At 49.8% G+C, this 128,020-nt stretch overlaps 1 long non-coding RNA gene across 1 annotated transcript; it reads right to left on the reverse strand.

The window, feature by feature from the left end:
- Nucleotides 1-53,142: 53,142 nt before the first annotated feature.
- On the reverse strand, nt 53,143-119,044 carry LOC140429492 (uncharacterized). The gene is made up of 3 exons (XR_011949100.1): nt 118,952-119,044; nt 64,058-64,185; nt 53,143-53,307 (listed from the first exon to the last, which is right to left on the reverse strand). It is a non-coding gene; the product is annotated as an uncharacterized lncRNA (long non-coding RNA).
- Nucleotides 119,045-128,020: the final 8,976 nt, after the last annotated feature.

Below are 128,020 nucleotides of genomic sequence, written 5' to 3' on the forward strand. Positions count from 1 at the left end.
CGTTCCACCGGGAGCTGCCGAAACGTGCGACTTAGCTGGTCATCGCCGCACCCGGAAGTCCTTTCAGGGATCTACGTACATGGACACCGAGATCCCTCTGCTCATCCACACTTCCACGGATTTTACCATTAGCCAAATATTCCGCATTCCTGTTATTCCTTCCAAAGTGAATCACCTCACACTTCTCTACATTAAACTCCATTTGCCACCTCTCAGCCCAGCTCTGCAGCTTATATATGTCCCTCTGTAACCTGCAACATCCTTCCGCACTGTCGACAACACCACCGACTTTAGTGTCGTCTGCAAATTTACTCACCCACCCTTCTGCGCCCTCCTCTAGGTCATTTATAAAAATGACAAACAGCAACAGCCCCAGAACAGATCCTTGTGGTACGCCACTTGTAACTGAACTCCATTCTGAACATTTCCCATCAACCACCACCCTCTGTCTTCTTTCAGCTAGCCAATTTCTGATCCACATCTCTAAATCACCCTCAATCCCCAGCCTCTGTATTTTCTGCAATAGCCTACCGTGGGGAACCTTATCAAACGCTTTACTGAAATCCATATACACCACATCAACTGCTCTACCCTCATCTACCTGTTCAGTCACCTTCTCAAAGAACTCGATAAGGTTTGTGAGGCATGACCTACCCTTCACAAAGCCATGCTGACTATCCCTAATCATATTATTCCTATCTAGATGATTATAAATCTTGTCTCTTATAATCCCCTCCAAGACTTTACCCACAACAGACGTGAGGCTCACCGGTCTATAGTTGCCGGGGTTGTCTCTACTCCCCTTCTTGAACAAAGGGACCACATTTGCTATCCTCCAGTCCTCTGGCACTATTCCTGTAGCCAATGATGACATAAAAATCAAAGCCAAAGGCTCAGCAATCTCTTCCCTGGCTTTCCAGAGAATTCTAGGATAAATCCCATCAGGCCCCAGGGACTTATCTATTTTCAGCCTGTCCAGAATTGCCAACACCTCTTCCCTACGTACCTCAATGCCATCTATTCTAATAGCCTGGGTCTCAACATTCTCCTCCACAACATTCTCTTTTTCCTGAGTGAATACTGACGAAAGATATTCATTTAGTATCTCGCCTATCTCTTCAGACTCCACACACAACTGCCCATCCCTGTCCTTGACTGGCCCTACTCTTACCCTAGTCATTCTTTTATTCCTGACATACCTATAGAAAGCTTTTGGGTTTTCCTTGATCCTACCTGCCAAATACTTCTCATGTCCCCTCCTTGCTCGTCTTAGCTCTCTCTTTAGATCCTTCCTCGCTACCTTGTAACTATCAAGCGCCCCAACTGAAACTTCACACCTCATCTTCACATAAGCCTCCTTCTTCCTCTTAACAAGAGATTCCACTTCTTTGGTAAACCACGGTTCCCTCGCTCGACGCCTTCCTCCCTGCCTGACCGGTACGTACTTATCAAGAACACGCAGTAGCTGTTCCTTGAACAAGCTCCACATGTCCAGTGTGCCCAACACTTTCAGCCTACTTCTCCAACCTACCCCTCCCAAGTCATGTCTAATGGCATCATAATTGCCCTTCCCCCAGCTATAACTCTTGCCCTGCGGGGTATACTTATCCCTTTCCATCAGTAACGTAAACGTCACCGAATTGTGGTCACTGTCCCCAAAGTGCTCACCTACCTCCAAATCTAACACCTGGCCTGGTTCATTACCCAAAACCAAATCCAATGTGGCCTCGCCTCTTGTTGGCCTGTCAACATATTGTGTCAGGAAACCCTCCTGCACATATTGTACAAAAAACGACCCATCTAATGTACTCGAACTATATCTTTTCTAGTCAATATTTGGAAAGTTAAAGTCTCCCATAATAACTACCCTGTTACTTTCGCTCTTATCCAGAATCATCTTCTCCATCCTTTCCTCTACATCCCTAGAACTATTAGGAGGCCTATAGAAAACTCCCAACAGTGTGACCTCTCCTTTCCTGTTTCTAACCTCAGCCCATACTACCTCGGAAGAAGAGTCCCCATCTAGCATCCTCTCTGCCACCGTAATACTGTTCTTGACGAATAGGTGAACTCCAAAACTTGTTTAATCGTATTTGGCGCAAGAGTAGAAAGGAAACTATGGCCAAACCATGGCTTACAAGGGAAATTAGAGTTAGTATTAGATTCAAAGAGGTATACAAATTAGCAAGAAAAAGCAATAGACCTGAGGATTGGGAATAGTTTAAAATTCAGTAAAGGCGGACCAAGGGATTAATTAAGAAGGGGAAAATACAATTTGAAAGTAAAGAGCAGGGAACATAAAACTGACTAAAAGTTTCTATAGGTAAGTAAAGAGAAAAAGATTAATAAAAACTAATGTAGGCCCCTTACAGTCAGAAACGGGGGTATTTATAATAGGGAACAAAGAAATGGCTGAAGAACTAAATTCGTACTTTGCTTCAGTCTTCACAAAGGAAGACATAAATAATGTACCGGAAGTTTTGAGAAGCACAAATTTTAGTGAAGAACTGAAGGAAATTAGTATCAGTAAAGAAATGGCTTTGGGGAAATTAATGGGATTAAAGGCGGAAAAATTTCCAGGGCCTGATAATCTTCATCCCAGAGTACTTAAGGAAGTGGCCCCAGAAATAGTAGATCAATTGGTGGTCATTTTCCAAAATGCTTTGGACTCTGGAATGATTCTTACAGATTGGAGGGTAGGGAACGTAACCCTGCTATTCAATAAGGGAAGTAGAGAGTAAACAGGGAACTATATTCCAGTGAGCCAAATATCAGTAGTAGGGAAGTTGCTGGAGTCCATTATCAAGGATTTCATAGTACAGTATTTGGAACGCAGTGGTGTAATCAGACAAAGTCAGCATCGATTTACAAAAGGAAAATTGTGCTTGTCAAATCTACCAAAATTCTTTGAAGATGTAACTAGTAGAGTTGACCAGAGAGACCAGGATGTGGTTTATTTAGACCTTCAGAAGGCTTTCGACAAGGTCTCACATAGCAGATTAATATGTAAAGGGAAAGCATGGGATTACGGGTAGTGTCTTGAGATGGATAGAAAGCTGGTTAGCAGACAGGAAGCAAAACGTTGGAATAAATAGGTCTCTTTCTGATTGGCAGGCAGTAACTAGTAAGGTAGCGCAGGGATCTCTGTTATAAGACCATAAGATGTGGAGCAGAATTAGGCCACTGGGCCATCGAGTCTGCCCCGTCATTCAATCATGGCTGATATTTTCCCATCCCCATTCTCCTGCCTTCTCCCATAACCCCAGATCCCCTTATTAATCAAGAAACTATCTCTCTCTGTCTGAAAGACACAGTGATTTGGGCTCCACAATCTTCTGAGGCAAAGAGTTCCACAGATTCTCCACCCTCTGGCTGAAGAAATTCCTCCTCATCTCTGTTTTCAAGGATCGTCCCTTTAGTCTGAGATTTTGTTCTCTGGTTCTAATTTTTCCTGCAAGTGGAAACATCCTCTCCACGTCCACTCTATCCAGGCCTCGCAGTGTCCTGTAAGTTTCAATAAGATCCCCCCTCATCCTTCTAAACTCCAATGAGTACAGACCCAGAGTGCTCAACCGTTCCTCGTGCAACAAGCTTTTCATTCCAGGGATCATTCTTGTGAATTCTAGGACCCCAATATTATGTATTAATGATTTGGAAAGGCAACTCCTCCGGGAGCAGCATTTGATTCAACAGTGTGTACTCTGGCAGCTTGGGGAATGTCCTCGACTCTTTCTGTGTCAAGTCCAGCACCTGCTACCTCACAGCTCCAGGGACCCGGGTTTAATTCTGATCTCAGGTGACTGTCTGTGTGGAGTTTACACTTTCTCCCCGTGTTTGCAAGGGTTTCCTCCGGGTGCTCCGGTTTCCTCCCACAGTCCAAAGATGTACAGGTTAGGTGAATTGGCAGTGCTAATTTGCTCCTTCGTGTCCAAATGTTTAGGTGGGGTTACTGGATTACGGGAATAGAGTGGAGGCGTGGGCTTAAGTAGGGTGCTCATTCTTCCCGAGTCTGTGTGGGTTTCCTCCGGCTGCTCCGGTTTCCTCCCACAAGTCCCAAAAGACATGCAGATTAGGTGGATTGGCCGTGCTAAATTGCCCTTAGTGTCCAAAAAGGTTAGATGGGGTTATTGGGTTACGGAGATAGGGTGGAAGTGAGGGCTTAAGTGGGTAGGTGCAGACTCGATGGGCCGAATGTCCTCCTTCTGCACTGTATGTTCTATGAAACTCTATGTGCCCAGTAGTTACACTTTTCCTCTCGACCGGCAGCTTAAACATGTTTCACCCCATAGGTTGCTGGAAATGACCAAGTTGGTAAGGGCAATGTGTCCTTGGTGAACAACAGGACCTACTTTCTGTCTCCTTAACCCTATCCTACAAAAATGCAGCTAATATCGTAAATGATCAACAACTTCAACAGAACAGTTGTGCTTGAAAGAGATTGATACACCAAATATCTAAATAGATTCTTCTTCCACATTAATAATTCTGGTAATTACTTCTTGCACCAAAATATTGTGTTCCAATTCAAGTTACATCTTATCATAGAAATACATTCTTTTGACCAAGCCTTTAACCTTTGGCATGACCTTCGTGGATGGTGCTGAGCAGCATATCAGATATTTTGGTGCCTGATTTTCAGAAAGCAAATGGCACCAATGCCAATTCCCACCTAATGTGATTTCCACCCCACAGAGCCAACAACCCCAATTTTATCTGGTGCAGGAGAAGGATGTAGGCAGCAAGCCTGCATCCTGTATTCCCAACCTGAACAGCTCCATTGTGAGGATAGGCATCCCCTCGCCCCTTTTGGGGAGATGAGTCAGCTTCTCAAGGACTCGTGGTTTACAGAAATAGGATTGGGAAGACCATGGAGGGATTTCAGTATCAGGATCAGAATTTTTACATCAATGCGTTGTTTAACCAGGAGTCAATGTAGCTGATCAAGCACTGGAGTGATGGCTGAATATAGCTAGGTGATAATTATTACCCAGACAGTTTTGGAAGATTTCACGTTTACAGATGGTAGAACGTGGGAGACCAGCCAGGGTTGTATTGCCATAGTTGGATTCGGGAGACAACAAAGGCATGAACGAGGGTTTCAGCGGCTGATGAAGTAAAGGTCGGTGGAATACGGCAATAAGGAGATGGAAATAAACGGTCTTAGCAATGGTGCCAGTAAGTCCATTGTTAGTTCATCTCAGGGCCAATATGCCACAGATATTACAAGTGGTTTGGCTCAACCATAGGCTGGTGCCATGGACATGGATAGAATGAGTTGTAGAAGAAGGAAGGTAGAAGGTAAAACCGTGTATTTGGTGGGCGCGGAAATAATAGCTTCAATCTTCCCAAAATTTAGTTGTATTTTTACTCATTCAGCGCTGGATGCCTAACAAGCAGTCTGACAATTTAGAGACAGTGAGAGGGGTGTAAAACTGGGGGTGGATGTCAGGGGACGTGTGATTACTGACGCTGTGTTTCTGACTGATGTTGACCAAAGCCAGCTGGAGATGAGAACTAGGAGAGAAAAGAGAGGGTAGAGATGGGGCGATAGTTGAATGTGCACAAATAAGTCTAACTACGTGGCATGGCATGAATTGCCCCACACCAATCAAATCTAATAATCAGAATTAATTCTTTCTGCTGATTCTATTCAAGAGATTTTCGTACCCTCCAATTAAATTGGAGTGAGGAAGAAAATCATGATGAAGATTTTGAATCGTCAGAGTGAACATATACTAATAGGAGGAATAAATATTACTAATAAATAGGGAAAATCATATTAACAAAACTACATACCAAGCAAATCAATTTGGATTTAAAAATTAATCGCACCAAGAATAACAGAATAAGATTGCTGTATAATGAAGATATGTGTGCTGTACAATAGGAAAGGGTTAAATCTGTCTAAAAGTGTGTTACATTACATGATCCTGCTTCGGTGGAGCAATGTAGAAATGGTGGCATAGTGGTACTATCACTATCATATCCAGATCACTAGCTAATACTCCGTGGACATGGATTCAAATCCCACCATGGCAGCTAATAGAATTTAAATTCAATTAATTAATCTGTAATATAAGCTTGTTAGTCTCAGTAATGCTGATTGCTATTACTGATTTCTGTAAAAACCCAACTGGTTCACCCGAATCCTTCTGGGAAGGACATCTGACATCCATACATCCTTACATTGACATGTAAATCCACACGAACAGCAATATGGTTGGCTCCAAAATGACCAAGCAAGCCACTCGGTTCAAGGACAATTAGGATGAGTGGCACAGTAGCTAGCACTGCTACTTCACAGCTTCAGGGACCCGGGTTCAATTCCAGCCTTGGGAGACTGTCTGTGTGGAGTCTGCACTTTTTCCCCGGGCCTGCTTGGGTTTCCTCCAGGTGCTCCGGTTTCCTCCCACAGTCTAAAGATGTGCAGGTTAGATGGATTGGCCATGCTAAATTACCCCTTAGCGTCCAAAGGTTAGGTGGGGTTACGGGGATAGGGTGGAGGCGTGGGCTTAAGTAGGGTGCTTTTTCCAAAAGCAGGTGCAGACTCGATGGGCCAAATGGCCTCCTTCTGCACTGTAAATTCTATGATTCTATGCTAGGCTTGCAAGCGATGCCAACATCCCAGGAAAGAATATTAAACACAAACGCAGGCACAATATCTAGCCTTAGACTTTTCTGGAGTTATTTGCCAAAACAACAGTCCCATCTAAAATGTCATTTCTGCTGCTGCTTGACATATATTTGGAATGGGCAACCTCAACTGATAAGGTCAATAAGAATTGCTGTCAATGTTACAGTGATTATTACTAACATGGTGTAATACCCATCAGTATTTTTACTGTACCTGTGTAATGAAGCAAAGTGTGTGTGGGGGGGCGGGGGGGGGGGGGGGGGGGAAATAACATTTTGTACTTGCATAATTATCATGCTGTGACTGACAATATAAGAAAGTGTGCTAATTATACATGACTTAGATATCATTTCTTGTAATTACCTGTAATCCTTTATTTACAACAATGCAGAGCGGGAGGCACCTTCTTTCAAGATAGAGAGCATGCAATTTTAACTCTGCTGGTGCTGTAGAAAAGAAGATTTGCAAAGATTCATCAATTTACAAGGGGCCAGTTGCAGGATTAGATTTTCACCATAACAGGTAGCTCTCCAGAAGAGGCTCTCCATCATGGAGAAAATACTTGAAAATCCAGCCCTTGAACACGGCAATTCCCAATTTTGCAGGGGAGGGAATGGAGTCAGCCTGGGGTTCAGACATAACATTTTACGGAGACAGCAGGCCATTTAACTCATCAGCTGATCCACTGAAATGCGATTTTGGGTGCGCCAGGAGAGTGAGCCCGGTGTGTGCAGATTAGACCGGGTAAGAGATGGTCTGAACTTGGTGGATTCATTTGGATAGCCAGGATACCCCTTTAGAGAGGGATACCCTGCGACACACTTGGGGGTGATCTGGTGCCCTTTGGAATAGGTCAGGTGCCCTTTGTAATTGTGAAACGTAGCCACAAATAGGCAGAAAAATGCATATACTCATTTCTCCTTTGGGAGAGGCAAAGAATCCTTTAGGGTTGAAGAAAGTGAACAAGATTGTGTGCAAAATGTACGTAAATTCATTGGAACTGTCAAAGCTGTCAAAAAACTGTCAAGCTGTCAAAGAACCGCCATGCTGTTAAAGAACGTCAAACTGAACAAAGATGTGACAAGCTGTCAAATGACCGTAGGAGCTGTCAAAAGACTTTCAAAACTAATTGAAACAGTCAAAGCATATCAATGGATTTGACTCTTCTGGGCTTTAAATTACAAAAAAAGAAGTTTGGAGTTCAAAAATAAATCAGTGCTTGATATTTCATTGTGTCTCTCGACATAAGCCTCAAGAAGACCTTTGTAGGAATTATGCTGCAATGATTGATTTAACAAACTAACATTATCACAGTGGGGTGCCTGGTAAATGAGCAGTCTGATTGGCCATTCTAAGTTGTTGCAGAATAAAAATGTTTATTTTCATAAGACACGAGTTGAAGGAATTTCTATGTATTGAATATTTTTTAATCAATGAGAGGGTTTTTGTGGTGAGTTGGCATGGGTAAGGACAAAGGATAGGGGGCATGAAGATATGAAGGGGCATGGGGATATGAAGAGCCATGTGGATGTTAGGGGTATAATGGATCATGAGGAGGAGAGTAATTTCTCTAGCTTTTTATTCCAAATTTATTAACTAAATGAATTTAAATTCCCCCAACTGCCATGTTGGGATTTGTGCTCAGCCTTCGGGACATTAATCCAGGGGTTACTATCCAATAACGTTACTACAATGCTACCATCCTCCTTCTTAACTAGCCACAGGAAAATTAAAATAGGCCATTCAGCCCCTCAAGCATGCTCTGATCTGTCCCTAAACCTCGTTTATCTGCCTACATCCCTTGAGACCAATATTTAACAAAATCTCATTCATTCACAGCTAAAAATCGCTGTTATCCTTTAGGTAAATACATCTAAATCTAATTGTAAGATTAAGCCAATGTATTACTAGAGGAAACAAATTATTTTTGTCTGCCGTACAAAATCATTTATCACAGGCATATTGGATCCAAATTGGAAGCCCTCCCACTTCCCTCATTGAACTTTATTTGCCAATCTGGCTCATTTCCTTAATCCAAGGGCATTTGTAACTTCCTGTTCCCAATGTGCACTATATTTTTTGCCTCCCAATTGCGTGTGATCTGACAAATTTGAGATACTACCCGTTTGTGGTCAAATTGATCCATGCCAGAGGTGGGAAATATGCTGATAAAAAATCATTCCAGCCAATTCGTCACCACAATTGAAGTTCACCGAATAATAGTTCAAATTCTTCTTTGTTTGAAAAAAAACTTGGCAATATTTACCAAACAACGGATAGCGAAATCCAGCATGGGGAAATAAGTAACTTTCAAACCCACAACTGCTAGCAACTAGAAGGACAAGGGAACACCACACCTGGTAGTTCCCCTCCAAGCCACACCCATCCTGATTTGGAATCATATCGCCCTTCTTTTTCCTTCACTAGGTCAAAATCCTGTACCTCCCTCCCTAACAGCTCCGTGAGTGTACCAATGCCACATGGACTGCAGCGGGTAAAAAGGCAGCTCACCACCTCCTCCAGGGCAATTAGGGATGGCCAGCAACACCGACATCCCAGGAATGAAAAAACAATTATGGGCAGCTGAATTGGACCAATTTCACCCCCTCTAATCCTCCATAAAAAAAGAGTAACACAGGCATTGATAGATCACTTTTCATTGCCATCAATGTTTAAAAGCATTTTACAGGCAAGTAAGTGCTTTTGAAATGCTGTCACTGCTGTAATGTAGGAAATGTAGCAGTCAATATGCACGTATAAACTCCCACAAACAGCAATGTGATAATGACCGGATAATCTGCTTTCTGTGATGCCAATTGAGAATAAATATTGGCCAGTACACGACGGATAGCCTCCCTGCTCATCCTCAAGATAGTGCCATGGTTATTTTATAGTCCACCTGCAGACGGTGTAGCATGTCATGCCATCATTAATAAGCATGGTGAAAAGTCAGGGGGCGCAATTCAGTGGACTTGAGTTAAAGTCTGCTGAACGGCACAGTTAGCAGGGTTTTTCTCGGGCCTGCAGCACCGAAAAACATCTCGCTATTCAACGGCACTTTGCTGTTTTTGGCCTCAGGGAGATTCTCTTCACTGAGGCCGCACTTAGCGTGATTTCCTGCTGGTGAGCAAAGACACCTCCCAGATCGGGTGCCATTTTGGAAGGCTGCGTGATCTTTCCCCATCACCCTTTAAGGGCCCCCCTTCTTGACCCCCCCCCACCCCCACAACGTTGGGAGGCTCCCAGGAACCCCACCCCCTCACCCCCTCAACCTGCCCAATACCTGGCAGTGCCAACCTGACACCTGGGCATCCTGACACTGCTGCCGAGTGCATGGGTTCAATCCCGGCCCCGGGTCACTGTCCGTGTGGAGTTTGCACATGCTCCCTGTGTCTGGGTGGGTCTCACCTCCACAACCCAAAAGCTGTGCAGGTTTGGTGGATCGACCAACCTAAATTTCCTCTTAATTGGAAACAAAATTGGGTACTCTAAATTTATATTAAAAATATATTAAATGAGCCTTTTGAGCCATCGTGATGTCTCGTGAGATTTTATTCAAGAGCCGTACAAGCTCGCAAATCTCACTAGAGGCCTCATCTCGACACCAAGTCAGGCGCGACAAGGCCGCTGAACCGTGCCCAAGATCTGAGGAACACCACTTGTCACATCCTCCCATTCAGTGTATGTTCCCTTTGCCCCACTCCAGTACCTATCTCCCAACCAATTCCTGACACGTCACAATTTTACATCCTATTTCTTGCACTTTCAATATTGCTCGTAATCTTGCCAAATATATTCTGGAATTCCAGAGATTTAACATCCGTAGGTATTTTCACATCCACCAGGTTAGTGACCTCAAAACATTCAACTAGATTAATCATGCATGACATAGCCTTCACAAATCCACGATGACTCGTTCTGATCAACTCAAATTTGTCCAAGTACTCAGTCACTCTGCACTAATGAGAGCATGTCCGTTCACGTGCATTCAATGCAGTCATTTTCAAATGTAACATTCTTAAAAGCATAGGGAATTAGGGCTTGTCTGAAATACAGGAGCAGAAGAACTTGGATAAGAAAGAGAGAGGAGACATCAAGATGTAATGCCAATATTTTTGTCATCTGATGTGCCATCAATTAACACAAGACGAGTAGTGAATGAAACTGTGACTTTAATAAGCTAAACAGAAAGCCTCCTGGCCACTGATCCCGAACTGGGGCAGAGCCGGAGGTCAGCCACCTTTATGCCGAGCCCGAGGGGGGGCGAAGCCATCAGGCAGTGGTTTACCACAATACATGTAGTACAGTAACAGTTTACCACAATACATATAGTACACTAACAGTGGTTTACCACATTCACCCCCTGTTAAAAAAAGAGACCAGCGGGGGTGAAGTGGACTTAAAGGTCGGGTCTGTCGGGGGCTTTTTTAAAAAAAATATATTTATTAAAGTTTTTTACCAACACAATTCTTTCCCCTTCCAAACAATAACCCCCCCCCCCCCCCACCCCCGTAACAAAATAACACGAAAACGCACTGAGCAAGATATATACATGGCAAAATGGTATATTTACACAGCTTTATACACTGGCTCTCTCCCGCACGTGCCAGTTTCCCCCACCCTTCATGTTATCTCCTGCTCCTCCATCCCCCATTCCATCCCCCCACCCCCCCCGCAAGGTTGCTGCTGCTGCTGAACGAACTTCCTCTAACGCTCCGCGTGATAGTCCAGGAATGGTTGCCGCCGCCTGTAGAACCCCTGCGCAGACTCCCTTAAGGCAAACTTAATCCTCTCCAGCTTTATGAACCCAGCCATGTCATTTATCCAGGCCTCCACGCTAAGGGGCTTCGCCTCCTTCCACATTAGCAAGATCCTTCACCGGGCTACTTGGGACGCAAAGGCCAGAATTCCGGCCTCTTTCGCCTCCTGCACTCCCGGTCCACTACTCCAAATATTGCTAGCCCCCAGCTTGGCTTGACCCGGACTTTCACCACCTGAATATTGCTCCCGCCACTCCTCTCCAGAACCCCTCCAGTGCAGGGCATGACCAAAACATATGGACATGGTTCGCCGGACTCCCTGAACATCTTCCGCATCTGTCCTCTACCCCAAAGAACCGACTCAACCTCGCCCCCGTCAAGTGCGCTCTGTGAACCACCTTAAATTGTATCAGGCTGAGCTTGGCACATGGGGAGGAGGAATTAACCCTACACAGGGCATCAGCCCACAAACCTTCCTCGATCTCCTCCCCCTGCTCCTCCTCCCATTTACCCTTCAACTCTTCTGCTAGCGCTTCCCCCTCTTCTTTCATCTCTTGGTGTATTGCCAAAACCTTGCCCTCCCCGACCCATACACCCGAGATTACCCTGTCTTGAATTTCTTGTGCCGGGAGTAACAGGAATTCCCTGACCTGTAGCCTCACAAAAGCCCTAACCTGCATATATCTAAATGCATTTCCCGGGGGTAGCTCAAACTTCTCCTCCAGTGCCCCTAGGCTTGCAAATGTCCCGTCAATGAACAGGTCCCCCATTCTTCTAATCCCCGCCCGATGCCCGCCCTGGAACCCCCCGTCCATCTTCCCCGGGACAAACCGGTGGTTACCCCTGATCGGGGACCACACCGAGGCTCCCACTGCACCCCTGTGCCGTCTCCACTGACCCCAGATCCTTAGCGTTGCCGCCACTATCGGGCTCGTGGTATATTTTGACGGCGGGAACGGTAGCGGTGCCGTCACCAACGCCCCCAAGCTCGTTCCTTTACAGGACGCCATCTCCATCCTCTTCCATGCCACCCCCTCTCCCTCCATAACCCACTTGCGGATCATCGCCACATTTGCTGCCCAGTAGTAGCTCCCTAGGTTTGGCAGCGCCAACCCTCCTCGGTCCCTGCTGCGTTCTAGGAACACTCTCCTTACCCTCGGGGTCTTATTAGCCCACACAAACCCCATAATACTCCGACCTACTCACTTGAAAAAGCCCTTGGTGATCACGATGGGAAGGCACTGAAACACAAACAAAAACCTCGGAAGGACCACCATTTTGACCGACTGCACTCTACCCGCCAGCGAGAGCGGTAACATGTCTCATCTTTTGAAGTCCTCCTCCATTTGGTCCACCAACCTCGTCAGATTCAATTTATGTAGGGCCCCCCAAGTCCTGGCTATCTGGATACTCAGATACCGAAAACTCCCCACCGCCCTCCTCAGCGGTAGGTCCCCTATCCCTCTTTCTTGGTCCCCTGCCTGTAATACAAAGAGCTCACTCTTCCCTACATTGAGCTTATAGCCCGAGAACTCCCCAAACTCCCTAAGAGTCTGCATGACCTCCACCATCCCCTCCTTGGGTCCGCCACGTACAGCAACAGGTCATCCGCGTATAGCAACACCCGATGCTCTTTTCCCCCTCGAACCACCCCCCTCCATTTATTAGACTCCCTCAGTGATATGGCCAAGGGTTCGATCGCCAATGCAAACAACAGGGGGGACAGGGGGCACCCCTGCCTCGTTCCTCGGTACAGCCGAAAGTACTCCGACCTCTGCCGATTCGTCACTACACTCGCCACCGGGGCTCTGTAAAGGAGCTTAACCCAGCTGATAAACCCTCCCCCGAACCCAAACCTACGCAACACCTCCCAGAGGTACTCCCACTCTACTCGGTCAAAGGCCTTTTCCGCGTCCATAGCTGCCACTATCTCCACCTCTCCCTCCTCCGATGGCATCATTATCACGTTTAAGAGCCGCCGCACATTAGTGTTTAATTGCCTGCCCTTTACGAATCCCGTCTGGTCCTCATGAATCACCCCCGGGACACAATCCTCAATCCTCGTGGCCATCACTTTTGCCAATAACTTAGCGTCCACATTGAGGAGTGAGATCGGCCTGTACGATCCACATTGCAGTGGGTCCTTGTCTCGCTTTAAGATCAAGGAAATTGTCGCCTCCGACATTGTCGGGGGCAGGGTCCCCTCCTCTCTTGCCTCGTTAAAGGTCCTCACTAGTATCGGGGCCAACAGATCTACGTACTTTCTGTAGAACTCCACCGGGAACCCGTCCGGCCCCGGGGCCTTCCCCGCCTGCATACTCCCCAAACCCTTGCTCAGCTCCTCCAACCCGATTGGTGCCCCCAAACCAGCCACCTCTTGCTCCTCCACCCTCGGGAACCTCAGTTGGTCTTGGAATCGTCTCATTCCCCCCCTCGCCCCCTAGGGCTGGGATCTGTACAGCTCTTCATAGAAGGCCTTGAATACCTTGTTTATTTTCGTCGCACTCCGAACCGTGGCTCCCCTTCCAACTTTGATTCCCCCTATTTCCCTCGCTGCTGTCCTCTTACGGAGCTGGTGTGCCAGCATCCGACTAGCCTTTTCCCCGTACTCGTAGGTCGCCTCCTGCGCCTTCCTCCACTGTGCCTCAGCCTTCCCCGTGGTCAACAGGTCAAACTCCGTCTGGAGCCGTCGTCTTTCCCAAAGTAATCTTTCCTCCGGGGCCTCTGCGTATCTCCTGTCCACTCTCAAAATCTCCCCCACTAACCTCTCCCTTTCCATGCCCTCTGTCCTCTCCCTATGAGCCCTGATGGAGATTAGCTCTCCCCTGAACACCGCCTTCAACGCCTCCCATACCACCCCCACTCGCACCTCCCCGTTGTCGTTGGCCTCCAAGTACCTTTTGATACACCCCCTCACCTTCCCACACACCACCTCATCTGCCAGCAGTCCCACATCCAGCCGCAACAGCGGGCGTTGGTCCCTCTCCTCTCCCAGCCCCATTTCCACCCAGTGCGGGGCGTGATCCGAAACGGCTATGGCCGAATACGCCGTCCCCTCCACCCTCGGGATGAGCGCCCTGCCCAGAACAAAGAAATCTATCCAGGAGTAGGCTTTGTGCACGTGGGAGAAGAAAGAAAATTCCCTGGCCTGCGGTCTTGCAAACCTCCATGGGTCCACTCCCCCCATCTGATCCATAAACTCCCTAAGCACCTTGGCTGCCGCCGGCCTCTTTCCCGTCCTTGATCTGGAGCGGTCCAGTGCTGGGTCCAGCACTGTATTGAAGTCCCCTCCCATTATCAGGCCTCCTACCTCCAGGTCCGGAATGCGCCCCAACATGCGCTTCATGAATCCAACATCATCCCAGTTCGGGGCGTATACATTTACCAACACCACCCATGTCCCTTGCAGCCTACCGCTCACCATCACATATCTCCCTCCATTATCCACTACGATAGTCTTGGCCTCAAATGACACATGCTTTCCCACCAAAATTGCCACCCCCCCTATTTTCCGCGTCCAGTCCCGAGTGGAATACCTGTCCTACCCATCCCCTTCTTAACCTGACCTGGTGCGCCACCTTCAGGTGTGTCTCTTGGAGCATGGCCACGTCCGCCTTCAGTCCCTTCAAGTGCGCGAATACTCGAGCCCTCTTCACCGGCCCATTCAGGCCCCTCACATTCCACGTTATCAGCCGGATTGGAGGGGCTCTCACCCTCCCCCCTGCCAACTAGCCATCTCCTTTTCTGGGCCAGTCCCGTGTCCGCGTCTCCCTCGCCCTCCAGTCCCCCAGCCGGGGGACCTCCGTCCCGACCACCTCTTCTGTGTCCCATTTCCTTTCGGCCAGTGCAGCAGCAACCTTTCCCCCCCCCCCCCCTTCCCCCCCTTCCCCCCCTCCCCTCCCCGCTAGACCCCTGCCTAGCTTTTTTGCTCCCCCCATATCACTCCCGTAAGTCAGCTGACACCTGCTGACCCCGGCTTCCCCAGCCGTCCCTTTGACCCCACCGTGTGGGAATCTCCCAATCAATCCTTCGTTCCCCTTCCCGCCTTTCTTCCCGCGCGCGGGAGGAAAACCCTGTGCTTTCCAAAGCTTGCCCCGCCCCCTCTGGCGCAGCTCCTGTCGCGGCCTAGTCTCTCTCCCCCAGCCCATATAACATTTCCTGCGCGTGATTGACCCCCATATACAACAACCATCATACTTCAACCCTTAAACACCCCTCACCCTCACAAACCCTCAGTTAGAGTCCAACTTTTCAGCTTGTATAAAGGTCCACGCCTCTTCAGGCATTTCGAAGTAGTAATGTTGGTCTTTGTATGTAACCCACAGTCGCGCTGGCTGCAGCATTCCAAATTTCACTCCTTTCCGATGCAGCACCGCTTTGGCCCGGTTGAAACCCACTCTCCGCTTGGCAACCTCCGCGCTCCAGTCCGGGTATATTCGGATCTCTGCATTGTCCCACTTGCTGCTCCGCTCCTTCTTGGCCCATTTCAGGACCCTCTCTCTGTCCGTAAACCGGTGAAATCTCACCACCATCGCCCTTGGCGGTTCAGTTGCCTTGGGCTTCCTCGCCAGCACCCGGTGCGCCCCGTCCAGCTCCAGCGCCCTCGAAGGGGCCTCCGCACCCATCATCGCCCCGATCATCGTGCCCGCGTATGCCGCGGCATCGGCCCCCTCCACTCCTTCTGGGAGACCCAGGATCCGCAGATTCTTTCTCCTCGACCTGTTCTCCAGGTCTTCGAGTTTTCCCGCCCACCTCTTGTGTAGCGCCTCGTGCCGCTCCACTCTCACCGCCAGGCCCAAGAGCTCAACCTCATTCTCACTCACTCTTTTCTGGACCTCCTGGATCTTCACCTCGTGGGCCTTCTGGGTTATCCCTAGTCCTTCGATTACCGCCAGCATAGGCGCCAGCATCTCCTTACGCAGCTCCTCGAAGCAGCGCTTGATGAATTCCTGCATCTCCTCTTTGTCCCCGGCCACCGCCATTTTGTTTTTTTTCCCTCGCTTCTCCCGCTGCTCCAATGCCGCTTTTCTGGCCGTTGCACTTCGGGTCCGGTCCATAAAAGTCGGTAGGGGACCTCTCTCTCCTCTTCCCCACGGGTTGTCTGTAAAAAAAAGTCGGTTGGGGCTCCTCTAGCGAGCCCGAAAGTCCGTAATCGCGGGAGCTGCCGAATCGTGCGACCTAGCTCCGCATAGCCGCAACCGGAAGTCTCCTGTCGGGGGCTTTGACCTTCCACCATGATCGCCTCAGTCCCGGCTGTGGTGTGCGCACTGGTGTTGAGACCTGCGTGTCCGGGAGCGTGTCGTCTTCTTCTTCGCCCAGTAGTTGAGTCGGTGGAGGTGGGTGGGGTGGTGTAGGGGCGGGGGTGGTGGTGATAGTCACTGGGGAACCTGCAGGTGCCAAATCCCGGAGGGAGACTGTGTCCTACCGCCCGTCATGATGTGCCATGTAGGCATATTGTAGGTTGGCATGGAGGAACAGGACCTTCTCGACGAGGGGATCTGATTTATGACTCCTCGCATGCTTCCGGAGGAGGATGGGCCCTGGGACTGTCAGCCAGGACGGGAGCGAGACCCCTGAGGTCGACATCCTAGGGAAGGCAAACATACATTTGTGAGGGGTCTCATTGGTGGCAGTGCACAGGAGCGACCGGATGGAGTGGAGCGCATCGGAGAGGACCTCCTGTCAGCGGGAGACTGGGAGACCTCTAGACTGTAGGGCCAGAAGGACGGCCTTCCAGACCGTCACGTTCTCCCTCTCCACCTGTCCATTGCCCCGGGGGTTGTAGCTGGTCGTCCTACTTGAGGCGATGCCCTTGCTAAGCAGGAACTGACGCAACTCGTCGCTCATGAAGGGGAAAGCCCGATCGCTATAGATGTAGGTGGGGAAACCGAACAAGGTGAAGAGACTGTGCAGGGCCTTGATGATGGTGGCAGAGGTTATGTTAGGGCATGGGATGGCAAAGGGGAATCGTGAGTACTCGTCAACAACGTTGAGGAAGTACATGTTATGGTCAGTGGAGGGGAGGGGCCCTTTGAAGTCGTGCTGAGGCGCTCAAAGGTGTGGGAGGCCTTTACCAGGTATGCTCTGTCGGGCCGATAGAAGTGCGGTTTGCACTCCGCGCAGACCTGGCAGTCTCTGGTCATGGTCCTGACCTCCTTGATGGAGTTGTTGTCGATTTATCTCTGCTACTTGGTCTTTTCTGTGGCTCTGTTCAAATTAGGGCAATCAGTGGATTTGCCTTCTTTCTATATTGTCTATGTCGAATGATACCACCACAGGTTTCAACCGGCTATCGATCAAAGAGCCAAACACCAGTTAGTTAGTTCAAGGTCAAGGGTACTTTATTTCCATACAATCAGTCATGCAACATTAACACTACTAGTCAACTACACCTATTACTAAGCCAACCTGTACTTAACTTCGGGCACCCGGCTTAGGTCAGGAAACAGCGGCCGCTGTTCAATTCTGCATCTCTTGGGTTCGAAGGGGTAACTGCTGCTCAGCTGGGCTCATCCGTCTGGTAGTGGGCGTTGAATTCGAACTTGCTTCTGGTGTTGCTGCAGTTGGCGATGGCCATGACCGGGGTACCAAGGCCAAAAGAGAGTGAACATATGGTGAACTCTTCCCTTATACTCGGGGGGCTTTCGCGCTCTTTTGGGCGGTCCTTCGATTTGCGCCTTACTAATTGGATGATCCCTGATCACTCCGTTCGATTCCGAACCAATAAGTGGGCATGGATCTGGATGGCTGGACATGTCCCAAGCAGTCATTGACCCTGTTGTTTGCATTTCCCTTGAACAGGGAGTGGTGCCGAAATGTCTGGGACTGTCCCGGTTGCTGGAGTACCAGTCCTTTGTGTTGGGGAAGATGGGCCATCACCTGCTAATCGGCCTGATTAACATGCTAATGGGATGGAGTTTCGATGCCATCTGGAATTTGCTGACAGATATGCATTTCAGGCTCTGAGCCTGCCTGACTCTTGGCTTGTCCATTTTACCCATCAGTCTTTGCGAATTGCCATGTACCTAGTTGGAAGTGGCCATCCCAGATGGCTACACTCCATCCTCTTGATCCTCAACGCGAAGCGTGAAGGATCACAATACTGGGTCTTCTTTGTTCTCTTGGGATGCCGGGTACCCTTAACCAAGGACAGGTTCTACTCTACTCTGTCCTATGGGTCCAAAAACATTTACCTAATTTCCCTAATCAACAGATGTCTAAGAATCTCTAGGGGGCCATTTAACATTCAGTAAAAGGGGAACCTCTAACTGCCTCTAACTAGACTACACTCATGCTGCTATTTACAATCCAAAACTTATGTTACAATACAAAAAATATCCGATAGCAGCATCGCATTTCTTCCTATCACTGACACTTACATACACAGAAAAATAAACTTTATTTACAAAAGAACAACCGCGGAATTTATTAACAAAAAGATTCAGAAAGAGTGTGGGGTTTGCTGGAGTCCGAGGAAAGGGGCTATGAATGTATATACTGGGGGCGGGAGGCTCTCCGTCTCCATTTCCGCAATCTAATTGTCTGGATGACACTGCACAATATGGTTATTACTAGCAAGGCTTCCACTGTGTAGGACAGTGAACACCACTTGATGAGGTTCTCACACAATGTGGGAGTATCGGTGGCTGGATGTGCGTGCGGTGTAGTGTCCGGGCTGGGGGTGCTGTGTTGGGTGGTCGTGTTCGGGGCCTGTGTGGTGAGAGGGGTAGAGGTGGGTAACGCGCGCAACTGGACTGTTCCAGCGGCGATCATGATGCCCATCATCAGGGTCGTCTTCATTTTGTTTTGGTTTTCCGTCACCGTCGAGTGTCTTCGTATATCTTCTAAGGGAACAAGCATAGTGTCTGTTATCATCGTGTTGTTTAACATCTCGTATTTCCGTCTGTGTCTCTGTAACGTTAATTTTCCCATTATAATCATCACCTTATGTGACTCCTCATTTTTTTTTTTAAACAACCATTTGTGGAGACAAGACATCCCAAAACAGTTCTGTGTCATACCACGAGCACTCTCGCAGCCTGTGGTCGATGAGCTGAGTGGACGGCCAATTTCTCCGTCCTCTGCAAACCTGTTTTTCCAACCAAGTGTTTCTTACATGTAAATAGTATGTGGGGGCATAGCAACTGAAGGGTTGCTGGGAAGGGCAAAAGTAGTGGCAAAGAGCATTCTTCAAACCACAGGACTCGGAAAAAAACAGGAAAAGAGTTTTGAAACTGTGATAAAGCCAGGAGAGTCCAACTAGCTTCTTAAAAGTCCTTTATTTCAGTAACAGCATCATACATGCACAGGGCCCGGTTCCCTTTCACGGAGTCCTCATTCCTTTTTAGCTGGCTCTACAGCTGCCTGCCTTTTATACTAGTGCTGGGTTAACTCAGTCCAATTGAACACTGGGAACAATCATCCCCAGGTGGATGAGTCCTGTGCAGGTTATTACAGAAACCAAGTAGTCAAATGGGGTGGTGCGTATGATCCACTGCAGGGCAAGAATGGGTGGGATCCCCGGGTAAGGCAGTGATCAGTGCCGTTGCTCCACTACCCGAGCTTGACTGACCGACTTATAGGGGGTCCCCAGGCAGGGCGGGGATCAGTGCCGTTACTCCACTGCCTGAGCGACCTTCCAAGAGCGGTACGAATTTGTAACTATATGGGCTCCAGACAAACTTGTTTCACTAACTACCATGTGGCGTCAGAAGAGTAATTATGACTGCATCAAGAAATTTGGTGTGAGACCGAAAGAAGAAACTGTATCAAGAAATTCAATGAGATTGACACGAGTAGTCGCACAAATAAACAAACATTCAACAGTTAAAAATAACAAATTAAAGAAAAAAACGGGCAGGCTCCATCAGAGTACAGGACCCCGTAAATCTCCATCGGTTCCTGACTCTCATCATCTGGACACCTCAAGATTCTATTTCAAAAAGATTTGCAAAGGGTTTACCATGGTGGGAGTCAGACTCGTAGCTGTCACCATCTCCCTGGTGCCAAACTCTTTCATGGAGTTTGCGTGCTAATGCGGTGTGTGTCGATGTGGGGTCCATTTCGACATTTCTCATCAAGTGACAGGAATTGTCACGGTGCCAGTGCTTCATGGTCCGTAGGGAGGTTGTCAGGGGCATGTCGCTATCGTCGGGTGGCAGGTCAGGTTCCGGATTGGGCAGATAGATTGTTTCAAAGGGGCTGAGTGTATCGTCGTCGGGGTGTTTGGGCCTGTAGTGACTGGGGCCTGGTTTGAGGGATCTTTGTTCGGGTCTCTCAGGGGCTTTGGTAGTGCTGTCGCTGTTGCTGTCGCTGTCGCTAGCAGTCGAATCAAGCACAGGGTGAAATTTGATTCTGGGGGCGTGGTCAAGGTCTTGTCTGTGGACGTGCTGTTGCTGCTGGGGGAGGGGGAACTCGGGTTGTCAGTGGGCGGGTCCTCATTGTCTGCCATCGCCAATGAGAGATGGTGCGAGTGGCTGCACTGCGTTCCATAAACTTTAAGCTGATTTACATGGAACCATCCTGATTTTCCGTTTGGAAACGTGATTTTATAAACCGAGGGGCTTGCCTTGTCTGAAATTGAATAGGGTCCTGCAAATTTAGGGGAGAGGAACGAACTAGGGTTGTACAAGGTGATCATTACCCGCTGTCCGACTGTATACTCCGTTGGGTGAACTGTTCTGTCAAAGCAGGCCTTACTCTGCTTTCGTTTAGCGCCTAGTCGAACAGCTGCAGCGAGCTGTGCTGCTTTAATATTCTCTGCCATGTGCTGGACTACTTTCTCATGCGTCAGGGTGGTGACTGCGGGGCTGGCCAAATCAAATCTGAATAAGTATTCGGTACCCTTCATGGATCGTCCGGTCATGAGGGTATAGGGGGGTATATCCTGTAGAGCTCGACACTGTGTTCCTGATAAACATCAGTGCGAATGGGAGCACTGTGTCCCATGTTGCGTTGTGCTGCTGCACCATTTTCCTAAGGGTGGCTTTTAGCGTCCGATTCATGCGCTCCACAATGCCGCTGGACTACGGGTGATAGGCAATGTGGAACTTTTGTTTAATTCCAAATATTGTCATAACATTTTTCATGACCCTTCTAGTAAAGTGGAAACCTTGGTCCGATTCAATACTATGGGGGAGTCCCCAGCTTGTAAAAATCTGTTCTGTTAAGACCTTTGCGGTGGCCTTGGCTGTGTTTGTTCTCAATGGGAACGCTTCAACCCATTTCGTAAATGTGTCTATCACCACTGCACATACTTGTAACCATTTCTGAAGGGGGGGAGGGGACCAATATAATCCAATTGGAGGTTTGTCCACGGGCCATTTACAGGGCGGGTGTGTCGTAGCTGGGCTTTTTTCACATACCTATCGGGGTTATTTTGAGCGTAAATTAAGCAATTTTCGACCTAGTGGGATACGTCGGTTTTCAACTCGGGCCACCAGCAGAGGGGTCTGAGGTGGGCAAGGGTGGATTCAATCCCTTGATGTCCATGTCCATCATGGAACTTACAGATTATCTCGTTCCTGTCCTGGGTGGTGACTACATAAATTCCATCTTTTAAAACAATTCCCTCATGGACTGTCAAAGAATTTCTGAACTTTTCATAGGGGGCTGGGAAGTTTCCTTTTAAAATCTCCTTTAACGCTTCATCTTCTTTCTGTGCCTGGGCTAGGTATCGGATGTTGATCTGTGAGACCTGAACTGCGTGTACTGGGGCACTCTCAGGGGGTTGCCAAAGGTGGCCATGTTGTGAGCCTGCCTTCGCTAGGGCGTCAGCTTTTACATTACCGGGTGGGGAGGAACGATGGTGACTTCTTACTTTGATGATGCCGTATACTCTGCCTTTAGCTGTCTGGAGGATATGAAATGAAAATGAAATGAAAATCGCTTATTGTCACAAGTAGGCTTCAAATGAAGTTACTGTGAAAAGCCCCTAGTCGCCACATTCCGGCGCCTGTTCGGAGAGGCTGGTACGGGAATCGAACCGTGCTGCTGGCCTGCCTTGGTTTGCTTTAAAAGCCAGCGATTTAGCCCAGTGTGCTAAACCAGCCCCTGTTTTATGTTTTAGCAGTGGGGCTGAGGGTAGAGGTTTTCCGTCCGCGGAAATAAATCCTCTCGATTCCCACAGGGGTAGGAATTCCGTAAGGCTGTTGCAGACGTACAAACTGTCCGAATATATGTCTGCAGGGGTCGGGAATGAATCGGGGTGCTGGACAATGTAAGCAATGGCCGCTAACTCTGCTGCCTGCGAACCTAAGTGTCCAGGCAATTTTAAAGCTATCTCTTCTAAAGCGCGTCTCTGCGCGTCCTCTACATAAATGCCACAGCCTGTTATCCTTTTTCCCTTGAGGACTGTGGAGGATCCGTCTACATAAATTCTCAGTGCTTTGTCTGTGGGCTGGGGTCCGATACCTGTCTTTCTTGGTACCGACTTTGGAACAAAGGGTCCTGTGGTGTGTTTTGGGGCTATGATCTCACACTCATGTGGGGTCCCTGACTAGTGCAAATTATCGGCCAGAAACGTGTGAGTTTTGGTCCGTTTGACCGTGATGCCGCGTCCCTGTAGGAGTAGGGTCCATCGCGCTACTCAAATTTGGCTCACTGTGGCGTCTTTTAGTCTACCGTCCAATAAAAGCTGTGTCGGGGTGTGCTCGGTCAAGATGGTTACTGGGTTGAGTCCGGTTATGTACGAGAAGTACTGTACCACCCAGAAAACTGCTAACAGGTGCCTCTCGCAGGCTGAAAATCCTTGTTCGACCGGATCTAAGACTCGTGAGGCATAGGCCACGGGTCCCAGACGATCATGCCTTTCCTGCAGGAGTATGGCCGAAAGGGTGCGATCTGTGGTCGCTACCTCTATCGCGTACGGGGAGTGGGGATCGGGGGCTCGGAAAGCGGGGGCTGTGCTCAGGGTACGTTTCAATGCATCCACGGCATCCGCGTGCTGTGGAAGCCATTTCTATGGTGCCTGTTTCTTTAGTAAATCGGAGAGTGGGGCTGCCTTTGTGGCGAATCCGTCGATATGGTTCCGATAATAGCCAACCAGTCCTAAAAATGACCGGAGGGCTGTAACGTTTTGGGGCAAGGGCAAATTTACAATGGAATCAATCCGTTTGGGTTCTATTTCACGCTTCCCATGCGTGATGACCGTACCTAAATAAGTGACCTTTTCCTGAAGAATGTGGACTTTCTTGGGGTTAATTTTGCATCCAAACGTTGTAAGGAGTTCCAATAATTCAGAAAGAAGTGAGATGTGCTCTTCCTTGGTGTCAGTCTGTAGGAGCAAGTCGTCCACATACTGAACAAGGCATTCAGGGCGGGAAAATGTAGCAAAGCCGTTTGCCAATTGTCTGTGGAAAATGGAGGGGGTGTTGTGGAAGGCACGTAGACGTGTACTGCTGTCCCTGGAAGGTGAACACAAATTTATACTGGCATGCTGATGCACGATCAATGACCACTAAAGCAAGGTTGTAGTCCAACTGAAGGCTTTAATAAGCTAGATGTTTCGCCCAGCAGCTCAGGTACAGAATGAAGGCTGCTGGGGTGGCACGGGTTCTTATACCCCGCCTAGCAGGGCGGAGCTATCATACATTCTAACCAATAGAAAGCATACAGTTTCCACCAATGGTGCTTTAGCCTATCAGGTACCATAATACCTATAATACCACACATGCTTTGTCCAGTGGTATGGACCAAAAGCCATTACTGATGTCTAATACCGAAAAAAAATTCGACTGGAGTCCCTGTCTCAATATGGTCTCGGGACTTGTGGCAACGGTGGGGGCTGCTCGGGGAGTCACTTTGCTCAATTCTCTGTAGTCGATGGTCAGTCTCCATGGTCCATCGGGTATTCTTACTGGCCAAATCGGGGCATTATTTGTCGATGCAACGGGTCGAATCACACCTTGCGTCAATAAGCTTTGAATTACCTTGGCTATCTCTCCCTCGGCTTGCTGGGGAAACCGTACTGTTTCTGGGGCTTGGGATTGGGATCTGTAATGTTTACAACACCTGGGATTTTAATGCAGTCGTGCTTGTGCTGGGAAAATGCTGTCTTATGTCTTTTCAAGACCTCTCTAACTGCTTTGGCTGTGGTAAAGGTTTGTGGATCAAACCAGTATTCTCCTACTGAGCTGATTCTATGGGCATGATCTCCTTTGTGAGCGTGGCGGAGGCTTGTGATGTTCTCGCCATTTTCCAGTTGCATCGGTTAACTGGGTCGAATGAGAGGTTGTGTGTACTCATGAAATCGATACCTAGAATGTGTTCTGCTGCCTGGGGCAAGTCTACTAAAACAACCAAATGCTTTGTCCTAATATTACTGAGCTGTACGTCCACAGGGGCTGTGATGTGTCCCTGCTGGAGGTGACCTGTAAAGCCACTAAAGTTAATGGCATCCGTTGTGGGCCAAATCTCTTTCTGGAACATGATGGAGGATTTTAACGTGGTTCGGGGCCCTCCTGTGGCCCAAAGGAACTCTACGGGGTGTTTCCGGACTGTGCCTGCGACTACCGGTCTTCCGGACTTATCCCAAAGGGTATCGCAGACCCATGTTGGGGAGCCTGAACACCGTCAATCAGTGACACTCATGGCGGAATTATCTGGTTGGGCACTAACGCTGTGAATGGGTCGGGTATTGTTTCTGGGGGGAGGGGGTTGGGTGCTGATTCCTTTGCTGCTTCGGTGGGGGCTTGACCTTCTCGGGCGTAATGTCCTTTCTGTCCGCAATTGTAGCATTCCTGTGTCTTGGGGTGCTGTGCTGTACCTCTGCCTTCATTTACCCATGCGGGGTCTTGGTGTGCCTTTACTGGGTTCATGGTGGCGTCTACTCTCTCATGTTCTGTCCTTTTCTGTACCGACTGTTCCCAAGCTCTGGACAATCGTTTCAGAACCCACACTTCATTGTGCGCTGGGTCTGAGGGGTCATAATTGGCGTAAGCCTTCTGTCCTACCTCTGTGGCGTGAGACACTAACGTACGGGTCCATTTGGCCGTATTGTCTGCTGATAAATGGGCACGGGCTAACTCACTGAATACCGCAGTGAAATGGATCCGAAGGCGTCCAGCAAATGCTGTTGGATGCTCTCCCTTTTTCTGCCTGCACCGGTTGTGTCCCTCTACTGGGTCTCCTCTGTTATATCCTATGGCATCTAAGATGGCCGTTTTCATTTCTTGGAGGCAACCTCCTCCTACATTTTGTGGGTCGGGAAGGGCTGAACTAACTGAGGGGTGTAAGCACATAACTATGCGCTTAACCTGCTCTGGCTCGTCTAAATCATACATCAGGGTTTGTTGTTTTACTAACGCGAAAAAGTGATGTGGGTCCGATGTGGGGTGGAAAGTATCTATCTTTTCGCGGACATCTCGTAACTGGGTGATCAATAATGGGGTGGTGTATACAAAATCGGGTTGGTCTTCCGTGGTAACCCTGCGCTGTGTGGTGATGAGGTTCATTGGGTTGGGTGCTGCCTGTGCAGTCGGTGGTGCAGGTGCTTTTCTCTTCTGGGCCTGAGGGGCTCTATTTTGATTCTCGGTCTCGCTTACGTACCGTTGGGCCGTTTCACTGAGTTCCTGCCAATCGGGACCGTCTTCCTGGTCTAGCTGTGGGCCAAAGGTGTCTCTAAACCCATTTTGAACTGATAGCAGGGATTGCAACCTTGCAATTTGCTGCCTGCATTTGGCATGGTCCACCGAACACTGTCTCTGTTCCGTGGTGGAACTGTGGAGGGCTCGGAGGGCTGCTTTTAAATCATCGCATTGTTTCTTTAAGATCTGTACCTGATTCTCTGTCTCTTCTCTTACCAGTACAGCACGTTGTGTGTCCTGGTAGGCCTTATCATACTGAATTTGGAAGCTGCTAAGATTGGCGAGACAGGATTGATGTGCCCTCTTGACATCATCCATTTCCTTGTCCTTCGCTGCTAACTGCTCCCAGAGCTGCACCTTTAATGTCTCGCTTTCACTGATATCTCCCTCTCTAATTCTCTCTTTCTCCTCAAGCTACTTGCGGAGCGTCCTCACAACCTCCTCTGTGCCTCGCAATTGTGCCAGACAGGACACGATTGCTATCGGCTTACGAACCTTAGTCAAACTCTTTTTATGTATCTCAGTCAAGCTGTCCCACCAAGTCTGTCCTATGCTGCCAGGACCTGTCTCTTCATTCGCGCAAAACTCCGACCATAGGGGCCATCCTTTCAACTTTATGTACTTCCTGATCTCTTCTTCCCATACGGGACACTGTTCTGATCTATTGGTCGCTGCGACCTCGGGCTCTTGTGGGTGCATAAGGCGTTCCATTGCCTTCATGGCCATCCCTACAAACACTCTTCTCTTACCAGAAATTTGGAAGAAGAAGGAAAAAAGCGGTGGTGCAAACACGGGTATGGCTTAAGCTATTTTCCGGTTTACGCAACTCCCAAAAGTTTCACGCAACAAAATCTATTGAGTTTACCTTATATCCCTTTGTACGTACGCATGCAAATTACACACTTCCGAATTCTGGAGGTTTGATCGATACTGGTTTCGCTTGTGGTTTCATTACTTTGCCAATTTGGATTCTAATTCAAATACTTTTGTGGGTTCTCTCGGAGTGACACGGTCACTTCTGGGTCGAGTCCCGTCAGATGTCGCCAATAACTGTTGTCGATTTATCTCGATTACTTGGTCTTTTCTGTGGCTCTGTTCCAATTAGGGCAATCAGTGGATTTGCCTTCTTTCTATATTGTCTATGTCCGAATGCTTAGAGTCGCCAGGTATCGAATGATACCACCACAAGTTTCAACCGGCTGTCGATCAAAGAGCCAAACATCAGTTAGTTAGTTCAAGGTCAAGGGTACTTTATTTCCATACAATCAGTCATGCAACATAAACACTACTAGTCAACTACACCTATTACTAAGACAACCTGTACTTAACTTCGGGCACCCGGCTTAGGTCAGAGAAACAGTGGCCGTTGTTCAATTCTGGATCTTCTCGGGTTCGAAGGGGTAACTGCTGCTCAGCTGGGCTCATCCGTCTGGTAGCGAGCGTTGAACTCGAACTTGCTTCTGGTGTTGCTGCAGTTGGCGATGGCCGTGACTGGGGTACCAGGTCCAAGAGAGGACGAACATATGGCGAACTCTTCCTTTATACTCGGGGGGCTTTCATGCTCTATTGGTGGTTCTTCGATTTGCACCTTACTAATTGGGTGATCCCTGATCACTCCGTTCGATTCCTTAACCAATAAGTGGGCAGGGATTTGGATGGCTGGGCGTGTCCCAAGCGGTCATTGACCCCATTGTTTGCATTTCCCTTGGACAGGGAGTGGCGCCGAAATGTCTGGGACTGTCCCGGTTGCTGGAGTACCAGTCCTTTGTGTTGGGGGAAATGGGCCATCACCTGCTAATCGGCCTGATTAACTTGCTAATTGGACGGAGTTTCGATGCCGTCTGGAATTTGCTGACAAATATGCATTTCAGGCTCTGACCCTGCCTGATTCTTGGCTTGTCCATTTTACCCATCAGTCTTTGCGAGTTGCTCTGTACCTAGTTGGAAGTGGACATCCCAGGTGGCTACAGAACAAGGCAGATTGCGAGCCTTGATAAAATGAAAAACACGGGTGACTCCCAGGTGACAGAGGTCATTGTGGAGGGCCCAAAATCAGTCTACTTGTGCGCAGGCACATGTACCGCGGGATAGGGCATCTGGGGGCTCATTGAGTTTCCCAGGTCGGTACAAGATATCGTAGTTGTAGGTGGAGAGTTCGATCCTCCACCTCAGAATCTTGTCATTCTTGATTTTGCACCGCTGTGTATTATTAAACATGGAGGCAACCGACCGTTGGTCAGTGAGGAGAGTGAATCACCTGCCGGCCAGGTAATTCCTCCAATGTCGCACAGCTTCTACAATGGCTTGGGCTTCCTTTTCAACGGAGGAGTGTCGAATTTCGGAGGCATGGAGGGCACGGGAGAAGAAAGCCACGTGCCTGCCCACCTGGTTGAGGGTAGCGGCCAGAGCAAAGTCCGACGCATCGCTCTCCACCTGGAACGGAATGGACTCGTCCACAGCGTGCATCGCGGCTTTGGCAATATCTGCCTTGATGCGGTTGAAGGCCAGGCGGGCTTCAGCTGGCAGGGGTAAAATCGTGGATTTAATGAGTGGACGGGCCTTGTCCACATAACTGGGGACCCACTGGACATAATAAGAGAAGAACCCCAGGCATCTCTTCAGGGCCTTGGAGCAGTGGGGGAGGGGAAGTTCCAGGAGGGGACGCATGCGGTCGGGGTCGGGCCCTAGGACCCCGTTTTCCACAACGTAGCTAAGGATGACTAGGCGGGTTGTGTGGAAAACGCATTTCTCCTTATTATAGGTGAGGTTAAGGAGCTTAGCGGTGTGGAGGAAATGCCAGAGGTTTGCGTCATGGTCCTGCTGGTCATGGCCGCAGATGGTGACATTATCTAGGTAAGCGAACGTGGCCTGCAGCCCGTACTGGTCAACCATTCGGTCCATTTCCCGCTGGACGACCGAGACCCCATTGGTGACGCCGAAGGGAACCCTGAGGAAGTGGTAGAAGCGGCCATCTGCCTCGAAGGCAGTGTATTGGTGGTCCTCCGGGCGGATAGGGAGCTGGTGGTACGCGGACTTCAAGTCAACTGTGGAGAAGACTCAAAACTGCGCAATCTGATTGACCATGTCAGACCTGCGGGGGAGGGGATAAGCATCGAGCTGCGTGTACCGGTTGATGGTCTGACTGTAATCGATGACCATCCTGTGCTTCTCCCCAGTCTTGACGACCACCACTTGGTCTCTGCAGGGGCTGGTACTAGCCTCAATGATCCCTCTCGTAGAAGTCGCTGGACGTCCGACCTGATATAGGCCCTGCCCGGGCACTGTATCGTCTGCTCCTAGTGGCGACGGGCTTACAGTCTGGGGTGAGGTTAACGAAGAGCGCGGGTGGGGCGACCTTAATGGTCCCGAGGCTACAGGCAGTGAGGGGGGGCAGGGGACCACCAAACTTTAAGGTAAGGCTTTGGAGGTGGCACTGAAATTCGAGCCCCAGTAATAGGGCACTGCAGAGATGGAGGAGGACGTAGAGCTTAAGGTTAGTGTACTCTACGCCTTGTACCGAAAGGGTCGCAATACAGTTTCCCCGGATTTCTACGGAATGTGATCCGGAAGCCAGGGAGAATTTCTGGGTCATGGATAGGATTTGGAGGAAGCAACGCCTTACCATATCTGGGTGGATAAAGCTGTCTGTGCTCCCGGAGTGAAGAGGCAGGTCGTCCCGTACCCGTTGTTCCGGACGGTCATCGTGGATTTCGTGAGATGATGAGGTCGAGACTAGTCGAGCGTGATGGAGGCGAGCTTCGGAAGGTGGTGGGTGGGCCGGTCGGAGGTAGAAGTGGCCAGCGTACGACCGGGTGAGCAGGGGTCCCGGGAGGCCGCGGAGTGGTTCCAAAATGGCAGCCCCCATGGGTCGCGCGTGGCGGGTGGCATTGAAGGTGGTGTCAAAGATGGCGGCCCCCATGGGTCGCACATGACGGGTGGCGCGGCAGATGGGGGCGGTCCCGACAGGCAACAGGCAGCACTGCTGGGCCTAGGAACTTTAGGGAAAGATCGGGCCTGGCAGACTTTGGCGAAGTGGCCCTTCCTCCCACACCCGTTGCCAATTGCGTTCCGTGCAGGGCAGCATTGTCTGGGATGCTTACCCTGGCCGCAAAAGTAGCATTTCGGGCTTCTGGTGTTGGCGGGCTTCTGCGCGGCACAGGCTTGCGCCGCACTCGAGTCGGGTGATGGCGGCGCCCACGACGTCCACGAGGGTGCCGCGCGGTCGGAGGTGTAGGCCTCCATGTTCTGGAAAACAACTTCCAGCGAGTTTGAGAGCTGCAGTGTCTCTGGGAGGCTGAGTGTACCCTCTTCTAGCAAGCGCTGGCGGATGTAATTGGATTTAATGCCCGCGACATAGGCATCCCTGATCAGCAGCTCCGTGTGTTGGACAGCCGATACCGCCTGGCAAGCACAGTTCCGGCCGAGTACCCGCAAGGCACGCAGGAATTTGGCTTGTGATACTCCGGGGCGTTGTCGCCTCGTGGCAAGGAGGTGCCTGACGTACACCTCCTTTACTGCCTTTACGTACTGTCCCTTCAGCGGCATTATCGCCTCCGTATACGAGGGGGCGTCTCTGATAAGAAGGAAAACTTGCGGGCTCACCTGTGCATTGAGTATTTGAAGTTTTTGGAGGTCGGTGACATCGACGGTGGAGGATCCGAGGTAAGCTTTGAAGCAGCTTAGCCAGTGCTCGAATGTCGCAGTGGCTTCGGCTGCTTGTGGGTCCAGCTCCAGGCGATCAGGCTTGAGTGATGAATTCATTTTAAAAGTTTAGCTTATTAAATTGATGTGCCATCAATTAACACAAGACGAGTAGTGAACAAAACTGTGGCTTTAATAAGCTAAACAGAAAGCCTCCTGGCCACTGATCCCGAACTGGGGCAGGGCCGGAGGTCAGCCACCTTTATACTGAGCCCGAGGGGAGGCGGAGCCATCAGGCAGTGGTTTACCACAATACATGTCGTACAGTAAGTTTACCACAATACATATAGTACACTAGCAGTGGTTTACTACATCATCTGAGAATTTTTGCATATCCAATTCAACAAATTGTAACGTTCTTGCGAGACTAGGCTGTGGCTCCTCCATGTCTGGCAGCAGAGGAACAGGAGTAGGTCATCGGCCTTCCAGCCTGCTCCACCATACAACTGGATCATGGCTGACATTGTGGTATCCCCTGACTCCACCTCTGCTTCGACCCATCTGCTATTAATGTTCTCATTCATTTGTTACATTTGGGATGGGAGGGGTACACCTAATATCCAGCCCCACTACTCTGTAGGCCATACCATTCATTAAAAAGTTTCATTTTCTCATCAAAATGGCTGCTTGTTTAACTCCAGAGACAGTGACCCAAGCCGGAAATTGAACCTGGGACCCTGGCGCAGTGAAGCAACAGTGCTAACCACTGTGCTACCGTGCCGCCCATTAGGAAGTGAACTATTTACCTCTTCTTAAAGAATTCCCCCAGCGCACACATTGTCATACAAATACTGTAGCTACAAGAACAGGTCAGAACTAAGAATCCTGCGGTGAGTAACTCCCCTCCTGTCTCCCCAAAGCTGTCCACCATCTACAAGGCACAAGTCAGGAGTGTGATGGAAACTCCCCATTTGCCTGCATAAGTGTCACTACAAAAACACTAAAGCAGCTCGATACCATCCAGGACAAAGCAGCCAGATTGATTGGTTACCCCTTTCACAAACATTCACTCCCTCAACCACCGATGAACAGTGGCAACAGTGCGTACCATCTACCAGATGCACTGCAGGAACTCACCAAGGCTCCTTAAGCAGCACCTTCTAAATCCAGGACCGCTACCATCTACAAGGACGAGGTCAGAACCTGCGAACACCACCACCTAGGGGTTCCCCAAATCACTCACAAATTGATTTGGAAGTATATTGCTGTTCCTTCACTGTCACTGGGTCTATTCCTTCTCTAGCAGCACAGGTATCTACACCTCAGGGACTGCAACGGTTCAAGACGGCAGCTCACTACCACCTTCTCAAGGGCAACTAGGGATGGGTAGTAAATGCTGGTCTAGCCAGTGCCACCCGAATTTCATAAAATGAACAAAAATCACACAGATGAAAAGGAGCAGACAGATTAGGCTCAATACTTGCATCTTCAGACTAAGTTCAATGGCAGGCGGTTTCGGTGGTACCTGCCCCACCGACCAGAACGGTGGGATCCCACGCCAGATTGAGCGCCTGGAACCTCATCAATTATGCACAGGCGAGTTCCTCTCCGATTCTCCTGGTGGGCTGGCAGATGATTCAGTCTCTTGTCCCCAGCTGACGGGTTTGAAGGTGCCGGTTCCATATATTAATACCAGTACACCCTTATCATTCTCTCCAGCTCAGCTGTCTTCACCAGACCATGCAGGATATCGCGAACCCAGGGGGAAAAGGCTAGTAGCCTCAGGCGGGAGGCAGCACCACCTTTCACCAGGGCCCTTGAGGCCCTTTTTCAGGGAGTCAGGGCCCAGCGGCAGCTCTAGATTAGATTTGGGATCACTTTCTGGGGAACACCTCACAGACACATCTCCACAGCAATCAGAGGCCAGGACAGCCCAGGTCCCCAGCACTTAGAGAGCAGCTGGAGACAAGCCACCTGCTCAGTGCCAGTCAGATCATGAGCCTTTGTCAGCTCAATTATGCAAATGAAGGCAGCAGAATATCGGGCAGAGCTTCAACAGTCACTCGTCAGAGGACAGCGTTTGATGGAAGAGACCCTGCACGTTATCTGTGCCTCAAGGCCACCATGGGAGGGTCGGCAACCACCATGGAGATCTTGGTCCAGCATGGCCACACACCCTCAGGATGAAGGCCACATGGGGATGAGGCACCTTAACCTCCATCCAGGTGCTCCATCTCTTGCAGGAGTCATTCTGGTGCCCTTTGGCACCCAAAGGGAGTGTGGGCGTCAGCCAGACCCCCTGGGGGCCTCTATGTAAGACATTCCAAGGGTGTGCAGCCACTCAGAGTCCCTGCTGCCTTCTCAACAACTCCAGCAGGACAAGCCACTGAGGGTGATTTTGTCCCTGAGCTGGAGACTCTTATAAGGCACGGCCTCTCTAGGGCTCGGGCCTCCAGAGGATGTCCACCAAGGTCATCACAGTCAGCCTCTGCCCCTGCTGTGGATGCCGGGTTGCAGCAAGGCCTAATGGCAGGGTTAGGAAAGTTTTTAAATGTTGAAGTCATCTCAGGGTCTCGGGTGTGAAGTGTTGGGTGCTCTGCTACACAGACGAACCAACACGGTTGCGAATGGCACAACGCAGTTTTATTTCAAACATCTATTTACACTGGTAAACTGTTTACTGAGGTTCGATCATGACCCTTGATTCTGTGGACCTATTCCTAATTCCATCGTGTAGTGGCACTCAGCACATGGTGGATGTCTGAGTGGCTTGTAATGAGCTCTGTGCCCTGAGCCGTCTCCTGCTTGAATGCCCAGGAAGTGTTGTGTTCCCTGTTTTGTGCTGTGTATGCTCTTGCCTGTGATTGGCTGCCGTGTTCTGTGTGTTGATTCGTCCGTTGATCTGTCCATCAGTATCTATGTATGTATGTGCTATGATGTTTACCTGAATATCATGACAGGGCGCTCTATCACTGTGAACAAATTACACCTTTTGAAAACAGTGGCATGGGTATGTGAATATTATGATCAGATGAAAGAATTTAGGTCTGATCCTCTTACTCTGAGGTTCAACCTTTCTCGCACTGAATACCTCTTTTAACCACGTTCATATGTTTTGGTCCTGTCCAAAGCTGGAGGATTACTGGAAGGAGGTTTTTAGGATAATCTCTAAAGTGGTGTACGTGAAACTGGACCCGGGCCCTCGGGAGGCCATATTCGGGGTGTCGGACCAGCCAGGGTTGGAAATGGGTGCGGAGGCAGATGTTGTAGCCTTCGCCTCGTTGATCGCCCGAAGGCAGATCCTGTTAGGGTGGAGATCAACCTCTCTACCCTGTGCCCTGGCGTGGTGGGGGGACCTGCTGGAATTCTTGACGCTTGAAAAGGTCAAATTTGAACTGAGGGGAAGGATGGCGGGATTCCACAATTCATGGGCGTTATTCATTATGCACTTTCGAGAATTGTATCACATCGAACATTAGGGGGGTAGGGAGCTGGGAGGGTTGGGGGAGAAGGACTGTATGTGTTAATGGTGACTATGGGTGATTCCTGATTCCTTTTTGTCATTTGTTTATGTTATCATGTGGGCTAATGTCTGGGGTTTGGTGGGAGGATGGGATCGTTGTTATTGATATGGGGATTGACATTAACATTTGTTATTGATTATTGTTTATTGTTGGGTGTAAATTTGGGAGAAAATGTGAAAAAGGAGGAGAATAAAAAATATATATATTTTTTGAAAACCGCGTTACGAGGGATCTTTCCCTGGCCAACAAGTACTGACGTTGGAATTGAACCCAGAGCTTCTGGTCCAGAGGTAAGAAAGCTACCACTGTGCTACAACACCTCCTGCATGCCCACAGATATAATGGTTGCAGTGGTGGAGTGTTTCTAGTTTTGCAGAGGACTGACATTGCCCCTACTTTCTCTTCGATTTGAGCATCTGATCCTGGCCATGTAAAATAACCACGTGGCAGTTCCTTCATCCTTGGGTCACTGTCTGTGCGGAGTCTGCATGTTCTCCCCGTGTCTGCGTGGGTTTCCTCCGGGTGCTCCAGTTTCCTTCGACAGTCCAAAGATGTGCAGGTTAGGTGCATTGGCAAAACTAAATTGCACTTAGTGTCCAAAAAGGTTAGGTGGGGTTACTGGGTTACGGGATAGGGTGCTTTTTCCAAGGGCAGGTGCAGATTGATGGGCTGAATGGCCTCTTTCTACATTGTAGATTCTATGATTCTATGAAGCTCACCACCCCATGCTGTGAAAATGTTAAGAAAGTTGTCGGGTTACTAAATGAGGGAGGCATGTTATATACAGAGAATACATCCCTGCTGATGGAGCATCATGTGATCTATAGTGACGTCAGCAGGGTGTTTTGCATGGGCTTCCAGTTCTTCATTTTACATTGTATGAACAACATCTCGTAATAAAGCCCTCATCGTGTTTGTAAGAAATCCAAGTGTGTGGTACTTCCATTCCGTTTCTCGTTGTGACACTTTGAGAATATAAGAAACCCACCAGCAAGGACGTTTACCAGTAGATGGACAGACATTGAGTCAGGACGAGATGGCGCGAAGGTTTAATAATATACCGATGTGGACAAGATTGGAAATGAAACAATGTTCTGTACTGACTGATAGTGTGGAGCCCCTGTGACTAAGTGAGAGTTCTATATTGGAGATGAGTGCTGCTTCGGAGGTTTCTCTGGGGTATTGCTCTCCATGCTCGAATCTTGAAGAAACAGTTGTAACCTGTTCCTGAGTCCTCCTGTGGCTAGTTCGCAGAAGTCCACCGCAGCATTAAACATGACAGTTTGACTGTAATATGAGACTCCTTTTAAGGGTAACACAGGTCACCAACCTTAGGGTTGCATCAGATATGATGGGCTGGATTCCCCGCTGTCGCGATTCTCCGTTATGCTGGCAGCGCATTCACGCCTGGGGATTTCCCGACGGCGTGGGACTGCCCACAATGGGAAACCCCATTGGCCAGCCGACGGGACAGAGAATCCCGCTGCTGCCGGGGGTGCGCCGCGCCAGAAAACTGGGGCAGAGAGTCCCACCTCATACTTCCCGCTAGCCAACTGCACCAGGTCTGTACTCTTCAGCTCTGTCTTTAACTTCAGTGAACAATATCTTGTTCAAATTCCAGTTCCTTTTGTCCCTTTGCCTTCAATATTCCATCAAGTTCTCTTTTCACTCCCTGGTTTCCAGAACTATCTGTTCTTTAGTTTCTGGGACGTGCTTTCCTTTTTAGTCCATTGTGGTAAACCACTGTATTGTATTGTATTGTTACATGCCTGGGCTTGTCCCGGCTGGCTCCGCCTGTGGCTCCTCCCCTCGGGCTCATGTATAAAGGTGGCTGGTCTCCGCCTCTGATCCAGTTCGGAATCAGAGGCCAGGAGGCTTTCTGTTTAGTCTACTAAAGCCTCAGTTGCGTTCACCACTCGTCGTGTGTTATTGATGGTGTATCAATTTCATACACTAAACATGAATATGAATTCATCACTCAAGCCTGATCACTTGGAGCTGGGCCCACAGGCAGCCGACGCCACTGCAACTTTCGAGCACTGGCTAAGCTGCTTCGAAGCGTACCTCGGATCCTTCACTGAAGACTTCACCGACCTCCAAAAGAAGCAGGTCCTCCACGCATGGGTGAGCCTGCAAGTCTTTCTTCTCATCAGGGTCGTCCCCTCGTATACGGAGGCGATAATGCTGCTGAAGGGACATTATGTTAGGTCTGTGAACGAGGTGTATGCTAGGAACCTTCTTGCCATGAGACGACAATGCCCTGGGAAGTCACTAGCAGAATTTCTGCGTGCTCTGTGGGTACTCTGCCGGAGCTGTGACTGCCAGGCGGTATCGGCTACCCAACACGCGGAGCTGTTGATCAGAGACGCTTATGTCGCGGGCATGATATCAAGCTACATCCACCAGCGATTGCTAGAAGGGGGTACACTTGGCCTCCCAGAGACAGTGCTGCTCTCAAACTCGCTGGAGGTGGCCTACCAGAACATGGAGGCCTACATCTCCAACCGCGCGGCACCCTCGTGGACCTCGTGGGCGCCGCCATCATCCGACCCAAGTGCGACGCAAGCCTGTGCCGTGCAGCAGCCCGCCAACACCAGAAGCCCCAAGTGCTACTTTTGTGGCCAGGACAATCATCCCCGACAACGCTGCCCTGCACGGAACACGACTTGCAACGGGTGTGGGAGGAAGGGCCACTTTGCGAACGTCTGCCAGGCCCGATCTCTCCCTAAAGCCTCTAGGCCCAGCAGCGCTGCCTGTCGGGGCTGCCCCCAGCTGCCGCGCCACCTGCCATGTGCGACCCATGGGGGCCGCCATCTTTGACGCCATCTTGGGACCACTCTGCAGCCTCCCTGGAGCCCTGCTCACCCGATCGTACGCTGGCCGTCACTACCTCCGACTGGCCCACCCATCACCTTCTGAAGCTTGCCTCCAACACGCTCGACCAGTCCCGGTCTCATCACCTCACAAAATCGACGATGACCGTCCGGATCAACGGGCACGAGACGGCCTGCCTTTTCGACTCCGGGAGCACAGACAGCTTCATACACCCAGATACGGTAAGGCGCTGCTCCCTCCCAGTCATACCCGCAACCCAGAAAATCTCCCTGGCTTCTGGATCACATGCAGTAGAAATCCGGGGGTACTGCGTCGTGACCCTTACTGTGCAAGGTGTAGAGTACACTGACTTCAAACTCTACGTCCTTCCCCATCTCGCCGCTGCTCTATTACTGGGGCTCGACTTCCAGTGCCACCTCCAAAGCCTTACCTTAAATTTCGGTGGACCCCTGCCCCCCCTCACTGTCAGTAGCCTCGCGACCCTTAAGGTCGCCCCACCCTCACTCTTCGCTAACCTCACCCTGGATTGTAAGCCCGTCGCTACTAGGAGCAGACGATACAGTGCCCGGGATAGGACCTTTATCAGGTCGGAGGTCCAGCAACTCCTACGAGAGGGATCATTGAGGCTAGTACCAGCCCCTGGAGAGCCCAAGTGGTGGTCGTCAAGACTGGGGAGAAGCACCGGATGGTCACCGACTCCAGTCAGACCATCAACTGGTACACGCAGCTCGATGCGTACCCCGTCCACCGCATATCTGACATGGTCAATCAGATTGCGCAGTATCGAGTCTTCTCCACAGTTGACTTGAAATCCGCGTACCACCAACTCTCTATCTGCCCGGATGACCTCCAATGCACTGCCTTCGAGGCAGATGGCCGCTTCTACCACTTCCTCAGGGTTCCCTTCGGCGTCACCAATAGGGTCTCGGTCTTCCAACGGGAAATAAACCAAAATGGTTGACGAGTACGGGCTGCGGGCCACATTCCTGTACTTAGATAATGTCACCATCTGCGGCCATGACCAGCAGGACCATGACGAAAACCTCCGGCATTTCCTCCAAACCGCTAAACCCCTGAACCTCACTTACAATAAGGAAAAATGCATTTTCCGCACAACCCGCCAAGCCATCTTTGGCTACGCATGCGCCCCCTCCTAGAACTCCCCCTCCCCCACTGCCCCAAGGCCCTGAAGAGATGCCTGGGGTTCTTCTCCTGCTATGCCCAGTGGGTCCCCAATTATGCGGACAAGACCCGTCCGCTTATTAAATCCACCGTTTTTACCCTGACGGCTGAGGCCCGACTGGCCTTCAACCGCATCAAGGCAGATATTGCCAAAGCCGCGATGCACGCTGTGGACGCGTCCATTCTGTTCCAGGTGGAGAGCGATGCGTCAGACTTTGCGCTGGCCGCTACCCTCAACCAAGCGGGCAGGCCCGTGACTTTCTTCTCCCGTACCCTCCATGCCTCCGAAATTCGACACTCCTCCATCGAAAAGGAAGCCCAAGCTATTGTCGAAGCTGTGCGGCATTGGAGGCATTACCTTGCCGGCAGGCGATTCACTCTCGTCACTGACCAACAGTCGGTTGCCTTCATGTTTAACAATACACAGCGGGGCAAGATCAAGAATGACAAGATTCTGAGGTTGAGGATCAAGCTCTCCACCTACAACTACGATATCTTGTATCGACCTGGGAAGCTCAATGAGCCCCCAGTTGCCCTATACCGCGGTACATGTGCCAGCGCACAAGTTGACCGACTCCGGGCCCTCCACAATGACCTCTGTCACCCGGGGGTCACCCATTTTTTTTCACTTTATCAAGGTTCGCAACCTGCCTTACTCCATTGAGGAGGTCAGGACTGTTTTGTTGTGCTCTTGTTGTAGCATAAGCTGCTTCCTTGATGTGCACTCTGACAAAGGAAGGTTCAGACTTTTTCGTGTTTTGGGACATTTCCCCTTTAAGTGGGCGTGGTCCGGGGCTTCTGACTTCATGAAGCATGTGACGTAGTGCGTAGGAAGCGATTGCGCATGCGCAAAACGTTGTTCCTTGACTTGGGGCCTTATTTTCAATTACGCATGCGCGACTTCTCGTTCCGTGCGTTCTTCGCGCAACTGCGCATGTGCAGCATCTTTTCCAGGAGCGCTGCAATTCAAAACTGCCGTTCGTTGCTGCAAGCCTACCTCGCGGTGCGTTTTGGCGCCTTTTACCTTTGTTCCTTGTATTTTCCTCGCAGAATTCTTGGAATTTGTCCAGGACTGCCTGGAAGTCGCTCTTGTTTTGCCCCTTTGAGTATTTGAAGGTCTGGAAGATTTCAGCTGGTTCTGGACCCGCGATGGTAAGTAGAAGCTTTAGTTTCTCTGCATCCGCCACGCCATCTAGGTCGGACGCTACCAGGTAGATCTCAAATCTCTGCCTAAACCAACGCCAGTTTTCACTGAGATTGCCTTGGTACTGGAGCTGCTGTGGAACCGGAATCCCGAACATCATCTTGCCTGGCTGCTGTTGCTGGTTGTCACTATTCGCTGAGTTGAAACTATATGGATTTAACAGTCCACTCCTGGAACCATGTTTTGTTATGCTCTTGACGTAGCATAAGCTGCTTCCTTGATGTGCACTCTGAGAAAGGAAGGTTCAGACTTGGAGATAGCTTTAACACGTTTATTAAACTATTCACAATTCTCCTACTTAGATTCGACGCCACTGTTAATCCTGCTATAGCTACTCAGACTGACTAACCAGTCTGCGACAATCCATGTGGTGGGAATGATGTTCAATCAACCCTGTGTCTGTACTCACTGAGTGTCTCCACTGGAAAGACCCTGAGCATGTGTGATGGGTCCTTTTATATGGGTTGGTGTAATGCCCTCCTGTGGTAGTGTCACCTCTCTGTGTATCGTAACTGCCCATTTGTCGTGTCCTTCTTACTGACCTATTAGTTGACTGTCTGTGTGTCATGTCTCTGGTGCTCTCTCTAGTGTCTAGCTAGGTATAGTGTATGTACATTGACCCTTTGTGTACTTACAGTGATGTATATCACCACAAGGACCGTGACCAGGGACTGCCAGGTCTGCACAGAGTGCAAACCGCACTTCTATCAGCCAGACAGAATGCACCTGGTAAAGGCCTCTCACCCCTTTGAGCGCCTCAGCGTCGGTTTCAAAGGGCCCCTCCCCTCCACTGACCGTAACGTGTACTTCCTCAACATTGTTGACGAGTACTCAAGATTCCCCTTTTCCATCCCATGCCCAGACATGACCTCTGCCACCGTCATCAAGGCCCTGCACAGTCTCTTCACCTTGTTCGGTTTCCCCACCTACATCCATAGCGATCGGGATTCCACCTTCATGAGCGACGAGCTGCGTCAGTTCCTGCTCAGCAAGGGCATCACCTCCAGCAGGACGACCAGCTACAACCCCCGGGGCAACGGACAGGTGGAGAGGGAGAACGCGACGGTCTGGATGCCGTCCTCCTGGCCCTACGGTTTAGAGGTCTTCCAGTCTTCCGCTGGCAGGAGGTCATCTCCGATGCGGTCCACTCCATCCGGTCGCTCCTGTGTACTGCCACCAACGAGACTCCTCACAAGCATTTGTTTGTTTTCCCCAGGAAGTCCACCTCCAGGGTCTCGCTTCCATCCTGGCTGACAGTCCCAGGGCCCGTCCTCCTCCGGAAGCATGCAAAGAGCCATGAATCTGATCCCCTCGTCGAGAAGGTCATGCTCCTCCATGCCAATCCACAATATGCCTACGTGGCACATCATGACGGGTGGCAGGACGCAGTCTCCCTTCGGGATTTGGCACCTGCAGGTTCCCCATCGACCATCACCACCACCCCCACCCTACACCGTCTCCCTCCACCTCTACCCAGCTACTTCAAGAACTGGCACCCGCAGGCCCACCAGCGACCATCACCACCACCCCCGCCCATACACTGCCCCCCCCTCCACCGACTCAACAACTGGGTGAAGAGGAGGACAACACACTCCCAGAAGCGCAGGTCTCGACACCGGTGCCCATACCACAGCCGGGACTGAGGCGATCACGGCGGAAGGTCAAGGCCCCCGACAGACTTGATCTTTAAGCCCACATCACCTCCGCTGCACTCTTTTTTTAACAGGGGGTGAATGTGGTAAACCACTATATTGTATTGTATTGTTACATTCCTGGGCTTGCCCCTGCTGGCTCCGCCTGTGGCTCCTCCCCTCGGGCTCATGTATAAAGGTGGCTGGTCTCCGCCTCTGATCCAGTTCAGGATCAGAGGCCAGGAAGCTTTCTGTTTAGTGTATTAAAGCCTCAGTTATGTTCACCACTCGTCATGTGTTCATTGATGGCATATCATCCATCATCTTGCTTCTGTTTCTGGCAGAGTAGAGAGAGCTCAGAGCTCTATAGCTGCTAAGATCCAACTGCCTTGGGTCCATTGAAAAACTAATCTCAAAAGGTCTTTCCAATTTACAGGAGGCTCCTGGTTGCTGAGAAACAGGTCAGCCCTTCTCTCAGCTCTGATGCCTTTTCACATCGTAAACACTTAAATTACAATGCAGACACATTTAAAATGAAACCAAAGCTCCCTCTTGCGTGCAAACACCTTTGTTCAATGTGAATCTAACTCGGGTTTTACCCTCTTTTACACAGAAACAGAAATTAAACTCACTTAAATCTAATGCCCAACAATACAAACAGATCCCTTAAAACTATCTCCTTCCTGATAGTCTGACAGCGGCTGGATTAAAGTGTGCGCTGGCAGAGTTTTGAGTTCAACAAAACCATTTATTCTGTAATGCCACTGTCATGATATGCAGACATGCAGATAATGATATACAGACAGGCACAGACAGGCAGAGAATGAACACAGAGAACAGGACATGACCAATGAGCAGGCAGGACACTCAGGGGTGGTATCTCACTATAAAAGGCACGAGGCACTCACACTCCACCTCTTTCCACTGATGAACATCTACAGAGTGAGTCAGGATGTATGTATAGTATCACACCTCCAGCACGTGGTTAAGAGCTAGTCTGGTTCAGTCAGACAGAGTCACCACATTTAGGTTAGCAGAGAGTCGAACTCATAGAGAACTGTGCTAACTGTGCTACTGGTTCAGTAAATCAGATTGAACTAACTTCAAGGACTGGAGTATCTTTTGGTTAAAGCTGCATCCAGTTGCAGCCTATGTTATCCCAGAGTACATAACACGACAGCCACATAATCGATTGTAAAGAGCCAGGTGCTAACACATCTGCTATGTCTAAGAGAGAAGATAGTGGGCGCAATTCTCCAATCGGGAGACTAAGTGTTTCACTCCGGCGTCGGAGGCCGTTCCCAGCCCCCTATTCTCCCGCCCCCGGGGACTAGGAGCGGTGCCGCGTCATTTACACGCGCTGGGCCTTGGCGCCGCATAAAAGCGGCGCCACGTAAATGACACGACCGGCGACGCGTAAATGATGTCACCCGCGCATGCGCGGTTGCCGTCCTCCCCGCAGCCGCCCCGCAAGAAGATGCCGAATGGATCTTGCGGGGCAGCGGAGGAAAGGAGTTCCTCCTTCAGAGAGGCCAGCCCGCCGATCGGTGGGCACCGATCGCGGGCCAGACCCCTTTTGAGCCCACCCCCCGGTGCAAGAACCCCCCTCGCCCCCCCCCCCACAGGCCGCACCCACCCCCCCAGCGTTCCCGCGCTGTTCCCGCCGGCAGCGACCAGGTGTGGATGGCGCCGGCAGGAACCTGGCGTGTTGGGCAGGCCGTTCGGCCCATCCGGGCCGGAGAATCGCCGCTCGCCCATTACCAACGGCAAGCGGTGATTCTCCCAGCGGCCAGCCGTGATTCGCGCCGCGCTGGTTTGGGGGGGGTGGGAGAATCGCGTGTGGGCGTCAGGATGGCGTGGCGGGAAGATAGTGGGCGATTCTCCCACCCGCGTGAGGGGGGAGAATTCCGTCCCGCAAGTCCCACTGCTGAGATTCAACCGCAAGACTTTGGCATAATTATGATGATCACAGTGCCACCTATGGGTGGGAACAGGTATGGCAGGTGAGTGGTTAACACTTTAAAATGGTTTCATGACAAAGCCTGACAGAGATTTTCAACGTATTTTGAAATGTTTTGTTGACGCCCATTCTGCTCTTTAATGCATAATTGGTAAGGCAAAACTCTGGCAGTTCTGTGAAGGGGAGGAAAGGCAAACTGCCAACAGCTGCAGAGTTACATAATTGTTGCTCATTATTATTATTATTTTTTTAACAAACAATTTTATTGAGGTATTTTTTGGCATTGTAAACAGTTACAGATTACAGAAATATGCAAACATCAACAAAAAACCAACACTTCAACCAAACCATAATGCACATACTGGCTCCTCTCCCATAGACACAACCTGCCTATTTATCCCTCCTACTCTAATCTCCCCCCTTCCGCCCCCCCCCGTCCCCGTCCCCCCGCCCCCCCCCCCCCTCCCCCTGCTGACGTTCACTCTTCCGCAAATAAGTCGATGAATGGTTGCCACCTTCCATACCCAGAAAACTTGACATGTCCGAAAGCCATAGTTTGGTCTTCGGGGGTTTTGAGTCCCTCCATGCCAGCAGTATTCGCCGCCGGGCTATTAGGGAAGCAAAGGCCAGAACATCTGCCTCTTTCTCCCCCTGGACTCCCGGGTCTTCCGAAACCCCGAAAATTGCCACTTCTGGACTCATCACCACCCTTGTTTTCAGCACCCGGGACATGACCCCCGCAAATCCCTCCCAGTACCCCCTAAGCTTAGGACATGCCCAAAACATGTGAACATGGTTCGCTGGTCCTCCCGCGCATCTCGCGCACTTGTCCTCTACCCCAAAGAATTTGCTCATCCGAGCTACTGTCATGTGGGCCCGGTGAACGACCTTAAATTGAATCAGGCTGAGCCTAGCACATGTTGCAGTTGAGTTTACCCTACTCAGGGCTTCCGCCCATACCCCGTCCTCCATCTCCCCACCGAGCTCCTCCTCCCATTTGAGTTTCAGTTCCTCCGTTTGGGACGCTTCTCCCTTCATGAGGACCTTGTAAATATCCGAGACTCTACCCTCTCCACCTTCTCCCCTAGAGACTATTCTGTCCTGGATCCCTATTGGCGGGAGGCGTGGGAAGGATGGGACCTGTCTGCGTACAAAGTCCCGCACCTGTAAGTACCTAAAATCATTTCCCCATACCAGCCCAGCTTTCTCCTCCAACTCCCACAAACTCGCAAAGTTCCCCTCCAGGAACATATCGCCCACCCTCCCCACCCCCGCCCGCCGCCATGTTCGAAACCCTCCATCCATGTTCCTGGGGGCGACTCGATGGTTATCACAGCCCAATGCACCCTCCTCCCCTGCATGCTTTCTCCACTGGCCCCAAATCCGCAGGGCCGCCCCCACTACCGGGCTGGTGGAGTACCTGGCCGGCGCAAGTGGTAGGGGAGCCATGACCAGGGCTGCCAAACTGGTGCCCCTGCAGGAAGCTGCCTCCACTCGCTCCCAGATAGACCCCGTACCCACCATCCACTTCCTTATCATGGCTATGTTAGCCGCCCAGTAGTAGTTGATCAGATACGGCAATGCCAGTCCCCCCTCGCTGCGGCTCCTTTCAAGCATCGCCTTCCTCCCCGGCAGGGATTTTCCCGCCCAGACAAAACTCATGATGATTTTGCCGGTCCTTTTGAAGAATGACCGTGGGATAAAGATCGGAAGGCACTGGAAGATAAACAGGAATCTAGGTAGGATTGTCATCTTTACCGTCTGCACCCTCCCCGCCAGTGACAGCGGGAGTGCATCCCATCTCCGAAACTCCCTCTTCATTTGTTCCACCACCCTAGTCAAATTTAACTTATGCAACCTGCCCCAGTCTCGTGCCACCTGTATCCCCAAGTACCGGAAACTTTCCTGCACCATCCTAAATGGCAGCTCCTTCAGTCTATTCTCCTGGCCCCTTGCCTGCACCACAAACATCTCACTCTTGGCCATATTTAATTTGTACCCTGAAAACCGGCCAAACTTCCTCAATGTTTCCAGTATATTTTCCATCCCGGCCAGTGGGTCCGACACGTACAGGAGCAGGTCATCCACATAGAGAGACCCTGTGCTCCACCACCCCCTACCCCCCCCCCCCCCCCCCCCCCCCCCCCCCCCAGTCATTCCCTTCCACCCCTCTGCAGGTCTCAGTGCAATCGCCAATGGTTCTATGGCCAGCACAAACAGCAACGGGGAGAGTGGGCATCCCTGTTTGGTCCCGCGATGTAGTCTGAAGTAATCTGACATTATCCTGTTCATCCTTATGCTAGCTTTTGGGGCCTGGTACAATAGTCTGACCCAATTAACCAGTCCCTCCCCGAACCCAAACCGTCCGAGTACCTCCCACAAATAGTCCCACTCCACCCGGTCGAAGGCCTTCTCAGCGTCCATTGCCACCACCACCTCCACCTCCTTGCCCGTCGGGGGCATCATGATCACATTAAGCAATCTTCTCAAGTTGGCTGTCAGCCGCCTGCCTTTCACAAACCCTGTTTGGTCATCCCCAATCATCTCCGGTACGCAATCTTCAATTCTAATCGCCAGGACCTTGCGGGCGTTGGTAATTCATCCCACCGACCTGCAGGTCCACCCAATGTGGGGCATGGTCCGAAATGGTGATTGCCGAGTATTCCGTATTCTTTACCTCCCCTACACAGTCCCTGCTCAAGATAAAGAAATCAATCCTAGAGTATACTTTATGAACATGCGAGTAGAACGAGTAGCCCCTTCCCGCCGGCTGTCTGGCTCTCCATGGGTACACTGCCCCCATTTGCTCCATGAACCCTTTCAGCTCCCTTGCCATTGCTGGGAGCCTACCCGTTCTGGGACATGACCGGTCTAGCCCCGGGTCGAGGACCGTATTAAAATCCCCCCCCCCCCATCATCAACTTGCGTGAGTCTAGGTCGGGGATCTTCCCCAGCACTCTTTTAATAAAGTCAGCGTCGTCCCAGTTCGGAGCATATATGTTCACCAGCACCACTCTCCTCCCCTCCAGCTTGCCCCTTGCCATAAGGAATCTGCCCCCGCCATCTGCGGTTACGCCCTCCGTTTCAAATTGAACCCGCTTATTTATCATAATCGCTACCCCCCTGGACTGAGAGTCCAAGCCCACGTGGAAGACCTGGCTGATCCAGCCCTTCCTTAGCCTAGTCTGGTCAGACACTTTCAAATGTGTCTCCAGCAACATAATTACGTCCGCCTTTAGAACCCGCAAGTGCGCGAACACACGTGCCCTTTTAACTGGCCCATTTAGTCCTCTGACATTCCAGGTGATCAGCCTGGTTGGGGGGCACCCCCCCCCCCTCCCCACACCGGTCAGCCAGAACCATTCTTGGGCCCGCCCCCGGCCCTCGCGCCGCGCCGCTCTTGGCTCGTCTCTTGGCCGCCTCCACCCCGACCTCCTCTCCATTACCTACTTCAGACCCCTCCCACGTCAGCAGAATAACTCCCCCCCTCCCCTCCCTTTCCCCCCTAGCAACATCCCCCGATAACCCCACCCCTGCCATCTACTGGCTGTATTCTCCCCCCCACCTGACTCCCTTGACCAGCCAATCTGCTAGCCCGGTGACTCATCGCTCCGGCGACCACTTGTCTCACTCCCATTGTTTCCCCGACCTCATCTCCCCACTCCCCAGCACACCATCCCCCACTCCGACCCACTGGAGCAGTCTCACTAAGATGGGAAAGATCAAACAAGATGTAAACATTAAACAGCAACACGAGGCTGCCCCAGGTACAATACAGTTCCAGCTGTGTACACAGAAAAGTGTTAACCCACGTCCCTTTCTGAGCATTAATAAAATAGCAACACAGTAACACAGTACCCGTATATCACCCACCCGAAACAAACATAAAAACCACAGACATAAAAACCCCCCAACCAACATCTTTAATCCCCATTGCTTACCAGCCACCTTTATGTTACAATGAAGGCTCCAGCGCACTCAGAGAACACGACGAAAGGTACCAACAACAGCAGAAAAAAGAGATAAGAAAAAAAAAAAGAGCATACGAGAGGGGGACCCCCCCCCCACCCCCCCCCCACCCCCCCCCCACCCCCCCCCCCCCCACCCCCCCCCCACCCCACCCCCCAACCCCGCACACCCAGTAGGCAAAAGCTGCTCGACAATACAACACATGGCACCTTTAAAGCAGCAAACAGTCGACCGTCAGTCCAGGCACAGTAAGCATCCCCCCAAACAATAACTCTCGGACCCTAGCTTGCGTCCGTGGGTCCTTTTTTCGGGACCAGCCCCTGATCCCTCGCGAAGTCCATCGAAGAAAGAAGCAGTGGTGTTGGCCCTGATGCGTGACCCAAAGACGGGCCGGGAAGAGCAGACCAAACTTCAAGTGCTTTTTAAATAACACCTCCTTCACTTGTTTAAAGGCTGCTGGCCGCCTGGCCACCTCCTGGCTTAGGTCCTGGTAAATGCGAAGGACACTGTTATTCCACGTGCTGCTCTTAGCGCTCTTTGCCCACTGCAGCAACCGCTCCTCCTCCACAAACCTGTGGAACCTAATCACCATTGGACGGGGGCCCCCCCCCCCGGACTCACGTCTCGCCTGTACTCTGTGTGCCCCCTCCAGCTCCGGCGGTCGCGGAAAGGCGTCAGCCCCCATCAGCTGCATCAACAGGCCAGCCACGAACGCTATGGCATCTGCTCCCTCAGCCCCCTCCGGGAGGCCGATGATCCTCAGATTTTGTCTGCGGGCTCCATTTTCCAGCTCCTCTACTCTGTCCAGCAGTCTTCTCGGTCTCGCCTTCAACCCATCAACCTCTAGCGCAGCAATCGTCTGCGCGTCCACCTGCTCCTCCACCGCCTCCCCCAGCTCCTTAACTTTTTCGTCCTGGGTACCCAGTCTCTGGTTCAGCTGATCCACTGCCTTCTGAAGTGGGTCCAAGTTATCCTGCTTCAATGATTCAAAACTGCTCTTTATCACCTGCAGCATGTTTTCCAGCGCATGCTGGATCGCCGGGTCCGAGGTCCGTAGGTCCGCCATCTTTGCTCCCGGGTCAGCTTCCCCTGCACCTTGCCTTTGTCCCTTCCTCTCCCATTTTCACTGCTTTCTGCTCTCCCGCGGTTCCATGCAGCTCTGCCCGTTCCTCAGCACCTCCGTGGCCGTCTTGCCAGCGCTCCGCAGTCCCGCAAAACCGGGGAACCAGGCCCTCAAATCCCGCCGGAGTGAGAGCCCCCGAATGTGCGGCTCACTCACTAATCCCCACCACCGGAAGTCGTTGCTCGCTATTATTAACTGCCCCCGACTCTGAACACACATATCAACCAATTTGGAGTTTAGTGCCGAAATCATTGAGGACCCAATTAGGGCCCAAACAAAAACTTGTCTATTTCAAACAGAGGCCCCAACAATTTTCGATTGCCCAGTCGTGGCTAGTCAAGCAATTTTTGACCCAAAGAAGGAGGAGTCAGAAATTAAGGGTGTGATTCATTGAAAACGTTTTGTGTGGTAACGACAAGGAATTGTCGCGAGATTCCCGCCGCTCGGCCTTGCGAGGCCATCACTGCAATTCAACGTTAATTGATCCACTTAAGGAGGCCCCACGGGCTTCACGCAGCAAATCATGGCTCGCCAGCTGATTCACATGGGCCGTGCTCATTAGACCCCCACTAAAAAGGTAGAGCAGCACATAAACTGCTCTAGCACAGCCAACCCCACTCAGTTCGCAGCCATGGCACCGAGACGACCAACCCCACAATTTGGGGATGCAGACCTGGGGAGGCTCCGAGAGGCGATCGAGGCCAGGAGAGATTTTCTGTTCATGCGCAGGCGCAGTGGCTTCCTTCTCCGCGACGTCCCCGACGCAACATGTCGTAGGGCTACAGGGGCCGGTGCGGAGCAAAAGAGGCCCCCAGCCCGAGAAGCCAGCCCGCCGATCGGTAGGCCCCGATCGTGGGCCAGGCCACAGCGGAGGCCCCACCCCCCCGGGGTCCGCCGCCCCCCCCCCCCCCCCCCCCGGGGTCCGCCGCCCCCCCCCCCCAACAGACCACCCCCCGGATGCATGCATGCTGAGGGACCGCCAGGTAAGAGCACACGTGGACGGCACCGGCGGGACTCGGATTTTCTGCGCGGCCGCTCGGCCCATCCCGGGCTGGCGCCGCGCCAGCACCAATGGCACTGATTCTCTGCTCTCCAGAGAATCGGCGGACCGACGTCGCGCGATTCGCGCCCGTCCCGGCAATCCTCCGGCCCGACCTGGGCTGAGAGAATCCCCCCCTAAATTTCTGTTAATTTTATAAATCCTTACTTTACCAGACAGGGGATGAGTGTTTAATAAGAATATATGTCACTAAAGGTCTTAGCACTGGGAAATGACTGCTGTTGGGTCAGACATTGTAACATATGGAATCTTACATGGTTACAGCACAGAAGCAGGCCATTGAGGCCATTTGTCTGTATCGTTTCTCATACTCAGCTACTCCCACTCGCCTGTCATTTCCCTGTAGCACTGCAAATTTTCTCTCTTCAGACAATCAAATCACTCCTTTTTCAGAAAGCCAAGGCTAAATCCACCTTTATCACACTCTGAGCCTCTGCATTCCAGATCCTAATCACTTGCTGTGTAAGAAGGATTACCCTCATGTTACCTTGGGTTCTTCTGACGATCACCTTAAATCAATGTCACCGCCTTCATGACCATTCTGCCTATGGGACAAGTTTCGCCCTGTCTACTATGTCCAGACTCTTCATGGTTTTGAACAGCTCTATCTCTTCTCTAAAGAGAACAGTTCCAGCTTTACCAATCTATTCTGTAACTAAAGTTTCTCATCTCCAGAACAATCCTCATGAATCTATTCTGCACCTTCTCTTCATAACCGTCTTAAAGTACGGTGCGCAGGATTGGACACAATAGGCGGGATTCTCCGACCCCCCCCCCCCCCCCCGCCGGGTCGGACAATCGCCGGGGGCTGGTGTGAATCCCGCCCCCGCCAGTTGCCGAATTCTCCGGCACTGGATATTCGGCGGGGGTGGGAATCGCGCCGCGCCGGTTGGCGGGCCCCCCCCGGCGATTTTCCGGCTTGCGATGGGCTGAAGTCCCGCTGTTGGAATGCCTGTCCCGCTGGCGAGAATCAAACCACCTCTCTTACCGGCGGGACAAGGAGGCGCGGGCGGGCTCCGGGGTCCTGGGGGGGGCGCGGGGCGATCTGGCCCCGGGGGGTGCCCCCACGGTGGCCTGGCCCGCGATCGGGGCCCACCGATCTGCAGGCGGGCCTGTGCCGTGGGGGCACTCTTTTCCTTCCACCTTCGCCATGGTCTCCACTATGGCGGAGGCGGAAGAGACCCCCTCCACTGCACATGCGCGGGGATGCCGTGAGCAGCCGCTGACGCTCCCGCGCATGCGCCGCACGGCAAAGTCATTTCCGCGCCAGCTGGCGGGGCACCAAAGGCCTTTCCCCAAGCTGGCGGGGTGGAAATCAGTCCAGCGCGGGCCTAGCCCCTCAAGGTGAGGGCTCGGCCCCTCAAGATGCGGAGGATTCCGCACCTTTGGGGCGGCGCGATGCCGGACTGATTCGCGCCGTTTTTGGCGCCGGTCGGCGGACATCGCGCCGATTACAGAGAATTCCACCCAATATTCTAGTTGAGGCGGAACCCGTCTTGTATAAAGGTTCACCATAACTTCCTTGCCTTTTTACACTAGGCCTCTATTTACTCCATTACTAACCACTTTCTCAACCTGTCCTGCCATCTTCACTGATTGGTGCATGTGTGCTCTTGCAGGTCCCTCTGCTCCTACAACCCCTTTAGAACTGCACTCTTTATTTTATGTTACCCTTCCACATTCTTCCAACCAAAAGGTGTCGCTTCACACTTTTTTCTCCATTAGAGCTCATCAGAAACGTGTCAGCCCATTCTGCCAGCCACGTCAGATACAGCCTGGCTATATCTATGTCCATTTAATTTTGATATTCCTGTTACAAATCTAAAGTAAGGGGAATGAGAGCAGTTAAAGCCCTTTGTTGGTTATTTTAGATCCCGTGCTTTGGATACCTCCGACGAGAGGATATTCAACTGAGCCAAACTGCATGCTTGAATATGCAAATTTATTCCCCACCCATTGTGGTCCAGATCCAGATTGCGACATCTCACGAGATCCCATTAGATCCCCCGAGGCATGACGAGCCATGTAAATCTTGCGAGAGGCCGTTAGATTGCCCTCTATGTCATTTGTCTAGACACCTGCATCTCATTACTTTTAAAATTGCATCTCATTACACCTTTTGAATGCTGGCTACTGCTGTTGCTAGGCAGATTTCTGCCTATTGCTGGGCAGATCACATCCTATCATGCCTTGTTACATTTGTGTTACTGCTTTTATTCGGCAGATTTATACCTGTTGCCGGGTAGATCCATGACTGCAGTCAATTTTGGCCAAGTCCTGACATTTAAAAAAATGGTTACTCTGAAAGTGAGATGGGGGAGGGGGAAGTGGGGGAGCACTGATCCCTCTGATCCTCACTGGCTCTACCAATGATGATAGAATTATACATAGGCTCTGGATGAAGCTGATTTGCCAAACTGAACTGCCTTTCTGTGACCAAGAAAGTGTAATAAAGAATGAGCCTACAATTTATGCCCATTGCCTTTTTTACCCTCTCTATCACCCATGATTTTCTGTCTGAATTAACAATTCTTTCAAGGCTCTGCAGTGGAACCCAAACCTGGCAGAACGAGATTCATAGTGTTAAAGATGGCTCATCGACAGCTCTACTGGGAGAAGCACCTTACCTTCAATGGCGCCTCCATTAAAAGACCAATGGAGATCAGGGAGTGACTACTTGGGGAAGATTTCCCCAATTTCCTTTTCAATTCACCATCATGTTACCATGGTCACATTTCTGTCTTTGGCCTGCTGCAATTTTCTGACAAAGCCCTATGCAAGCTGGATGATCACCACCTCACCTTCCATTTGGGCACTTTGCAGCCTTCTGGACTCAAAATTGAGTTCAACAACTTCAAACCATGAACTCTGTCATCCATTTGGGGTTTTTGTCTCTTAGTGGCAGCCTGCATCTTGTTCTTGTGTTTTTGCTTTCAAACAGTGCCAATTTATACCTACTTTTTGTTTCCTGTCTGCCAACCAGTCTTTGATCCATCTGAATACATTACCCCCAATCCCATGCGCTTTTAATTTACATGCTAATCTCATGTGACACTTTGTCAAAAGTCCAAATGAACCACATCCACCGCACCCCACCCCCCGTCATCAACTCTACTAGTTACATCTTCGAAGAATTTCAGTAGATTTGTCAAATATGATTTCCCTTTCGGAATCCATGCTAGGTTTGTTTCAAATCACTAGCTTTCAGAGCACTGCTCCTTCAGTGCTCCGAAAGCTAGTGACATCGAAACAAACCTGTTGGACTTTAACCTGGTGTTGTAAGACTTCTTACTGTGTTCACCCCAGTCCAACGCCGGCAACTCCACATCATCTTTTTTTAAATCGCGGGGTTACATTAGCTACCCTCCAATCTGTAGGAACTGTTCCAGAGTCTATTGAATCCAAATAAAAGAATGCGTTTCCGCAAACATCAACTTTTATTTTTTTTAAAGGTTCAGCTGTCCCCTTCCCATCCCTGCATGACTGTCACAAGACAAGTTTGTAATAACAGTAAAGTATTAAGAAGCAAAAGCTAGAGAGGAAATGTTTAACTCCTTCTGTGAGTCCATTTTAGGAAGGGATCATTATTCTTTGATATAGAACTGGACACACACTCCTTTACTGCTTTCTACTGTCTCATGCACATGCATATACTCATCTACTTTTCATTAAAAAAATACACAGAGCATTGAATAGTCCTTCAGAGAAAGCAGAAGATTGGAGGAACAATTAGACAATAAAAATAATACTTATAATAAAGGAAGGCTAACATTTGACAAAGAAAAATATGGAATGATCGGAGGGAACAGATGAACAAAGCCAGATTGTTCGTACCGCTAAATACGTTGATTAATGTTAATCATTCTTTTACATGCATATCACTCAAAACATATTGTAATTTTCCTAAGCAAATACAGTTGTTTATTACGATAATAAATTGACATCAGAACATTTGTTCAGTGGAATTTTGGACCAGCCGCCCCCGCCCCCCGCCCCTGCCGAACGCAGCCTGGCTGCAGCCCATTTATGTCCAAATGACGTCACATACTGATCCCAACACGATACCTGCCTCCAGTACATGCAGTGGCAGTATCTGAGTTGATGTGTCTCTGAGTGACAGGGCCCCTTCATTAGTGTTCTGCTATTACTCTCTCCTCCTCCTGGGGTTCCTATGGCTGCAGGTGTCCGTTCGTGCCTGTCTGGAAGCATAAATCAGAAGAGGGAAGTTTGTGTGAGGGAAGGAGAGTTTTTTTCCTATTCATTCGTCCTTCAATGTTAACTCTGTTTCTCGCCCCACAGATACTACCAAGGCCTACTGAATAGTTCCTGACTTTTTTTCACATTTCCAGCTTTTGTAAGAATGTCAGTGATTATGCAGCATTGTGTTTGGGTGATGTTACAGAACAGCTGGAGTTATGTCGAGGTAGAGGAAGTGATTACCAAGCAGGCAGCGTTAGTGGGTGTTGTGAGGATGGAATAGATGTTAGGCATGAATTGCAAGTGCCAGGGAGTGTTGTTGGGTGCGGTGCCTTGAGCAGCTTGAGAGGTTGGGAGGTGCGTTGGGTGGGAGATGTTATGTGAAGATGCAGGCACTGACCCTGTCCACCCGCATAAGGCCATTAAACTTGCTTTGGCACTGCTTCCAAACTCCGAGAATTGACCTTTCCGGCCACCTTTGCCCTACTCCTCAGGGTGGCCCTTCAGGGCTGCCTCCTGGTCCCCACACAACCACTCTCCTCCTGCCCATGTCTCCCACTAAATCCTCCAGCACCACATCAGTCACTCTGGAACCCTCTCTTTTCTGTGGAGGTCCTTATTCCGTGTTTTACATCCCAGCAATATTATTTAGTGGTGCTTCCTTTTATGTGGGACAGACTGCCTTTAAGAAAATGCAGGCTGAACCATGTGCTCATGCGTAATGCAGTTCAGCCCCACACTGGGTGCAGAGACAACCAGCAGCTTTAACATCCAGTAATCAGGTAAAATAAGGTGAGAGCACCAAGCTCGCGTGCTGTCATCCGAACCAGAAGGCCGGGTCGCAAACCCAATCCCTACACCCCAAAAATCAGGGCAAACGAGCATTTAGCCTTGTGTACTAGGATCTCTTGTTACTTCTTGGACAAGTTTATTTTGCGCAGTGTAACATGCTGCCCCAAAGCAACAGCTGAGTGCAGCACAGCAGGTGTTCACAGGGATGAAAATGAATGTTACCATATTTCAAATCTGAACACAAAATCTTCTCACAATGACACACAAGTCAGAAAGAAATGCAACATAAATTAATGTTGGTGTCTCGCGGCCACAGCAGTTTGTTTTTCAAATTGTTACATAAAACCAATGGCTATGGATTTTCAGGACTGTGTAGCAAATCTTGCTGCTGTAACCACATTAGAGGAGTTATTTCAAACAACAAAGAACAATACTGCACAGGAACAGGCCCTTCGGCCCTCCAAGCCTGTGCCGATCACGTGTCCTATCTAGACCAACCGCCTGCACCCATCTGTTCATGTGTCTATCTAGATAAGTCATAAAGGTCACTAACATATCTGCCTCAACCACCTCACTTGGCAGTGCATTCCAGGCCACCACCACCCTTTGTGTAAAAATACTTCCCCCACATATCTCCACTGAACCTATCCCCCCTCACCTTAAATTTGTGCCCTCTTGTAACTGTTATTTACACCCTGGGAAAAAGCCTGCAACTATTCACCCGATCTATACCTCTAACAATTTTGTAAACTTCTATCAGGTTGCCCCCAACCTCTGTCTTTCTAGGGAGAAGAATCCCAGTTTATTCAATCTTTCCTCATAGCTAAATACCCTCCAAACCAGACAACATCCTGGTAAACCTTTTCTGTACTCTCTCCAAAGCCTCCACATCCTTCTAGTAGTGTGGTGACCAGAATTGGACATAGTATTCCAAATGTGGCCTAACCAACGTTCTATATAACTACGAAAGAGAAAATGCTGGAAAATCTCAGCAGGTCTGGCAGCATCTGTAGGGAGAGAAAAGAGCTAATGTTTCGAGTCCAATGACTCTTTGTCAAAGTTCTATATAACTAACATGATTTGCAAACTTTTATACTCGACACCCGGTCTGATGCTTTCTTTACCACCTTTCCCACCTGTGCTGCCACTTTTAAGGATCTGTGAACCTACACACCCAGATCTCTCTGTGTGTCTATGCTCCTGATGGTTCTGCCACTTATTTATAGCTCCCACCTGAATGGGACCTACCAAAATGCATTACCTCATATTTGTCCGGGTTAAATTCCATCTGCCATTTCTCCACCCAATTTTGTAGCCTATCTATATCCTGCTGTATTCTCTGACAATCTTCATCACTATCCGCAACTCCAGCAATCTTAGTATCATCCGCAAACTTGCTAATCAGACCAGCTACATTTTCTTACAAGTTATTAATATATATTACAAACAGCAGAGGTCCCAGTACTGATCCCTGCAGAACACCACTAGTTACAGATCTCCATTCAGAAAACCACCACTGCTACCCTCTGTACTCTATGACCAAGCCAGTTCTGAATCCATCCAGCTAGTTCCCCCGTGACCCCGTGTGATTTAATCTTTTGCACCAGCCTGACATGAGGGACCTTGTCAAATGCTTTACTAAAGTCCATGTGGACAACATCCACAGCCCTTCCCTCGTCAATCATTTTTGTCACCTCCTTAAAAAACTCAATTAAATTAGTGAGACATGACCTCCCTCGTACAAAACCATGCTGTCCGTCACTAATACGACTATTCACTTTCAAATGTGCATAGATCGTGGGTGGGATTCTCCGAACCGGCCAGATTGGCAGTGCCCCCCCCCCCCCCCGGCAATTCTACGGGCCCCGATGGGCCGAGTGGCGGTCAGTTTCTGGCCAGTCCCACCGGCGTGGATTGGACATAATCCCACACGGCGGGACTGGTCTGGTAGGCCGGCTAGTGCAGTCATCGGGAGGGCGCAGGGGGATCCAGCCCCGGGGGCGGGGGGGGGGGGGGCCACGGTGGCCTGGCCCGCGATCGGGGCCCACCGAGCTGCAGGCGAGCCTGTGCCATGGGAGCATTCCTTCCTTCCGTGTCGGCCTCTGTAGGGCTCTGCCATGGCCAACGCGGAGAAGACACCCCCCCTACGCATGCGGTAGAATACGCCGGCCGGTCTGCGCATGCGCGGAACCACGCCGGCGGTTCTGCGCATGCGCTAACACGCGCCAGCCCTTTGGCGCCGGTTGGCGCGGCGCCAATCCCTCCGCTGCCGGTCTAGCCCCAGAAATGCAGAGGATTCCACAACTTCCGGTCGGCCCGACGCCGAAGTGGTTCACGGTGCTTTTTATGCCGGCGTCAGGCCATTGCGGGGATTCGGGAGAATCTCGCTGCCTATCTCTGGGAATCTTTTCCAACAATTTCACTATCACTGATGTCAAGCTCACTGGCCTATAATTACCCAAGTTATCCTTGAAACCCTTCTTAAATAATGGTACAACATTGGCTGTCCTCCAATCCTCTGGGACCTCATCTGCGGCCAATGAGGAAACAAAGATTTCTGTTCGAGTCACTATGATTTAATCTCATGTCTCAGTAATCTGGGATAGATGCCATCTGGCCCTGGGATTTGTCTACCTTAATGCTTTTTAACACACATAACACTTCCTCATAATAATGACTTGTTCTAAAGTGTTTACATATCCCTCTGAGACACCACCAATGAATGTGTTCCTCTCCTTTGTGAATACCGATGCAGAGCATTCATTAAGGATCTCACACACTTCTTTTTTTTTTTAATAATCTGTATTGTCACAAGCAGGCTTACATTGGAATGAAGATACTGTGAAAAGCCCCTGGGTGCCACATTCCGGCACCTGTTCAGGTACACAGAGGGAGAATTGAGAATGTCCAAATTACCTAACAGGGACTGTGGGAGGAAACCCACGCAGCCACAGGGAGAACGTGTAAACTCCGCACAGACAAATCAAACCTTTTTTTAGCCACGTGTTCAGCTGCACTCTCTCCCTGTTCCTAGCCTCGCTTGCACATGGCACAGGGGGTAATCCTGATATTACTACCCTCGGGGTCCTGCTTTTTAATCTTCTTCCTAACTCCCTAAATTGCCGTTGCAGGACCTCGCTACTCTTTCTACCTATGCCATTCGTGCCTGTGTGGACAATGACCTCTGTCGGATTTCCCTCCCGTTTTAGGATGCTTTGCACCCGCTCAGAAACATCCAAGACCCTGGCACCAGGGAGACAAACTACCATCCTGGAGTCCCTTTCACGGTCACAGAAGCACCTATCTGTGCCCCTGACTATTGAATCCCCTACCACTATTGCTTTGCTACGCTTTGTAGTCCCCGTCTGTGCGGCAGGGCTAGTCGTGGTACCTTCGCTCTGGCCACTGCTGCTGCTGTTCCCTGATGGACCTGCCCCCTCATCAGTATCCAAAATGGCATATGTGTTAGATAGGGGGACAGCCATAGGTGACCCCTGCATTGTCTGCCTACCCCGTCTGGCGGTCACCCTTCTATCTTCCTGTACTTTGGCTGTGACCACATCGCTGTAGCTATTATCTAAACAATTTCAGCTAATTGTGTGCTCCTCAGTGCTTCCAGCTGCTGCTCTAACCGATCCATGCGTTCAGTGAGCTTCTGAAACTGAATGCACTTCCCTCAGATGCAGTCCTCAGGGATACTCAAGTGTCCATGGTGCCCCACATCCTGCAGGATTAGCACACAACCCCGCCAATTGACCTCTCTCTCCCTCTATTGGTTGTTAGGTCCATCAGCTTACTATTGATATGTTTAACACAGGTGGAAGAAGAATTTCCATTCACAGGCAAAGAAGGGGAGTTATTTGAAATATTCACCACCAAGCCAGGGATCAACCCTGGTTCAATGAAGAGTGCAGGAGGGCATGCCAGGAACAGCACCAGGCAATCCTAAAAATGAGGTGTCAATTTGGTGAAGCTATAATAGGACTATTTGCATGCCAAACAGCAGAAGCTGCAAGTAAAACAGAGATAAGCAGTTCTAAAACCAACGGATCAGATCTAAGCCCTGCAGTCCTGCCACATCCATTCGTGAAATATAGTGAACAATGAAACAGCTCAGTGGAGGAGGATGCTCCACAAATATTCACAATCCTAATGATGAAGGAGCCCAGCACATCAGTGCAAAAGATAAGGCTGAAGCATTCACAACAATCTTCAGCCAGAAGCACTGAGTAGATGATCCATCTCAGTCTCCTCCAGAGGTCCCCAACATCATAGATGTAAGTCGTCAAACAATTAGATTTACTCCACATGATATCGAGGAGCGGTTGACAGTACTGGATACTGCAAAGGCTATGGGCAATATTCCGGCAATAGTGTGATGATTGGATGATTTTATGAAAATTGAATTATGAATGTATTGGGCAATTTAAGGGTTAAAAGCCTGGGAATAGAAAGTGTTTGACTGCAATGATCATGTTTTCTCCCCCAGTAATTCTGCTCTACAGGGCCTGGGTGGTTTTAGCAGCCAGCAGGCAAAATTGACGAAGGAATGTGTTTTTCAGTCTGGATTAATGCATCGTGGTTTCCTTTGTGAAGTCCCTGGAAATTTTTTGTTTTTAGTTGGGGAGATGCAGCCATTGCTGAGTGGGGACAAGGAAGGCAGAGAGATATTTTGAGAAGCTGTGGAGAGATAGAGAGAGAGATTTTGCCGAACGCTTTTAGAAGTAAAGTCTGATGTGGCAACTCTTGTTTTGACCACAGGAAAAAGCAGTTTACTTTCCCAGTAAAATAGTTTTAAAATGAAGTAATAAGATTTTAAAATGGAACAGTCGTGTCTGAAGATCAGGAACAGGCTGAAACAACCCAGCTGAAGCAGCCATTTGAAGATATTCAGCCAGAATCTGAAGGGGTTCCAACAAGAGCCAGAATAGGGGGTGAAATTCTCCGTTATCGGCGCAAAAAACGGTGCAAATCCGACCTGCGTCACGCCGCAAAAATCGTCGCGAAGTCTCCGGCCCGAAATGGGCTAGCAGCGAAGTGACGGGATCCGCGCTTGCTCACGTGGTTCACGCCGTGCAGCGTTATACACGCCGCACGGTGTGACGGCTCATAAGGACGCGCTGCTCCCCCCCACCCGACCGGAACACCCGACCGCAACACCCGACTGGATGGCTGGCCGCCGCTCAGCCCCGAGGTTCCAGTCACGGGATGTGGAGGCGCTCCTGGACGCAGTGGAGCAGAGGAGGGAGGCCCTGTATCCTGGGCACGGCCGCAGAGTTGCCCCACGCCACAGCCGGCATCTATGGAGGGAGGTGGCAGAGGCCGTCACCGCTGTGGCCCTGACACCACGGACAGGCACCCAGTGCCACAAGAAGGTGAACGACCTTGTCAGAGCAGGCAGGGTGAGCCTCCCCCCCCCCGCCCGATATCCATATCCCCCATATCCCCATATCTCTTTGTAGTATATATAAATGATTTGGAGGAAAATGTAACTGGTCTGATTAGTAAGTTTGCAGACGACACAAAGGTTGGTGGAATTGCGGATAGCGATGAGGACTGTCTGAGGATACAGCAGGATTTAGATTGTCTGGAGACTTGGGTGGAGAGATGGCAGATGGAGTTTAACCTGGACAAATGTGAGGTAATGCATTTTGGAAGGGCTAATGCAGGTAGGGAATATACAGTGAATGGTAGAACCCTCAAGAGTATTGAAAGTCAAAGAGATCTAGGAGTACAGGTCCACAGATCACTGAAAGGGGCTACACAGGTGGAGAAGGTAGTCAAGAAGGCATACGGCATGCTTGCCTTCATTGGCCGGGGCATTGAGTATAAGAATTTTCAAGTCATGTTGCAGCTGTATAGAACCTTAGTTAGGCCACACTTGGAGTATAGTGTTCAATTCTGGTCGCCACACTACCAGAAGGATGTGGAGGCTTTAGAGAGGGTGCAGAAGAGATTTACCAGAATGTTGCCTGGTATGGAGGGCATAAGCTATGAGGAGCGATTGAATAAACTCGGTTTGTTCTCACTGGAACGAAGGAGGTTGAGGGGCGACCTGATAGAGGTATACAAAATTATGAGGGGCATAGACAGAGTGGATAGTCAGAGGCTTTTCCCCAGGGTAGAGGGGTCAATTACTAGGGGGCATAGGTTTAAGGTGAGAGGGGCAAAGTTTAGAGTAGATGTACGAGGCAAGTTTTTTACGCAGAGGGTAGTGGGTGCCTGGAACTCACTACCGGAGGAGGTAGTGGAGGCAGGGACGATAGGGACATTTAAGGGGCATCTTGACAAATATATGAATAGGATGGGAATAGAAGGATACGGACCCAGGAAGTGTAGAAGATTGTAGTTTAGTCGGGCAGTATGGTCGGCACGGGCTTGGAGGGCCGAAGGGCCTGTTCCTGTGCTGTACTTTTCTTTGTTCTTTGTTCTTTGTTCTTATCCCCCCTCCCCCATATCCCCCCTCCCCCATACCCCCATATCACCCCCTCCCACATATCCCCCCTCCCCCATATCCCCCATGTCCCCCTCCCCCATATCCCCCCTCCCCCATATCCCCCATATCCCCCCTCCCCCATATCCCCATCCCATATCCCCCATATCCCCCTCCCCCATATCCCCCCTCCCCCATATCCCCATATCCCCCCTCCCCACATCCCACCTCCCCATATCCCCCCTCCCCATATCCCCCCTCCCCATATTCCCCTCCCCCATATTCCCCTCCCCATATCCCCCTCCCCATATCCCCCTCCCCCATATCCCCCATATCCCCCTCCCCATATCCCCCTCCCCATAGCACCCCTCCCCCATATCCCCCCTCCCCCATATCCCCCTCCCCCATATCACCCCTCCCCACATCCCCCCTCCCCCATATCCCCCCTCCCCATATCCCCCCTCCCCCATATCCCCCCTCCCCCATATCCCCCCTCCCCATATCCCCCTCCCCATATCCCCCTCCCCATTTCCCCCCCCCCATTTCCCCCCTCCCCATATCCCCCATATCCCCCCTCCCCATATCCCCCCTCCCCCATATCGCCCCTCCCCCATATCCCCCCTCCCCCATATCCCCGATATCCCCCCTCCCCCATATCCCCCCTCCCCCATATCCACCTTCCGCCATTTCCCCAAGTGAATCCAGCCCTAACCTTAACCTCTGCATACACGCGCAACCGATGGCGTGCATTCATATACCTGTCTAAAACTGTTGCCTTTTACCCCTGCCACCCCCCCCTCCCCCCCGCCACAGGAGAAACGCGCACACAACACCAAGGAGCATGTGAGGTCTGAAGGAGGCCCGCTGATGAGAGGCCACTGACCGTACACGAGGAAAGGGCCCTGGAACTGGCTGGCGGACCTGAGGACCGGGAGGTTGCTGATGCAGAGGTCGGGGGCGTACTAGCAAGTGAGCCACCAACAGCCCGTCCCCATATCCCCCCTCCCCTATATCCCTCTCCCCCATATCACCTGATCACTGCCTGCGTGTCTAACCATGCATGCTTCATTGTGTATCGCAGGAGCAAACGTCGAGGCACCCATCCCCGCAGATGCAGACCGCCCGCAGGATGCCCCTCGGAGGCCACGGGAGACGGAGAGACCTGGAGCAACAGGGAGACGACGCCCCCGTCACGTGCGGGTGCGACGACGCAGGCGTGTGCCACCCAGCGATGAGAGGGGCAGCCACAGGCCCCCGTCACAGCCGAGCCAGGACACTACTACCCAGGACACCACTACCCAGGACACCACTACCCAGGACACCCCTACCCAGGACACCCCTACCCGGGACAGCACGACCCAGGAAGACGAAATACCGGACAGTGACACAGAGTGGATGGGTGGAGACGAACCCCCACCACAAAGTGCCATGGACACAGAGTGGGACGAAGAGCACGACACAACGCCACTGCTGTCACCAACACCCTCCACCATCGCAGAAACACTCACCTCGGTTGGGCACTTTAGTGATGAGGCGTCTGGTAGACTCACTGTTGCGCACAACACAGCCGTCCCGGTACAGCAGGTGGAGGTAGGAGCCGCAGGGGGGCCGGGCAGTCGGAGGGCAGCCCAGCCCAAGCGGACATCTGCCGCCCAGATGTATCCCGGGTTCCTGGAGTTACCACACCCACCCATAGATCCGATGCAACCACCGACCCGGAGACGAGCGAAGAGGGTGACGGCCGGCTTGCGGCGGCTTCTGTCGCAGGTGGAGGAGTCCACCCGCGTCCAGGAGCTGGGAGTGGTGCCGGTCATACGTGCCACCCAGGCCGACACCGCACGGGTGGCGTCCGCGGTGGAGGCAATGGGTGCGACGGTGTCAGACATGGGGAACGGTTTGCGAGGCCTGGGGCTTTCCGTGCAGGCGGCGTCTGTGGCCCAGGACATGGCTGCCCTCTCACAGGAGGCCATGAGCCAGTGCCAGCGCCAGATTGCAGAGGCGCTCAACGCCATGGCCCAGTCTCAGCAGGCCATGGCCCAGTCTCAGCAGGCCATAGCCCTGTCTCAGCAGGCCATAGCCCAGTCTCAGCAGGCCATGGCCCAGTCTCAGCAGGCACGGACCCCCCATCCTCCTCCCCGGCACGGACCCCATCCTCCTCCCCGGCACGGACCCCCCCCATCCTCCTCCCCGGCACGGGCCCCCCATCCTTCTCCCCGGCACGGGCCCCCCATCTTCCTCCCCGGCACGGGCCCCCCATCCTCCTCCCCGGCACGGGCCCCCCATCCTCCTCCCCGGCACGGACCCCCCCATCCTCCTCCCCGGCACGGACCCCCCATCCCCCACCCCGGCACTGACCCCCCTCCCGGCACTCCCCCGGAGCCCAGCCCACTCTAACCACCCGCCCCACCGCACACACACACACACAACCCTAGACACACCTCTCCCCACACATTCAGACTGCGGCCACGCCATTGCCTGCCCAGAGCCAACCCCCTAGGCCCTCACCCACCTCCACGCTGGTCGGCGTGAACCTGGAGCACAGGTTGACGCCGATTAAAAGGAGGTTTGATTTACATCGACGTGAACGGTCATCACGTCGACGGGACTTCGGCCCATCCGGACGGGAGAATATCGGCAGGCCCAAAATCGGCTGCCTTGCGCCCACCCGTGCCATTCTCCGACGTCTGCGGCGCCATTAACGCCCCGCCGACTTTTCTCCCTTCGGAGACTTCGGCAGCCGGCGGGGGCGGGATTCACGGCGGCCAACGGCCATTCTCCAACCCGCTGGGGGGTCGGAGAATGACGCCCAGGTTCTGTAACACAAGTATAACTTTATGCCATGCTGGTTTAAGCAGGATTGGGAGCTGTATGCTTATTTTCTGGCTGTTTAATGCAAAATTGAGTCATAGTGTTAAGGTGCAAGTGTAAGCTGTTCTTTTCTGGTGTGAAGTTAAAAAAGTTTAATATTGCAGTCACAATAAATTTTAGTTTTAAAAATAACAAAGCTCTATTTCTTCATGAAATCACTCCTGGAGTGAATCATTCATTCTGCACCATCTTACAAATAAAATAAAGTATTTGGGTTTTGGCCCAGTACCCTAGCTACTGTTGGGGTCTGGGATCGTAATAATAGTGCTGAAGATTTGTGCTCCAGAACTTGCTGCGTTCTGAGCCACGCTGTTCTAGTACGCCTATAACACGAGCATTTACCCGGCAATGTGGAAAATCCAATGCGGCCAATTACCGCCCCATCAATCTACTCTTGATCATCAGCAAAATGAAGGAAAGGGTTATCATCAGTGCTGTCAAACGGCACGTACTCAGCAATAATCTACTTACAGATGCTCACTTTGGCTTCTGCCAAGGTCACTCAGCTCCTGACCCCATTACAGCCTGGGTTCCAACAAGGACAAAAGAGCTGAATGCCAGAGGTGAGGTGATAGCGACAGCCCTTGACATCAATGCAGCATTTGACCGAGTAGCAAAACTAGCGTCAATGGGAATCGATGGAAAACATAGATTCATACCTGGCTCAAAGGAAGATAGTTGTGGTAGTTGGAGTCAATCATCTCAGCTCCAAGACATCATTGCAGGAGTTCCTCCGGGTAGTATCCTGGGCCCAACCATCTTCAGCTGCTTCATCAATGACTGCCTTCTATCATAAGATCAGAATTGGTGATGTTCACTAATGACTGTACAATGTTCAGCAATATGCGTGACTCCTCAGATAATGAAGCAGTTCATGTCCAAATGCAGCAAGACCCGGACAATATCCAGGCTTGGGCTGACAAGTGGCAATAACATTTGTGTCACACAAGTAGCAGGCAATGACCATCTCCAACAAGAGAGGACCTAACCATCGCCCCTTGACATTCAATGACATTATTATTGAATCAACCACTTTCAAAATCCTGGGGGTTACCATTGACCACCAACTGAAGTAGATTAGTCATATAATCCAACAACGCTCAAGAAGCTTGACACTATCCAGGACAAAGTAGCCCACTTGATAGCTTCCACAAACATTCAATCTCTAAATCACTGACGAACAGTGGCAGCCGTGTGTATCATCTACAAGATGCACTGCAGTAACTCAACATGGTACATGTGGCAGCATCTTCCAAACCCACGACCATGACCATCTAGAAGGACAAGAGCAGCAGATACCTGGGAACACCAGTACCTGGCTTCTCCTCCAAGTCATTCACCATCCTGACTTAGGAATATACAGCCATCCTTCACTGCCACTGGGTCAACATCCCAGAGCTCCCTCCCTAACAGCACTGTGGGTGTACCTACACCTCGAGGACCGCAGAGGTTCAAGAAGGCAGCTCACCACCACCTTCTGAAGGGCAACGAGGGATGGTCAATAAATGCTGGCCTAACCAGCGATGCCCATATCCTGTAAATTAATAAAAAAGACAACCATTTAGCTTACAGAATTAAAGTGATGTCAATGTTTTTTATTTACAGCATTTGAAATGGTTGAATGTAACAAAATCAAACAGTTTGATTTGGTCTGTTGATGAATTACATGATGATACAACATTAATAATGCGGATGTCATTCACAGACTGGAGATGAAAGCTGGGTGAAAGTAGGGTTAGGAGTAAGCAGATGGAGTCGTTCAATCCAGCATAAATAGATTACAGGCAATTACATCCAAGTTCTTTTCTTCAATATCTCCTGTAATTAATCAAGTTATTTGCGGAAAAGGTTCTTTAGCAACCTTCTCTAAGGTTCCCTTAATGTTGAAGTTATCTTGTTTGTCTTCTCATTTTTTAAAACACTCATTTTTTAAAATTGTGACTCAGTATCCGAGGTGACCTAACATATTCGTAGACAAAGACCTTAGTATCTAGATTCACAATTCTCAACCGAAATGTAGCTGACTTACAATAATTCAAACACTGCTAAAAGCAGTAAATATGCAGATAAGGGATTCAAGTCAGGATCTTCCTAAACCAGCCAGACAGCCGACGAGCGGTTTTGAGATTGATGCTAAATGCCAGATACAGAAGTATATTTAATACTTTATTAATGACATGTGAGAGCTTTTAGCATCATATTTAACTATGCACTGGTTGACATTTTTCGATGATAGGCATGAATAAACAAAAGCTTTTGGAGGGTCGTTATTCAAACCACCATAACAAGATGACATGAGTTCCACATGGGAACTAGAGCTATCAAATTTCATTTTTCTCCCATGCCCTTGAATATCTTAAATGTAAATTTTATTGAATGCCCTGCTAAATATTTTGATTGATTCAACTTCAGTATCTACTTAGGCTAGTGCTGCAGAGTTCTTTGCATTTTATCCTATCTACCCTCTCAAACCCTTGAGATTCTTCCACCCTTACCTTTATTTCCTATTTCAGGTAATGCGACCCTAGTTTTGTCAAGTCTTGCATTGTGATGATTATTCCTTTTACATGCTACCACATTTTCTATGTCGTCAGTAGCACTGCTACCTCACGGTGCTGAGGACCCAGGTTCGATCCCGTACTTGGGTCACTGTCCGTGTGGAGTTTGCACATTCTCCCCGTGTCTGCGTGGGTTTCACCCCCACAAACCAAAGATGCGCAGGTTAGGTGGATTGGCCAAACTAAATTGCCCTTAATTGGAAAAAAAAATAACTGGGTACTCTAAATTTATAGAAGAAAAAGGTTTTCCACAATGGCTTTCCCAAAACTGCATTTGGTACTCCGACTGTGAACTAACCATCATCCTAGGTAGGTTTATCACCTCCTTGCTCTTATTTTAATGCAACCATGTTTAAAATTCTGAATGTGAGTTGGTGTCAGCTTTTTTTCCCCGCCTGCACTCCAGCTTTTAAATGTTTATTTTCGGTTCTTTGGCAGGATTTTCCAGCACGCCCACCCCCCCCCCCCCCACGCGGAGTGTTTTCCGGCAACGGAAGAAGTTCACCATTGTCTGCTGTCGGGATATTTTAGTCCCGCCAAAGTCTACAGCATTTTAAGGGACTCTCGCTTTCCACCACTGAGGAACCCACCATGGAGTTTCGTCTTCGGATGGATTGGAAGATCCCACTGACAGGAAAGGCTGACAAGTCCCACCCATTGAATATATTCAAGACAGAGATTAATAGATTTCTGGATATGAAAGATATAAAGGGTTATGGGGATAGCGGGGGGAAATGGCATTAAAAGTGTCATGATATTCAAACACACACATCATGATAGACACACCAACAGACAAATCAGAACACACACCACCACAACCAATCACAGAAAGATATAAAAGCACAAACACGAGACCTGGTGGTCAGTATTAGCTGGAGAGGAGGACCAGGACAGACCTGCTACACGACACACTCAGGGAGACAGCACGTGCAGAGTATCCAGAACGAACTGTATTATAAGAGTTAAAATAAAATAGAGTTGTACCACATACAACTGTGTTGGCTCATCTGTGCACCAGAGCACCCAACACCACATGGTACAGGAGTGGATCGATACCTGCCGGCATACCTCAGTGTACACAGACAACCAGCAGTGCCCAGGCAAAATGATAGAGCTCCCGGTTCCGCAGCCACTCCAGTGCTACGGCGATCTCCGCGAAAACTGGCGGTGATTCCGGCAAGTGTTCGAATTGTTCCTGGTGGCAGCTGAACTCCAAGACCTGGATGATAGCGAAAAAATTGAATTTCTCCTCACCATCGCCGGTGCAAGGGCAAGAGAAATATTCACAAGGTTCAGGTTCTTCAGGAGGCAGCAAAGGTACGATTACCAGGCAGTCCTGGACAAATTCTCCAAGTACTGTGAAGAAAACGCAATCCAATCGGCAAGTAAAGGTAAGAAAAGCGGCAGTACTCACCTCGTGGCTGGGATCCCGGAGCCCGAATTCCCAGAGGCCGAAATCCCGGGCCTGAGAGAGGGCTGGGTCGAGGTCGGCGGCCATCTTGCTATAGGTATCACGCTTGCACAGTTGCGCGAGCAGTGCGCAGAACCGGAAGTTTCGTTTGCGCATGCGCGAGATGCTGCGCATGCGCAGTCAAGAAAACGGCCATCGGTCAAGGAACAGCGATCTGAGCATGCGCAGTCGCTTCCTACGTGCTACATACCGAGCGTCAGGATGTCAGAGGCCCCAGACCGCACCAATTTAAAGGGGAAACGTCCCAAATCCAATTTAAAAGGGAAACGTCCCAAATCAAAAAAACAAAAATCTGTTAAAGCTGTAAAACAACCTTCCCTCACCTGGAATGACAGCACATTGCCGCAAATTGACCCAGGAGATGAATTTGACCTCCGAAGAACCCTCCGACAAGCAGTTACCTACGCACAAGCCGATGATTCCGACCTCGAATACTTCGATGACGATCTTTACAGTGTTTCCGGACCTCGCGAGCCCAATGATAGCTCCGTGGTCCTATACGACTATGACTCGGACGAACCTTTCGTGTTGCACATTGGCGGCCCCCACATTGAATCCGACGCAGATGCGGATTCATTTTTCGGATTTGAGGATCTTCAATCCAGCAGATATGACGTCCCAACTTATCAGTACCAGATGATGCTGCAGCCTGACATTAACAGACAGGGAGCGCTGCAAGCACACGGAGAGCGCCCTGCTGCCACACAGAGCGTGGTCCACGTCCCGCTCAACGTTCCCGACTCTATGAAAGAAGACATGCAAGACTCCAGAGCGCAGTCCTCGCATGAACCAGAAGTGACTCCAGTGTCACAAGCCTCCACAGCAAGCTCATGGACAGACTCCACAATTGCAGAAACGCAAGACTCCAGAGCGCAGTCCTTGCACGAACAAGAAGTGACTCCAGTGTCACAAGCCTCCACAGAGAGCTCGTGGACAGCCTCCACGATAGAAGCAACGCAAGACTCCAGAGCGCAGTCCTTGCATGAACAAGAAGTGACTCCAGAGTCACAAGCCTCCACAGGGAGCTCGTGGACAGCCTCCACAATAGAAGCAACGCAAGACTCCAGAGCGCAGTCATTGCACGAACAAGAAGTGACTCCAGTGTCACAAGCCTCCACAGAGAGCTCGTGGACAGCCTCCACGATAGAAGCAACGCAAGACTCCAATGTGCGGTCCTTGCAGGAACAAGACCATGAGGGTCTAGCAACCTCTCCTGACCAACCAGCGGCAGACGATGCAAGTCTGCCATGCTCATGTGAACAGCAAGAAGGCTATAACAGCCTACCATGCTCCACTACACAGCAGCATGACCATGACGGTCTCTCATGCTACAATGAAGGGCACAGCGCTGAAGACTGTTCAAGCCCAACTGAAGACAAGCCAATGGTATCGCCTCTTCCAAGCCCAAAGAAAAAAGGTTTATGCGCTGACCTTCAGGATCATTATAGCCGAACAGAGATTCATAATGCTGCACGGTCACAGAAGGATGCTGAGGATTTGCTAAAGAAATTAATTGAATGTTTAACTTGCAAGGAGCAGACTGAGAATTGCCAGTGTTTTAGTACGGATCGAAAAAATGGACAAGACATTGATCCTCAGGTAATGGAAATAACACAACCTGAATCATATCTACAGCAGGGACAAATGTCTCCCTTCAACACAACGCCGCAAAGTCCCAACTTCGGAGACCAGCAGTTAGTCAGTAATGACTCTTCAAACCTTGCGGGGAACATTAATTGCATTGAACCTATACACACTCCACTGATAAATGAGCAGAACATTGGAGCAAGAATCCTGAGGACACCGACATCGAGTAGCCAGATAACGAATTTAAAACCCGCAGCAGTTTCAAGTGAACCAAGTGTGTTTTCCACTAATGGTGAAGATGCAGATAAGGTCGACCCGATTATCCATTGTACCACACTAACCCCAGTGATTAAGCAGTTATGTATGGGGAGTATAATGTGGGCAATTGAGAACAGTAAAAGAGAGACTGTGACCATGCCAGTCCCAGCAAAATCAGACCCAGAGACCATGAAGGCATGTACATTAGACAAAGATACATATGAGGTATCTGAGAAGAAAAGTGAAATGGAATGTTCTTTGGAAAATAGTACAATGTCGATAGAAACATTGGATCCTATATTCGAGACCATACATATGGGAGAATTTGGGGGTAATAAACAAGGTTCTGCAATGTCTGGGGGAAGATTTTAAATTCCAAAGAAGAAAAGCCCAAATGAAGGACAACGGCAAGACAATGACAGTCCACCGACATGGTGTGCACCACCAGATGAAAACTCTGACAATTTACCCAACCCTAGTGAACAGCAAGTTGCTAATGAGGATCTATCCACGGGATGTGAGACGAGTGATGACAGCATCCCACTTCCCATGCAAAAGGTGCAAGGTGACAGACCTCGCCTAGTGCGTACCGAGACACTCGACGATCACGGTGGGACCACTGACGACTGCGGTGGCGGCGCACCGCTTCCACCCTCGATGGCTCGAGCCTCTCCACTGGTTGGTGCATTCCTGCATGTTCCGACTCCAGAAGTGCAGCTTCAGGGAATCTCGGCTGCCTCCAGTGAACCTGTTGGGACTCCGGACGGGGAGCATCGACGGAAGGCAGACCGGACTCCAGATGGGGAGCAGCCAAACGCCGACTCTGATTCGCGCACGCCAGACCTTGCTCCGGACGGGCGGTGTCGCGGCCTCGGTGATGGCACGCTCAGGGTGACGGCGGATGCCACGGCGACAGGGAATGGATCGCGTGGCAGTCCCACTGGGTCGGCAGTGGCGACCAGCACCGGCGGTCCAAGACGGACACACCAATTCGCGCCATCGCCAGACGTTGATGCGAGCAACAATTCTCTCTCCAAGGCGACATGCTTCGACGTTTCTCTGCGGAGTCGCCCTTCTGGCACAGCAGGTGGCCGGAACCAGCGTGCACGGTCTCGGCCAACTTCCACATCTGGCACAGTCATCGCCTTGCATGATATTAGTGATGGTGCTACTTCGATGGCAACGACCCATCGGCTACAAGATGCCGTCCACCACAAACATAAAAAGTAAAAAGACTCCACCTTGTTCGTGGCATGCAGGGCGGATGGATTGGTGCGTAGGCGCAATCAGCGAGCTTTGCGCCGCCTTCCACGCTCGCAACTGAACCGTACGCACACGCCGGATCCTCCACTGGTTCCCAAGGATGACTTCGTGGAGATGCCACGGATCATGCCCCTTCCATCGCCACCAGAACCAAACCACAGCCAAGGCAACACTAACAAAGGTGTTGAATGTTATATTTGCACGAATGAAAAACCAAGCACTGCACGAAGTACAACAAATGGAAAAGTAGAGACTTCGGCAACAGCATCACCTCCAACAGTCCAAGGTGAACCAGTGTGAACCCAAATCTCCACAGCTGAACCGGCTTGAGGACCAGCCTATTCTTGAGGCGGTCACCCATTAGACTGGACTTATAACGCTGTTCATACGTTCAAAAAGTCAAACACTTCTGTATTATAACCTGTTGTTGTTTATCGTTCCAGATATTGTCTGACCGGACCACTGTTCAAGTTGGTTTTTTTTTTCTCGCATTCATGTTTTGTTATGGTACAACCTTGTTAGTGTGACGCACCCGACATCGCCCCATGTAAATAGTTACGTCATATACACACGCTGTACACAACACACGCACACACTCTTAGATGCACTCACGACACGATTATATTCATAACCACGTAGGCACATATCTTTGTAAAAAGGGGGGATGTCATGATATTCAAACACACACATCATGATAGACACACCAACAGACAAATCAGAACACACACCACCACAACCAATCACAGAAAGATATAAAAGCACAAACACGAGACCTGGTGGTCAGTATTAGCTGGAGAGGAGGACCAGGACAGACCTGCTACACGACACACTCAGGGAGACAGCACGTGCAGAGTATCCAGAATGAACTGTATTATAAGAGTTAAAATAAAATAGAGTTGTACCACATATAACTGTGTTGGCTCATCTGTGCGCCAGAGCACCCAACACCACAAAAAGTAGAGCATCAGCCATGATCTTATTGAATGACTCAAGTGGACAAATGGCCAATCCTGTTGTATGTTCCTATTTAAACGTCACAGCTGAGTCTTCGCTCTCCTGAGAAATTTGCTGCTTAGATTACATTTCCATTCGCTGTTCTTTTTCTCAATACACACTGATGAATATAACAATTTAAATGTGACGAACGGAGGCAAACCTTCCCTCATGGTGCAGTTTCTCCATGTCATTTAGTTAACATATTAACACTTCTGTCTTTGCTAGACCTGTCACAGTCCTAAATCAATCTACGCTGGTTACAAAGGGGTGATGCAATCAGTGATTGAGGAAGGAAGTCAGAGTCATTTGTAGAACCAGATATTGCCAAACAGGGTGGAAATCTGAAAGGTGAAGGAGCAACCCAAGAACGACATGAGGGAAGGAGCACAAGACAGAAGCAGATGGCAGCGCTAAAATGAATCGGGCAAGGTAGAATAATTAGGTTACCAAAAGTGAAAAGGTTTTTGAAGTTGTATGAGATCATCAAGTATTTAAAAGAGACAATATAAAGCATTGATGAAACACCAGTTAGAGATTATTAAATATAGAGAGACCCGGGCATTGCAAAGCGTTTAGTGCAGGTTAATAGGAATGGTGATAAATAAACTGTGAAAGGAGGTTTGGGGAGATCCAACTTGAATGGAGCAATCCAAAAAGGAAGAGAAAGGTAAGCAGAACAATTATAGATCAGTTAACCCATATTAATTGCAGGCAAATTCCTCGAATTTATAATTCAAGATATCATTTAGCAAACATTTATAAATATGAGGGATAAGCAAAAATTTGTCAGCATAGATTTGTAAAAGCCAAATTTTATTTCACAAATGTGACTGGACTTTTTTTTTGGTTATAAATTTAGCATACCCAATTCATTTTTTCCAATTAAGGGGCAATGTAACGTGGCCAATCCACCTGCCCTGCAGTTTGTGGGGAAGAAACCCACGCAAACACGGGGAGAATTGCAAACTCCACACAGACACTGACACAGAGCCGGGATCAAGCCTGGGACCTCGGCGCCGTGAGGCAGCAGTGCTACCCATTGTGCCACCGTGCTGCCCAACTGGACATTTTTGAAGCAAATGATTGTATAAAGTCCAAGCAGTGGTACGAACGGATTTTCAGAAGGCATTTGGCAATAGGCTTGTTGCAAGTGAAAAACACATAAACTGTAAAAAGAGAAAACATAGCATGTTAGTTAGGCTGGAAAAATAGATAACGTTATTGAGCGCTGCTTGAATGAAGAAAGATCAGAGAAGATTTTTCCGAGGCGTTAGTACCAAATTCCATTTATGGATGTTGGCACTGGTAGCATAATGTAATTATTTATGGAAGGCAGAAAAAGCAGCATTTGTCAAACAGTGGAGCAGACTGTAAGAGATTTAAAAAGAACACTGGCAGAGGCAGAGGCGATAGAATTTAACTGTGAGACATGAGACATTTTAGAAGGAAAACAAAGAATGGAAATAAACTCAAGGGACAGGAGTGAACTAAAAACCAAGAGCTCCACGTATGTAATTACCTGACAATGAGACTCGAGGTAGACAGAGCCATAAAAAAGGCTAATAACATTTTGGATTTAATTAAGAGGGACATATTTTATAAAAGAAAGATCAGATAATAAATTTGAATAAGACAATGGATAGGCCCAGGAATACGAAGTACAGCTTTAAACCTCCCACTACGGAAATGGAATTTAAGCCGGGAAAAGAAATATGGAATCATCAGATAAAACCAGGAACATTATGAGGGCATGTTTAAAATACTGGGATTTTTCCAGTAAAGGTTAAGGGGAGATATTCAAAAGCTCACTTTTCAATTATAAAAGGTCTTGATCAGGTGAAAAGAGAAGGGGTTATTTCATCATTGCGTGGGGAGGCAATGACAAGGGGTCATCGGTTTAAAAGAGGTTAGGAGAGCTTTATTCAAGCAGAGGTGTGTTCAGGCAGAGGATCCTTGGCCTTGTGGAATGGATCTGACAGAGATTGCTATTTTTAAGCAAAAAATGTGCATTTTGAAAAAGCTGAAACAGAGGAAGAGAGAGGTATAGGAAGAATGGTAGGCAAGCTTAAGCTTGCTCTAGAAAGCAGATTTGATGGATCTATAGACCCCTCTCTGTATTGTAATCATCTACAGTATTAAATTCTTCGTAAGCAAACTGAAAAGATCCAGGGACATGCTTATGCAGTAAGGAAATCACAATTGACACTAAGATCCTTTCGTTTGCAAGATTTCTTCAACCCATCCATGTCCATTAGATTAGCAGGGCATCATCTTCGCTGTGTTAATGTTGCAATGTATTTGGAATTATCACAAAACTATTTCTACATCAAAATTAGTTTTGCCAGCTCCCTGAATGGGCTGATCAAGTAAATACCTTGTGAATCGCACAGATGATGATTTAGTTCAAGATCACAGTGATGACATGGTGAAATAGATTGGGCGGGATTCTCCGTTTCAAAAATTTGACACCAGGACTGAGTCGGCGGGCTTCTACAACAACTAAATTGGTGCCTGTTGCAGAGCAATTCAGAATCCATTAATGGGCTAGCACCGGTGCCACAAAGAACATAATCGATTCCAGTGAAAAATGGTGTCCGATTCGCCGGGGTCAGGATTGCCACTCGAAAGGCTGACAAGCTGCAGCCACATATAAGCACAGCACTCCAGACACACACTCATCCCAGCCAACAGAGAGATGGCAGCACAGAGAGCGGGTTTGCAGACACCGAGCTAGAGACCCTGCTGGACGCCGTGGAGCGGCGGGCAACCCTGTTCCTCAGAGCGGGAAGAAGGCTGCCATCCGCCACCATACACTGGGCCTGGGCGCAGGTGGCAGACACTGGGCCTGGGCGCAGGTGGCAGACACTGGGCCTGGGCGCAGGTGGCAGACACTGGGCCTGGGCACAGGTGGCAGAGGCAGTGAGAGCCGTGGCCCCACCACCAGGACCGGAGAGCAGTGCCGGAAAAAGCTGCACAAACTCCTCAGGACAGCCAGGGTGAGTAAGTAGCACTGTGCCCCTGGCACCAAGCCCCGTCCCACACACCCGTAAACACCCCTCCCCCGCCCGGAGGGTGAATGAACCCCAACCACCAACAGTGTGTCTGTCCCCACCCTGCACCAGATGCCAGCATCCATACTGGCCTCCATGGCCGGGAGCCCTGGCCACAAAGGCCACCAGCTGCCCACCCCCTGTCCTGCCAGTGACTCACACTGTGCACAGTCTTCCTCCGCAGAAGAAGGCAGCCCACAACCGCCAAGAGAGAGAATACCGTAGGGGGATCGCTGGACCTAGGGCCCTCAGCGCAGCAGCGGGCACTGTACCCGGTCTCTGGGCCCGGACAGGGCAGTCATCGAGGTGGAGGGCGCATCGGGCAACCAATTGAGACCCCGTTCAGTTGCGGTTTCCCATGACATGCGTGGCACCACCGTACCCGCACAAAGGGAGGTCCCATCAATAATGGAGATGCAGTCTCAGAGCCAGGGACTACATGAGGGGCTGTCAGCAACCATCCAGTCTGCAGGGACAGAGGTGGTGCCGACGATGCATGCCACCCAGGCCAACACTCCACGGCTGACATCTGCAGTGGAGGCCTTGGGGGCAAAGGTATCGGCCATGGGATAGGATGTCCAAGGCCTGGGGCACTCTGTGCGGGCGGTGGCCAAGGCATAGGACAGGGCTGCCCTATCTCAGGCAGCTATGTACCAGAGCCACCTGGACATTGCAGCGGCGCTCCAGAGCTCGGCCCAGTCAGTTATGGCTGAGGGCTTTGTCGGCATTGCCCGGGCGCTGGCTGACCTGAGCCGCCCCCGGAGGGAGGTGGCACAGTCGCTGAGTGATGCGGCACAGGCCCAGAGAGAGGTGGCCCAGTACCTGTGCTCCATGGTTGTGAGCATGGAGACCCTGGTTGAGACGAGAGCGGTCCTTTAGGATTGGCAGCGCCAGGTGGCAGGGCAGCACCCGGAGTTTGCTCCAGTCGCCACCACCCCTGATATGCTGTCTGGGGATCCACCTCGACGTAACGTTAGGATCCATTAGGCCAGAAAGATACACACCAGTTCAGATGGCACGGGTGCAGCACATAGGTTGGCGTTAGGGGCTAGGGCACAAACCATTAAAGCGATATTCACATTTTATTTGTAAAATAAACACCTGGACACAAAAGTTCCAACCTCCCTCAGTCCTCTGTCAGCAGGATGTGAGGGATGGGCTGGGCTGGCTGCAGAGGGGCGCTGGAGGAGAAAGGGGAAGATGGGAGGATGGTGGAGGTGGTCACAGACCAGGGCCCCCAGGTCGGACCCCGCACATCGCCCTGGAACCTCACTCCTCCCCTCCCTCTCACCCAACCACCCCCATCCCCTGCAGCCCAACCCCACCTCCACCACCCAAGGGTTCAGTGAAACCATGTGATGGAATGGCCAGCTTTCATGCAGGGATCACCCAGGTGGATGGCGGAAAGAGTTACCACAGAGTCAGACGTTGTCAAACGACGCAGAGCACCAGAGCTCATTGCAGAGCAGTTTATCCTCCATCCCTCATCCCATGGACCAGACCTGTTATTATTGCCAACCCAGGGCCCCCCACCTGGAGGTAGGAATCCCGGAGGGGATTTCAAGGGTTAGTGGGGCTGATGTAGGACGGGTGGTCATGGGAAGGGGGGGTCGGCTGGGGGTGGGATGGGATGTTCGTGCCATTGGCTAGGCCCCCTAGTCAGTGGATCTGGAGGTGATTAGAGTGTCCCATGCGTGCTGGCCCAGCTACATCCTCCTCATTGGATGAAGCCTGGCAATCATGCCCCTCCTCCAGATGTCGCCCATCTGCTGAGCGATATTGTGGAGGTCTCAACATGCCACAACGACGTGGAAGACTCTGCTAACGATATACTGGAGGGCACCTCCAGAGCGGTCCAGGCACCTGAACCTCATCTTCAGGATGCCAAAGCACTGCTGGATCATACCCCTGGCGGCATGGGTGTCGTTGTAGCGGATCTCCGTGTCGGTCTGTGGCCTCCGGATAGGTGTCATCAGCCACGACCTCAGCGGATAACCTCTGTCCCCAAAGAGCCAACTCCTCACTTGGGGGTGCACCTCGAGGGTGCAAGGAACTGTCAAGTGTGTCAGAATGAATGCGTCGTGCACACTGCCCAGTATCTGGCGCAAATGCGCATGATGTGCAGCTCATGGGTCACACACCAGCTGCACGTTCATCGAGTGGGACCCATTTTGGTTTGTGAAGACCGGCTTGTCATGGGCCGGTGCTTGTAGGGGGACAGGCATCTCGTCGATCACTCCCTGGACCTGGGCATACGGGCAATGGCAGCAAATCCCGTTGCCTAGGCATCCTGGTGGGCTCGGTCCACATTGAATTTGATAGATTGTGCCGAGCAGGCACACATAGCCATTGTTGCAGCACGGATGCACCTGTGCATCGAGCGCTGTGAGATTCCGGACATGTCCCCACTCGAGGGGTTTGAAGGGGTGGAGTTGGGGTGCCACCCCGGCACCACGGCCCATTCCCTTGGTGACCCTCCGCTATTACCCCTGGCTCTGGCAGAAGCCTCTCCTCCCTTGCTGCCCAGTCACGTTTCCTGGTTCCAGCGTCGCTGAACAAAGAATCCCGCCCCTTGAGCTTTGACAGAGAGTCATCCAGACTCAAAACATTCGCTCCCATCTCTCTCAAATGCTGTCAAAGCTGCTGATCCATTATTTTCTGTTTTTGTTGTGGTGAAATATTACTTTATTTTGTTGCATACATTATTAATCATGTGCATTATGCATTAGTCTATATTGTAATAAATTACAAAATAAACCAATGATTAAAGGATGAATATGTTACCTGCATCTAACAAGGAATTTATACCATTTTTGTCTCTATAAAACATGTGCATCACAAGCCATGAGTAAGGCAAAACGCCAGCCTTCCATAAGAAAGCTTCATTTTGCTACATAGAGAGCTGCGATTTATAAAACCTTCGTCAACACTAAACTTCCACTATGATAGAATAACAAGATCAACTAGAAATTACTGTTGTCAATATTAGCAGAAAAATGCCAAAATGCTTTCAGAACATAATCCATTATTCACTCTATTCTTTAACCCTTCAAAAAAAACAAGTTGATGTCAGCATTAACACAATGGATAGAGAAATTATACGAATGAAATTGTCTCTTTCCAATTAATTTTGTTTTGCATACTTGTACAAGGATGCCACTGTGGACACATGTGTTCTAAGGGTTTAGGGACTGAGGATAAAGCACAGCACACTGGATAAGAGACTCTTATAAAGTACTTTACAAGATAAAAAATGGAGAGACTGCCTCCATAATGGCTTACATTTTATTTTGAACTAGAAATTATATTTTATTCATAATCAATAGAGGACCAGGAATGTTACACAAATTATTATTCTCGACAGCTAAACCATATCTTGTGCCTCCGAAGGTACCATCATAGTGATTCCTGAGAAATGGGATGAAGCCAAGGCAAAGGAAGAAAGGGTGATATCATTGACAACATGCAATGCCATTCAATGTAAGCGATGAAAAATAATTATTTTAATGCATTTACTCACAATAAGAGAGAGCACCACAGTAAAGGCAAAAATGTGTAGTTAACTTTGGCACAGTGGTTAGCATTGCTGCCTCACAGCGCCAGACACCCGGGTTCAATTCCGACCTTGGGTAACTGTGTGTGTGTGGAGTTTGCACGCTCTCCACGCATCTGCGTGGGTTTCCTCCGGGTGCTCCGGTTTCCTCCCACGGTCCAAGGATATGCAGGTTAGGTGGACTGGCCATGGTAATTACCTTAATGTCCAAAAAAAGGTGAGGCCAAACGGCCTCCTGCATTGTGGGGATTCTATGATTGGCTCAGATTTTGTGGGAAGCATAATGATGAGACTAGCACGTTATTAAAGTATCGATCAGACATCACCTTCTGGTGTCTGAGGGCAGCACGGTGGCGCAGAGGTTAGCACTGCTGCCTCACGACGCCGAGGTCCCAGGTTCGATCCCGGCTCTGGATCACTGTCCATGTGGAGTTTGCACATTCTCCCCGTGTTTGCGTGGGTTTCGCCCCCACAACCCAAAGATGTGCAGAGTAGGTGGATTGGCCACGTTAAATTGCCCCTTAATTGGATAAAATGAATTGGGGACTCTAAACTTTAAAAAATTACTTGGTGTCTGCACATGCAATTAAATTCAGTAATCAGGAAGTTGCTGCCCAAATTGCCCTTCTCCCCTACAGGCTTTGATATACCAGTGCCTCACCAAATGATTCATCATTCGCATCCCTGCAACAGTGTGAGGTTGTGGTGCTTCCCTACTAACTTCCCTAACAGTGAGGTTTGTCCAATTCAAATGCAAATGAATTATTATCAACTTCTCTGGCACTGAAAATGTTACAAATATGGAGCCTTATTCCTTAATGTTTTAATTATTGCTGGATTTTTAGACAGTAAGATTAGAACTCAGTAAAATTGGTACTCCCACAGGGCCACAGCCTGAGTTCAGTGACACAGCACCCAGAGTATCACTGGTGGTTGTTCCAATGATTGAATTGGTCTGGCTGCCAGACTATCTGAGGACGTTTGACGATCAAGGGCCTTGATTACATGAAGAGTGAAAATTCACAGAAGAGAACAGTCAGCAGATTTAGAATGTGATCCATTTCGTGAGCTCCTTTTGTCGTAGTACATCGCTTGGTGCAAGGAAAAAACTTGCATGCACAGCTGAATATTCAGGTTATGCCATATTAGATGAATGTTTAATGCATGGTGTCCTCAATGCTGCCTTAAAAGACAAAGACGCCGTCGCTACCCTTTCAAGGGATCCTCATGTCTCCCAGCAACCATCCTTCGAGACGGGCTGGAGCCACAATCAGCCTTGGCACTTGTGACTGGCACAGTATGTAGGCATCATGGGAGGTGCCAGGGTACCTTGCACAAACCTGTTAGAATATGGATTTTGTAGTCACAAACTATCTGAACATTCATGAAGTGAAATTCCTTCCTCTTGACAGTCATATGGCTGGCTGGCGCCCTGATGACCACATGGGTGCAATCAAAGGTACCCTGGATCTGGGAGAAGTGTGCAATGGCAGCCTCTGGCCCGCCTAGCCTGGCTGACTTGATCCGTCCTGAAATGGATGAATGTTCTCACCCGCTTGAACAGAGCGTCAGCCAGCAGCTTGATACAACTGTGCACAGCTGACTGGGAGACTCCGGAAAGATCACCCACTGATCCTGGTAAGACTGGAGCATAAGTCAAGGGATACAGTGACCCTGAAAGCCACAAGCATTGAGTGTTCACCCACACAATTGGAGGCTACCTCCGGCCCAATCATCTGGCATATGGACGTGACGGCTTCCCTTGAATGCTGGAGCCTCCTGCGGCACTGGATCGCTGTCATGCTGAGGAAGTTGAGTGGCGGCCTGTGCACCCTGGAGGCTGGGTAGTGTCTCCTGCAGGGACATCCTCTTTGCTCTCCAATCTGGCCCTGAACACACTGTGCCTGCGACTCAGCTCTAAGGTGATGCATCCTCTCTCTTTGTTCCCTGTCCTCCTCCTGCTGAATAGACTATACCTATCTGCAGAGTTGCAAATGGGGCTGATCCATATATGGTGGGCACCAACGGATCCCAATTCTCAGGTCCAGCAAGACTGAAATGCCCTAAAAACTGCAGATTATAGAATCCATAGAAACCCTTCAGGACAGAAGGAGGTCATTTGGACCACTGAGTCTGCACTGGCCTTCTGCAAGAGCACTGTAACTAGGCCCACTCCCCCACCCTATCCCAGTAACCCATTATTGATTATTAGCGATCCACCTACCCTGCACATCTTTGTACCGTAGGAGGAAACCGGAGCACCCGGAGGAAACCCACGCAGACACAGGGAGAATTTGCAAACTCCACACGGACAGTGACCCAAGCGGGAATCGAACCTAGGACTCTGACGCTCTGAGGCAGCAGTTCTAAACCCTGTGCCATCCTCGAGGCACAACCCCCCAAAGAAAGCAGTGAAAATGCTCAGAAGACTTCAAACTAAACCTTCACCAAACTCCCACTACCTCCTCCCACCTCAGCCTGCCTTTGCTCCTGTCCCCTTCTGCCCCGCCCTTGGATGGCAAACCCAATAAAACGGATTCGCCACCTGCCCATTGTTGCCCATGTGCCAACCTAAAAATCACACAGGCAGCGTGATATGCTGGTCAATTGGAGTTTTAATCCTCTAAGTGAATTGCCTAATTGTCAGCGGGTTCACATCCGATCCGCACTTGCACTCGCCAACCAAAATATTGCACAAGTCCACGATGGCATTGGGATGCGCGGCCAAAATCTTCCCACGCGATTTTATGCACTTCTGGGTGGTGCACGCACCCAACTACCCAGACAGTGTGAAATTTGTCCATGGAGCAGTGAGACTCATCCATATTTCCTCTAATTCTGTGCATGTGCTTAAAATGGAGCTCAATAGATTTTTGTCAAATACATAATATTAACTTACATTAGGCATACTACATGTTTTAAATGTAAATAGTTCACCTATATTCTGACATAGTGCATGGACTCTGCTGCATGATTACGATATAAGTCTGATCAAAAAAAGTCAATTATTTTCAGTGCCTAGCCCTATCTGTGTCCTTGTTTTGCAGATTTTATTTTCTCGATCATCTTAACTCTATTACCTTGTCGGGGGAACATCCTTGGATACGAAGAGTCAAGTTTATCATGGCCAATCCACCTAAACTGCACATCTTTGGACTGTGGGACGAAACTGGAGCACCCGGAGACCACGTAGACACGGGAAGAATGTGCAAACTCCACACAGACAGTCACCCAAGGCTGGAATTGAACCCGCAGCCAATGGTATTCCTTTGTTTATGAAGGGTAGCAAGGATAATCCAGGGAACTACAGGCCGGTGAGCCTTACATCAGTGGTAGGGAAACTACTGGAGAGAATTCTTCGAGACAGGATCTACTTCCATTTAGAAGCAAGTGGACGTATTAACGAGAGGCAGCACGGTTTTGTGAAGGGGAGGTCGTGTCTCACTAACTTGATAGAGTTTTTCGAGGTGGTCACCAAGATGGTTGATGCAGGTAGGGCAGTGGATGTTGTCTATATGGACTTCAGTAAGGCCTTTGACAAGGTCCCTCATGGCAGACTGGTACAAAAGGTGAAGTCACACATGATCAGAGGTGAGCTGGCAAGATGGATACAGAACTGACTAGGTCATACAAGGCAGAGAGTAGCAATGGAAGGGTGCTTTTCTGATTGGAGGATTGTGACTCGTAGTGTTCCGCAGGGATCAGTGCTGGGACCTTTGCTGTTCGTAGTATATATAAATGATTTGGAGGAAAATGTAACTGGTCTGATCAGTAAGTTTGCGGACGACACAAAGGTTGGTGGAATTGCAGATAGCGATTGAGGACTGTCGGAGGATACAGCAGGATTTAGATCGTTTGGAGACTTGGGCAGAGAGCTGGCAGATGGAGTTTAATCCGGACAAATGTTAGGTAATGCATTTTGGAAGGTCTAATACAGGTCGGGAATATACAGTGACTGGTAGAACCCTCAAGAGTATTGACAGTCAGAGAGATCTAGGTGTACAGGTCCACAGCTCACTGAAAGGGGCAACATAGGTGGAGAAGGTAGTCAAGAGGGCATATGGCATGCTCGCCTTCATTGGCCAGGGCATTGAGTATAAAAATTGGCAAGTCATGTTGCAGCTGTATAGAACCTTATTTAGGCTACACTAGGAGTATAGTGTTCAATTCTGGTCGCCATACTACCAGAAGGATGTGGAGGCTTCAGAGAGGGTGCAGAAGAGATTTACCAGGATGTTGCCTGGTATGGAGGGGATTAGCTATGAGGAAAGGTTGATTAAACTCGGCTTTTTCTCACTGGAACGACGGAGGTTGAGGGGCGACCTGGTAGAAGTCTACAAAATTATGAGCGGCATAGACAGAGTGGATGGTCAGAGACATTTTCCCAGGGTAGAGGGGTCAACTACTCGGGGGCATAGGTTTAAGGTGCGAGGGGCAAGGTTTAGAGGAGATGTACGAGGCAAATTTTTTTTACACAGAGGGTAGTAGTGCCTGGAACTCGCTACCGGAGAAGGTGGTGGAAGCAGGGACGATAGAGGCGTTTAAGGGGCATCATGACAAATACATGAATAGGATGGGAATTGAGGGATACGGACCCTGGAAGTGTAGAAGAATTTAGTTTAGACGGGCAGCATGGTTGGCGCAAGCTTGGAGTGCCGAAGGGCCTGTTCCTGTGCTGTACTTTTCTTTGTTCTTTGTGTCCATAGCGCTGTGAGGCAACAGTGCTAACCACTGTGCCACTCTATTTATTCTAACAACACTGCGGGTCTTTCTTCTAAAATATATCGGCTAATCTGGTTATTTATAAAGCAAACAGCTTTGGATATGGATTGCAGATAAAGATCGTAGCACACCATCCTCGGCAGTTAATGCAGCATAACAATTTTCTACAAATGACTGTACTCACAACCTGTCTTCATTTATGAGTTCATTGCAGACACCAATGTAGAATTGTCATTAATACGATACACATAAGACTGGTGACAGAATAACAGTGATATTTTTTCTGCTGATCCTGGCTACAATCTCCGTGAACATTAGCACATATACGCTAGCAATGGCTCAATATCCAATCAGGAGTATTCAATTTTTAGTTTGCCACTGAGGCCAGCAATCTTGCTTTGATTTAAACGGGTTTTGCTGGTGAAAAGTACGTTTTTTAATGACAATTTCAGCCGCTGACAAAGATCCGCTGTCCATGAACAAATTAGATTGTAAATTTACACTGAGGCAATTGAAGGGGTTCCATGCTGAAATGGCTCCACAGAAAGCGGATTAAATTAATGAAGCAACAAGTCACCTTTAAATGTTCAGTGTATGATCTATTCAGTCAAAGAGCATAATCATGAGTACCTTTTTAAGGATTAACAATGCTTCGATTTACTTTGAGTGCATTTTTGGGAGGGGGAAAGGGACGATTCATCCACATGAAATCAAAGCATTTGTCAATCAAGCCATTGGTAAATTGAATTAATTAAAATAATTAATGTTGTATCGGTATTCACCAAGGAGAGGGACAGGATGGATGTTGAGGCTAGGAATGGGTGAGTGAATACTCCAGGATATAATGAAGGAGGAAGTGTGGGGATATCTTAAAATGCATTAATGTAGACAAGTCTCCTGGACCGGATGGGATATATCCCAGGTTACTGCGGGAGGCATGAGAGGAATTAGCTGGGGCCTTAACAGATATCTTTGCATTATCTTTGACCACGGACGAGGTTCCAGAGGGCTGGAGAATGTCCAATGTTGTCCCTTTGTTTAAGAAGGGGAGCAGGGGTAATCTAGGTAATTATAGGCTGGTGAGTCTGACGTCAATGGTGGGGAAGCTGTTGGAGAAGATACTGAGGGACAGAATTTATTCACATTTGGAAGCAAATGGACTTGTTAGTGATAGGCAACATAGCTTTGTCTGGGGAAGGTCATGTCTTACCAACTTGATAGAGTTTTCTTGTGCAGGTGACAAAATTAATTGATGAGGGAAAGCTGTGGATGTCGTCGACATGGACTTTAGTAAGCCGTTTGGATCCCTCGTGGCAAACTGGTACAAAAGATAACTTTGCATGGGATTCGGGTTGTGCTAGCTAGATGGATAAAGAACTGGCTTGGCAACCCTATGTATTTACATTATGTATTTATGTATGTCCTATGTTTTTTCATACATGGAACAATCTGTCTGGACTGTATGCAGAACAATTCTTTTCACTGTACCTTGGGACACATGACAATAAATCAAATCCAAATCCAAAAGGAGACAGAGAGTTACAATGAAAGGAGTTTTTCAGAATGGAGATCTGTAACTATTGTTGTCCACATGGATCAGTGCTGGGACCACTATTATTTGTAATATATATAAATGATCTGGGGGCAGCACGGTGGCGCAGTGGATAGCACTGGGACTACGGCGCTGAGGACCCGGGTTCGAATCCCGGCCCTGGGTCACTGTCCGTGTGGAGTTTGAACATTCTCCCCATGTCTGCGTGCTCCGGTTTCCTCCCACAACCCAAGATGTGCAGGTTAGGTGGATTGGCCACACTAAATTGCCCCTTAATTGGGAAAAAAATAATAATTAGGTACTCTAAATTTAGTTTTTTTTTAAATGATCTGGAGGAAAATGTAGATGGTCTGATTAGAATAATAGAATCATAGAATTTACAGTGCAGAAGGAGGCCATTCAGCCCATTGAGTCTGCACCGGCCTCTGGAAAGAGCTTCCTACTAAGGCCACGCCTTTACCCTATCCCTGTAATCCAGTAATCCGACCTAACCTGTTGGACACTAAGGGACAATTTAGCGCGGCCAATCCACCTAACATGCACATCTTTGGACTGTGGGAGGAAACTGGAGCACCCGGAGGAAATCCATGTAGACACTAGCAAGTTTGCAGATGACACTGAGATAGGTGGAGTTGCAGAAAGTGAAGGGCACTGTCAGCGAATACAGCAGAATATAGATAGATTGGAGAGTTGGGCAGAGAAATGGCAGATGGAGTTCAATCCAGATAAATGCGAGGGGATACATTTTGGAAGATCAAATTCAGGTGTGAATTATACAGTCAATGGCCGAACCCTTAGGAGCATTGATATACAGAGGGATCTGAGTGTTCAGGTCCATAGTTCCATGAAAGTGGAAATGCTTTTGGGTAAGTTGGTCAAGAAGGCATACGGCATGCTTGCCTTCATTGGCTGGGACATTGAGTACAAGAGCTGGCAGGTGATGTTACAGTTGTTTAAAACTTTGGTTAGACCGCATTTGGAATATTGCATGCAGTCTGGTCGCCACACTACCAGAAGGACATGGATGCTTTGGCGAGAGTGCAAAGAGGATTTACCAGGATGTTGCCTGGTTTGGAGGGTGCTAGCTATGAGGAAGGTTGAATGAATTGAGATTGTTTTCTTTGGAAAAAATCTTTTGGAGGCTGAGGGGAGACATGATTGTGGTCTACAAAATTACAAGAGGTATAGACAGGTGAATAATCAGAAGCTTTTTCCCAGAGTGGAAGTGTCAATTACAAGGGGGCACAGGTTGAAGGTGAGAGGGGGAAAGTTTAGGGAAGAGGAAGGGGAAAGTTTTTCACTCAGAGGGTGGTGGGTGCCTGGAACACGTTGCCAGTGGAGGAGGTGGAGGCAGGCACGATAGCAACGTTTAAGATGTATCTTGATAGACACATGAATGGGTGGGGAATGGAGGGATATAGAAATCGACTGTCTTCTAAGCAACACTTCATGGAAGATACAAAGTGAAACGCTTGAGTAATTGGAATGCGCTTACCTCTCTTTGATGTGGTCAATAATTACAAACATTGACGTTTCACCACTTAGGCCACTGAAGTGTGACGGGATATGAATGAATCAAAGCTGCAGATGATTTGTAAAGGCCGTCAATCACAAACCACTACTAGAAAGCTAAGAATGGTTTGCAGCTAATGGATCTTTGGGGACCAGATGCAGGCCACAGCTGTTCTCCTTCGAGGTATAGACACATGGAGCTTCAAGGTTACTATTACAGCTGCAATTCCTCTCACCGCCCCTGTCTGGATGACTCTCTAGTTTCCAGACAGAAGTTTCTTTTCTGGGAGGGAGGGGAATGGGGGGTAATTGTGATGGGGGTCCATGGGGGCAGAGGGTTCCTGTGGGGGGGTCCCCTATTACAGGCATTTTCAAAGTGGGGGTCGCGACTGTGGGTGGTCACGGGCTGATGTCGGGAGGGTCTCCAAGCCGTCCATCGCGGCGTTCCCGCTGCCAGGAATTCACACGCAACAGCTGCAGCTGGCGGCTTTTAACAAATGTCGGCTGCGAGTGGCATTAAAAATGGCAGCCGCAACCTGCTGAAAAATGTGGGCGCACTACGCATGCGTGCCCACTTATCAGTGCGCATGCGGCCCGGGAGTGTTGGGACCTGAACTCGGGGTCAAAGTGCGATCGCGGCATGGTGATCACAGATGATGAACAAGGCTACGACCTCGATCTATTTTGTATCCCGAAATATTACTACAATGATCTGGAAAGAGTATATATTCCTCATGGTTTAATCATGGACAGAATTGAACATTTGGCAAGGGAGAGTATGAAAGCCATGGGAAATCATCACATGATCATCCTCTGTGTACGGAACGGTGGCTATAAGCTTTTTGCTGTCCTTTTAGACTACATTAAAGCATTGAATCGAAACAGTCAATCCCAATGACGGTGGACTTCATCAGCTTGAAGAATTACTGTCATGACCAGTCAACAGGGAGATGCTCAGAGCTTACGAACTGAGGTACAAATCCATGGATTCCGCCTGATTGGAGTGAGATCATGAGGACCAAGCAGGCTCACCTCTCGCATTAAAGGTAAGAGAAAATGGTGGGTCGCGAATGTCGCCGTTGTGGGTCGCGAATGTCGACCGGCGTGGGTCGCGAAGGTTGGCCGGTTGGTAAATATAGGTCCCCGGAAAAAAAGTTTGCAAAACACTGCCCTATTACGTGGGTCCCTGGGGGGGGGGGGGGGGGTCTCCCTATTACAGGGGTCCCTAGTGTAGCCACCTGGGTTGGCCACTTCCCGACTTTAAAATGGAGATCCGCTAAGAATGCAGGGAAATTCAGCCAATGCAGGAAAAACAAGCAGGTGCAACGTTTCCTGTAATCAGAACTTGCAGGAACCCAGACAGCACTGAAACTAACAACCATTTACATACTGATGAGCGATCCCCGGGAACAATTGGAAACAGTTAAGGTAAACAAGGCCAAGCCAGACTCCTCAGCGCCAGCAGGAGCCAAGACAAAGGAAGGCCAATCGACACTTGGGAACCGCCCAGCGATCAGGGAACAGCTCCAGTATTGGAGAAATCGGTCCAAGTGATCAGAACTTAGTCCAATCACTTGGAACCAGGTACGGGGTCCGCCCCGAATGGCGCGAAGCCCCTGGGACTATAAAAGTTCAATTTGTCCTTCTTGGCAGGGTCTCTCAGCAGCTCAAAACAACCCTTGACAGTGACCCGCCTAGTAGCTGCACCAACCATGTAAGTCTCCAGTCAACGCATGCTACGAGATAGGCGCTCCTAGCTACCAGTCTATACCAGCTTTGAAGCCTGCAGACTCAGAATCGAACGAAAGGGTATTTGTTCCCCTGACCTGGTGGGCCAGTTCCAAAGCTAAGTATAGGCCTTTTAGTGTTACAGATAGTCTAGTAAGTAGAGTTTTATACATGAGTAGTGATTGACTGTGTATAATAAATGTGCTTTGATTTGAAACGTACTAACTGGTGTATTGAGTTATTGATCAGCACTTGAACTTGAACCTCGTGGTGGTATCATAAAGATACCTGGCGACTCTAGAGCAAAGGTTATAAAACAGAGCAAATTCACGTGTGTGAAGCCATACGAGGCAGCAAACAATGACCATTCCTGGCTGGCAAAACAGGGCCCATTGTCCGACATGACAGTCATCGGAATGCCGTGTCTTTGCAGGCCCTGATGACAGCAGACAACATTAAATCGTGCAGGCGAATGACTTCAGGGTAGTTTGAGAAGTAGTCAACTATGATGACATAGTCCCTGCCGAGCGCGTGAAACAGGTCGACACCCACTTTCGCCCAGGGGGACGTCACCAGCTCATGGGGCAGAAGCGTCTCAGGAGGTTGCGCCGGCTGAAACCTTTGGCATGTTGTACAGTTAAGCACCATGTTGGCAATATCGTCACTGATGCCCGGCCAGTATACCGCCCCTCGGGCCCTCCGTCTGCACTTCTCGACCCCCAAGTGGCCTTTGTGTAGTTGGTCGAGAACCAGCTGACGCATGCTGTGCGGAATCACAATCCGGTCCAGCTTCAGAAGGACACCATCAATGATGGCTAGGTCGTCTTGTACATTGTAGAACTGCGGGCACTGCCCTTTGAGCCATCCTCCCATCATGTGGCGCATCACTCGCTGCAGAAGGGGGTCGGCCGCAGTCTCTCGGCGGATACGGGCCAGACTGGAGTCGTCAGCCGGCAGATTTGCCGATGTGAAAGCCACCTGTGCCTCGACCTGACATACGAACCCCTCCGCATCTGGTGGCGTGCTCACTGCTCTGGTTAGGGCATCCGCCATGATGAGGTCCTTCCCTGGAGTGTAGACCAGTTGGAAGTCGTACCTCCTGAGTTTAAGTAGGATGTGCTGGAGGCGAAGGGTCATCTCGTTCAGGTCCTTGTTTATTATGCTGACCAGGGGGCGGTGGTCAGTTTCGACAGTGAACCGGGGAAGACCATATACGTAATCATGGAACTTGTCTAAACCGGTTAGCAAGCCCAGGCACTCTTTTTCGATCTGCGCGTAGCGCTGCTCTTTGGGGGTCATGGCCCGCGATGCATAGGCAACTGGGGCCCATGATGCTGTGTCATCCCGCTGCAGGAGCACTGCTCCAATGCCGGATTGGCTGGCATCAGTTGAGATTTTGGTGGCACGAGACGTGTCAAAAAATGCCAACACTGGTGCAGTGGTGAGTTTGCGTTTGAGCGCCTCCCATTCCAGCTGGTGTGTGTGTTGCCACTGGAACACTGTGGATTTTCTGACGAGGTGGCGCAGAGTCGTCGTGTGGGTGGCAAGGTTGGGAATGAACTTCCCCAGGAAGTTGACCATGCCAAGGAAGCGTAGGACAGCTTTCTTGTCGGCCGGCTGCGGCATGGCTGTGATGGCGCTCACCTTGTCTGCATCCGGACGGACCCCTGACCGGGAGATATGGTCCCCCAGGAACTTCAGCTCGGTCTGGCCAAAGGAGCACTTGGCTCGGTTGAGGCGCAGGCCGTTTTCCCGTATGCGGGCAAAAACGCGTTGGAGACGATATATGTGCTCCTGCGGTGTGGTGGACCAGATGATGACATCGTCCACATATACGCACACCCCTTCGATGCCTTCCATCATCTGCTCCATGATTCTAGGGAAGACCTCGGATGCCGAGATGATGCCAAATGACATCCGGTTGTAGCAGAATCTACCGAAAGGGGTGTTGAAGGCGCATAGCTTTCGGCTGGATGGGTCCAGTTGGATCTGCCAAAACCCCTTAGAAGCATCCAGTTTCGTGCATATCTTTGCCTGGGCCATTTCACTGGTGATCTCCTCCCCTTTGGGTATGGGATGATGTTCCCTCATAATATTATTATTGAGGTCTTTGGGGTCAATACAGATACGGAGCTCGCCGGAGGGCTTCTTGACACACACCATGGAGCTGACCCATGGCGTGGGCTCCGTGACCCTGGATAGGACCCCTTGTTCCTGGAGATCCTGCAGCTGCTGCTTGAGGCGGTCATTAAGTGGCGCAGGAACCCTGCGAGGTGCGTGAACGACCGGGATGGCGTCCAGTTTGAGGCGAATTTGGTAGGTGTATGGCAGTGATCCCATGCCCGCGAATGCCTCCTGGTTGTGGGCTGTGCGTTGAACTCTGCATCTGGGAAGTCAGACGTGTCGTCTCAAGAGAGAGAGAGTGGACTTGTTGCACAAGGTGGAGAGTCTTGCATGCCTGTGCGCCCAGCAGGGAGTCCTTCGATGAACCGACTATCTCGAACGAGAGTGTGGCCGTGTGTGTGTTGTGTGTCACCTGGCAGGATCGCATGGCCGGGATAACGTTCCCGTTGTAGTCGACCATCTTGTACCAGGATGGCCGGATTGGTGGTCTGACCTTCATGGCGCAGAAGGCTGACCATGCTATGAGGTTGGCGGAGGCGCCAGTGTCCAGGCGGAAAGTGATCGGCGATCGGTTGACCGTCAGGGTGGCACACCATTCATCGCCCGGATTGATGGTGTTGACCCGGTTCCCATCAATGACCGAAACCCGGAAGGCGTCTTGGTCATCTGTGTCATCGGTTTGGATGTCATGATGTGGAGGCTGAATGGTCCGCACGTTCCTGCGAGGTTGTCGGAGATGTGGAAGATCAACAGGTTGAGCCGCTCGACAGTAGGCAGCGTAGTGACCCACCTTGCCACAGCGTATGCATTGTCGGGTTTTTGTGGGACATTGCCCTTTTAAATGTGCAGCTCCACAGTTGCCACACGTCATGACATCATGGTGTTCGTTATGCCTCTGCGCATGCGCAGTTTGGTCTTGCGTCGGGCGCGCCTGCGCAGCACGTCCCTCAGTGTTGCCGTAGGTTTTGGCACGCACAAACGCGGGAGGCCTTGAAAAGCGCGCGAAACGGCCGCCCTCGTCCGGGCCGCGGGCCGGGAGAAACTCGATTGCCTGGACGCGTTCGGCCTCGTGGGTGGCCTGGCTTGCTGATTCGGTCGCGTGGGGCCCCCTCCGTGCCGATTCGGTCGCCTGAAATTGGGCATAGCGGCTAGTCGCATTCTCATGCAGGACACAGGCTTCAACTGCAGATACTGCAGGGGCAGCACGGTAGCATTGTGGATAGCACAATTGCTTCACAGCTCCAGGGTCCCAGGTTCGATTCCCCACTGGGTCACTGTCTGTGCGGAGTCTGCACATCCTCCCCGTGTGTGCGTGGGTTTCCTCCGGGTGCTCCGGTTTCCTCCCACAGTCCAAAGATGTGCAGGTTAGGTGGATTGGCCATGATAAATTGCCCTTAGTGTCCAAAATTGCCCTTAGTGTTGGGTGGGGTTACTGGGTTATGGGGATAGGGTGGAGGTGTTGACCTTGGGTAGGGTGCTCTTTCCAAGAGCCGGTGCAGACTCGATGGGCCGAATGGCCTCCTTCTGCACTGTAAATTCTATGATGCTAAGGTGAGGCCTCTTATTTTTAGAAGCTGCTGGCGTAGGCTGCCCGAGGCAACCCCAAAAACGATCTGGTCCCGGATCATGGACTCTGAGGTGGTGTCGTAACCGCAGGACTGCGCGAGTTTGCGGAGGTGCGTCAGGAAGGACTGAAAGAGCTCATCCTTACCTTGCAGGCGCTGCTGAAAGACATACCTCTCAAAGCTCTCGTTGACCTCAACGTTGAAGTGCTTGTCGAGCTTGAGGAGGACCGTGTCATACTTAGCTTTGTTCTCGCCGTCCGCGAACACCAAGGACCTGTATACATGGATGGCGTGCTGACCTGCGGTAGTGAGGAGCATGGTAATCTTCGTTTCGTCCGAGGCGCCCTGTTTTTCATTGGCCTGCATGAAGAGTTCGAAGCGCTGTTTGAAGAGCGTCCAATTTTTGCCCAGGTTCCCAGCGACTTGCAACGGCTGCGGTTTGTTGAGGGTGTCCATGGCTCAGGATGGCAGATTTGCTGGTAGGTATCGATTCACTTCTGGTACCATGATGTGTTGGGTGCTCTGAGGTACAGACGAGCCAACACGGTTGCGATTGGTACAACGCAGTTTTATTCCATTAAACTATTTATACATCAAACTTGGTACTCAGCACGTTGTGACTGTGTGAGTGTCTTGCTAATGAGGTCCTGGCCCTGTGCCGTCTCCAGATGGACTGCTCAGGAAGTGTTGTGTTTCTTGTTTTATACTGTGTCTGCTCTTGTCTATGATTGGCTGTCGTGTTATGTGTGCTAATTGGTCCGTTGCTCTGTCTATCATTATGTATGTGTTATGATGTATGTTTGAATATCATGACAGAGGCGATGTGTGAGAGGGTGAGGAAATCTATGCAAAACTACCTGCAGGCCAATGACACAGGGGAAGTCTCAGCTGCGGTGCTCTGGGAGGCGCTGAAGGCAGTGGTGAGAGGGGAGCTGATCTCGATTCGAGCACATCGGGACAGGACGGACAGGGCAGAAATGGACCGACTGATAAGGGAGATCTTACAGACAGGCAGGAGATATGCGGAGACCCTGAGGGAAGAGCTACTAAGGGAATGACGAAGGCTACAGACTGAGTTTGGGGTGTTGTCCACAGGTAAGACTGTGGAGCAGCTTAGGAAGGTGAGGGGTGCGATCTATGAGCACGGGGAGAAAGCCAGTAAAATGCTGGCACAGCAACTGAGGAAGAGGGAGGCGGCCAGGGAAATAGGGAAGGTAGTCGACGGGGGGGGGGGGGGGGGGGGGGGGGACACGGACGGACGGACTTGGTAGGTGATCCGGCAAGGCTGAACAAGGTGTTCAGGGACTTCTATAGTAAGCTTTACACCTCAGAACCACCCCCTCTCCCCCTGCGCCCCCCCCCCCCCCCTCCCCAGAGCTGGAGGGGATGAGGCACTTTCTGGATGGACTGACCTTCCCAAAAGTGGGCAGGGGATTGGTAGATGGGTTGGGGGCCCCAATCAGGACCGAAGAAATATTGAGAGGCTTGAGGGCCATGCAATCGGGTAAAGCCCCAGAGCCGGATGGGTATCCGGTGGAGTTTTATAAAAAGTTCTCTGAGATAGTGGGGCCGGTGCTGGTTAGGGATTTAATGAGGCAAGAGACAGAGGGGTTTTACCCCCCGACGATGTCACAGGCCACCATCTCCCTGATATTGAAACGGGACAAAGTCCCGGAGGCATGTGAGTCCTATAGGCCGATCTCTCTGCTCAACGTAGATGCTAAAATACTGGCCAAGCTCTTGGCGGCTAGGATTGAGGACTGTGTGCCGGACGTTATTATGGAAGATCAAACCGGGTTAGTCAAGGGCAGGCAGCTGGTGGCCAACCTAAGAAGGCTGCTGAATGTGGGACAGAGTTTCATTGTATGCCGACGACCTGCTCTTATACATCACGGATCCAATGGCTGGGATGGATGAAATCATGGGGATCCTGAAGGAATTCGGCCGGTTCTCGGGGTACAAACTGAACATGGCAAAGAGTGAGTTGTTTGTAGTCCAGGCGAGGGGCCAGGAGGGTAGTTGAGGGGCTGCCGTTCAGGCCAGTAGGGGACAGCTTTAGATACTTAGGGACACAGGTGGCGCGTTGGGGCCGGTTGCACAAGTTGAACTTATCTCGGTTGGTGGAGCAAACGAGGGTCGAGTTCCGGAGGTGGGATGCACTCCCACTGACACTAGCGGGAAGAATGCAGATGGTTAAAATGACAATCCTCCCGAAATTCCTGTTCATATTCCAGTGTCTCCCCATTTCCGTGGTCTTTTTTCAAGAAGGTCAATAAAATGATTATGGGATTCGTGTGGGCGGGAAAGTCCCCGCGGGTGAGGAGATTGATGCTCGAGAGGAACCGAGGGGAAGGGGGCTGGCGCTGCCAAACTTTAGTAATTACTACTGGGCGGCCAACATAGCTGTGATAAGGAAGTGGATGGTGGGTGCGGGGTCGGTTTAGGGGCGGATGGAGGCCGCTTCGTGCAGGGGCACCAGTTTGGCAGCCCTGGTTACGGCGCCCCTGCCGCTCCTGCCGGCACGGTACTCTGCCAGCCCTATAGTGGTGGCGACTTTGTGGATCTGGGGCCAATGGAGAAGGCACGTGGGGGAAGTGAGAGCATCAGTTTGGTCCCCAATTTGTGACAATCATCGGTTTGCCCGGGGAATACGGACGGTGGGTTCCGAGCATTGCGGAGGGCTGGGATTGAGAGGATGGGGGATCTGTTCTTGGAAGGGAGCTTCCCGAGCATGAGGGCGTTAGAGGAGAAATTTGGGCTGGCGAGAGGGAATAATTGCAGGTACTTGCAGGTGCGGGACTTTCTACGCAGACAGATTCCATCCTTCGCACGCCTGCCACTTAGGGGGATCCAGGACAGGGTAGTGTCCAGTGGATGGGTGGGGGAGGGGAGGGTCTCGGATATATACAAGGAACTTATGGGAGCAGAGGAGATACAGACCGAGGAGCTGAAGCTTAAGTGGGAAGAGGAGCTCGGGGGTGAGATGGAAGAGGGCTTATGGGCGGAGGCTTTGAGTCGGATAAACGCGACCCCAACATGCGCCTGATTCAATTCAAGGTCACATGACAATGGCCTGGATGAGCAAATTTTTCAGAGTGGAGGATAGGTGCGCCAGATGTTCGGTAGGGCCGGCGAACCATGTCCACATGTTTTGGGCATGTCCGAAACTCAGGGGGTACTGGCAGGGGTTCGCCGATGTTATTTCCCGGGTACTGAAAACAGGGGTGGTTATTTGGGGGGTTTCGGAGGACCCGGGAGTCCAGGAGGAGAGAGAGGCTGGGGGTAGTTAGGTCCTTGCAGGAGGGGAGCTTGTTGTCTTGCACTATCATGATTGTTTTTTTGCACACTGTTTTATATTGTTGTTGTTTATTGTGCCAAAATGTCTTAATAAATTTGTCTATCAAAGATCCCCTACCAGCCAAAAAATAAATAAATAAAAATAAAGTGGTCCCTGTGGGTTATCCACTTACAGGGATCCCTGTAGGGGGTACTCCCTCTTTCAAGGCTCCCTGGGACGGGGTGGACCGAAGATGATCTCAAATGGTCTCTACCAGCGTGGCCCTAACGTTGCCCCCTTGGCCCACACAAGGTCCACCACGCCAGGCCACACTGGCCGAGACCATAAGTGATCCATGCCCACATGATTCCTGGCCTGGGGGAACCGGAGAATCACAGAAGGCCGGAGCATAGGGCGCCCATCTTGCTAAATAGAGGCAAATGGGTCATTAAAACCTATTTGCATTTATTTACATCTCCCACCGGCGCATATAGTGGATCTCATTCACACCGCCACGGTACCCAACGCCAATCCCAATCTTCCCCTGATGCTTAATTCTCCTTCCCCCTCGAGGAACACATTCCAGGCTTCCCGGGATGCAGAATCCCACCCTGTATGTTTTCAAGAAACAGTTAGATTTAGCATTTGGGGCGAATGGGATCAAAGGATATGGGGGGGAAGGCGCGATTAGGCGACTGAGTTGGAAGATCAGCCATGATCTTGAGGAAGGAGCAGTGCTCCGAAAGCTAGTGTTTGAAACACACCTGTTGGACTTTAACCTGGTGTTGTAAGACTTCTTACTATGATCATAATGAATGGCGGATGAGGCTAGATGGGCCGAATGGCCTCCTCATGCTCCTATTTTCTATGTTTCTAAGCTGAACGGGAAATTTAGTGTGTGGATTCTGGAAGTATCCTTCACAGCTTTAACAAACCGGTGCCAATTTTAAGGTCAAGGCAAAACTATATCGAGCTCATATGGGCAGCCTGTGAATGATATTAGTGTTGATGGTTTTCTATAACAATCAGTAGCAATGGCTTTTCGATGATCAAAGGTGATAACTTCGCCACTTTACAGAAAGCACTTCACACAGACAATATTGAGCTGCAGAAGTTTCAGGGCAGCACAACTTTAGCTCTGGATATTCATGCACATGAAGTAAAGAAACTTGATGATTGATATCAGCAGATTGGCAGCATTATTGTAGAGGAACAAACACTAAACAATTCCTTTCATGAGACCTGACGAAAGATTCAGCTCTCAAGAAGAGCTATTAGGACTCAAAACGTTGTGATAAATGTTCCAACCCCACCTGCTGCGGGAATGGTCGCAGGCGTGACAGACCATTTAACGGACCATTAAAACATCTGTTGACCCCGGGTGGGATTTACTGGTCCCCAGGCGGGAGGGCGGGACCGACAGTCCTGCCTGGCTACTCTGTTTCTCTCTCCACAGATGCTGGCAGGCCTACTGAATTTTACCAATATTTTCCATTTTTATTTATTTATTTTTTTAATAAATATTTTATTGAAAATTTTTGGTCAACCAACACAGTACATTGTGCATCCTTTACACAATATTATAACAGCACAAATAACAATGACCTATTTTATATAAGCAAAAAACAAAAAATGAATAAATATTAAATAACAAAAATGAAAACTAGCCCTAATTGGCAACTGCCTTGTCACAAGTTACACCCCCCCCCGCCCCCCCCCCCCACCCCTCCCCCCCCCCCCCCCCCCCCCCAATCCTGGGCCGCTGCTGCTGCCTTCTTTTTCCCCTTCCATCTATCTATCCGCAAGGTATTCGACGAACGGTTGCCACCGCCTGGTGAACCCTTGAGCCGACCCCCTTAGGACGAACTTAATCCGCTCTAGCTTTATAAACCCCGCCATGTCATTTATCCAGGTCTCCACCCCCGGGGGCTTGGCTTCCTTCCACATTAGCAATATCCTGCGCCGGGCTACTAGGGACGCAAAGGCCAAAACATCGGCCTCTCTCGCCTCCTGCACTCCCGGCTCTTGTGCTACCCCAAATATAGCCAACCCCCAGCTTGGTTCGACCCGGACCCCCACTACTTTTGAAAGCACCTTTGTCACCCCCATCCAAAACCCCCGTAGTGCCGGGCATGACCAAAACATATGGGTATGATTCGCTGGGCTTCTCGAGCACCTCGCACACCTATCCTCCACCCCAAAAAATTTACTGAGCCGCGCTCCAGTCATATGCACCCTGTGTAATACCTTAAACTGAATCAGGCTTAGCCTGGCACACGAGGACGACGAGTTTACCCTACTTAGGGCATCCGCCCACAGCCCCTCCTCGATCTCCTCCCCCAGCTCTTCTTCCCATTTCCCTTTTAGTTCATCTACCATAGTCTCCCCTTCGTCCCTCATTTCCCTATATATATCTGACACCTTACCATCCCCCACCCATGTCTTTGAGATCACTCTGTCCTGCACCTCTTGTGTCGGGAGCTGCGGAAAATCCCTCACCTGTTGCCTCGCAAAAGCCCTCAGTTGCATATACCTGAATGCATTCCCTTGGGGCAACCCATATTTCTCGGTCAGCGCTCCCAGACTCGCGAACTTCCCATCCACAAATAGATCTTTCAGTTGCGTTATTCCTGCTCTTTGCCACATTCCATATCCCCCATCCATTCCCCCCGGGGCAAACCTATGGTTGTTTCTTATCGGGGACCCCCCCAAAGCTCCAGTCTTTCCCCTATGCCGTCTCCACTGTCCCCAAATCTTCAGTGTAGCTACCACCACCGGGCTTGTGGTGTAGTTCCTCGGTGAGAACGGCAATGGGGCTGTCACCATAGCCTGCAGGCTAGTCCCCCTACAGGACGCCCTCTCTAATCTCTTCCACGCCGCTCCCTCCTCCTCTCCCATCCACTTACTCACCATTGAAATATTAGCGGCCCAATAGTACTCACTTAGGCTCGGTAGTGCCAGCCCCCCCCTATCCCTGCTACGCTGTAAGAATCCCTTCCTCACTCTCGGGGTCTTCCCGGCCCAAACAAAACCCATGATGCTCTTTTCAATCCTTTTTAAAAAAGCCTTCGTGATCACCACCGGGAGGCACTGAAACACAAAGAGGAATCTCGGGAGGACCACCATCTTAACCGCCTGCACCCTCCCTGCCATTGACAGGGTTACCATATCCCATCTCTTGAAATCTTCCTCCATCTGTTCCACCAACCGCGTTAAATTTAACCTGTGCAGTGTGCCCCAATTCTTAGCTATCTGGATCCCCAGGTAACGAAAGTCTCTTGTTACCTTCCTCAACGGTAGGTCCTCTATTTCTCTACTCTGCTCCCCAGGATGCACCACAAACAGCTCACTCTTCCCCATGTTCAATTTATACCCTGAAAAATCCCCAAACTCCCCAAGTATCCGCATTATTTCTGGCATCCCCTCCGCCGGATCCGCCACATATAGTAGCAAATCGTCCGCATACAAAGATACCCGGTGTTCTTCTCCTCCCCTAAGAACTCCCCTCCACTTCTTGGAACCCCTCAGCGCTATCGCCAGGGGCTCAATCGCCAGTGCAAACAGTAATGGGGACAGAGGGCATCCCTGCCTTGTCCCTCTATGGAGCCGAAAATATGCCGATTCCCGTCCATTCGTGACCACACTCGCCACTGGGGCCCTATACAATAGCTGCACCCATCTAACATACCCCTCTCCAAAACCAAATCTCCTCAACACCTCCCACAAATAATCCCATTCCACTCTATCAAATGCTTTCTCGGCATCCATCGCCACTACTATCTCTGTTTCACCCTCTGGTGGGGCCATCATCATTACCCCTAACAGCCTCCGTATATTCGTGTTCAGCTGTCTCCCCTTCACAAACCCAGTTTGGTCCTCGTGAACCACCCCCGGGACACATTCCTCTATTCTCATTGCCATTACCTTGGCCAGGACCTTGGCATCCACATTTAGGAGGGAAATTGGTCTGTAGGACCCGCATTGTAGCGGGTCCTTTTCCTTCTTTAAGAGAAGCGATATCGTTGCTTCAGACATAGTCGGGGGCAGTTGTCCCCTTTCCTTTGCCTCATTAAAGGTCCTCGTCAGTACCGGGGCGAGCAAGTCCAAATATTTTCTATAAAATTCGACTGGGAATCCGTCCGGTCCCGGGGCCTTTCCCGTCTGCATGCTCCTAATTCCTTTCACCACTTCTTCTACCTCGATCTGTGCTCCCAGTCCCACCCTTTCCTGCTCTTTCACCTTGGGAATTTCCAGCCGATCCAAAAAGTCCATCATTCTCTCCCTCCCATCCGGGGGTTGAGCTTCATATAATTTTTTATAAAATGTCTTGAACACTTCATTCACTCTCTCCGCTCCCCGCTCCATCTCTCCTTCCTCGTCCCTCACTCCCCCTATTTCCCTCGCTGCTCCCCTTTTCCTCAATTGGTGTGCCAGCAACCTGCTCGCCTTCTCCCCATATTCATACTGTACACCCTGTGCCTTCCTCCATTGTGCCTCTGCAGTGCCTGTAGTCAGCAAGTCAAATTCCACATGCAGCCTTTGCCTTTCCCTGTACAATCCCTCCTCCGGTGCTTCCGCATATTGTCTGTCCACCCTCAAAAGTTCTTGCAGCAACCGCTCCCGTTCCTTACTCTCCTGCTTCCCTTTATGTGCCCTTATTGATATCAGCTCCCCCCTAACCACCGCCTTCAACGCCTCCCAGACCACTCCCACCTGGACCTCCCCATTGTCATTGAGTTCCAAGTACTTTTCAATACATCCCCTCACCCTTAGACACACCCCCTCATCCGCCATTAGTCCCATGTCCATTCTCCAGGGTGGGCGCCCTCCTGTTTCCTCCCCTATCTCCAAGTCCACCCAGTGTGGGGCGTGATCCGAAATGGCTATAGCCGTATACTCCGTTCCCCTCACCTTCGGGATCAATGCCCTACCCAGCACGAAAAAGTCTATGCGCGAATAGACTTTATGGACATAGGAGAAAAACGAGAACTCCTTACTCCTAGGTCTACTGAATCTCCACGGGTCCACACCTCCCATCTGCTCCATAAAATCTTTAAGCACCTTGGCTGCTGCCGGCCTCCTTCCAGTCCTGGACTTCGACCTATCCAGCCCTGGTTCCAACACCGTGTTAAAGTCTCCCCCCATTATCAGCTTTCCCGTCTCCAGGTCCGGAATGCGTCCTAGCATCCGCCTCATAAAATTGGCATCATCCCAGTTCGGGGCATACACGTTTACCAAAACCACCGTCTCTCCCTGTAGTTTGCCACTCACCATCACGTATCTGCCCCCGTTATCCGCCACTATAGTCTTTGCCTCGAACATAACCCGCTTCCCCACTAATATAGCCACCCCCCTGTTTTTCGCATCTAGCCCCGAATGGAACACCTGCCCCACCCATCCTTTGCGCAGCCTAACCTGGTCTATCAGTTTCAGGTGCGTTTCCTGTAACATAACCACATCTGCTTTAAGTTTCTTAAGGTGTGCGAGTACCCGTGCCCTCTTTATCGGCCCGTTGAGCCCTCTCACGTTCCACGTGATCAGCCGAGTTGGGGGGCTTCCCACCCCCCCCCCCCCCCCTGCCGATTAGCCATCATCTTTTTCCAGCTTCTCACCCAGTTCCCACGCAGCTGTATCTCCCCCAGGCGGTGCTCCCCCGCCCATCCTCTCCCGTACCCGCTCCCCCCTTTCCCCAGCAGCAGCAACCCAGTAATTCCCCCCTCCCACCCCCCCCGCTAGACCCCCCGCTAGCGTAATTACTCCCCCCATGTTGCTCCCAGAAGTCAGCAAACTCTGGCTGACCTCGGCTTCCCCCCGTGACCACGGCTCGCACCGTGCGACGCCCCCTCCTTCCTGCTTCTCTATTCCCGCCATAATTATCATAGCGCGGGAGCCAAGCCCGCGCTTCTCCCTTGGCCCCGCCCCCCATGGCCAACGCCCCATCTCCTCTCCCTCCCCACCTCCCCCCATCACCCCCTGTGGGAGAGAGAAAAGTTACCACACCGCAGGATTAGAACATAAAACCCCTCTTCGCCCCCCCCATTCGCCTCACCACTTTGTCCAAACGTTCTTTTTAATAGTCCACTCATTCCAGTTTTTCTTCTACAATAAAAGTCCACGCTTCATCCGCCGTCTCAAAGTAGTGGTGCCTCCCTTGATATGTGACCCACAGTCTTGCCGGTTGCAGCATTCCAAATTTTATCTTCCTTTTATGAAGCACCGCCTTGGCCCGATTAAAGCTCGCCCTGCTTCTCACTCCAGTCTTGATAAACGCGGATCACCGCGTTCTCCCATTTACTGCTCCGAGTTTTCTTCGCCCATCTAAGGACCATTTCTCTATCCTTAAAACGGAGGAATCTCACCACTATGGCTCTGGGAGTTTCTCCTGCTCTCGGTCCTCGCGCCATAACTCGGTATGCTCCCTCCACCTCCAACGGACCCGCCGGGGCCTCCGCTCCCATTAACGAGTGCAGCATCGTGCTCACATATGCCCCGACGTCCGCACCCTCCACACCTTCAGGAAGACCAAGAATCCTCAGGTTGTTCCTCCTTGCGTTGTTTTCCAGTGCCTCCAACCTCTCCACACATCGTTTCTGATGTGCCTCCTGTATCTCCGTCTTCACCACCAGGCCCTGTATATCGTCCTCATTCTCGGCTGCCTTCGCCTTCACGACCCGAAGCTCCCGCTCCTGGGTCTTTTGTTCCTCCTTTAGCCCTTCAATCGCCTGTAGTATCGGGGCCAACAGCTCTTTCTTCATTTCCTTTTTTATCTCTTTCACGCAGCATTTCAAGAACTCTTGTTGTTCAGGGCCCCATGTGAAACTGCCACCTTCCGACGCCATCTTGGTTTTTGCTTGCCTTCCTTGCCGCTATTCCAAAGGATCCGCTGCAATCCGGCCACTTTCCTCTCCTTTTTCCATCCGTGTCCAGGGGGAATTCCCTTCTGGTTTACCGCACGGTGTTTTTAGCCGTTAAAATTGCCGTTGGGGCTCCTATCAAGAGCCCAAAAGTCCGTTTCACTGGGAGCTGCCGAAACGTGCGACTCAGCTGGTCATCGCCGCACCCGGAAGTCCCCATTTTTATTTATTAGAAGAAAGTTAGATATGTGAGAGATTTTAAGACAGTAGAAGAGGGAGGGGCTCGAAGAACAAAAGGGTAGGTTTGTGATAGGATGGAGGGCGGGAGAGACTAACTAACAAAATATTTCTTGATGGAAAAGCCAAAGAGAGTGGTACTGGGTATATTAAAGAAACAACAGTTGTGCCCAGGGGAGGTGGGAATGACAATATGGCAACCACCCGAATGCAACACGAAGAGATAAAGAACAAAACAAGCCTGCACAAAATACCCAGGACAGGGGCAGAGTTTATGATCTACAGCTGTTGAAAACAACATTGTGTCCAGAAGACTGTGGAGTGCCAAGTTGAAAGATGACATGCAGGGGCAGCACGGTGGCGCATTGGTTAGCACCCGGGTTTGAATCCCGGCTCTAGGTTACTGTCCGTGTGGAGTTTGCACATTCTCCCCGTGCCTGCGTGGGTTTCAGCCCCACAACCCAAAAAGATGTGCAGGTTAGGGGGATTGGCCACGCTAAATTGCCCCTTAATTGGAAAAAAATAATTGGGTATTCTAAATTTATTTTTTAAATGAAAGATGACATGCTGTTCCTCAAGCTCGAGTTGAGCTTCGGTGGACTACTATAGGCCAAGGATACGTCAGAGTGAGAACAAGTTGGAGAATTGAAATGACAGGCGACAGGATGGTCAGGACCACGCTTGCAAACTGAAAGGAGGTACTCCGCAAAGCAGTCAAAGCAGGGCTGGGCTTTCCACTTCGGCCACTAAGTACAACAGCAGGTGGCAAAAGCGGGGCACTCCCCATCTGGTTTTGGCGCCAGATCATCTAATTTCAGCTCATTATAAATGGCTGGCGGAGTGAAGTACGATTCACCTGCCCTGCTGTCACCTCATCAGATCATCTTCCCGGGCAACAGATTTAGACAGGTCCCGCACCCATCATTCACTCGCTGCAGGCCAGGTCAAGAGCAAGAGGAGTGATGTCCCCCAGAGGCATGAAGCCCAGTGACAGAGCACCGGGGTCTCTTCTGGATGCCGTGGAGGAATGCCGGATGTCAACTACTCCCATAATAGGAGAAGGAGGTCCACCAATCGCACCTCTGGCTTGGGAAGAGATGGCCAGCACAGTCATCTGCACAGAGGAGATCCCCCGCCCAGTTTAGAAAAAGGATGAATCCTCTCATGTATTCCGCCAGGGTTAAGTCAATCTTCTCCTCACTCCCAACTGTCCACGGGGATCTGTAGGGTGACAGTCCACACACTACCAGATCAAGGGTTGTCTCACACACCATTTAATATCTTCATCTCCTTTCACATCCTGTACAGCTCACATCCTCAGCCCTTACACTGGACCACTCAGCACACATAGAGGGCAGGCATCCTATCATCTGCCTCAGCATTCATCCTGCTCACTGTCTGTCCTCCTGTCTTTACGCAGGATAAGATCACCCACAGCAAAAAGGAGTGATTCCTGACCCCCGCCCCCGCCCCCCGCGGCCCGCCTCCTCCTCCTCAGACAAGGCTGCATGACCCTCCTCCTCCTCCTGCATGTCGCCCCGCTGCTGTGTCAGGCTGTCGAGGACATAGCCGACCCAGGCAATGGAACTGCATTTTGAGCAGTACCGCTCAATGACAGCATGGTGGCAGTATGGGCCTAATTATATCGGGTCTTTGCCTCAGTCTCAGGCCTCTGCACCGGTGTCATCAGCCAGGTCCTCAGTGGGTACCCCGTGTCCCCATGAGTCAACCCATCATCCTGCGGTGGTCCTCGAAGATCCCGGGGATCTCCAAGTGGCTCAGGATGTAGCTGTCATGCATGATCCCTGGGTAGCGGGCACATGCGTGCATGATACGGAGGCGGTGGTCGCACATAATCTGAACATTCAGGGAGAGTAACCCTTCCTGTTAATAAAGAGCCTGATGCCTCAGTGCACGCAAGACAACATGAATGCCTTCAATTGCCCCCTGAGCTGGGGCATTTCGGCGATGGCGGAGAATCCTGCAGCCTGGGCATCTTGGTGGGCCTGATCCAACTCAAATGTGATGTAGTTGGATGCCCAGGAATACAAGGCAGCCATGACCTCCTGGATGCACCTGCAGGCTGTGGCTTGTGAAATTCCGCACAGGTTCCCGCTTGTGCCCTGGAATGAGTCGGTTTCATAAAAGATCCTGGCTTCGGTGAACTTCACGGCCACCAGGAGCGGATGTCCTCCTCCACGGGGTTCCACGTCCGTGAGGACATGGCACAGGGACTGCACTGTCTCTTTATTGAGACGGCATCTCCTGCAGCACATACAGTCCATCGTCTCATTGAAAGACCAATGACGCCTCTATGTCTTGGGCCGTTGCTTCTGGGTTCCTCCTCGGCCTAATGGGTGGCTGGGTCTTCAGGATGTGCAGCAGCGCCCTGCACATGGGGTGCCGCCTCCAGCCTGCATTGTCGCTGCTACCTCCTCCGGCGTCTGGTCACCAGGGCTTCCACCAGCAATGCGAGGGAAGCCACTGCAGGACCGACACCACCATCCATTTGGGTATCTGTAAGGAATTGGAAAAGAAGATCGACCCACAATCAGTTAGGGCTTCCATTTCGGGACTCTCAAATCCCCCAGGTCTCCCGCACCCTTACCTGTCCTGCCTTCTCTCAGAGTGCCAACTGGCAAGCCAGTTGTGCTGGCAAATCTTGCTCTGCACACACACCCCCAGCCACATCAGGAGCCTCTAGACCTCAGAGCTCTGGTGGGAACATTAGGGAGACAGTGCATTGCTGCCCTTCCCTGATCCACACATTTACCCTTTGGTCTTGAGAAGATCCCCAGTGCTGAAGCCATGCCCTTTAATGTTTGATTGTTGGCAACTGCCCCTATGGTGCGACACTACTAGAGATCAGGCACAGTGTTCAAGTTTCCAAGTTTAAGTGAAATGCTATGCATTCATCATCCTCTGATACATGGCATATGTGTCCTCGGGAAGCCACTTGAGAGTTGAGGAGTGTAAAGTGCTCCCACAACTAACAGGGCCAATTCCTCATTTGCAATAGCCTTCAGCTGTGAAGCTAGAGGCTGCTCACAGTCAAAGGGAGTTAAAGTGACTTTCAGCATAGAACCAAGAGCAGAGCTCTGACCTGGAAGTGTCCGGTAAGACAGACAGACTGCAGCTGTGATTGCCACTGTTATGGTTCTCCACGATATTTAAAAGTGGCTTGAAGGCCTTACAGATGCAATGCCCCTCACCCAGGGGAGACCCCGGACCTAGACGCTTCAACCCCCCCAACCAAGCCCAACCCCTTCTAAGGGGACCCCTCCTTCTGAGCACTGGGGCAGCAACTCCTGTGCCTTTGAGCTGCATGCTGGAAATTGGAAATGGCTACTCACCTCCTCACTTCCCCTCAGCAGCCATTGTGCCAGCTTCCCATTTTTAAAAAGGAGTACTAAATTACTCCTGCTTGATTTCTCGCTGGGGAGTTGGGTAATTCCCAGGAGGCCGCTGCATTCAACTTCAACCTCGCTAATGCGATTGAAACAAATGCAAATTAGCATTAATTAATTTTCTCGCCAGTTTGGGGCGAAATCTGTAACTCACCATCAGGAGTGGACCGAGTGAATTGCAAATTGGTTCGCGCCAGGCGCAAATCTCGATTTTGGCCTTTTCCGCTATTTACCCGGTGCGCCCAGATCCGCGCCGGGCATAAAGCGGTGGTTAAATCGCACCCGGAACTCTCATTTGGAATACTTATCAAGAGTGACCGTAAAGACTTTTGTATTTTGGATTTAGTCATCAATTCAAATGGTCAGGGGCTGTTTAGCACAGGGCTAAATCGTTGGCTTTGAAAGCAGACCAACGCAGGCCAGCAGCACGGTTCAATTCCCGTAACAGCCTCCTCAAACAGGCGCCGGAATGTGGCGACTAGGGGCTTTTCACAGTAACTTCATTTGAAGCCTACTTGTGACAATAAGCGATTTTCATTTCAGTGATGAGTGAGTGCATCAATATCCCTGTTGGAGCACACAAGTAGTGGTTTTCAAGCAGGCATTTCAATTCAATTTACTGTACTAGCAGAGGTAAAAGGACTGTTCGTGTTGCTATCAGAGAAGGTATTAATATTATTAGAATTCATCTAACAGATGCCGCCATTTCAATATGCAACAAAATCTTATTTTCTTCTTAAGCAGTTTGTAGTGAAAGCAGCAATGGAAATTTTTTAAGATACTTCAAATTACAGTAAATATGTACGTAACCTTGGGCGAAATTCTCCCCCAACGGCGCGATGTCCGCCGACTGGCGCCCAAATCGGCGCCAATCAGACGGGCATCGCGCCGCCCCAAAGGTGCGGAATGCTCCGCATCTTTGGCGGCCTAGCCCCTCAATGTCGGGGCTAGGCCGGCGCCGGAGGGATTTCCGCCCCGCCAGCTGGCAGAAATAGCGTTTGTTGCCCCGCCAGCTGGCGCGGAAATGCGGCGCATGCGTGGGAGCGTCAGCGGCCGCTGAAAGTTTCCCGCGCATGCGCAGTGGGGAGAGTCTCTTCCGCCTCCGCCATGGTGGAGGCCGTGGCGGAGGCGGAAGGGAAAGAGTGCCGCCACGGCACAGGCCCGCCCGCGGATCAGTGGGCCCCGATCGCGGGCCAGGCCACCGTGGGGACACCCCCCGGGGTCAGATTGCCCCGCGCCCCCCCCAGGATCCCGGAGCCCGCCCACGCCGCCTGGTCCCGCCGGTAAATACCAGGTTTAATTTACGCCGGCGGGACAGGCAATTTCTGGGCGGGACTTTGGCCCATCCGGGCCGGAGAATTGAGCAGGGGGCTGGATTCTCCGATTTTGAGACTAAGTGCTGATGCTGGCGTGGGAACAGTGGTGTTTTACAGCAGGAAAAACGGCGCAAAAGCTGCACCGATCCTCCGTCTGGTGGGGAGCTAGCAGGCACGCAGCATAAAGCCCCCGCCTCTAGCTGCGAATACGGCTGTAGAATTGCCAGATCCGTGGCCATGCATGGGCATGGCGGCGGCCTGCATCGGCCGCGCGTGCAACATGGCGCCAGCCGTGCGTGGAGCCAGCCTGCCAAATACTCTTTGGCCAGGCTCGCCACCCACTGACCACCCTCCTCCAGTGCCCCCAGCCCCTGCCAAAGCCTCCCCGCCTGCTGATCGGCTCCACCCGCCCGCCCGCCCACCCCCACCCCCAACTGTGGCGGCGCTGGATTCAGACTGCAGCCACCACGTCAGGCTCCCGCTTTGAATAAGCGGTCTGAACAGGAAATGCCTGGCTGAGGCCGCACAGAGTTCCATTTTTTACAATGGAGAGCTCCGCTCGCCGGAACTCCCCGTTGTAGTGAGAAATCGGGACGCCGTTTCTAAATCTCTGAGGCACCAAAAAGAATCCCCAACCTCCTCCCAGCCTGAACGCAATATGGGACACAATTGCGTGCACGCAAATAATTCCAGCTAGGCACCTTGGCAGTGCCAACCTGGGATCCTGGCAGTGAAGTGCCAAGCTGGCAATTGTTTTGCATGCATGCAATCAGGCCTTGGTTGCCCAGCATGGGTGTTAAGGGGTGCGGGGGATCCTCCCATATTGTGTTCGGGCTGGGGGGAGTTCGGGATTCTTTTACGGGCCTTGGAGATCGCCATTTAAAAATAGCGTCCCAATCTCTCACGACAACGGCGAGTTCCAGCGAGCAGAGCTCCCCATTACAGAAAACGGGGCTATGTGCGGCCTTGGCCACCCATTCCTCGCTCAGGCCCCTTATTCAAAGTGAGTCGCGTTGAATACCACTTTGGCAGTGCCATCTGGCACCACCCTGTCCACAGGCCATGCAGGTTGGAGTCTCCGATCCCCTTGGAGACCCCACGAGTGCCGTTCTGTCTGGCCTCGTTTGTGAGGACCAAACAGCGCTCACCCGAGGTCTCCGAGGCGAAGGGAATGAATTCAAAGCCTCAGGTACTTCGGGAATCTGTACATTAGAGTAAGGTTTAATGCCTCACTCTGATATGCAGATTTTCTAAAAAATGATCCCGCCCGTCGTGGGCAGGATACACCTTGGAACTTCTGACGAGATTGCGTTGAATCTCGATAGAGATTGCGAGCGGGGTAGATCCCGACGAGCTGCTTTTCTGGCGCAGTGTGGTCAGAGGAACGTGCCCCTTGTTTTTTTTCACCTTCACAGGTGACACTGACTTACTGCCTGATTTCAGCACTTTTATATTTTGCAATCTGTTGCTTGTCGAAAACATTTCATCCTTTTGGTTTGAAATGTTCTTGTTCATTGTGGGTTTTTTAAAAGTGGATGCCAGGAGCAATCTGCAAAGGTTCAGGCTGGAAAGGAGGGGAAATGCAGATAATTAGTTGAGCAGCAATCCAGAACACAGACTACTAGAGAATCAGTAATGACCAGCATCCTGAAATAGATCAGAAGACAGACTGGTGAAATTCCCTCGGAATTACAAGCTAAACATCTGAGATGCAGAAGTGACACGGAGCAGCTCTTCACCCTCCGGCTGGTCCATTGAAAGTACAGACAGTTAGGGAGACATCTGTCCATATGTCATCCTCATTTTATGTTATTAGTACCCATCAATCAAACGGCTTCAACACTGGAAACCTTTTCCAGGAGTAGTTTGGGTTAGGTCAAGGTAACAAGACAAATTAGTTCAAGATGATGGTGGGAAAAAAATTCCAGGGGGAGGACCCATCATGTGTGGTTAACTGAAACGGTCAAAAGATAGTATCAAACTCGAAGAAAAAGCATATAATTGCACAAAGGTGAGTGCAGGTCAGAGGATTGGACAGAACATTAAAAAATGGCAAAGAATGACTAAAAGATTAATAAGGAGAAGAAAATTAGAGTATAAGACAAAGTTATCCAGAAATATAAAGGCAGGGACGTAGTGGTATTGTCATTAACATAGAATTTACAGTGCAGACGGAGGCCATTCGGCCCATCGAGACTGCACCGGCTCTTGGAAAGAGCACCCTACCCAAGGTCAACACCTCCACCCTATCCCCATAACCCAGGAACCCCACCCAACACTAAGGGCAATTTTGAACACTAAGGGCAATTTATCATGGCCAATCCACCTAACCTGCCCATCTTTGGACTGTGGGAGGAAACCGGAGCACCCGGAGGAAACCCACGCACACACGGGGAGGATGTGCAGACTCCGCACAGACAGTGACCCAAGCTGGAATCGAACCTGGAACCCTGGAGCTGTAAAGCAATTTTGCTATCCACAATGCTACCGTGCTGCCCCTAGTCATGGACTAGTAATCCAAAGACCCAGAGAAATTCTCTGGGGACCAGGTTCAAATCCCACCAGGGCAGATGATGGAATTTGAATTCAATTTTTTAAAATCTGGAATTAAAAGCTTAATGATGATCGTAAACCCATTGCCAATTGTTGTAAAAAGCCATCTGCTTCACTAATGTCCTTTAGGGAAGGAAATCTGTCATCCTTACCTAGTCTGCCTACATATGACTCCAGACCCACAGCAATGTGGTTGATTCTTACATGCCCTCAGGGATGTGCGGTAAATGCTGTCCCGGCCAACAATGCGCACGTCCCATGAATAAATAAAAGAACAATAAAACAAAATATAATAAGACTTTCTATAGATGTTTATGGTTGACCAAGTGAGCTTTGGTCCTATAGAGAGTGAGTCTGGGGACTCCATCATGGAAAAAAGGGGGCGGCACGGCGCAGTGGTTAGCACTGTTAGCTACGCTGCCGAGGACCAGGATCGATACCGGCCCGAGGTCACTGTCCATGTGGAGTTTGCACATTCTCTTCATGTCTGCGTGGGTTTCACTCCCACAATCCAAAGATGTGCAGGTTAGGTGGATTGGCCATGGTAAATTGCCCCTCAATTGGAAAAAATATAATTGGGTACTCTAAATTTATTTTAAAATAATAGAAAATAAAGAGATGGCAGATGAATGGAACAGGTATTTTGCATCGATCTTTGCTACTGAGTTTATAAGTAACATCCCAGAAATAACTGTAAATAAGAAATTGGAAGGAAGGGAAAAACTCTGCAAAATTACAATCTCGAGGAAAGTGGTACCTAGAAAATTGGAACTACGGATTCACAAGTCCCTGGATCCTGATGGATTTCATCCTAGGGTCTTAAAGGAAGTGGCTAGTGAGATAGTTGCTGCATTGATTTTAATTTTCCAAAATTTACTAGATTCAGGCAAGGTTCTATTGGATTGGGAAATAGCTAACATGTACGTTTTTTAATTGAGTACAATTTAAACTCGAGTTCTGCAAGTCTGCACTCAGATTATTTTACCTGTCCATATGAGATTTTAATCAGCAAGCAACAGGAGACAATCTGATGAAGTAATTCAGGAAACTTTATTTAAGTTATAAAGTAATACCAATAAAGCAGGGCAGCAATTTTACGGGCATCCGAAGGTTCTTGCTTCCTGGTTCAGCTTAGGGCCTGGGTTGACACTTTGACATCCTCTTCTCTGTGGTCTTTTGCTGAAGAGCAGGCTCTGTAAACATCAACTTCAAACCTTAAGCATGCTCTGGTCATTGGAAGCTACAATGTCAGCCCAGAGCCTGACTAGTGGTATCAATGGAATCCCTGAACTTTGTGAAACAGGCGTTGCATGATTAGCTGCTAATTGGCTAGGTGACACATGAGCAGTGCATGGTCACTTGGCGGATACTCTGAGCTCATTGTCTTGGCTTTTTCTTAATTGGTGTGACTTCCTAATTTAATCTGATACTTATCTTGATGTGCCTGTTGATTAAATCAGTCCCGATCAATGACTGTCTGCTCTTAGGGACCTCCTGCTGGGTGATGTAGCTGTTGTTCAAATAAGCTACTATACTTTCAAAATAAATGGGAAAGTTATTTCTAATTTTAAGCAAAGCAATGTGGAATACAGGGGATAACACAGTCGGTAATACTTTAAAAGTCTACACAGAGTTTGTCTAAAATATGTGTATCGCAATAATCAGTGTTTATAAGGCAAGGTACTGGAATTGGATTTGTTTATTGTCACGTGTACCAAGGTACAGTGAAAAGTATTTTTCTGCGAGCAGCTCAACAGATCATTAAGTACATGAAAAGAAAAGGAAATAAAAGAAAATACATAATAGGGCAACACAAGGTACACAATGTAACTACATAACTCCGGCATTGGGTGAAGCATACAGGGGTAGTGTTAATGAGGTCAGTCCATAAGAGGAGTCCATTTAGGAGTCTGGTAACAGTGGGGAAGAAGTTTTTGAGTCTGTTCGTGCGTGTTCTCAGACTTTTGTATCTCCTCCCCGATGGAAGAAGTGGGAAGAGTGAGTAAGCCGGGTGGGAGGGGTCTTTGATTATGCTGCCCGCTTTCCCCAGGCAGCGGGAGGTGTAGATGGAGTCAATGGATGGGAGGTAGGTTCGTGTGATGGACTGGGCCGTGTCCATGGCTCTCTGAAGTTTCTTGCGGTCTTGGGCCGAGCAGTTGCCATACCAGGCTGTGATGCAGCCAGATAGGATGCTTTCTCTAGTGCATCTGTAAATGTTGGTGAGAGTTAATGTGGACATGCCAAATTTGTTTAGTTTCCTGAGGAAGTATAGGCGCTGTTATGCTTTCTTGGTGGTAGCGTCGACGTGGGTGGACCAGGACAGATTTTTGAAGATGTGTACCCCTAGGAATTTGAAACTGCTAACCATCTCCACCTCGGCCCCGTTGATGCTGACGGGTGTGTACAGTACTTTGCTTTCTGAAGTCAATTACCAGTTCTTTAGTTTTGCTGGCATTGAGGGATAGATTGTTTCGCTGCACCACCCCGCTAGGTTCTCTGTCTCCCTCCTGTATTCTGATTCGTCGATATTCGAGATCTGGCCCACTATGGTCGTATCGTCAGCAAACTTGTAGATGGAGTTGGAACTAAATTTTGCCGCGCAGTTGTGTGTGTACAGGGAATATAGTAGAGGGCTAAGTACGCAGCCTTGCGGGGCCCCGGTACGGAGTACTATTGCGGAGGAGGTGTTGTTGTTTATTCTTACTGATTGTGGTCTGTGGGTTAGAAAGTCGAGGATCCAATTGCAGAGTGAGGAGCCAAGTCATAGGTTTTGGAGCTTTGATATGAGCTTGGCTGGGATTATGGTGTTGAAGGCGGAGCTGTAGTCAATAAATAGGAGTCTGATGTAGGAGTCCTTCTTGTCGAGATGCTCTAGGGATGAGTGTAGGGCCAGGGAGATGGCGCCTGCTGTGGACCGTTTGCGGCGGTATGCGAATTACAGTGGATCAAGGCGTTCTGGGAGTATGGAGGTGATACACTTCATGACCAACCTCGCGAAGCACTTCATTACGACTGAAGTCAGGGCCACCGGACGGTCGTCATTGAGGCATGTTGCCTGGTTTCTCTTTGGCACCGGTATGATGGTGGTCTTCTTGAAGCAGGTGTGGACCTCGGAGCGGATTATGGACAGGTTAAAGATGTCTGCGCACATATCTGCCAGCTGGTCCACGCAGGCTCTTAATGCACGACCAGGGATCCCGTCCGGACCCGTCGCCTTCTGAGGGTTCACTTTCAAGAAAGCCGATCTAACTTCGAAAGCTGTGATGGTGGGTATGGGTGTGCTATGGTCTGCTGGGGCACTCAACAGCGGATCGTTGGTTTCCTGCTCGAACCGAGCATAGACTGCATTGAGTTCATCGGGGAGGGATGCGCTGCTGCTGTAGATACTGCTCGGCTTTGCTTTTTAGTCCATTATGTTGTTTAGGCCTTGCCACAACCGCCGAGAGCCTGTAACACTAGTCTGTGACTCTAGCTTGGTCTGATATTCTCTTTTGGTATCTCGGATGGCTTTGCAGAGGTCGGTCCTGGATTTCTTGTATAGGTCAGGGTCGTCTGACTTGAACGCCTCAGACCTGTCCTTCAGTAGGGAGTCAATCTCACGATTGAGCCATGGTTTCTGGTTGGGGAACGTACGTACTGCTTTCTTTGGCACGCAGTTGTCCACACATTTGCTGATGAAGCCTGTGACGGTGGTGGCATACTCATTTAAGTTCCTTATACATTCAATTAATATGGCCATGAGTAGCAATCAGCATAGTGACAGGATATTGCTCATTCAAACTTGAATGATTGCAAGTCTCGCACTGATATCGCAGAATCCTGCAATTAACACTGCTTTGAAAATAACAGTCACAAGATACTTAGGTGCTAAATTTTAAGCGATTAGTGTACTTTAGTTGAATTATAGTTCACCATACTCCTTACAAAAGCAGCTCCTTTATTCAAAAAGGGAGGGAGAAAGAAAGTAGGAATCTATCAGTCTGTTAGTTTAATATGTCACATGGAAAATGCTTGAAGCTATTGTTAAAGCATTTAGATAAATTCAACATGCAGTAATCAGGCAGAATCAACATGTTTTGTGAAAGGGAAATCATGTTTTACCAATTTATTGGAATTCCTTGTAGAAGTAACAGGTGCAGTGGATAAAGGGGAACTGGTGGATGTACTTTACTTTAATTTTCAGAAGGCATTTGATAAGGTGCCTCCTCAACGGTTATTGCAGAAAGTAGAGGTCCATGGTATAGGAGGAAACATATTGGCATGGATAGAAGATTGGCTAGCTGAAAGGAAATAGAGTAGGCATAAATGTGTCATTTTCTGGTTGGCTGGCAGGATGTGATGATATCTATGCCGCAGAGATAAGTGCTGGGACCACAACTCTTTATAATTTATGTCAATGAATTCAACGAAGAGATCAATAGTATGGTTGCTAAAATTTGATAATGACACAGAGATAAGTAAGAAAGTATATTGGTCCATTTTGATCCACCATAATGATTGACATTAAGTTTTATTCACACCAGTCAGATTTTTTATTGTCTACAGGCCAAATAGATGTCAAGACCTCACAACACCCAATCATTTAACCTGTCTATATCTCTATTCAGACTCTATCCTTCTTTTGACAACTTGTGCTCTTGCCTAATTTAACTACCCAGACATTTGTTACAGGGGGGCACGATGTGGCAGGCCGGGTCCACGCGCGGCCGGCGCCATGTTGTGCGGCGCGATCATTACAGGTCGCCGCCGTGCTCATGCGCTGCCACGGACCCAGCAATTCTCCGTCCGTATCTGCAGGTAAAGCCGGAAAGGCTTTATGTGGCGCGGCGTCTAGCTCCACACCGGGCAGAGCATCATTACGGGGACAGCGACGACATTTTGGTCATAAGACTAGACACATGCCCCGGACATAGCCTCAAAATCGGAGAATCTAGCCCTATGTTCTCCTGCCTGAGATGAATCGCCTTTGATTTACGATCACGCTGAAAGCGATGGCCAGAGGCAACTCATTATCCCTTGTCGTACAAATTTATGCATGGCAGGGATTGCAAGGAATTCCCTCGCAAATCCCGTTATCGGACCACCAATTTGAGCAGGCCACCCGACAGCGAGGTCCAGGGGCTGGCCCCCCTCTCCAACCACAATGCAATTCCAGCCGCCTCCCCACCATGGGGTTTTCTGGGTCACCCCCACCAAACCCACAATACAAGGGTGACTGGAACATTGCAGCAGGCCAAGAACAGACATGTGGGCATTGGAGCAGGGTCTTTTGTTAAAATAGCAAACAACAGGAAGGTCATGGTCCTGAATGCGCACAGACCAAAGATACTCAGCAAAGCGATCACCCAGTCTGCGTTTGGTCTCTCCGATATAGAGGTGACCACAATGGGCCTCAACATCGAATTCAACAATTTCAGATGATTGGCTCTACCCCACCATTTGTTTTCATCTCATTTCATTTTAACTGTCTTTTACCATCTTTTGTTCTCTCTGGGGACTGCCATTAGCCCTCTTTCCCCTTGGTTTCTGGGGCCTTTAGCACCCGGTTTCCCTGGGTTTCTGTGGCTATGACTCATCTTTCATTCTCACTCCAGTATAAATATTTCCCACTTTCTCTGTCTGTTAGCTTTGACAAAGAGTCATTGGACTCGAAACGTTAGGTCGTTTCTCTCCCTACAGATGCTGCCAGACCTGCTGAGGTTTTCCAGCATTTTCTCTTTCGTTTCAGATTCCAGCATCCGCAGTAATTTGGTTTTATTCCTTTTGATGTGGTCAAGAGCTGTCGGTCATAGCTAGATATTTATAAACATTGTAATTAGTTTCACAGCAGGGTACTTGAAATACATTCATAAAAGCCTTGAAGACCAAAGGATATGAGAGGGTTTAAGCACTGGAGATGTGGGGCGGGATTCTCCACTCCCGCGCCGAAGTGCCCACGTCGTCGTGAACGCCGTTGAGGTTCACGACGGCGTGAAACGGCCCCTATCCCGACCAATTCAGGGTCCGATAATGGGTTAGGATCAGGGCCGCGTCATCTACATGCGCCAGGCCTTGTCGCCGCGTAAAGGCGACGCCGAATATATGACGCGGCCGGCGCCGCATAACTGGCGTCACCCGCGCATGCGTGGTTGCCGTCCTCTCCAAGTCCGCCCCGCAAGTAGATGGCGGACGGATCTTGTGGGGCCGCGGAAGGAAGGAGGGGTCCTCCTTCAGAGAGGACGGCCTGACGATCGGTGGGCACTGATCGCGGGCCATCCCACATTTGAGGTACCCCCCGGTGCAGGATCCCCCCTCCCCCTCGCAGGCCGCCCCCCCCCCCCCCCAGCGTTCCCGCGCTGCTCCCGACGGCAGCGACCAGGTGTGGACGGCGCCGGGGGGAACCCGCCGTTTTGGCCTGGCTGTCAGCCCATCCGGGCCCGTGAGTAGCGGGGGTGCCGGAGAATCGCCATTTTGGGTGTCTCCGGCGATTCTCCCGCCTGCGGCCCGTGGAACTCGACGGGGCCGTTCCCGCCGCTTGGGAGAATCGCGGGAGGGCGTCGGACCGGCCTCCCGGGAAATTTTGGCAGCCCAGGCGATTCTCCCAACCGGCGCGGGAGTGGAAAATCTTGCCCATGGTTTTTGCTTTCTAGGAAATGACAGCTGCTGCTTTCTCTGCCTGAAGCAGCAAGTGGAGGGGACAGGCGACTTTTAAATCAGCGATTTGTTTACACTGTTACTGTCTGGACTACTTTCTGGCTTCCAGGCAAGGGTCTCTGTTATGGGGGTCAGAATCACCCTACCATCAGCCAAATTCTCCTCGAAAGGAACATTCCATCTGACTTTTGTTTCAGGACACATGTAAAGCCCTAACTTGTATTTTGTTTGGTAAGAAGTCTTACAACACCAGGTTAAAGTCCAACAGGTCTGTTTCGATGTCACTAGCTTTCGGAGCGCTGCTCCTTCCTCAGGTGATTGAAGAGGTATTTTGTTGTGGTTGTTCCTTTTCCTCATCCCACATTTATATTGTGAGTGCAAAAGGAGTGGATGCTGCAAAACTCCTCTCACATGTCTATGTTTGTAAAACATAAGAACATAAGAACTAGGAGCAGGAGTAGGCCATCTGGCCCCTCGAGCCTGCTCCACCATTCAATGAGATCATGGCTGATCTTTTGTGGACTCAGCTCCACTTTCCGGCCCAAACACCATAACCCTTAATCCCTTTATTCTTCAAAAAACTATCTAACTTTATCTTAAAACCATTTAATGAAGGATCCTCAACTGCTTCACTGGGCAAGGAATTCCATAGATTCACAACCCTTTGGGTGAAGAAGTTCCTCCTAAACTCAGTCCTAAATCTACTTCCCCTTATTTTGAGGCTATGCCCCCTAGTTCTGCTTTCACCCGCCAGTGGAAACAACCTGCCCGCATCTATCCTATCTATTCCCTTCATAATCTTATATGTTTCTATAAGATCCCCCCTCATCCTTCTAAATTCCAACGAGTACAGTCCCAGTCTACTCAACCTCTCCTCGTAATCCAACCCCTTCAGCTCTGGGATTAACCTAGTGAATCTCCTCTGCACACCCTCCAGTGCCAGTATGTCCTTTCTCAAGTAAGGAGACCAAAACTGAACACAATACTCCAGGTGTGGCCTCACTAACACCTTATACAATTGCAGCATAACCTCCCTAGTCTTAAACTCCATCCCTCTAGCAATGAAGGACAAAATTCCATTTGCATTCTTAATCATCTGTTGCACCTGTAAACCAACTTTTTGCGACTCATGCACTAGCACACCCAGGTCTCTCTGCACAGCAGCATGTTTTAATATTTTATCATTTAAATAATAATCCCTTTTGCTGTTATTCCTACCAAAATGGATAATCTCACATTTGTCAACATTGTATTCCATCTTCCAGACCCTAGCCCATTCACTTAGCCTAACCAAATCCTTCTGCAGACTTCCAGTATCCTCTGCAATATTTGCTTTAAAACAAGCCCTTTTTATCTTATCTTATCTTGAGTTTGCCCATGCAAGTTATTCATAGGCGACTGGAACATTCCAAATTTAAGGGTTGGGGAAAATATGCCACCAGATATAAAGGGGGAAATCAAAATAAAAAACACCTTTCTGGTTACAGATAGGTAGTGAGCAAGGGAAATAAGAGCAGTTTAAATTTACCCCCCTCTGTAACAATCCCTACTCTCTGCTACTGTTAGCATACCCAACCCTATATCCATGCTAATATGTTATCCCCTATACCATGTTACCTTGTCTGGTAACCATTGATGTAGCACCTTTACAAATGCCTTTTGGAAATCCAAGTACACCACATCTACAGTTTGCCCTTTTCCACCTTGCATGTTATATTCTCAAAAATCTCAAATAAATTAGTTAAACACAAATTCCATTTCACAAACCAATGTTGACTCTGCCTGATCACATTATGATTTTCTAAGCATTACAACTTGTTTAATAATGGATTTGAGTAATTTCCTTAAGACAGATGTTAGGCTAACGTGCCTCTAGTATACTACTTTCTGTCTGCCTCATTTTTTGAATAAAGGTTGATAATAAACTAACAATAAACTTGAATAAACTATTTGCCAACCTGGGAACCTTCCAGAATCTAGGGAATGTTGTAAGATCCCTGAGCAGAACCTCTTTCTTAGTCCTACCTACGTCTTTGTTACCAATGTGGATCACAACAACTAGATCTTCCCTCTCCCACTGCAAGTTTCTCCCCAGCCCCATACAGATGGACTGAAACCTGGAGCCAGACATGCAACACAGCCATATTGACTCATGCATTCAGCTGCAGAGAACTGCGCTAATCCTCCTGACTTATTGTATCCTACTCCCACTACATTCCAATTACCTCCCCCCCCACATGGATGGAGAATCTAGTTCAAACTAGCTACCTAATAAATTAACTGCAGCTGCCTCTCCTTTAGGGAGCTGGTTTATTTCCAAGACAGAAAGAATGGTAGTTAAATTCTAAATGTAAACTAGACTAGCTTTTAGGGACGGTTTTGCAAGGGCTCTATCCACACCCCTGCTGATGTTTACTCATTACTGTTATTTTGTTAATAAATTGTGGTGCCCTAGCAGGTAACTTCACTGATCCGTCCTGCAGCCCCCACCTTCATCCCCACAAGCTGCAAGAATAATTTTTTTATTTGTTCATGGGACGTGGGCATTTACTGCCCATCCCTAATTGCCCTTGTGGGACAGTTAAGAGTCAACCATATTGCTGTGGGTCCGGAGTCACGTGTAGGCCAGACTGGGTGAGGACTGCCTCAAGGACATTAGTGAACCAGATGGGTTTCTACGACAATCGACAATGGTTTCATGGTCGTTAGACTTTTAATTCCAGATATTTTATTGAGTTTAAATTCACCTGCCGTGGTGGGATTCGAACCCAGGTCCCCAGATCATTATCCTGGTCTCTAGATGACTAGTCCAGCAACAATACCACTATACCACCTCCTCCACTCAAACCTATTGGAGAATTGCATGAGCTGAGTCTCCTCCATTTCTACCTTCTCAATCCCCTTCCCAGCCTGACTCACACTCACACTCGAAATCAGAAGTCCCTAACCTAGGGGTATGACCGCCTCCTTGATAAAGTGTCCGGGAACTTGCCCGTCTCTGATGCATCGCAGCGTCTGCAGCTCAGCCTCCAGCTCAATGCCTCTGCCCTGAAGCTCTTCAAGCCGTTGACACTTCCAATAGTTGTGCCTGCCCTGGATCAGACTGGTGTCCAGGAACCGCCACATTCTGCAATCGCATTACAGCACCTACCCTGCCATCTTTATTAGGTGTTAATTAATTTATTATTTCCTTAATTTATAATTAATAAACCCAGCTACTCCCGATAGCTTTACTACTGCTAGAATACCTTACTACTAATGAAACCTTATAATTACTAATCAATTACAGGCATTTTGTAAGATAAATGAGCAAAATACTCACCAACCAGTCACTTACCTGCTTCTCTCATGCCTCACTGCACTGAACTCCCGTCCCCCAAATTCCCAGGTTCCCACTCTGTGACTATCTGCACTCGGTGATAATCTGCTGTCTTTGTGCTTGCTTACTTCATGCACTTCGCAAGACGACCTATATGTATTCGACAGAAATTAGTCAGCACCGCTGGCTAGAGAATCTAGTTCAAACTAGCTACCTAATAAACAAACTGCAGCTGCCTCTCCTTTAGGGAGCTGGTTTATTTCCAAGACAGAAAGAATGGTAGTTAAATTCTAAATGTAAACTAGACTAGCTTTTAGGGACGGTTTTGCAAGGGCTCTCTCCACACCCCTGCTGATGTTTACTCATTACTGTTATTTTGTTAATAAATTGTGGTGCCCTAGCAGTAAACGTTTCTCACATAAAGAACTAAAGAAAGCAATTAAAAGATCGCAATGTTTTAAGAGGCGCAAGTTCACTTTAAATAGGTATCATGCCCACCAAATATCATGCCCACCAAATATCCCATTCAGTGAGCTACCAATTCCTGCTGTAAAGGCATGAGCAGCTTGCCTACGAGATTCAAGTGAGAGCCAGCCATGAAAATGGCTCTGGTCTCTCACTGAATCTATCAGGCCAGGCTTTTTGATCATTTCACATATCAGCGGCCTGAAGTGCACACCACAATCAAAATCAATTCCACAGTAATTTGCAGATCCATCTGACCAGCCCTGGAGTTCTAGAACAGAATACACAATTCGCTATTTATATTATCAATCGAAATCGATCCAGTTCCTTCTGAAAATGACTGATGTCATCTGTCGCAGTCACCTCCCTCAGCATTCCGTTCGCCAGCCCCTAGGGGAATGAGTTATATGTAATCTCTCTGGTCACCATCCCTCCCTTGACCTTCAGCCCATGACTTGTTATCATTTTCAAAGCCATGGTACAATTTTTAAATATCCTTATGGATCTTTGAGGACTGCATCTGTTGACATTCCTGACTTTGCTAACTCTTTGGTTCTAAGTTGAAATTACACATCTTCTCCGATGCTGGGCACGTGATGAGGTCGTCACACTGCTTTCACCCATTGAAACGGGGAACCCAGGGCAGCACGGTGCAGTGGTTAGCACAGGGACTGTGGCACTGAGGAGCCGGGTTTGAATCGCGGCCCTGAGTCACTGCCCGTGTGGAGTTTACACATTCGCCCCCACAACCCAAAGATATGCAGGTTAGTTGGATTGGCCACACAAAATTGCCCCTTAATTGGAAAAAAAACATAATTGGGTACTCTAAATTTTTTTTAAAGTGTTTGCACAATTTCCCCGTGTTTGCGTGGGTTTCGCCCCCACAACCCAAAGATGTGCAGCGTAGGTGGATTGGTCACACTAAATTGCCCCTTAATTGGAAAAAATAAATTGGGTACACTACATTTTTTTTAAAATAGGGAGCCCTGTACTTTAAATGGAACTCAGACATAGGACAAAAACCTTTAAAACAATACCACTTTAAAAGAGGACATTTAAAATGGGGATTTACTGTAGCAGGATTTAAACAAAGCAAATAATATAAAGTTGACATGATGACATCTGCATTGAGGCTTTAGGGGTGTGCATCATAATTGTTATGCCATATTTTACAAGCGCTATCTTAAAAACTTTACCCCAGGATGTCTATAATTTAATTGTTTTGAATGACTGCCATCTTGTGGTTATTGCTGATTATTTATAGACACTAACTTCATCCCCTTCAAACGTTTGCTAAAATTCTTTTAATGGCACAGAAGATGAGAATTTAAGACTGAAACTGCTGCTTGAACAAACCTATTTGTGGCTTATTTAAAAACCCATAGAAAACAATTTGCGGGTTAATGGGTCCATAAAAAAGCTAACCAAGCAGCAGGCTATATTTCTAGGTCGATAGAATGGAAAAGTAGAGCAGTTATGCTAAACTTGTATTAAATCTTGGTTAGACCATATTTGGAGTTTGGGTAGAGCTCTGTGACGCAATTCTGCGTTGCGCCCAGCGCAGATCCGGGCGGGCCGGGTGAGACGCGGGAAAGGCCAAAATCAAGGTTCGCGCCGAGCGCAAACCATTTTGCAATTCACCTGTCCGCCTCCTGCTGCCAATTTCCGGATGTTGCCCAAAAATGGCGAGGCCATTAACCCTAATTTGCATTAATTTAAATCTCATTAATGAAATTGACGTGAACGCAGCGTCATCTTGGGAGTTGCCCGACTCCCCGGTGCGAATCGTAGAATTTAAGTGCAGAAGGAGGCCATTCAGCCCATCGGGTCTGCCCCGGCTACTGGAAAGAGCACTCTCCCACTCCTCCACCCTATCCCCGTAACCCCACCTAACCTTTTGTTTGGACACTAAGGGCAATTTAGCATGGCCAATCCACCTAACCTGCACATCTTTGGACTGTGGGAGGAAACCGGAGCACCTGGGGGAAACCCACGCACACAATGGGAGAACGTGCAGACTCCACACGGACAGTGACCCAAGTCAGGAATTGACTTGGGACCCTGGAGATGTCAAGCAACTGCGCTAACCACTGTGCTACCATGCTATCCAAGTCGCACGGGAGTCGTTTAGTACTCCTTTACAAAAACATGAAGCTGATGCAATGGCTACCGAGTGAAGGTGATGAGCCTTTTCCATTTACCGGCATGCAGCTCAAGGGCACTGGAGCTGCTGCCCCAGTGCTCAGGGAGGCTGGGGTGGCCCTTTAGGGGGGTTGGGGTTGTACCGGGGAGCTGGAGGGGACCAGATCGGCGGTCGCTCCTGGCCTGGGGGGATGAGGGGTTTTGTGTCTGTGAGACCTTCAACCCATCTTTGAATATTGTGGAGACCCATAACAGGGGCAACTCCAGCTGCCTCCTACCAGACTCTTCAAGGTCAGAGCCCTGCTGTGGCTTCTATCCTGAAATTCAACTTCGCTCCCTTTAACTGTGAGCAGCCTCAGGTTTCACAGCTGAAGGCCAGTTCAAATGAGGAATGTTTTATGAAAATGTTTTAATTAAAGTTTTAACATTTTATATAAAATTCCAAAAAAGACAAACAATGTCCCTAACCAAACGTAAACCCCCAAAATGGCCCTTCAATCCAAGAAACAAAAGCCCTCCCTACTCACTTACACCCCTCCCCATTTGTACCCTATCCCCACATCCCCCTCTAACAGCTAACAGTGACCAACTCTCTGAAATACAATATAAACGTCTGCCATCTCCGGTAGAACCCTTCAATCGACCCCCTTACTGTATTTGACCTTCTTGGGGTGCAGAAATTCCATTACATCCCCTAGCCACACCAAAGCACTGGGTGGCATTGCCAGCCTCCAGCCCCACAGGATCCGCTTCCACACCACCGGCGAGGCAAAGGCAATGACATCAGCCCCGCTCCCACCCGTAGCTCCAGCACACCTGAAACCCCAAAGATAGCCACCAAAGGACAGGGCACTAGCTCAATATTTAGGAGCACCGATATGGTGCCAAAAAAGGATCTCCAAAAGTCCACCAACTTAGAACAGGGCCAAAATATGTGTGCGCGGTGTGTGGGCCCCCTCGAACAGCGCTCGCACCTATCCTCCACCAGCTCAAAAAAACCGACTCACCCTAGCGTTAGTGAGGTGCGCTTGAAACACTACCTTTAGCTGGATCTGGCTCAGTCTCGCACACAACGAGGTGGCATTCATCCTCCGCAGCCCCTCACTCCATACCTCCTCCTCCAGTATTGGCTTCATATAGCCTTTACCCCTTCAACCAAACTCAACTCTTCCCCTATGATCCGCTCATACATACCAGACACACTGTCCTCCTCCCACCCCGAACAGGAGAGATTCCTCTCCAATAAGGATGGTGGCGGCACTGGGAAATCCGAAAATAACCTCTTAACAAAGCTCCACACCTGGAGGTACCTAAACATATCCAAGTCTAACAGCCCAAACTTCTCCTTCAATTCTCCCAGGCTGGCAAAGCGCCCCTCCAGGAATAAATCACTCACTCTCTCTAGCTCTCTGTCGCTCTCCATGCACCAAATGTGGCATCCAGCCAAGCCGGCTCAAACAGATGGAACCAATTGGGTCTATGACATAGAGCAGGAGGCCGTCCGCAAACAGGAACACTCAATGTTCCACCCTCCCCTCTCTCTATTCCTCTCCACTCCATTGAAGCCCTAAGCGCCATCGCCAATGACTCACTCATCAATGCAAAAAGCAAGGGACAGGGACACCCCTGCCTCATTTCCTGATGCAGGCAAAAATATCTCGAGCTTGCTGCATTTGTGCGTAAACCCGCCGTGGGGGTCTGTACAACATCTTAAACTGACCCACAAACCCCGGTCCCAAATCAAACTGCCTCAGTACTTCCAAAAGGTGCTTCCACTCAACCTGGCAAAACACCTTCTCCACGTCCATGGATATTATCACCTCCATTTCCTGACCCATCATCACATTCAACAAGCTCCTAATGTTTCACAATAACTGTTGCCCCTTCACAAACCCCATTTGGTCTTCGACTATCGCCCCCGGCACACAATCATCCAGGCCCCTTGCCAACGCCTTGGCCATCAACTTTGTGTCCACATTCAGAAGTGATATCGATCGCTATGACCCACACTCCTCCGAATCTTTACCATTCTTTAAAATAAGTGAAAATGATGCTTGTGTCTGCGTGGGCGGAAGCACCATCTTATCTAATGAGTCATTAAACATTTCCACTAAGAGCGGCCCCAACTCCATACCAAACCTTTTGTAGAAATTCGCTGGGAATCCATCGGGGCCCGGGGCCTTCCCAGACTGCATGACCCAATGCACCTCATAACCCCCTCAAACCTCCAAGGGCTGATTTAGCTCAGTGAGCTAGACAGCTGGTTTGTGATGGAGGACAAGGCCAGCAGCACGGGTTCAATTCCCGAAACTGCGCCGGAATGTGGCGACTAGGGGCTTTTCACAGTAACTTTATACTTATGACAATGAAAGGTTATTATTATTATTAAACCCAAATGGGGCACCCAACCCCTGCACTTTACCCTCCTCCTACACCGGGAAATCCAAGCCATCCAAAAACTGCTTCTTACCCCAGTCCCCCCCCCTGGGGGATCTGAACTGTACAGCCCCCGGTAGGAGGCCTTAAAGGCTCTGTTCACCTTCCCTGGCTCGGTGACCACCCTCACCCAGAGTCCTTAACCTGCCCAATTTTCTCCCACTGCCACCTGCTCCCTTAACTGGTGCGCCAATAGCCTACTGGCCCTCTCGCCATGCTCATAAAACTCCCCCCTAACCCAGCGTAACTATCCCATCGCTTTCCTCGTTGACATCATAGATTTCATAGAATTTACAGTGCAGAAGGAGGCCATTCGGCCCATCAAGTCTGCACCGGCTCTTGGAAAGAGCACCCTACCCAAGCCCACACTACCCTATTCCCATAACCCAGTAACCCCATTCAACCAACACTAAGGGCAATTTAGCATGGCCAATCCACCTAACCTGCACATCTTTGGACTGTGGGAGGAAACCGGAGCACCCGGAGGAAACCCACGCACACACGGGGAGAATGTGCAGGCTCCACACAGACAGTGACCCAGCCGGGAATCGAACCTGGGACCCTGGAGCTGTAAAGCAATTGTGCTAACCACTATGCTACCGTGCTGCCCTAAACTCAGAACAAACTCCATCTGGAACTCCTTCCTTTCCTTCAACAACCCCTCTCCAGGGGCCGTCGAGTACCGTCGATCCACTGCTAAAATGGCCTCCACCAACCTTTGCCTCGCCAACCTGCTTACCTTATCCCTATGTGCCTCAATCAAAATTAGCTCCCCCCTGATTACCGCCTTCAAAACCTACCACAGCACAGATGGAAAGACCTCCTCACTTTTGTAAAGCTCAACATAGGTGTCTATAGCTGTCCCATCTCTTTCACATATCCCCTTATCCGCCAAGAGCCCCACATCCAACCTCCACTGCGGTAGCTGGGAGCCCCCTTTTCACGCAAAAGTCTATGAGATGCGATCCATGATCTGACACAACAGTCGCTGAATACTCAGAACCAACCAACCCCACCAGCAGCGTCTGGTCCATAACAAAAAAGTCAATACTGAAGTTTATCCTTGAGGTTCTATAAAAAAAAATGTTTTTAATTATTTAAATTAATTAACTAATTGAATATGGCTGGACAGGTGATGTGCTGTTGCTGTATGATGATGGAACTGGTGGATCCCATTGAGACCGTCAGTAACCACATCTGCAACAAGTGTTGGCTGCTTCGGCTCAGAATTGATGAGCTGGAGACCGAGCTGCACACACTGCGGCACATCAGGGAGGGGGAAAATTACCTGGACACTTTGTTTCAGGGAGGTAGTCACACCCGGTAGAATAAGTACTGTTAATTCGGACCGTGGTCAGGGACAGAGTGGTGTGACTGCAAGGGAGGCCGGTAGGGGGATCCTGAGTTTAGGAGTTGAGGAGCCTCAGCCCTTGACCTTGTCCAACAGGTATGAGGTACTTGCTCCCTGTGCGGATGAGGAAGAGGGCTGTAGGGAGGATGCGTTGACTGACCACTGCACCGTGGTACAGGAAGCCATTCAAGAGGGGGGAGCAAAAAGACAAGTGGTAGTTGTAGGGGATTCTATAATTAGGGGGATTGATGGCATCCTTTGTAAGCCAGATCGAGAGTCCCGCATGGTATGTTGCCTGCCCGGTGCCAGGGTGAGTGACATCTCTGATCGGCTTGAAAGGATTTTGGAGAGGGAGGGGGAGGATCCAGTTGTTGTGGTCCACGTTGGGACTAACAACATAGGTAAGACTAGGGAAGAGGACCTGTTTGGGGATTATCAAACACTAGGGACTAAATTAAAGAACAGGTCCTCCACGGTTATAATCTCTGGATTACTACCCGAGCCACGTGCCAATTGGCATAGGGTTGAGAAAATTAGGGAAGTTAACACGTGGCTAAAGGACTGGTGCGGGAAAGAGGGATTCCATTTCATGGGGCATTGGCATCAGTACTGGGGCAGGAGGGACCTGTACCGTTGGGAAGGTCTTCACCTGAACCATTCTGGGACCAGTGTTCTAGCGAATAGGATAAATAGGTTGGTCACAAGGACTTTAAACTAGCAAGTTGAGGGGAAGGGAAGTGTAAAGCTCTGGACAGTATAATGGTGAATGGAGATCAAGGCAGCAGGTTACGTGACAGGTTATTATGTAGAGATATGGGTTCAAAGACAAGGAAAATTAGGAGAAAGGGTAAGAGGAAAAATAATTTGCGAAAAGTTACTGATCAAGGTGTTAGGATTCATAACAAAGACATAAAAAACAGCATAAGTGTACTTTACCTGAATGCTCGTAGTATACGAAATAAGGTAAATGAGTTGATGGCGCAAATCATCGTGAATGACTATGATTTAGTGGCCATTACTGAAACATGGTTAAAAGATGGTCACGACTGGGAGTTAAATATCCAAGGGTATCAGACTATACAAAAGGATAGAATGGACGGTCAGGACGGTGGTGTAGCTTTGTTGTTTAAGGATGGCATCCGGGCAATAGTAAGGGATGATATTGGTGCTATGGAGGACAAGGTTGAATCAATTTGGGTGGAAATCAGGAATAGTAAGGCGAAAAGGTCACTGATAGGAGTAGTCTATAGGCCACCAAATAGTAACAGGATGGTAGGGAAGGCAATAAGCAAAGAAATAATGGATGCATGTAGAAATGGTACAGCAGTTATCATGGGAGATTTTAATCTGCATATCGATTGGTTTAACCAGGTTGGTAAAGGCAGCCTTGAGGAGGAGTTTATAGAATGTGCCCGGGATAATTTCCTGGAACAGTATGTAATGGAACCTACAAGGGAACAAGCGATCCAAGATCTGGTCCTGTGTAATGAGGCAGGATTGATTAATGATCTCATAGTTCGGGATCCTCTTGGAAGGAGCGACCACAATATGGTGGAATTTAAAATACAGTTGGAGGATGACAAGGTAAAATCAAACACTAGTGTTTTGTGCTTAAACAAAGGTGATTACAATGGGATGAGAGAAGAACTAGCTAAGGTAGACTGAGAGCAAAGACTTCATGGTGAAGCAGTTGAGGAACAGTGGAGAACCTTCCGAGCGATCTTTCACAGTGTTCAGAAAAGGTTCATACCGACAAAAAAGAAAGACGGTAGAAAGGGGAAAAATCGACCATGGATATCTAACGAGGTGAGGGAGAGTATCAAATTGAAGGAAAAAACATACAAAGTGGCAAAAATTAGTGGGAGACTAGAGGACTGGGAAGTCTTTTGGGGGACAACAGAAAGCTACTAAAAAAAGCCATAAAGAAGAGTAAGGTAGACTATGAAAGTAAACTGGCTCAGAACATAAAAGCAGATAATAAAAGCTTTTTCAAATATATAAGACAAAAAAGAGTGGCTAAGGTAAATATTGGTCCTTTGGAAGATGAAAAGGGAGATTTAATAATAGGAGACGGGGAAATGGCTGAGGAGCTGAACAGGTTTTTTGGGTCAGTCTTCACAGTGGAGGACACAAATAACATGCCAGTGACTGATGGAAATAAAGATAAGATAGGTGAGGACCTTGAGATGATTGTAATCACTAAGGAGGCAGTATTGGGCAAGCAAATGGGGCTAAAGGTAGGCAAGTCTCCTGGCCCTGATGGGATGCATCCCAGAGTGTTAAAAGAGATGGCTAGGGAAATTGTAAACGCACTAGTGATAATTTATCAAAATTCACTAGACTCTGGTGTGGTCCCAGAGGATTGGAAAGTAGCAAACGTGACACCACTGTTTAAAAAAGGAGGTCGGCAGAAAGCGGGTAATTATTGGCCGGTAAGTTTAACTTCGGTTGTAGGGAAAATGCTGGAATCTATCATTAAGGAGGAAATAACGGGGCACCTGGAGGGAAATTGTCCCATTGGGCAGGCGCAGCATGGGTTCACAAAGGGTAGGTCGTGTCTGACTAATTTGGTAGAATCTTTTGAGGACGTTACAAGTGCAGTAGATAACGGGGAGCCAATGGATGTGGTATATCTGGATTTCCAGAAAGCTTTTGACAAGGTGCCACACAAAAGGTTGCTGAATAAACTAAAG

This window comes from Scyliorhinus torazame, chromosome 1 (genome assembly GCF_047496885.1).
Source record: "Scyliorhinus torazame isolate Kashiwa2021f chromosome 1, sScyTor2.1, whole genome shotgun sequence".
Classification (NCBI taxonomy): Eukaryota; Metazoa; Chordata; class Chondrichthyes; order Carcharhiniformes; family Scyliorhinidae; genus Scyliorhinus; species Scyliorhinus torazame.